At 46.2% G+C, this 144,179-nt stretch overlaps 2 protein-coding genes and 1 long non-coding RNA gene across 4 annotated transcripts; 1 reads left to right on the plus strand and 2 right to left on the minus strand.

The window, feature by feature from the left end:
• Positions 1 to 48,849: 48,849 nt before the first annotated feature.
• Positions 48,850 to 62,015, minus strand: C1H5orf15 (chromosome 1 C5orf15 homolog). The gene is made up of 3 exons (XM_058540370.1): positions 61,848 to 62,015; positions 51,862 to 52,388; positions 48,850 to 50,351 (listed from the first exon to the last, which is right to left on the minus strand). Exons 1-3 carry the CDS (start codon positions 61,984 to 61,986, stop codon positions 50,220 to 50,222), a joined length of 798 nt encoding a protein of 265 aa, XP_058396353.1. The 5' UTR covers positions 61,987 to 62,015; the 3' UTR covers positions 48,850 to 50,219.
• A 2,797-nt stretch (positions 62,016 to 64,812) lies between these two features.
• VDAC1 (voltage dependent anion channel 1) lies at positions 64,813 to 90,194 on the minus strand. Of its 2 annotated transcripts, none has more exons than XM_058540364.1 (9): positions 90,121 to 90,194; positions 79,801 to 79,873; positions 79,216 to 79,265; positions 78,399 to 78,551; positions 78,251 to 78,303; positions 71,704 to 71,931; positions 68,528 to 68,678; positions 66,771 to 66,828; positions 64,813 to 65,772 (listed from the first exon to the last, which is right to left on the minus strand). In XM_058540364.1, exons 2-9 carry the CDS (start codon positions 79,865 to 79,867, stop codon positions 65,681 to 65,683), a joined length of 852 nt encoding a protein of 283 aa, XP_058396347.1. In that variant the 5' UTR covers positions 79,868 to 79,873; positions 90,121 to 90,194; the 3' UTR covers positions 64,813 to 65,680. The 2 variants fall into 2 exon arrangements, with proteins under 2 accessions (XP_058396347.1, XP_058396341.1); XM_058540358.1 differs by lacking the exon at positions 90,121 to 90,194 and adding an exon at positions 79,997 to 80,116.
• Positions 90,195 to 97,086: 6,892 nt separating this feature from the next.
• Positions 97,087 to 102,850, plus strand: LOC131405809 (uncharacterized). The gene is made up of 3 exons (XR_009220028.1): positions 97,087 to 97,343; positions 102,296 to 102,410; positions 102,777 to 102,850. It is a non-coding gene; the product is annotated as an uncharacterized LOC131405809 (long non-coding RNA).
• The last annotated feature ends 41,329 nt before the right edge of the window (positions 102,851 to 144,179 follow it).

The following is a 144,179-nucleotide window of genomic DNA, read 5'->3' on the forward strand; positions in this document are numbered from 1 at the left end:
TAGCCTGAGACAGTCTACCCTAGATGAACCTTGGACAAGACCTGAGCTTGGGATTTTTCTGGAGCTTGTGATGGACAATGCATAGATGAGCCCAGCACCCTTCCCAAGCTCTAAGCACCCCTGTCCTGTTCTGACATCCTTGCACCACCAAGAACCCAAGATGTGGTCATCCTGCCCCGGGGACTTCTTCCAGGTTTTAGTACAGTCGGACGACCTATAGGAAACCTTAGACCTGAGCTAAATTCTGTGCAGCCTTGTTTGTATGGTTGTCTATTTGTCTGGTCAATAGATAATAATATAATGATAACGATAAAGCTAGCCAACATATATTTTTTGTAATGTGCCAGCTACTAAGTTACACGTTATCTTATATAATCCTTGTAACTGCCCTTTGAGGTAGATACTGTTACAATCCCCAGTTCATAGATGAGGAAACTGAGGCTGATGCGGGCAAGCCACCTGTGTGAGGCAGAGTCTAGAATCCAGGGGTCCACACTTTTAACCCCTGTGCTTTTATGGTCAGTTTCAGAAAATCCAATTAATAGAAACCCGATACTTCAGGGACAAATTATTCACAGAAAAAAAGGCTCCTTTACTCTGGGAAAGCATTTACCTGGAGTTTGAGCAAACATCCTGAACACATTTAGAATGTGGTCTGCTTTATGACGTTTGGTTCCTGCCCGGGACCTGAGGAAACCTATGTCTGCCCGGGTGCCCTCGGCTGCTGTCCTGCCCCCCTCTCTACAGGGAAAGAGGCTAAATCCATCTGGGCCAGCACTCGCTGGGGCCCAGACCCTCTCTGGGCCTCCAGTCTTGGAGAGGAGTCCGGGACTCTGTTCGTGGGGCAGAGGCCACACTCAGGCCCAGACGTGCTTGGTGACCTTGAGTGGGCAGCTCAGCTTCTCACGCTCTGCTGGCGGTAACCCTGGCCGTGATGACTCGTCCTTGCTGGGGTTCCCGGCTGTGTCTAATTCACAATGTGAAGCACTTAGAGACATAAGTATTTGATGACTGGGCCCATAAATTACCAGGGATGGAGCCCTGAGTGTTACGATGCTTCACTTGTGCTTGTTCTCGGGAATGAATCATTGTCTCCTCAGACCCGCAGCCCACTCCACATCCAAACCTCTTCCCCCCAAGCCTGGAGGGGCGTCAACCCTGGCTGCTGGGCTCCACAAAAGGTCATGAGCAACAGCGAAATGCAATGCTTGGTCTCTGATTAGGTACTAGTCCAAAGAAACTACTCTATAAGGCGTGTTTGGGGAAATTTGGATATAGGCAGGGTATTAGACGGTGTCAGAGAACTGTTAACTTTGTTAGGTATGATAATGGCTATGATGGTTAATTTATGTGTCAACTTGACTGGGCCACAGGGTACTCAGACATTTGATCAAACACTGTTCTGAACGTGTCTGTGAGGGTTTTTCAGAGGAGATTAACATTCGAATAGGCAGAATGAGTAAAGCAGATTGCCCGCTCTTATGTGGGTGGGCCTCATCTGATCAGTTGAAGGTCTGAATAGCACAAAAAGGCTGACCTTCCTGCCAGTAAGAGGGAACTCCTCCCACCTGACCGCTTGAGCTAGGACGTTGGACCGAAATATCAGATTCTCCTGGGTCTCGAGCCTGCTGGCTTTCAGACTGGAATTACATCATTGGCTCTCCTGGGTGTCCAGCTTGCCGACTGCAAATCTTGGAACTTGGCATGAGCCAATTCCTTATAATAAATTTCTTTCTATGTCTCTACATACATCCTGTTGGTTCTGTTTCTCTGGAGAACCCTAATTAATACAACGACATTGTGATTATGTATGAGTATTACCTTATTTTTTGGAGGTGCATATCAAAATAGTTATGGGTGAAATGTAATGATGTCTGTAACTTATTTTTAAATACTTCAGAAATAAAAAGCAGATGAAGTAAACATGCCAGGATGTAAACAGTAGTTAAATCTAGGCGATAGGCAGTGGGTGTCCGTTATGGTACTGTAGTATACATTGTACTCTATATGTGTCCATTATACTGTTCCCTCTATTTTTCTGTATATATATTTTCATAATATCAAGTTTGAAAACAAAACAAACAAGCCAACCATGCTGATTTCTGAGACCTGCTCAGGCCCAGGGCACAATTCTCCCTTCTAAGCAAAAGGCTGAGGGAGATGAGCAAGTCGCTGAGAAAGCACAGCCTGGCAGTGGGCCGGAAATGAGGGTCTCGTGCTGGTGCACAGACTGGGGAGAACAGACACCCAACAAACAAGCCTAAATATGTGTAAAGACCCAAGCACAATAAGAGTTGATTTCTTGCTTACATAACAGCTTAAAGCAAGGGTCCCAGGCAGTGATTCAGAGACCCAGGATCTTTATATCTGTGGCTCCGCCATCTCCCATGGCCTGTGGTCATCTTCATGCAACTGATGAAAGAAGAAAGAATCTGGGCCTGGAAGCAACATATATCCCTTCCATTCACATTCTATCGTCAAAAACTGGTCACAAAACAGAAATTAGTCACATAGCCGTGCTTAGATGCATGGGATGGAGGTGGGGGAGGGGGTGTATCTGGAAAACAACCCTGGGTGGGCTTTCCAGCTACTGCTCTTTGCTATGGCCAGGGGAGGGTGGATTTGAGTGGGCAGAGAGCCATCTCTGCCACACGAGGCTTAAGGTTTGGTCGTTAATAAGGTAGTGACAGAGAGAGTCACTGTAGTTGAGAGCAGGTAATGAGGCCCCTGGGGGAGGCAGAACAAGTGGAGTGGGAGCCCCAGCTCTGAGTCTGGCCCTGTGTTCAGATGTGCTGCAGGGGACCATGAAGGAGGCAGTGAGGCCCTGTAACAGCTAGATCTTAAGTTAGCATGAGGGAAGCCATCTTAGGGAAAGGAAGCACTATTGTAACTGTGATCCTGACTCACTAGTCTCTGAGAATGCCTTCTGGCCTGCACGTAGCCTAGATGATTAAGCACCTCTCGCTTTTGCAAAATGTGTGATCTGCTAGTTCTATGACTCTTGCTTACGTGTATCTCCCAGCTGTGATAAGATGACAACTTTGTCCTCTGAGTTCCCCAGGAACATGATGATCTCCAGAAAGAAAAACTCTGCGTTGGTATCCATCACAAATGACAGAAGAAAGAGATAATGTGGCACCTTGAAGTTTGTCAAACCCCATGGCCAACATCCCTAAACCCCCTCCCTCCCTGCCCATTTTCCCTATATAACTGCCTCAAGATTCTGTATTATTTTAAGATGGTTCTTTAGGACACTATTCCACCATCTTCCGATTATGCTAGCTAATCGTATAAACTTTCCTTTCTCAACCACCAGCTTGTTTGCAAATGATGGTCACTGGATTGCAGTGAGCAGAATGAGCCCCTTTTTGCTCAGTTACAGCCCCAGACTCTAGGAACCCCCAGACCTGCTGGAACTCTAACACGTGAAATCAGCAGGCACCAGCCCAGGGCAGGGGATGATCAAATGCTGAACAGTGCTTGGCACAGAGATGAGAGTGTAAATTTTCTAAGAAAAGGAACTGTATCTGTATGTTGATGGCTGAATCCTTGTGCTCAGCACAGGGACTCGCATAGAGCCAAACCTCACAAGATCTCCACCCACTCAAATTATACTGTCTGGGGGAGACGGGCAGAGAAGGGGGAAAGGGTGGCCCTGCCTGTTCTGTGACCTTCCTTTGAAGGATTATTACCATGGGGTGGGGGCAGGGGGTACTTAAATAAAGGCCTGGGTCCAGAACCAAATCAATCAAGCTCTGGGAACAGGGTGGTCTCTCTGGCCAGAGGGTAGCGAGAGAGCATTAGGGACAGGGAGTTGACTGGGCTCTTTCTCTTCGAGACGCTTATCCTCAGTAGTTATATACTTATTTCCATGCTCACTTCTTCACAATCTACTCCTGCACCAGACTGTGCATTCCCTGAGGGCAGAAGCCTGCCTGTCCTAGGCACCACCGTGTCTGCAGGGGCCTGGGCAGACCCTGGCCCATCCTAGGTGCTCAATGAATGAATGAATGTAAGGCCAGCTGGTGAGACAGTAAGAGACTGTCTGCACCATGAGGCTGCCCAGGGGAAGGACTCATCCCCTACGTGTGTGTCCACTCTGCCTGGAGCTGGAGTTTATTTCCAGCCTGAACTTCCTTTGTTTGCTCATTAATTCAATATTTACCCACCAAGGGTCTCAAGAGGCCTATATGTTTTCCTTCTCCTACAAATGCAAACTCTTATTTGTCTTAAAAGACCTTGATTACCTCATAGTGGACCTCATCCTGGTGCCTATACTCTCCCCTGCTCCATGCCCCCTGGAAGCGGCGACCTGCTATGGTACCCCTCCATGTCTCCAGAAAACACGGGGACTTCCCTGGAACTGACTGGGGTATGAGGGTGAGCAAGCAGATCTGGGGTCCTCTGGGGGCCTCTGCTGCTGTGAGGTCTCCTTCAGGGGACATTAGACCCAGCTGTGAGCTACTCATCTGCTTTCTCATCCCCTGGAAAGCAAATGTTGGAACATTGATGTGTTTGGGAACCATTTTTTACTTTAATTAGAAAACACATATTCAAACAGCATCAAACATTAATGAGACTTGCAGGGGAGCTGCTTATAAACAAACTTATTTAATTACAGTGTGGCTGAGCCCTCTCCCCACTGCCTGGCTGTGTCGTCCCCAACATCCCTCTGGGCTGGTCTGTGAGGAGGGCACCCCACAACCACGTTCAGCAAGGCAACCTCTTGACCAGCCCCTGCTGACGCCTTTGCACTGGGCCAGGGACTTACAAGCCCCTTTCCACCCTGACAATGGACTGTCTTTACTGTCCATTTATCCTCACATTGATTTTGCTATAAACCCACACGGCACTCCCCACCCAGGCCAGAGGGAGAAACCTCCATTGATTATATTGGAAGAAGGTTTGTTGTAAAACAGCGAAATGCCTAAAACATCGAAATGAAGTAAGCTTTTTGAGTGTCCATAAATCACCCAGGATAATGCCGCAAATGAACAGGGCTTCTTAAACACCCAGAAAATACGACACCATAAGGCAGTTCTGCCAAGAAATCACAGCCCCTCTCTCTCTGTGGCTGCCATCTGAGAAGCACCATCAATAATGGTTATTGCTGTTTGTTAAGCAAAAGAGGTAAGTTGTGTCAGTCTCCTTTAGAAAGTTCCCTCAAAGTCACTTTGCCCAAACGGCAGCGTGGCATTTTCTCGCACAGTAAATACATCCCAATTATGAGCGTGTCATGTTAGCTTTTACAGTTCACTAATCACAAACTTTCTTGTATGTCACAGCCAACCAGTGTCGTCCCCTAATCAGAATTTATGGTTCTCTTTGGCAGTTCGTGGAGATCGGGAGGGTCATTGAAGTGTTGCTGTCTCAGAGCTGGAGGGCTCAGCTCTGGCCCAAGGTCATCTCCTCCTGCCCTCTAGTCTGAAGGCCGAGGTTCTGCTTGTCCCAGCGTTGGGAGTTGGGGGCTTCTGCAGAGAACACTTCTCTGGAGTCCCCTCATTCCCACGACCCAGGCCCTGAGGCCCAACTTGTGCATCCTGGCCTGGGACATCTCTGAGGACCCACCTTCTCAAAAGCTCCAGACCACTCAGGGGCAAAAACACTCAGCAAAGCCTGAAGTCAGAATCATCTCAACTCTCTGAGAGAAGTGCTGAGCCCATTGGACCCATCTCTTCCCTGGGTCAGACCAGGCGGCCACTGGGGTGGGTTTGCCACAAGCCTGCCTTCTTGACCCTTCGGGGCTCGGCACCATGCCCGCCAGCAGACGGCCCTCACCAAATCAGATCAGGTGCTCAGGGCCTCCAAGCCTCACAGCGCCAGGCTTTCTGTCAGACGCCTTCTGGCCCCTCCAGCCCCCACCTGGCTTTACAGTTTTCCCACAAGCCTGCGCCATGGGGGCTGCTCCCCAGCCAAGCAGTCCAGAATCAGCGGGGGAATGTGCAGCTGCTATGATTGTGGATCCAGACCGGCACGTTGGCGTCCCCTTAGTGTTGCCCCTGGCCCCACTCCTTCTGTCTTGCCTCTCCAGTTATGTGGCCCTGGGTGCACAGACAAGGGAATGGGGGAGGCAGTCAGGCACTAGGTGCCCTTCTGCAATGCGGAGAGCTGTGAGGCTGGGGTGGCAGCCCCCCTGAGTGAGGTGGCCCTGCTGAGGCTTGGGCACAGGGCCCAGAGCAGGCCACCCCACATCTACGGGGTGGCGTCAGCCTTCTACAGACCACAGCAAACCCCACAGAGCCACGGGCAGCCTCTGCGCTGTATAACAGAGCACCAGCCATCAGTTACACAGGGCAGAGCTGGGCCAAGACCGTAGAGGATCCAAGCAGTGATTCCAGATAAAAACAGTAGCAAACTATCCTGGAAGTGTAGGGCGGTCTAACGCCATTCTGATTTCCTCCATGTTAACTACTTTGATGCTTTTCCAAGCAAATTTTTTTCTTGGTGTCCAGATGAGTTTCCTAGGCCTGCTTAACACAGTACCACAAACTGGGTGGCTTAGTATGGCAGAAATTTATTCTCTCACAGTTCTGGAGGCCAGAAGTCTAAAATCAAGGTGTTGACAGGGCCTGCTCCCTCCAAAGGCTCTAGGGGAGAATCCTTCCTTGTCTCTTCCAGCTCCTGGTGGCTCCAGGTATTCCTTGGTTTGTGGGAGCATCACTCTAATCTCTGCCTCTGTCTTCAAATGGCCTTCTTCTCTGTGTCTGCATCTTTCTTCTCTGTCTCTTATAAGGATACTTGTAGTTGTATTTAGGGCCCAGGTAGTCCAGGATGCTCTCATCACAAGATCTTTAACTAGATTACGTCTGCAAAGATCTTTTTTTCCAAATAAGTTCACATTCACATGTTCTGCAATATGGACATATCTTTTGGAGGGCACTGTTCAGCCCACTCGTGCCTTTGCTTTGTGGGTAGTCCTAGTCCATGCTTAGCGTTCTGCTTGGTGATTTGTTATTGCCCAAAGATCATCTCCATTTGTCATGACCATCATCACCACAGACATCACCTTCAAACAGTGACCAATATAGGACAGAGGATCTCTCCAAGAGACTCATTCTACAAGAAATAGTTAGGTACATTCTCTATGCCCAGCATGTGAAGAGACCAAAGAAGGAAAAACAGGGCTTCTTGGAAAAATAGCTGGTTCCAGTTCTAGAAGAGCGCAAGTACCAAGAGAACCTGGAATATCTTGGACCAGAAAGCAAGGGATTGATCAAAGACTCAATGGGGTCATGTTTAAAAGGCACAAGGCCCAACCTAAAGGGGATCCCACTGACCAAATATGGGACAAATTTAGCATCAAAAAGAATAATGATAATCATGGAGATTCTAATATATTTAATGGAAAAAAAAAATCCGTGCGTCCATAGTGATACTCCAAAAAGAAGGCCAGGGAAGGAGGAAAGGAGGAAAAAAAGAAAATCTCTTTTTTTTCAGAGAATACCAACCACTAAGTGTAGAAGAAATAATATAGTTAGAAAACTGAGTCAGCTAAGAATCAGGAAAAGAAGCTCAAACTACCAGGAGAAAGGTTATTGAGGAACAGGGTATTTGCATGGTCTCAGTGTACCACTCACAGACGCCTTCTCACTGATGAAGAACTTTTTTTTTTTTTTTTTTTAAAGATTTTATTTATTTTATTTTTTCCCCCCAAAGCCCCAGTGGGTAGTTGTATGTCGTAGCTGCACATCCTTCTAGTTGCTGTATGTGGGACTCGGCCTCAGGATGAACGGAGAAGTGGTGCCTCGATGCGCACCCGGGATCCGAACCCGGGCCACCAGCATCGCAGCGCGCGCACTTAACCACCAAGCCACAGGGCCGGCCCTGATGAAGAACTTTACAGTGGAGAGATCGGGCAGTCGTCACCCTAACCAAGTGGTCACACTTCACCAATGGCGGTATGGCCCGGCAATGTGCCTCGTGGTTGGGTGTGCTGGAAGGTACCAACATGGCGAAAGTCCTTGCCAGAAATGTTTGACTTGAATCTAACTGCAAGGAAAAGGTCAGGGGAATTCAAATTGTGAGGCCTAATGCAGACCACCAGTCTAGATACCTCAAAGAGCCGACTTGTTGAAGAAGAGGGCAGTGGGGAGACTGCCCTAGATTGAGGGGTACTACAGGAATCTCGCAGCCAAATGCATGATGTGAATCTTGATTAAATCCACATTATTCAGAAACGCATGCTGAAGTAATTAAGAGTCAAGTGTCACAATGTCCCAGCCGATTTTTGGACGATTTGGTAAAAGAAAACTGTGTGTGTGTGTGTATAAAGAGAGAAAAACGGAGTGGGTAAGGCAAGATATTAACAGGGGTACACAGATGTTCACTGCACAATTCTTCCAACTTTTCTGTGGGTTTAAAACTTTCAAAAGAAAAAGAAAGGAAGAAATTTTTTAAAAGAAAAGAAAGAGCTAGAGCACTTGGTTCAAACTGTAGATTTGTGATTTACTTGTTTCATGATTTTGAGCAACTTCATTTGCATCTCTGAGCCTGTTTTCCGCTCTGTCCAATGGGCATAATGTAGTCTCAATCTCCTGGGCTCGTTGGAAGATTAAATGAACTGATTCGTGTGAGAATTCAGCACAGTGTCTGGTGCCCATTAAGTCCAGACTAATAACAGCTAATGCTATTGACATTAGCAAGAGAACCACACAGAACCAGAAAGTCACAGAGGACTAGCCCTAGGTTGCCCATAGTGGGAGAGGTCCACGAGAGCGGGGCTGCCTGAGAAGGCTTTCTGGAGGAAGAGGGACCCGGGTCACCAGCACAAGGTGAGAAGCCTGTGAAGAAGTGGAGCAGTGAGGAAAGGGCTCTTGGGGATGGATTTCCGGCAGCCCCTGCCCCTGTCTGGTCAATCTGTGAGCTTGGTGTGAGTGACAGTGGAGATCCATGCATTCCACCAAGGCTGAGGCTACACAGGGGAGAAGTGAGTGGAAGTGGGGACTCTGTCTGGGACCAGTAAGTGGAGCAGGAGTCAGGGGCCAGGGCAAGGGCTTAGTCAGAGGTGGGGTCCAGATAGGTCAGTGACCAGAGATGGAGCTCATCCTCGGGTCAGGCGCAGGTGGAGACCAGTCAGTGGTCGGAGCTGGACCCACATATTTTCTGGAACAGAGCCAGGGTCACAGGCCTACGTGGGGACGGCATTCACAGCCTTAACCTCCCAGCACGGCGCTGGGCCCCAGTGGGCAGTTCTGCCTCAGATGCCCCTGGTTTGCTCCAGTGCTTCTTACAGGGCCGCAGAACTGCAGGAGCGGTGGGCATTTCCTGCCAGGTCAGGGTGGTGAGGCAGCTCACTCGGGGGCTCAGAGTACTGGTCATCTCCAGTGTCCAGGGCAGAGAAATGACTCTTGGCAGTACAATTTTCCTTAAAAAGGCACAGAGCAGGGCCGGCCCCATGGCGTAGTGGTTGGGTTCAGTGTGCTCCACTTTGGCGGTCCAGGTTCTCGGGTTCAGATCCTGGGTGCAGACCTACACCACTCATCAAGCCATGCTGTGGCGGCGTCCCACATACATCATAGGGGAAGATTGGCACAGATGTTAGCTCAGGGCCAAAAACAAAAAAAAACAAAAAAAGGCACAGAGCAAGAGTCCTGTTCTGGGCCAGGCGAGAAGGAATTGAGAGGCTTGGGGCTGGAATAGTGCAGCAGCCCACCCACCACCCACTCTCTCCTTCCCTTCAGGGCCACCTCATGCCTCCTCCCTGGCTCTCCTCCAGGGTGGACCTCATTTCAGCCTTCCTCCTCCTCTGTCCTCCTGGGCCCAGGCTCTCCTCCAACCCGGGGGCATGGAGGCAGCCATCTGCCCCTAGTTAGCCTCTGAGACCCTCAGGTGCAGGCAGTGTGGGGTCTGTGTTAGGAGTGACACTAGGCGCAAACGTGGGTTACAACTGTCTTCAAGTGCCATTTTTTCTGCTTCTTTTAATATTATCTCAGGGTTCGTGACTGGTTCTGCTCAGCCCTCAGGGCATGCGGAGCGCTTGCTTTTGGTAATTACCCCGAATCCTCCCAGCCTCAGACAAAGAAAGCCGTTGCCCTGTGAAACGGGGGTCTGGATAGTGATCATCTGTGACTTGTATTAATATTTACAACAATAACATTTTTCATGGGTCGGGTTTTTTTTTGTCACTGCAGGAAATGAAATGCAAATTAACAACTGTAAAGATTATAACATAATGAAATAGGACACAAATGATGAAGACCTAATGAATTAAGTGGCTTCAAGGCATGGAGGGAAAATGTCCTTCAAAAGCAAACGTGTAGATAGAGCAAGAGATTAATAATATGGGGTGGGGGGTCCCAGGGGCCTGGGACTGGATTTGCCCTTCCCGGGGGCTGGTCTCTCTCAACGCTTCTCTGACTCAGTGGCTCTCCACTGTCCCCTCAGTTGCTTTAGCCAAAGCAAGAGCAAAAACCAGGAGTCCTCCTTGACCCCACTCTCCCCACAACCCCTCAGGTCAATATGTCACAACTCGTGAAGATTTCTGCTTCTCTTGAGTCCATCACCTTGCCTATTCCTGAGCTCAGGAGCTCATCCTCCTCATAGCCCTCACCACCCCTCCCGGGAGCCTCAGTCCCCCAGTTCACCTCTATCACAGCCCTTGAGGTGGAAAGTACAGGGATGGTCCTGTCATTCCTCGTCTTTAGAAATAAATAAACAAATAAAACAAATAATAGTAAAAAATGGTAAATATTTTTTAATTAGTAAACATTTAAAATAAAAAATAATAAATTTTTAAAAATAATAAAAAACAAAGCAAATAATAAACCACCAAACAAACAAAAAATCCTCTCCCATGATTCTCCATTGCCTTCTCCTCAGTCCCTCTTTGCTCAGCCTCAGATAAAAATGACTGTTGTAAGATGCCCGTATGGAAAGAGGACTCAGTGCCACATGCAACAGGTGTTCAACTTGGGAGAAGGGGAATCTCAAAATGGCAGTGGAGGGTGTTCTCTACGTGCATGGTATCAGAGCAGGGGAGCATTATTGCTTTGGTCAGAACTCTTTTGGTTGCAAATGACAGAAATCCAGTTCAAACTGACTGAAACTAAACTGGGAAACTAAAAGTCTAGGAGTTTCAGGAATGGTTGGATCCAGAGCAGAAATGATGTCATCAGGGCTCTGTATTCTCCTGTGTCTCAGTGGTTTTGATTCTGTGCTGGCTGCTCACTCCAACTGATAAAATGGCTACCAATAGCTCCAGGCTCATCCCCTAGCTAAGCACCATGAGGCAGAAGAGAGTTTGCTTCTTACTCTTTATGATTCCAATAAGAGCCCTGAATGTACTCCAATTAGACCAACTTGGGTCATGTGCCTGAACCAAGCACTGTGGCCAGAGGAATGGAAAACACGATAGGCCTCCTTCTTGAAATGCATGTCTTAGCTTCTAGTAAGCAGGCCCTCCTGGTTTTCCTCCCCCCTCCTTGGCAGCTTCTTTTCGGAATCTTTGTGGATTCCTCCTCATCTCTCCCACTTTATAACATTGGCTAGCTCAGGACACATGCCTCGGGCCTCTTCTCTTTTCCACCAACAGTCATCCACTTGTGATGTCATCCAGTCTCAGGACTTTAAATGCCCTCCTCCGTCTGCTGACCTTCCCTGCTTTGTATCTCCAGCCCAGACTCACCCCTGAGCCCCAGGATCCCTTGACAACCTCACTGGGTCCCTTGACAACCTCACTTGGATTTCAAATGGACGTCACAAATCCTACGTTTCCAAGATGGAAACCCTCTCTTTTTGCTGCAAGCCTGCTCTTCCTACATCCATCCACCTCTCAACTAGTGGAAATCCATCCTTCCATTTACTTATGCCAAAAGCACCCTCACTTTCTCTCTCTCTCTCATTCCATATCCAAACGGTCAGCAAATATTTCAAAATCTGACTGCTTCCACTACCTCTTCCTCCGTCCAGGCCACCCAGTGCCGTGTCTCCCCTGGATTATACTGCACCAGCCGCCTAAGAGGCCTCCCTGCTTCCACACTTACCCACTACTGTCCATTCTCAACAGAGCGCTCCTGTCAAAACGTTGGTGAGACGTTGTCACTTCTCTGCTCCAAACCCTCCGGTGGCTTCCCATAACCTCCTGAGTAAAACCAAAGTCCTACCTCTCCCCACCTCCAAATCCTTTCTCCCTTTCCCCTAGCCACAGGGGGCTCCTGCCTCAGGACTCTGCGCTTCCTGTGCCCTCTGTCTGGCTGCTCTCCACCAGACTTCTGCGGGGCTTTTCTCTCACCTCCTTCAAGTCTTTACACAAATGTCACCTTCTCAGCCTGCACCCCATTTCAACGCCCACTCCACAAACATCCTATCCCCCCACTTACTTTTATTTTTCTCACAGCCATTCCTAATGTTCTAACACAGTCCATGTTTTAATGATTTATTGTCTTTCTTCCTCCACTAGAATGTAAAGTCCACGGAGCAGGGGTATTTGCTTGTTCTGATTACGGCTGTATCCCCAGCACCTAACAGCGCCTGCCACACAGCAGGTGTTCAGTAGGCATTTGCTGACTCGGCCAGGCCAGGCCTACTGCTCTCCTGGAGGTGGGGCGGGTGTGGAGGAGGCCCTTCGAACCACACAGACTGAGAGTGAAGGAGGGAGGTTCCCCAAGGCAGGGCCTGCTCTGAACCACATCGCAGAGAGGGCCCCCATCTTCAGAGTGGGCCATCCCCATCCCCACCCTCATGCCCCTTCCCAGCCTGGTCTTCCTTGGAATTCCTTGACCCCAACCCACTGGTGCAAGGCAAGGAGTTTGAGATTTGGACCTGCAAGACCTGGACTGTGTGCCCTGGCACAGATAACCCTCCTGCTTCTGCAAGCTGCAGTTTCCCACTGTCTTAGTCAGCTCGGGCTGCTATAACAGAATACCATAGATGGAGGGCTTATGCAAGAGACATTTCTCTGGAGGCTGAAAGTCTGAGATCAAGGGGCCAGGGTGGTTGGGTTCTAGTGAGGGCTCCTTCCTGGTTTACAGACGGTCTCCTTCTCACAGTGTCCTCACATGGCGGAGAGGAAGCTCTGGTGTCTCCTCTTCTTCCTATAAGGGCACTAATCTTACCATGGGAGCCCTACCCTCAGGACCTCATCTAAGCTAATTTCTTCCAAATACCATCACACTGCAGGGCAGAGCTTCAAGATACAAACTTTGGGGAGACAGAAACATTCAGTTCATAGCACCCTTCCTGAAAACACCAAATGGAGGGGAAGGCACTTTGTAAACACTGAAGTTCATGCTCACATGGACGGCAAAAGAGATGCACTTACTGTTTGTTTTCATCAAGCTGAGGCCTGTGCTACTCCCACCCAGCCCTGACACCTCTTTTGATGTGTTTTCAGCAGCTCATCTCTAACCCTGGTTGGCCTGTTTACAGTCTTCTGGCCCCAGGACATCCCACCAGCCCTTGTTGGCCCAGCAGGTTGGCTCCACCCTCCGGCTGAGCACTCCACTCACAGCCCAAGCCAAGGCCCAGGTCTGGATATGGGCTTGGAGACGGAGCAACATCGTTTCAGTGTTGAAGCAGATGCTCCTGTGGCACAGGGAGGCCCACTCAGGCCATAAATCTTGGCCAGCTGGCATCCTTCTCTCTCAGAGGCTGGAGAAGTCTCACCTGGGGAGCCGTGGAGCTGCGTGGTGGGTGCCGGGTTGGGTGGATTGCCCCCCGGTGCCTCCTCACCGGGCAGCCAGAGCAGATGAGCCCTTACAAACATGGATTCCATTTTCATACAAATGTCTGTGGTTGTGGCAAATACACAATAGGGAGACAGAAACGTGACATAAAAGCCATGTCAGTTCTATGGAAGATGCTTTCTGGTGTTCGGGGGGCTTCGGAGAGCCGTGTTAGCCACCTGTCAGAAATGGTGTGGGAACCAGATGGAGCTCTTTGGAGAAGCATCAAACAAGTTTGAGATGAATCTTTGTGGAGAGGGGTAACGTAATCAGGCCCAGGGAGCTGTGGGTTGGGGTAGGCAGTGTTATTCAGGAGAAGCAAAGAATTGACCGCAGACTGCCGCGCTTGGCTGTAGGTGGGCGGCTGACGCCACAGGAGCCGGCTCATCCAGTACTGCCCATGCTCCCAGCACCCCCTACAAGGCACTCACCCTCCTAGGGAGCCCTGAGACCCTTCCCAAGAGGATTCTCTATGACAGAGACCAGAGTTTATAGATTTTTCACAAAGCTTCTTGAACACCTAAAGTTCTTAGAACACATTTTGGAAAATGCCAGATGAGCCAGCTGTTTCCTTTTCTAGTGTCAATATTAAGAAGCACTATATTAACACTCCTCACTGATCCCGGCTACAAGCGTGGACTCCGGGCAGGAGAGCCGGTTCTGTCCCAGCCCGGCCCCAGTCCTGCCTCATCATGGGCACCTCATTTCACCCCACGCAGCCTCAGTTTTCCCATCAGTCCACGTGATCATGACACCTGCTCTACCCACCTCACCTGTGACAGTGCTTTGAAGAAGTTGAAGGCGCTGTAAGTATATGGTGTTGATTGTTGATTTTTTTCTTTCAGAGAAAAGAGTTTGTGCCCTCGCTGTCTGCTTCCACATGGATTTGAGCTCACAGTCAGTACGTCTCTGTAAAGCAGCAGCCTTTTTCTAATTTATTGGTTCGGTAAATATTTTCTGAACACCCGCTATGTGCCAGGCATGTTCTAGGACTGGGGACACAGCCGTAAAGAAAGGGACAAACCCCCGCCCTCCAGACGCTTACAGTTCAGAGTGGGCGGACGCAATACACAACCTTACAAGTAAACAATGGTGTGTCAATACCAATAATGTCTGAACTCTCAAGGGGATTGAAGGATTTGCAAACTATGGCAAATAAAAGAAACAAGGGGAGGATAAAAATTTTACTCTTTTACTGAATGAGCCACATCATTCAGATCGTTGGTTGCCTTCAAGGAGGGGAAAGTTCTGCCTCCACTGAATATGCTTGACACTCACTCTGCCCTACACTGGCTGAGGCTTGATGGTGGCGGCTGTGAGTCCCCATGGACCCAGCCCAGGTTTCTTCCTCATGGGTACAAATAGCCAGGGGCTCCCGGCCTGGCCAGCCACTCCTTGTCTCTGCTCCCTTTGAGAGTGGGAGAGAAAGGAACGAATATGAGTCAGGGAGTTCCCCATCCAACTCGGACCCTATGAGGAACTGCTTTTATCTTCTGGTTAAAAGAGAAAAAAAGGGAGGGGGGTAGTAGAGAGTGATACAGGATCCCTTGTACTGATAAACAGACTTGAGACTCTAGTCAGAAACTTTTTAAGATGATTTAAAGAAAATTACTTTATACTCCAGGTTTGGACACACAACACACTCAGTATTGATCCCGTTAAGGTAGGAAAACTCGGCCAGCCCAGTCCTGACGTCAGATGCGCGCCGCCAGGCCCAAGCATGTTACAGAGCCTGAAGAGATGCGGGAGAGCCCAGGGAGAGAAGATTAAGACTGTCAGGAGTGCAGGTTCAGGGACCAGGCTCTGAATATGTTTTCTTCTGCTCGGGCTTTCAGGTAGAAAACCCTGCTCTAAAAACCCTTCCTTCCTCTCTTGTGGACACTTCCCAGCCTCCAGGAATGAGAGAGCCTCAGGTGGGCCCAGCACCCAATGCACCCCTATATTAGTGTCCTAGGGCTGCCATAACAAATTTCCACAAACTGGGTGGCTTAAAACAACACAAATTTATCCTCTCACTGTTCTGGAGGCTGGATGTTCAAAAGCAAGGAGTGGGCAGGGCCATGCTCCCTCTGAAGGCTCCAGGGGGGATCCTTCCTTGCCTCTCCCAGCTTCTGCCGGTTGCCGGCAATCCTCGGCATTCCTTGGTTTATAGCTATATCACTCCAATCTATCTCCCTTGTCACATGGACGTCTTCTCTGTGTGTCTTCACACGGCCTTCTTATAAGGACACCAGTCTTCGGATTTAGGGCCCACTAATCCAGTACTACCCCATCTTACCTAATTACGTCTAGAAATTATCTCCAAGTAACATCACATTCTGAAGTACCAGGGGTTAAGACTTTAATATACTTTTAGGGGGGCACAATTTAACCCACAATAGTCCCTCCATGCACACACTCTCCAGCTTCATGATCTCACTCTACCTTTTTTCATCAGCACCTCAGGCTTTGGCAGGAAGAACATTCTGGAAAAGTGGCCCAGGAGCTTTGCAGGATCCTAGGATGGGGAGAGCCCAGAGTGTGTGGTAGTGACTGAGGACTTGCAAGTGCTGCCAGCAGTCTGGATCTCTCTCTTCAGAGGATCTGTGGAGGAGGCTGTGGGGCCTGGTCCCCTGGGAGAGCACGGGGAGCCTTCCTGAAACACCATGAGTGTTTTTTCTTCTGGGGGCAGCTCTGGCAGGGCCTTGAGCTCACAAAGCTCCGCTGGCCACGTGACCCCCTTGCCAAGAGGACTGTTTCCAGAGACTCAGAGCCAACGACGAGTCACAGCGGGTCCCCCACCAGAGCCGGCCGTTCCTGTACCAATGGTGTTTTCAAGTTTCCTTCTCGCAGCTTCAGATGCAGTAGGTGGAGGTGGACAGCAGCTTTGAGCTGAACGAATGCAGAGGAAGTGTCAGGCTCAACAGTCCTGAATTGGGAGCGTTCTGAACACCCACTGGAAAGATGCAGTGTGTGAAACACGGGTGGCGGAGAAAGTGAAGGTAGACGCGTGGGAGCCAGCCTGCTAAAGATGATCTGATCTGCATTCAAGTCGGACCCCCCTGTCTGCACTACCTGGGTCATTTCCTTTTGTTTGTTTTGTCTTTCAGTTCCAGCAACGCCACTTACTGACTGCAGCCTTGGGCAAGTATTTGGCCTCTGTCTGTGCCTCAGTTTCCTCATCTGTCAACTGGGGGCAGGAACAGTGTCCACCTTAAAAGGCTGTGGGAAGATCTGAATGTGATCACGTAGGTGAGGAGAAGTTAAGCTCCAACCTAGCACACTCTGTGACCACACTCACTAGGTAGAAGAGAGCTCTGAAAATGGGCGTCTGCCTCCAGCTTTGGCCCTCTGGGCCAAAGGAGACCTCCTTTACTCCCGAGCAGGGTCTTTGCATGATGGCACTTGACAAGTCACTTTATCAGAGCCATACATGAAGATTGACGTGCAAGGATATTTACTGCAGTGTTACTAATAATAGCAAAAAACTGGAAACAACCCAGAGAACCCAAAATAGGGGAACTGGTATATGACTGCAGAGCCATAGAGTGGAATATTGTGCAGCTGTTAAATCAGAGGCAGCAAGCAAAACTCTCTCTACAGCAGAATCCCTGCCCTGTAAACTGGACACACCCTCATCTAAACACACATAAAGTATACCTGGAGGGAAAGATACCAAAATGGCAACAGTGCTTACCTCTAGTGATGGGGTTCTGGGTGAGGTTGGTTGTCTTTGTACTTTTCCATATTTTCCAAATTTCCTAAGACAAATGACTTAGAAAAAAAATGAGCCTGCAGTGTTTCACGAACATGCCACACACCAAGACTGATGAGAAATCCAACATCTGTCAGGTTTTAGGGACAGGTTTTTCCCTCCCTGGAGTCATGCAATATTCTTGGGGGTCCTGTACAGAGCGGAATATTCAGGAAGGATCCTAACATCTTCAGTCTTCCCTTGTCACCCCAATGGGGCATCAAGGGTGGACCTCTGCCAGGCCCACCATGCAGCCTTCTCCCTGAGGTCTTGCCAGTAGACCTGGGGCACCAGTCTCTATTGCTTGTGGGCGCTGCAAACCAAACCACCAGCCGCTTCCCAGGTTCAGGAAAAGGGCCCCGAATTTTGCAGTGAGAGCAAAACAGATTCATATCCAAATAAACTGTCCCTGCATCCTGTATTTTTACATACAGTTCAGGAAGGTGTAACAGGGACAATGGGCCTTTGCAAGGAAGTTGCTCCAGTGTCTGTGGAGTTGGAAGAGGTCCATGGAAGGTAGGTGGAACCGTGGTGTGACGTCCAGGAAGACAAGGGTGAGGTCTCTGTGTGTGGTGCAGGGGATGGAACAGCAGCACAGCCTAGCTGGGAGGTCCAGAGGTGGCTAAGGTGAAGGGCACACTGGTAGAAGCCAGTCACATCCTCCCCCAGGAACCAGGGGCCACCTCACCCCCTTGGCACTATGAGTCCTGCCTCCCCCAAACTGGTTGTTCACTCTGTTCCCACATGCAACACCCGTGTGGCCCTGCGTGGTGTGATATGTCCTCCTCCCCCAGGCTGGGAGTACAGGGGACTGATAAATTGCTGTCACTCTCACCTGTCCAGTGTTGGTTGTTGTGTTCAGCCATGCCCACCTCCTTACAGTGGGAGACCCTCCCTCACCAATGGGGTGACTAAAAGGCAATGAAAACAGGCTTAGGTTCTCTCGGTTGGGAGGCCTGGCAGCCTGGGTGAAGCCGTACAGAGCCAGTGAGGTGAGACATGCAGCAACTGTGTGCCGGTTGAGGCAGGCCTAGGGTTCCCGCAGTCCGGGACTCTGTCCCTGAGAAAGGCCTTCTCAGCCAGGCTGCCCACGGCCAAGACATCTGGACCACTTCACTTTTCTAGGCCCCTAATAGTTTAAAAACCAAAGACATGCCAAGATAGAGCTATAAAGCCTGTGGCATGTTTTAAATGCTTCCATTTAACAAACTACTGTTTTTAACATTAAAACCTCACTTGGAATAATTCCTAAAGTCTAAATGTAAAGAGGTGATTGTGAATGTGAGGCTTAGGCCAAAAGGCTCCCTGCCCCTGGCGTCAGGCGAGGCCCTGCGTCTCCAGGGGGAGCGAGGGGCCAGGCGTGTGCCTGACTGGGGCCTGAGCCAGTGACCAGGAGGTCAGGGCACCCCCTTCCCCTTCCTTCTCCTCCCCTCCTCCTCCCCCCTTCCTTCTCCTCCCCTCTTCCTCCCCCCTTCCTTCTCCTCCCCTCCTCCTCTCCTCCTCCTCCCTCCTTCCTTCTCCTCCCCTCCTCCTCCTCCCCTTCCTTCTCCTCCCCTCCTCCTACTCTCCTTCTTTCTCCTCCCCTCCACTGCCTCTCCCCTCGTCCTCCTCCTCTCAGACATCTGAGCCCTGTAACTGTGGGCACCTGTGGCTCTAGGTGGACCGACTGTCCCCTACTGGCTAATCCTTTTTCTTGCCCCTGGGATTCACTGGGTTGTGACTTGCCCGGGGGTGCCAAGTTCCAGCTCTCCAGCAGAGGATCTAAATTACTGTGTCATCACGCTGCCAGTGTGGGCAGAAAAGCCTGGACTCATCAGGAAAGGCTCCATAGGCAAGAACTGGGGCTAGTCCCTGCAGCCTCATCTCTGAGTCTCCTGACCCCCTGGAGCCTGTGCATCGCCTCCTGAAGCCTGGACAGCCTACAGTGCATAGGTGCCCCTCCCCAGGAGGCCTCGCCCCTCCACAGCCTGCCTTGTAGGTACAGGGTGGTCTCCTTTTCCCCTCTGGACCACTTGGAGTGACTGACACGATGGCACCAACCGTGAACTGATGGTACATCCATCGTCTGCTGCCATCACACTCTTGCTGGCCAAAGACCCCAGCCCAGCGCTCCCAGCTCTATGTCCTCAGTACATCCTGGTCTCAGCGAGGTCTCATCTGGCCCTTCCATTTACTTTAGCTGGACTCAGCTGCTGAGGTTGACAGAGGTTTCTGGGGAGGTGGAGGGAGGTCTCAGCTATTGGGATGTTCCAGAGAAACGTGGGCTCTGTTAGTTTTCCTTCTTTCATTCATTGCACACCCACTGTGTGCCAAGCCCTGTGCTAGGAGCCAGGGACACAGGGAGGAACAAGCTAGACACTGCCCTGTCCTCATGGAGCTGGCAGTCTGGCAAAGGGGGCAGATACTCGGCCAACAGCTACACCAATGAGTGCTCAACAACTGGGAATCTGAGGTACCCAGGGAAAACAGAGCCGTGCGAGTGTGAGCCAGGGGCCCGCCTTGGCCAGGGCAGTGGGGCAGTGTTCAGGGACAGTCCATTTGCAGAATTTAGGTAGGACGTGAAGGATGGGTGGAGGGGCCAGTTAGAGGAGCGAGAAGAGGTGGGTGCTCTGGGCAGGGAGAGGGGCACAGTGTGGAGCTGGGGCTTGGTACTTGTAAGGTCTCGAAAGAAGGTGCCTGTGTCCACAGTGTGGAAAGCACGGTGGGGGATGAGGCACGCTGAGAGTGGGCCAGAGCCAGACCCCCAGACCTGGGATGCGGTCCACTTCCTAGGGCTGAACTGCTCAGGTGGGATCCTTGAGCAGGGTACCAGGCCTGACCCTGGAAGCTGGCTCCTCCCCAAACTGCCTCAGCCACGGCCTCTTCTCTCCCATGGTCTCCAAGAAGAAGCCAGTAGGGACAGAGGACCCAGAGGTGTCTCTCTGATCAGATGAGGGCTGGGGGACTGGGTATGGCCACAAGAGGGCCTGGGGGGGCACTTCTCTATTTGTAGCTCCCACAGGTGCTATATTTAAGGTTTTAATATAGCTTAAATTAAAAGGCTGCTCCCAGAGGGTTCCTTCCCCGCTCCTCCAGGCCAGTCTGGTGGTAATGCTCAGGGCACAGCGGGGGTGCTGGGGGGACTTGGATCCAGGGCTGACCAGCCACACCTCAGACCCTCTTCCCCTCCCCAGACCACCAGCTCCACTAGTCACAGCCCAGATGGATCTTACTTACAGCTCTGCCACTGGGTAATTAAGCTCCCAGGGTGCTATATTTAAGGTTTTGTCAACACAGCTATTTATAAATGCTGCTTCTCTGGCATGGATTGGAAGCTCAGGGGAGTTGAGGAGTGGGCAAAATGCTCCTCCAGAATTGGAGAGCCACTGGAGGCCCAGGCCCAGGGCTGCGGACGCTGGTGGGAACGTGTATGGTCACCAAGGTGGACACGGCCCAAGGACACATGACCACCGTCTTGGGTGCAGGGAAGCAGATATCCATGCTGACGCTGGCCTTCACTCACACTGCCCTCTGCCTCATGGCCCCTCCTCCCCCCTCCCATCTTCAATTGTCCAAATCCCACCAGCCTTCAACATTCGGCTCAGACACTCCCTCTCTCCCAAGCCTCCTTTGTTTCCCCGGTGCCTCCTCACCTTAATGCTGTCGTAGCCCTGCAGCGGGCCATGTTCCTGGTTTAGAGAAAGGCCTCTGCTCCACAGAGGCAAACAGGCAGGAGCTTTATTTTTTATGTTTTCTCTCACCCCTGCCTCCAGACACACTCCATTGGATTTCCTTTCCTGTCGCTTGAAGCCATCTCAGGCAAATCCCATAACTTTTGGGGTCACTTCTCTCTAAGGATGATCTCATCTCCAGGTATTAAAAAAGTCTATCCAGTCCAGTTTAAATCAAAACTTTACACCACAACGTGAATACACTTAACACTACTGATCTGTACACTTAAAAACGGTCAAGATGGGCCAGCCCCATGGCATAGCAGTTAAGTGCGCACGCTCCACTTCGGCGGCCTGGGTTTGGTTCCCAGGTGCGGACCTATACCACTCGTCTGTCAGCGGCCATGCTGTGGCGGCAGCTCACATACAAAAAGGGGAAGATTGGCAACAGACGTTAGCTCAGGGCAAATTTTCCTCAGCAAAAATAAATAAATCTATTTTAAAAAAATTTTTTTAAAAACCTTTACTTTCATGATCGATTTTAGCCTTTTCATATCCCCCACCTCATGCCTGTGCCTCAGCTCAGGGACCAGCAGCCAGGGCATGTCTTGTAACAATGTGAGGAGAAAGCGGTTTTATTAGAATTCTCCAGAGAATTGGCTCACAGGATTATGGAGATGGCAAGTCCAAAATCTGTAGACTTGATGTCCCAGTTTGAAGGTCATCAGATTAACATCAAATGTTATCCAAAAACACCCTCACAGAAATACCCAGAATAATGTTTGACCCAATATCTGGGCACCTGTGGCGCAGTCAAATCAACATATAAAATTAACCATCCCAGCAGTAGAGAGCAAAGACAATAGAAGCAAGTCAGGAGGCCCAAGGCCACTGTTTCCAGCCCTCAGTGCTGACTAACCTCTGGGCCTCAGTTTCTACATGTCATCAGGTGAGACAGGTCTGTGAACCCCTCTGTCAGCTGTAAAGTGCTCTACAGATGGGAGGTGCAGTGGTGCTGGTGGTGGTGACTATGATTATTTCAGCTGCTCTTGGTAAATGACCAGGAGGTTGCCGAGGGCCTTGGCAGGGTTCCCACATGCAGCGGGGGTGGGAGTGAGGGTGGAATAATTGCCAAATACCACCCTGGCATGTTGATTTCCGGAGGGGATTTATGGGCCCTGGTAGTCATTATTTCAGTGCAATTTATCGAAAAAAGTGCCCATGGCCTCATCATAAGCACTTATTCCACAAGAAAGTTGTTTGCAAAACACAACAGACATCAATAATGATGTTCACGGAGTTGTAAATCTTCTAAGCCTGCCTTCCCTTCCTGGGGACCAAGGCACTTGATTTGGTTCTCCAGGAGCTCAGAAGTTGCCAAGTAGATAACAGAATCCCAAAGTCCATTAAGCAAGATAATTTACAATAGTGGCAGGCCAAATTCAGGGAAATACATTAGAGCATTTTCCCATTTGGCTTGTAGAAAGACATTATTCTAAGCACCCACACAACGCATGCTGTTAGGTGACAAGGAGGATATCAGTTAGCTCTCCTAACAAGTTTATTTATCCCACTCAGCATGCAGCGTGTTAATTTTGAATGAAAGTTGCACTGCCAGGTAAGATTCTCAAAGCTCTGACATAGACACCTGAGACCTCGTTTCTGACCCATTAAATAGGCATCGCTGGACATTGTAACAAGGAGAAGGGAAAAAAAGGCAACTTCTTATAGAGCTCTGACTCAGACCTTACACAGTCCCTTACCAAAGGTGTAAAATAAAGAAGCAACTTCAAACTTGTATTGCAGAAACTTTCAGAGGCCCTGGGGAGTGTTTGGGAAAAAGAATTAAACACAAACTGATACTTGTGAAATTGCTAAATTTTTTTTTTCGTTTTTCATGTTTTAACTGACAACCAAAAGTTTGGTTCCGTTCTCTGCTGCTTTCCCCAGGTTGCACCCTCATCCCCCACAGGAGTAGACTGCATTTCCAGGTGTTGTTAAGAAAGGAAGCTCCCACCAAGGGAAAAAATATGAATTATATGTGCTATTCTGTGGCCTAACTGTGGAGAAACCTAAAGAAAGACAAGAGAAACTAACTTAAAATTCAGTAGCTATTGAGCTCCCGCTGTATATCTTTGTTGCGAAGGACAGAAAAACAACTCAAACTAATTTAAGCAAAACAATGAATTTATTGGAAATTGGGATGGATCATCCCAACCAGTACAGTAAACTCCTGTTTGCCTGTAGGCTCAGTGTCACGAGGACTCCAAAGTGGCCAGGTGGCAGTCTCAACTTTCAATTCCACAGTGTCGTTGTGTTTCTCCTGGTGGAACCATTCCTCCTTTGCAAATCTAAACTCCAAAACAAGCTGAGCCCAAAGTTGCAGGGCCATGAAGCAAAAATCATCTGAGTGGGTTATAGGTTACAGTGGTGAGTGGAGCTGCTCCCACATTCACCCTCTTGATTCCCAGATCCCTGTATTCTGGCTGTAGGAGAAATAGCACCATAACTGGTTCTTTTTTTTTTTTTTTTAATAATTTTATTTATTTATTTATTTTTCCCCCAAAACCCCAGTAGATAGTTGTATGCCATAGTTGCACATCCTTCTAGTTGCTGTACTTGGGACGTGGCCTCAGCATGGCTGGACAAGCGGTGCGTCAGTGCGCGCCCGGGATCCAAACCCGGGCCGCCAGCAGCAGAGCGTGCACACTTAACCGCTAAGCCACGGGGCCGGCCCCACAACCGGTTCTTGATTCAAAGCACGTATTGCATCCCATAAGATAGAACCCCAGTCTTTCAGGATGTTGTCTCCCAATTGGTGCCATACATGAATCTTCAATAGGCAAGTCCACTGTTATATTGAATTGAATCATTGAAATTGCTAATTTTATAAATCAAAAACAGTTGAATATTGGCAATTTCACCTGGTTCAACCTACTATCATGCCAGCTACTTTTGGATAATGGGGTACGTGGTAAGACCAGTGCATTTCATGGGCATGCATGCATTACTGTGCTTCTTTTACAATGAAATGAGTTCCTTAGTCAGAAGCAATGTTGTGTGAGTACCTTAATGGTGAATAAGGCATTCCATATATCCATGAATGGTGCTGCTGGCAGAAGGCAGGGAAGGCAAATCCAGTATCCAGAATACTTGTCTATTCCAGAAAGAACAAATTGCTGTCCCCTCCATGATGGAAGAGGTCAAATACCCCAAGGAACAGTGCCGTATCAGGGGGTCAGTATTGGTCTCTGTTGCTGGCAGGTTAAGCACTCAGCAGTGGTGGTGATAACCACAGCAGCCTTGGAGAAGGCAAGTCCAGGTTACGAGTCAATGTGTAGTCTCTGTTCCTTCCACCATGGGCTCTTTATTCATGGGCCCATCGAGAAAACACTGGGATTTCTGGAGAAAGAGACTGACTAACTCTATAGAACATGTCATCACATCCATCTGATCACTGAAAGCCTCTTTTGCAGGGGATGCAATTTGGTGAGTATCCACACAGGACACAGATGTCTTCATGCTCTGTGCCCTTCCTGAGAGGTCCCTATATATACCTCTTTTCCAGACCTCCACCAATTTCTGATCCTGTTCTTTCCAAGTCCCTGACCATCCCACCAAACTATTAGCCATTGCCTATGAATTAGAGTAGATTCACACTTCTGGCCACCTCTGAGACCAGAGAAAGTAGACAACCATAGGTAGTTCTTGAAGTTCTGTCCTCTCGGAGGATTTCTCCTCACCATTTTCTTTCAGAGACATTCCTTATTACATTTTCTGCTGTAGCAGTCCTCTTCTGGAATGTACCAGCATATCCACAGAACCTTCTATAAACTAGGTCCAATTTTTTTTCCCTCAGTTAACAACTAGTTATAAGAAACTCCACATTTGGCCATAGTGAGGATCGAGGGTGAGGAGGCAGTGCAGTAAGAGTATCTCCTTACTTACTCATGCAACTTACTTGTACTTTGCCATTCTCTCAGTGACCATTTCACTTGAGGGATGCTGCTGCACAAGCCCAACTGATGACCAGTGGGTGAGGTAGCACCCAATGCATGATGGGTAACTCAGGTTGCCTATTCAAGTGGTGTCAGGCATTAAGTCTACCACGGCCCAGGAGGAAGCCAGGAGCTGTTTCTCAAATGGAGAGTAGTTGTTTGCATAAGAAAGAAGTTTTTCTTCAAAATTCTAAGGGTCTATGCCCTGATTATCCTATTGGGGCTTACTGGAGTCTCCACACAGTATGCTTATTACCATAGACACCTCAAGTACCGTTTGACCTGCTGGGTCCTAAAGCTCTGCATCAGAGCGTCTTGTACTGCTGCCTGGACCTCCTGCAGAGTCTCCTCTTGCTCTGGGCTCCATGCAAAACTATAAGCCTTATAAATTAATAAATAGGTCAGAGCAGCACACTCAACTGTAGTATATATAGCTTCCAAAACCCAAGTAAGCCCCCAAGCATTGCGCCTCTTTAAAGGTAAGGGGTGCAAGATGCAGCAACTTTTCTCACACTGGAGGGAATATCCTCACATTTTCCAAACCACAGTGCTCCAAAAAAGTCAAAGAATTTTCACGGGGTTAATCTCTCATTCTCTGGCTTGTATGTGTCTTTCTAAGGCTAAGACACTAAGCTTTCTACAATACTAACTGCTTCCTGCTTATCAGGTCCAATCAGCGGGCCGTCATCAATGCAGTGGATCTGTGAGATATTCTGTGGGATGTTAAGATGATCAAGATCTCTACAGTCTGTATTATGATAAATAGCAGAAAAGATGACAGAATTCTGAGATGACACCATGAAGGTGCCCTCTCAACCGTGTACCTGACGGGAAAAAGCAAAAGTATTCATCAAATTGAAAACTTGCATACCAGGTGCCAGGGGCTGTGTTGACTTGTTCCAGTAAAGATACCACAACTGGGGCCAGCACCGGTGGCCTAGTGGTTAAGATCAGTGCACTCCGCTTCAGCGGCCCAGGTTTGGTTCTCAGGTGCAGACCTATACCACTCATCTGGCAGTGGCCATGTTCTGGCAGTGGGCCACATACAAAAAATAGAGGAAGATTGGCAACAGATGTTAGCTCAGAGTGACTCTTCCTCAACAACAACAACAACAACAAAGATACCACAATGGGAACAGTGGCTACAATTAGAATCACCAACTAATTTAGGTTTTTGATAATCCATAGAATTTTCCAAGATTCACTCACCTTCTGCACAGGCCAAACAGGTGACTTAAACGGGTATGTGATAGAAATCGCTACCACTACATCTTTCAAGACTTTCTGATGCTAATCTCTGAAGTCCTCCCCCTGCCACCCGCCACGAATGATACGATATTATTTTTGGCTTACTATCCTTGTAGGAAGGGGAAATTCCATAAGAGTTCTCACTCCACAGGTCAAGGAGCTAATGTGATGCTTCTGCCAATTGCAGAGTATATCTATGCCAATTTTGAGATGAGGGAAATATCACAGAGTAGGACCACAGACCCAGCATGAGATGGAGTTTCTCCAAAACTCCATTTATCACCTGACTACCATAAACCTGGTCTTTGGCTGCTAGACTACAGTGGCATTTTGAGTCCCCAGGAATTAGCAAAAATTGAGATTCAGTATCAAGTAGCCCCCAAAAGGACTGTTTATTTCCTCAGTCTACAGTCACCTAGTAAATGGCTATGGGTCCCACTGGGGAAGGCTTAGGAGCGTGTTTACAGTATGTACTTGAATATATTTGTGGCACTGTTGTAGATTTCTTCCTCAAAAGGACCAAGAACCTCCATCAATCATGTGGTTTCAGGTGTGTGAATTGGCTTAGGTCTGGGAAACTGCAGGAGAGACCATGGTTCTCCGTTGTGGGGACTGAAGTTTGGCTTCTGGCCACTGCATCAAGTTTTTCCCGTTATATAGACCAAGGACTATTTTAGTATGCTGTCCATCTACTTCATCCCTAGGGGCATTGTGATAAAGATAAAGATAAAGATAAAGCAAAAACGTCCATGATCAAAACATTCTGGTCACCACATTGAATATATGTGAAGGAGGAAGGAGAAGGAAGAGGACGGGAAGAATATTATTTGATTGTCACCAATGTCATCTGGCATTGGCTTTCTCTGGTCACAACCAATGTTGAAATCTGGTTTTCTCTAGACCTAACCTTCCTCTCACAAGTGCTTTTGTGGATTCTTTAGAGACCCCAACTTTGGAACATTTGGTTGCATTTTCCTCTAGAAGACTGTTGATTTCCTCCTTCCCTCGATCTCTGGGAATTTGGGGTCTATCTGTCTTTAGGGTTGCCTTCTCCTTCTGGGCTGTGTTTTTAGGCCAGCCCTCTGCCCGTTGTGGCCCCTATCTGATCTATAAGAATGTTTATGTACCAATGGCCTTGCTTTGGGCAAAAGCACCGTTGGCTCCAAATGCATCTCATGCTTCTCTCGCTTGCTCTCTCTTTTCCTCTCCTCTCCTCTCCAATCCTCTCCTCTTCCTTTCCCATCCACCCCACTGTTCTCACATTCAGACTCCTCAGGTGTACATCAGACACCAGCCCCCCGACTCTAGAGGCCACATCCAAGCTATCCAGTGATCTTCCTGAAGCTGCTCTTGCTAGGACTGCAGCTTTTGGGACCTCAGATGAAACTGAGGCAGAGAGCCCCATCTCAATAACCTGTCACATTTGCATGTATGATTGTATATGCATGAATTGTCTCTGGAAGGATACACAGAACAGTAACTATATCAGGGGAGAGGAGCAGGGGACAGAAGTGGGATGGAGACTTAGTTTTCACCATTTACCGTTTTGTACTGTTTAAATTAATTTCTCATGCGTATGTTTTAGCAATTCAAAATATACAAATTAATTTATCACATTTTACATTAGATTTTTTCAAGTGCCCTCCTTGCTTCTGACCCCACTGGACTGTTTTCTCAGACAGAGATGTTCAGAGTCCCAGCTAGGGTCTACGTGGTCCTGGGGAAGGTGCTAGTGAGCCAGAAAACCCCACTATTGACTAGTTGTGAGACCTTGAGCAAGACCCTACATTTTCTGGCCTCAGTTTCCCCATCTGCTAGACATTTGCCCTGCCATCTTCCTGAATTCCAAGAGTCAATCTATCCGTCAGATCAAAGCTGTTCTGGTAGAACAGATTTCTCAGGCCTGAATGGCAAAGCCATTCCTCCTCCCTGTTCCTAAGACTGTGGGGGGGGGAGGGTGTTGTGCTGTAATTACCAAGCCCCATGTCCCTTCAAATCAGGTGGCTGCAAGTAGCTGGGGTAGAAAGGGATCTGGAACTTGTCTCCTGCTCCTCAGCCAGCCTCCTCTGAGCCCCTTCCCCGAGTTCCTGGCTCAGCAACTTCTTCCCTGAAAGACCTTCAGTTTAGCCTCTCCATACCTCAGGTTCCACCATCGATAATGGGGGCATTATATATAGCACAGTAGTTCCTCCTTATCCATGGTTTCACTTTCCACAGTTGGTTACCGGCCGTCAACTGTGGTCCAAAAATATTAAATGGAAAATTCCAGAAATAAACAACTCATAAGTTTTAAATTGCACGCTGTTCTGAATAACGTGATGAAATCTCATGCCCTCCTACCCACGACGTGAATCATCCCTTTGTCCAGCATATCCACGCTGTGTCCACTACCCTCTCGTTATTCACTTAGTCGCCATCTGGGTTATCGAATGTCATGGTGTAGCAGTATTTGTGTTCAAGTCACCCTTTTTTTTTTGCTTAATAATGGCCCAAAGCACTAGAGTAGTGATGCTGGCAATTCAGGTATAAAGTGCTTCCTTTAAATGAAAAGGTGAAAGTTCTCACTTAATAAGGAAAGAAAAAAAAAATCATATGCTGAGGTTGCTGAGATCTACAGTAAGAACAAATCTGCTATCCATGAAATTGTGAAGAAGGAAAAAGAAATTTGTCCTAGTCTTGCTGTCACACCTCAAATATGTATGTATAGGAAAAAAACATGGCATATATGGGGTTCAGTAATATCTATGATTTCAGGCATCCACTGAGGGTCTTGGAACATATTTCCCATGAATAAGGGGGGACTACTGAATATAAAATATATATATAATATTATATATACTGTATTATATATAGCAGTTCCATCACAGGGTTCTTGTGAAAATTAAATTGGGTAATCTAGGTGAAGAACCTAGCTAGTGTTAAAGCTCAAAACTGCCAAGTATTATTATTATTATTATTATTTTAAACCAGAGTACAGAATGGCTCCAACTGATCTACCAGGTCAGGAATCAGGGAATGTGTCCTCCTCAGCTGCAATTTGGGCATTGAGAGGCAAAATCTCCCAAAATGGACTTGGGGTTAACGTGCACACACGTACACAGCTTCCTTGAACTTGAGAACTTTGTACAGCAAAGGCCTATTCAGAGTGAGGCCTGGTGGTGGGAAGCAGTGCCTTGGACATGCAGACATTCTAGTTTGTACACTTTCTGATTGATCTCCTCCTGCTGGCTACCAGTAGATGGACAGTTGGGGGCGGGGGAGAGTTAGCGGTCTGTGATAGATGATCATTTTCTATTTTTTTTTTTTTTTGGGAGGAAGATCGGCCCTGAGCTAACATCTGCCAAGCCTCCTCTTTTTGCTGAGGAAGACTGGCCCTGGGCTAACATCCGTGCCCATCCTCCTCCACTTTGTATGGGACGCTGCCACAGCATGGCTTGACAAGTGGTGCGTCAGTGCGCACCAGGGATCCAAACCGGCGAACCCGGGCTGCCGCAGCGGAGCTCACACACTTAACCGCTTGCGCCACCCGGCCGGCCCCTAGATGATCATTTTCTTTTCACCGAGGCCTAGAGAATAGGAGAGGAATTTGGAGAAGCTATAAAGATAACTCAGGGCTGCTTTGAACATCTGAACCAAAAGCACTTCTGAAGCCAAGAGGCTGGGCAGCACCATCAATCTTTAAGTTCATCAGAGCTAGAGCCTCAGATTTGGGCTATGCTGAGGGACCCAGGATCTGAACTTCTCACGGAGGTTAGTCAGAGAGCTCTCCCAGCCTATCCTTGCTGAGGACCAGTCCTAAAGTAAAAAAATCTGCCTTCAGAGTCCTGAGCAGGCACTAGTGTTGTCAGAAATGTCTGTGGAGTCCTTTCTGGGAAGCCCTTGCCTATTCCCCAAAGCATGAGACCACAGCCAGAGATGGGTCAACAGAAATTGCCCAGAGCGGGAGCCAGCTCACACCTCCTCTGCTCACAGAGGTCCTCCACTGGCAAGAGAGGTTGGAGCTGACACAACCACAGCCCACCAGTAGCCTCACCCCTTCCCCTCCAGGAATGAGACCACGGGAAAATTGGCTCCCAGGCTATGGGGAAGATGGGACTTTTTCACAGGCTTCTGCCTGAGAAGCTCTAGACAGCCTAGGGATTGCTTACTGAACCAAGGGTCCCAAATGGCCAACTGGTCTCTCAACAGTGGTGCTATCCATAATGCATATAACACAGCTGGGGATCAGTGCACCCCCAATCTCTAACTCCTACCAGTGGCTCTCTGACTTGGGAATCATCTACGTATCTCTAAGGAAGCCAGGTGCCAAGTACCTGCCGTGGAATCAGTTTCGTCAACTGAGGCCGAAGCCATTTCTCCAAGTTCATGCCTGCCCTTTGCTCTCCATGGAGTCAGTGGAGCTTGGGACGGAGCATAGAACGACCTGAGGTTGGGCCTGATGGACCCCGAGTGCCCGAGGCTGGGGGGAGAAGGGGGACAGTTGTGCATCCTTTTGCCCTCACTGTCTGTCAGAGCCTTGGACTCACTGTCAAAGCCAGAAATATTCTTCCAGGATCCGCAGAAACTCTGAGGCTTCACTTTTCTGAGAGCGCAAGTGGAGAAAGAGGGTCGCCTTTACAGTGTAGTCACACTACCCCCTGCTGGACAGAAGGCAGCATGACGATGAGGCCTTCCCTGGCCTGCATTTGTGGACATTTGCCAAGAGCCTGCTGTGGGCAAGGCAACAGGTATACAGTAAGCACTCAATACATGTTAGTTATCGTTATTGTTGTTTAGTTGCTGTCATTGTTACCAGTGTTGTCATATGGTGAACACCACAGGAGGTCAGTGTGGGCTGAGAGGGGTCAGGGAAGAAGGGGTCCAGAACCAGCCTCAGATGAGTGAGACTCAGAAAAGCAGAAGGGGGACAATGAGCCAGAGCAGAGCTGGGACACAGGAGAGGCAGAGGGATGCACTCCACTTCCTGACTCTGCCTTGGGCTGCCTCTCTCACAGGAAAGATTGCTTCTCAATGTGTGCGCCCTGTGCACAGGGCCCTTCCTCGAGGTCAGAGGGGAAGAAGCTGCCCGCGGCCCACCATTGCCTGCAACAGCTGCACACACTTCCACAGAAGGCCTGGCCCCAACCGCCCCGGAACAAGCACCTGTGGGTGCCGAGTTCTCTCAGCCCCAGGGCCACTAACAGACCCTCTGCGAACGCGCCTGTTCCCTCCACTGCAAACATTTGCTGAGCTGATCCAGCTTAATTTAAGCTGTAGCAGACCAAAACCTCAAGTGAGCTACAACCACCTTGCTGTTTTCATTTTCATCAAGATAAGAAAATGCCAAGATAAGTAATTGTCAGAGTTAATAATTTAACAATGCATTAGACCTTGTAATTAAAAATAAGCTGAAGGAGGCCACAAAGTGATTGTAATAATGTTTCAAGAGCCAATTATACAAAAGCCTCCTCTCACTGTGCCAGCAGAGCAAGAAGGGAGGCCCCAAACTTATTAGGGCTTGGAGCAGTTTATGAATCGCGAAAACCCTTTCCTCCGAGTCTGGTCCATCGGAAAGCTTTGGATACATTTGGCCAAATTGGCGCACTTCTTCATATATTTTCCCTATTTATTTATTTATTTGGTTTTGTTTTTTGTTTTTGTTTTGTTTGAGTCAGAAGTAGTTGTGAACTCCCTTCCTCCCCTTGGCCCTGCCCCTCCACTCCTTCTGGCGCATTTCTAAATGCCTTGGTCCCACTACTCCCTCGTGAGCCTTGATTAGTGCTACCAAACTGTTTACTTGAAAGAAAGGAAGGTTGATAGGGCAGTATCCCCTTTCTTGACTGGCATTCACACCTACTCTCCTGAGAGGAGAGAAAGAGCAGGTGTTATAACCATCACTCAGGAACGTCACGGCTCTGATTTCTGACGGCCTCCAATGGTGGTGGGGACTAGGCTGCCCTCTGCTTCTCAGGGCAGCTCCAGCCTCCTGATTCAACAATCCCATTCCAACTACAAACATAGCGGACCACACAGTCCCCATATTTCCACTTAGAGAACCTCTTCTAAGGTACCTTTTCCAGAAATAATTGTTTTATTTTTAAATCAATAAATTTCCATCATAAAGAATTCTGACCATTATATCATAGACTTATCCTCCCTCAAAAAAAAAATCTGTGTTTCCTCAAAAATCGAAGCCTGCCCATGGGAGGGGAGGGAGGGCACTGTATATGTGAACGTCATCATCATGCCAGTGACAGTGGATAAAAGGCAGAAAAGGCTATGCAATGCTGTGGGAGGGCAGAGAGAGGACAAGGAACAGTCAAGGGCATTGTCCAGGTACCTGGTCCTGGGCAGCACCTGATCCCAAACTGGAGGCTTTATCTACCAGTGTGGCCAAGAGAACCCCAGAACTATACCCAGCAGGCAAGACAGCCTACCTGCCTTCCCTTGTTCTATGACTCCAGGCCCCTAAGCCAGAGGGCTACAAGAACATGACTGAGAAAAGAAGTCAGAGATGTATATGTAAAACCAACAAAAAGGAAGCCCAGAAATCATCTTTAGAAACCTAGGAGGTCTCTGGAGTCTTAGGACCTTTAAGCCCTACAGAAACCCTTCAACAGAAACTAAATTTTCAGAGAAAACAGCAAGATTTACTTGAGGATGGTGGATTCATTTATCCAAAGAACATACCTACCCACAAATGTCCACTCTGACCAGCAGTCTCCTTGCTCCAGAGAGATGCTCAGGGTACCTAAAATAAAAATTTCCTTTTTCTATCTACCAGAAACCCACCCACAGACTGAGGGTACCAGGAGGGCAAGCAGAGAGGGCCTAGTCACAAGAGTAACCCAGGGATGGAGTCCAAAGATCCACATCTAATCCTACAGTGTGGCGTGGGCAGCCTCAAGCTCAGATATTTACTTTTGAGAGAAAGGAAGAAGAAAACCAGAAGGAGTCCTCAGCCTTCCAGAAAGGCCAGAGCGCATTCATGTCTTCAGCTGTGGAAACACAACTAGGTATGGGCTCTTGAGAGGGCCTATTCTAAGAGGGTATGGGTGGGTTAGGCAAGGCCAGAGGTCCCCCTCAAAGCAGCACCCCAGCCTCCAAAATGAAATCTCTGGATCCCTTTCCAGAAAATAAATTCAGTTTGTATGTTCTTTATTCAAAGAAATATGGAAAAGATGAGTTCATGGCAATTTTTTTTTCTCAATTTTCTTTGGAACCAAGATTTGACCCCAGAAGCCAACTCAAGCATCATATCCTTGATGAATCTCCCCCTCACCCTGTATTCCCAGAACCCAGCACAGGGCCTAGCTCAGTATAGGCAATCACTGAACGTCTGTTGAATGAATGAGTTGCCTGTGGGCTCCTGGAGGAGGGTGAGATGCCAAGGTTCACATTCCTTTATAGGCGTAGCCTGTCTCAGAGTAACTTCTCTGTTTTGGTGTTTGACTTGGCCGTGCCTCCTCCCTAATGGGCTGAAAGACATCCCTTGTGTGTCCTCCTCTGCTGGAACATGGTTTACTACATGTCTTTCTGCCTGCAGGCCCAAGGCTAGGAGTCTGGTCTATGTGCTAATGGCTTACAGCAGCAAAGAAGCCCAAGAGACCTTTGAAAGTGTTATGCTCCCATCCACCCTCAATCAGGCAGCAGGGCAACCTTACCGTCCTTGCTGTAAAAGGGCAGGCTAATACAGGCAGAACTGGGTTTTTCATGAGAAATGAACATACTCTTTATCTGTTGGCAACAATAAGGTGAATGACTTCCAGGATCCAAGAGAATCTTGCCACCAGTTCTCATGTAGCAGAAGTCCCTTCATCTGGAGTATGCTAAGGACAGGGGGACGCAAGGCATCACATCTATGCACTTCCAGAGCCTAACAGGTGATTTCCCTATTGCTCACAGAGACCTGACAAAGGCAGGGGGTCAGAGAGAGAGGCTGGCTATGCCTGATTTCTGTCTCAACATCTTTGCCGATACATAATCCACTTCATCAAGAAAGAAAGAAAGAAACTTCTGCCTCTAACTATGATGAAGTAGCTAGTACTTGTATAGCCCCCCCACCATAAACAACTATAAAACTGGAATATATATATATATATATATATATATATATATATATATATATATGACAACTATTCAGGCAGGGTCAGCAGGCAGGGTAAGACTGTTATCCCTCAGAGAAGGAAAACTCATGAGGTTAGTTGCACAATCACTCAAGTATCCAGATCTCTAATTGAGGACAATTTCCCAATCACAATCCAAAGAGCTGGAGTCCAAATAGAGGATAGCAGTACCACTGAGCTGAAGAGGCAGAGATCAGAGGTTAGAAAAAAGCAGCTAGAATCTGAGAAGTAGGGCATTGGAGAGAAGAGAGCTGTGCAGATAGAGGGCTCAATAGGTCAAGGTAGAGGTTACTTGTAAATCTGTGGCCCACAGCTAGGCTGTACATGTGTAGGAAGAGACCACCTGAGGCTTGCCATATAGTAATTGTTACCAAGTTGAGAGCGAACATGCTAAGAGAAATCAGTGTTATGGCCCTGCTAGAGTGAAGAAATCTCGTTGATACATATTAATGCTCCTGGCACTCAACTAAGACACCTAGAAATTCTTGAGCTGAAAAATACAATAACTGAGATTCACTAGAGGGGTTCAACAAGAGATTTGGGTAGACAGAAGAAAGAATCAGCAAACTTAAAGATAGGACAGCTGATATTATCAAGTCTAAAGAGCAGAAAGAAAAAAAAATAAAATGAACAGAGTCTAAGGGACCTGCAGGACACCATCAAGTAGACCAACATATGCATTGTGGGAATTCTAGAAGAGAGAGAAAGGGGCAGAAAGAATATTTGAATAAATAATAGCTAAAAACTTCCAAAATTTGATGAAAAACATGAATCTACAAATTCAAAATTCCAAGAAGCTCAATCAACTCCAAGTAGGATAAATCAAAGAGATCCACACTGAGAAACATTATAATCAAACAGTTGGAAAAACAAAGACAAAGCAAGAATCTTGAAAGCAGCAAGAGAGAAGCAACACATCACATACAAGTGATCCTCAATAAAATTAACAGCCAATTTCTCATCAGAGACCAAGGAAGCCAGAAGACAGTGGGATGACACATTTAAAGTGCTAAAAGAAAAAACTGTCGACCAATAATTCTAAATCTAGCAAAATTATCCTTCAAAAATGAGAGAGAAATTAAGACATTCTCAGATAAACAAAAGCTGAGAGAGTTCATTACTATTAGACCTACCCTACAAGAATGCCAGAAAGAGTCCTTCAGATTGAAATGAAAGGACACTAGACAGCAACACAAAGCCATATGAAGAAATAAAGATCTCTGGTAAGATAAATACATGGGCAAATATAAAAGAACGTATTATTATATTTTTTGGTTTGTAACTCTATCTTTTATTTCCTATAGAATTTAAAAGACAAATACATAAAAAATAATTATAAGGGGCCGGCCCGGTGGCGCAAGCGGTTAAGTGCGCGCGCTCCTCTGTGGCGGCCCGGGGTTCGCTGGTTCAGATCCCGGGAGCGCACCGACGCACTGCTTGGCAAGCCATGCTGTGGTGGCATCCCATATAAAGTGGAGGAAGATGGGCACAGATGTTAGCCCAGGGCCGTCTTCCTCAGCAAAAAAAAAAAAAAAAAAAAAAGAGGAGGATTGGCGGATGTTAGCACAGGGCTGATCTCCTCACAAAAAAAAAAATAATAAATATAAATCTGTGCTATTGGGCAGACAATGTATAAATATGGTATTTGTGACAATAACATAAAGCAGGAAGGACGGAATTGTATAACAGCAGAGTTCTAAAATAGATTGTTATAAATTTAGAATGTTAAAAGTAATCCCCACGGTAACCACAAAAAAAATCTATAGAACATATACAAAAGGGAGTGAGAAGGGAATCAAAGCCATTCACTACAAAAAATAAACTAAACACAACATGAGGCAGTAACAGAGGAATGAGGAACAAAAAAAGTATAAGACATACAGAAAACAAATAGCAAAATGGCAGAAGTAAGTCTTTCCTTATCAGTAATTATTTTAAATGTAGATAGATTGAACTGTCCAAGTCAAAAGACAGAGATTGGCAGAATGGATTAAAAAAAGCATGATCTACCTACATGCTGTCTACAAGAGACTCACTTTGGATCCAAAGATACCAATATGTCAAAAGAGAAAAGACAGAAAGAAATATCCCATGCAAATAGCAAACAAAAGAGAGCTAGGATCACTATAGTAATATCATACAAAATAAACTTTAAGTCAAAAATTGTTGAAAGGACAAAGAATAACATTATAGATTGATAAAAGGGCCAATTCATCAAAAAGATATAACAATTATAAACATCCATAAACCAAACAACAGAGCCACAAAATATATAAAACAAACATTAACAGAATTGAAGGGAGAACTAGACAGTTCTACAATAATAGAGACTTCAATACACCACTTTCAATAATGGATAGACAACCAGACAGAAGATCAATAAGGAAATAGAGGAAGTGAACAACACTATAAACCAACTAGACATAACAGACATATATGGAACATTCTACCCAATAGCAATAGCATACTCATTCTTCTCAAGTCCACATGGAACATTCTCTAGGATAGACCACATATTAGGCCACAAAACAAGTCTCAATAAATTTTTAAAAATTGAAATCATACCAAGTATATTTTTCAGTGACAATGGAATCAATCTAGAAATAAATAATCCAAAAGAAAAACTGGAAAATTCACAAATATGCAGAAATTAAACAACACGAACAATCAATGGATTAAACAAGAAGGAACAAAGGAAATTAGAAAAAACTTAAAGATGAATGAAAATGACTACACAACATACCAAAACCTATGGAATGCAGAGAAGGAAGTGCTCAGAGGGAAAATTATAGCTGTAAATGCCTGTATTAAAAAAGAAGAAAGATCTCAAATCAATAACTTAACTTTACACCTTGAGGAACTAGAAAAAGAAGAGCCGACTAAACTCAAAGCTAGCAGAGGGAAGAAAATAAAGATTAGAAAAGAGGTAAATAAAATAGAGAATAGAAAAATAATAGAATCAATAAAATGAGAAGTTGTTTCTTTTAAAAGATCAACAGGGGCCAGCCCAGTGGCATAGTAGTTAAGTTCACACGCTCTGCTTCCGCGGCCCGGGGTTTGCGGGTTTGGATCCCCTGTGCAGACATACACACCGCTCATCAAGCCATGCTGTGGCGGTATCCCACATATAAAGTGGAGGAAGATTGGCACAGATCTTAGCTTAGGGCCACTCTTCCTCAAGCAAAAAGAGTAAGATTGGCAACAGACATTAGCTCAGGGCCAATCTTCCTCACCAAAAAAAAAAAAAAAAGATCAACAAAATTAACAAACCTTCAGCTAGACTGACAAAGGAAAAAGAGGGAAGATACAAATAACTAAAATCAGAAATTAATGGGCCGGCCCCGTGGCTTAGCGGTTAAGTGCGCGCGCTCCGCTGCTGGCGGCCCAGGTTCGGATCCCGGGTGCGCACTGACGCACCGCTTCTCTGGCCGTGCTGAGGCCGCGTCCCACATACAGCAACTAGAAGGATGTGCAGCTATAAGATACAACTATCTACTGGGGCTTTGGGGAGAAAAATAAATAAATTAATTAATTAAAAAAAAACTTAAAAAAAAAATAAAATCAGAAATTAAAGTGAAGATGTTTCTATTGACCTCACAGAAATAAGAAGGATTATAAGAGAATACTATGAACAATTACATGCCAACAAATTGAATAACCTAGATGAAATGGACAAATTCTTAGGAACACACAAATTACCTAAATGACTCAAGATAAAATGGAAAATTTCTACAGACTTATAACAAGTAAAGACACTGAATCAGTAATCAAAACCTCCCAACAAAGAAAAGTTTAGGACCAGATGGCTTCACTGGTGAATTCTACCAAACATTCAAAGAATTAACACCAATCCTTCTCAAAGTCTTCCAAAAAATAGAAGAGGAGGGAACACTTCCTAATTACAAGGCCAGCATTACTATGACACCAAAGCCAGACAAAGACATCACAAGAAAAAAAAATTACCCAGATCAATATCCCTACGAACATAGATACAAAAATCCTCAGGAAAATACTAGCAAACCAAATCTAACAGCATATCAAAAAGATTATACACCATGACCAAGTGGGATTTATCCCAGGAATGCAAGAGTGGTTCAACATAAGAATACTAATCGATGTAATATATCACATTAATAGAACAAAGAAAAAAAAAAACACATGATCATCTTAATTGATGCAGAAAAGGCATCTGACAAAATGAAAGAACTTGTCATTATTTTTTAAAAAAACTCAGAAAACTAGGAATAAGAGAGAACTTCCTTGACATAATAAAGAGTATTTATAAAAAATGCACAGCTAAAATTATACTCAATGATAAAAGATTGAAAATTTTCCCCCTAAGATGAGGAACAAGATAAAAATGCCCACTTTTGCCACTGCTATTCAATATTGTACTAGAAGTTCTAGCCAGGGCAACTAAACAAGAAAAAGAAATGAAAGGTAGCTAAGTTGGAAAGGAAGAAGTAAAACTATCTCTATTTGTGGAGGACATTATCCCATATACTGAAATTCCCAAAGAATCGACAAACAGCTGCTAAAACTAATAAACAGTTTCATCAAAGTTGCAGTATATAAGATCAACACACAAAAATCAGTCTGTTTCTATACACCAGCAATGAATAATCCAAGAAGGAAATTAAGAAGCAAATTCATTTACAATAGCATCTAAAAGAATAAGATTCCTATGAATAATTCTAACTAGGGAAGTAAAAGACTTGTACACTGAAAACTGTAAAACACTGCTGAAGGAAATTTAAAAAGACCTACATAAATGGAAAGACGTTCTATGTTCATGGGTGGAAAGACTTAATATTGTTAAGATGTCTACACTACTCAAGGAGATCTATAGCTTAAACGCAACCCCTATCAAAATTCCAACAGTCTTTTCTGAAGAAATAAAAGAGTCAATCCTCAAATTCATATGGAATTGCAAGGGGCCCCAAGCAGCCATAACAAGCTTGAAAAAGAAAAACAAAGTCAGAGGACTCATACTTTCTGATTTCAAAACATAGCATAAAGTTACAGAAATCAAAACAGTGTGGTATTAGCATAAGGATAGACATATAGACAAATGGAATAGAACTGAGAGTCCAGAAATATCTCCATACATCTATGGCCAATTGATTTTTGACAAGGATGCCAAGTCCATTCAATGGGGAAAGAACAGGTTCTTCAAAAAATGGTACTGAAAAAAGAAAACAAATGGTGCTGAGACAGCTGGATTTCCACATGCAAAAAAGAATGAAGTTAAAAGCTTGCCTCACACCATACACAAAAATTAACTCAAAATGACCTAAACATAAGAGCTAAAGTCATAAGCTCTTAGAAGAAAACAAAATTTCACAACCTTGGATTTGGCAATGGATTCTTAGTTATGACATCAAACCATAAGTGAGAAAAGAAAAAACAGATAAATTGAACCTTATCAAAATAAAAAACTTTTTGCCAAAGCAACCCCGAGAAAAAAGAACAAAGCAGGAGGTATCAGATTCCCTGGTTTCAAAACATACTACAAAGCTTTAGTAATCAAAACAGCATAGTACTAGCAGTAAAACACACACACAGATCAATGGAACAGAATCAAGAGCCCAGAAATAAACCTACGCATCTACGGACAGTTAATTTTCGACAAAGAAGCCAAGAACATACAACAGAGAAAGGAAAGTCTCTTCAAATAAATGGTGTTCAGAAAACTGGACAGCCACATGCAAAAGAATGAAAGTAGACCATTATCTTACACCATACACAAAAATTAACTTAAATGGATTAAAGACTTGAATGTAAGACCTGAAACCATAAAACTCCTAGAAGAAAACATAGGCAGTACACATTTCGACATTGGTCTTAGCAGTATCTTTTTGAATACCATGTCTCCCCAGGCAAGGGATACAAAAGAGAAAACAAACAAATGGGACTATGTCAAACTAAAAAGCACAGCAAAGGAAACCATCAACAAAACAAAAAGGCAACCTGAAAATTGGGAGAAGATATTTGCAAATCGTATATCTGATAAGGGGTTAATATCCAAGATATATAAAGAACTCATACAACTTAACAACAAAAAAAAAACCGATTAAAAAGTGGACAAAGGATCTGAACAGACGGTTTTCCAAAGAAGATATACAAATGGCCATCAGGCACATGAAAAGATGTTCAATATCACTAATTATTAGGGAAATGCAAATCAAAACTACAATGAGATATCACCTTATGCCAGTCAGAATGGCTATAATTAATAAGACAAGAAGTAACAAGTGTTGGAGAGGACGTGGAGAAAAGAGAACTCTCATACACTGCTGATAGAAATGTAAACTGGTGCAGACACTACAGAAAACAGTATGGAGATTTCTCAAAAAATTAAGAATAGAACTACCATATTATCCAGCTGTTCCACTTCTGGGTATTTATCCAAAGAACACAAAAACCCTAATTCAAAAAACTTTATGCACCCATATGTTCATTGCAGCATTATTTACAATAGCCAAGACATGGAAGCAACCCAAGTGTCCGTTAACAGATGAATGGATAAAGAAGATGTGGTGCATCTACATAATGGAATACTACTCCACCATAAAAAAGATGATACTCCGCCATAAAAAAGATGATATCTTGCCATTTGCGATGACATGGATGGACCTTGAGGGTATTATGCTAAGTAAAATAAGTCAGATGGAAAAAGCCAAGTACCATATGATTTCACTCATAAGTGGAAGATAAAAACAACAACAACAACAAACAAACACACAGATATAGAGATTAGATTGGTGATTACCAGAGGGGAAGGGAGAAGGAGGGAAGGCGAAAGGAGTAAAAGGGCACAAGTGTACGGTGATGGATGGTAGCCTTTAGGTGGTGAACATGATGTAGTCTACACAGAAATTGAAATATAATGATGTACACCTGAAATTTATATAATGTTATAAACCAATGTTTCCTCAATAAAAAATAAATAAACTTTTTAAAAATGCTGTAAATAAAACTAAAAGGCAATTGAAAAAAAAAAAACTTTTTTCGGGATGATTCGCCCTGAGCTAATACCTGTTGCCAATCTCCCTCTTTTTTATTTCGCTTGAGGAAGATTAGCCCTGAGCTAACACCTGTGCCAACCCTCCTCTATTTTGTATGTGGGTTGCTGCCACAGCATGGCTGACAAGTGGTGTAGGTCCACGCCCAGGATCCGAACCTGCGAACCTGGGCTGCCGAAGCAGAGCACACTGAGCCTAACTGCTACGCCATGGGGCTAGCCCCTCAAAAAAAAATTTTAACTTTTGCACAACAAAGGACATAATAAAGAAAGTGAAAAGACAACCTACAGGATGGGAGAAAATATTTGCAAATCATATATCTGATAAGGGATTAAGATACAAAATATACAAGGAACTCCTAAAACTCAACAACAAAAAGACTAACAACCCAATTAAAAAATAGATAAATGGGCCAGCCCATATTACTTCACACCTATTAAAATATAAATAAATGAGTGAATGAATAAAAATAACAAGTGTTGGCAAAGACGTGGAGAAGTTGGAACCCTTGTACATTGCTAGTGGGAATGTAAAAATGGTGCAGCTGCTGTGGTAGTTTGGCAGTTCCTCAAAAAGCTAAACATAGCATTACCGTATGACACAGCAATTTCACTCTTAGGTATATACCCAAAAGAATTGAAAACAAGGACTCAAACAGATATTTGTACACCAATGTAAATTGCAGTAGTATTCACAATAGCCAAAAAGTAGAAACAACCTAAGTGTCCGTCAACAGGTGAATGGATAAAAAAATTGTGGTATATACACGCAATGGAATATTATTCATCCATAGGAAGGAATGAAGTTCTGATACATGCTACAACATGAAAACATTAACCTAAGTGAAATAAGCAAGACATAAAAAAAAGAAATATTGTATGATTTCATTTATGTGAAATATCTAGAATAGGCGAATTCATGGAGACAGAAAGTAGATTGGGGGTTACGGGGTAGTGGGGAGGAGAGATATTGCTTAATGATTGCAGAGTCACTGTGAAGTGATGAAAAAGATTTGGAAACAGTTAGTGGTGATGGTTGCCCAACAGTGTGAATGTAATTAATGCCACTGAATTGTACACTCAAAAATGGTTAAAATGATACACTTTATGTTATATTTTACCACAATAATAAAAAGTTTAAAAAAAAAACAACAGCAAGAAAGCGAACAATCCAATTACAATATAGGCATAAGACATGAAGAAACATTCACCAAAGAGAATATACAGATGACAAGCAAATGAAAAGATGTTCAACATCATTATCTATTAAGGAAATACAAATTAACAATAATAAGATATCACTACACACCTGTCAGAGTGGTTAAAGTAAAAAAATAGCAACAACACCAAATGTTGGTGAGGATACAGAGAAATTGGATCACTCATATGTTGCTAGGAAGAATGTAAAATAGGACAGTCATGCTGGAAAGCACTTTAGCAGTTTCTTAAAAACTAAATATGCAACTACCATATGACCCAGCAAATGCACTCCTGGGCATTTATCCTAGAGAAATGAAAACTTATGTTCACACAAAAATCTGTCCATGAATGTTTATAGCAGCTTTATTCATGATAGTCAAAAACTGAAACAACGAGACGTCCTTGAACGGTTAAAGAATATGTGGTACATCTATACCATGGAACACTACTCAGCAATAAAAAGGAAGGAACTATTGATACTTGCAACAACCTGGATGAATCTCCACAGAATTATGCTGAACGAAAAGCCATTCCCAAAAGGGTATATATTATATGATTCCATTTATATAACATTCTTGAAATGAAAAAATGATAGAAATGGAGAATAGGTTAGTGGTTGCCGGGGATTAAGGAGGGGTTTGAGAGTGGGAGGGAAGTGGAAGGGCTATAAAAGGACAATAAGTGGGATCCTTGTGATGATGGAAATGTGCTGTATCTTGGCTATATCAAAATAATATCCTGACAGCAACTAGAAGGATGTGCAACTATGACGTACAACTACCTACTGGGGCTTTGGGGGAAAAAAAAATGAGGAGGATTGGCAATAGATGTTAGCTCAAAGCCGGTCTTTCTCAGCAAAAAGAGGAGGATTAGCATGGATCTTAGCTCAGGGCTGATCTCCCTCACAAAAAAATAACAATAATAATAATATCCTGGTTGTGATGTTGTACTATAGTTTTCCAAAATGTTATCATTGAGGGAAATTGGGTAAAGGAAATTGGGAATTGGGTAACAGGATCTCTATATTATCTCTTACAACTGCATATGAACCTAAAATTATCACAAAATTAAAAGTTTAATATTATATATATTTATAATATGTTTAATATGTTAATTATTAAATTTTATTAAATTATTAAAAGTATTAATGCATTTAAATATTAATAACATATATTAAAATTCAGATATGGATATATATGTATATATCTAGAAACAGTACAAATGTCCATCAATAGGAGAATGAATACACAAATTGTGGTCTATTAATTCAATGAATACTACTCAGCAATAAAAAGAAAATGAACTACTATTAATGCAACAATATGGGCAAATCTAAAAACAAAAATAAAACCATTATATTGACCAAAAGAAGTCAGACACAAGAGAATACATACTTTTTATTCCATCTGTATGAAATTCTAGAACAGGCAGAACTAATCCATGGTGACAGAAAGCAGAAAGTGGTTACCTCTGGAAGGTGGGTGAAGAATTGCGTGGAAAGAGGCACTAGGGAACTTTCTGCAGTGATGTTGTTTGAAGTGGCAATTGCACAGATATATACAATTGTCAAAACTGATTGAACTGAACACTTAAAATCTGTGGATTTATGTATGTAAAGTGTATCTCAATGAAACAGAGCCATAATTTCCTCAAAAAACTTGAAGAAGCTCTGTGCATCAAAAGACACCATTAAGAGAGTGCCAAGGCAAGCCAGACACAGAGAAAGAGTATATATGTGATTTGTCACATATATGACCAACTAAGGGCTCATATCCAGAAGAGAGAACTCCCACAAGGCGCAGTAAGAAAAAGACAGACACTCCAATAGAAAAAAATCTTCAGGGAAATGCCAAGTTAAACCCCAATGCAATACCACTACATATCCAGCAGAATAGCTAAAATTAAGAACACTAACAATGCCAGGTGTTAGCAAGGATGTACGGCAACAGGAACTCTCACACACTGCTAGAAGGAGTATAGGTTGGTTCAATCACTTGAGAAAATTGTTTGGTATTAGCTATTCAAGTGGAAAGTATGCATCCGGCAATTCAACTGCTAGGTATATACCCACCAGAAACACAAATACTCCTGCAAGCAACGAAAGACATGTATGTATATAAGAATGCTCCTAACAGTCTCATCCATAATAGTTTGAAAGTGGAAATCACTCAAATGTCCATCGACAATAGACTAGATAAATATATTGCAGTATATTTTCACAAGAGAATGCTATCCGGCAGCAAAAATGAAAGAACTGCAGCTACACACTGAACTAATATCATGAATCTCACCATCATAATGTAGAATGAAAGAAGCCAGTCACAAAAAAATATATGCAATACATACTGTATTTCATTTATATAAAAGTCCAAAACTTACTAAATTATAGTGTTTGGGGATATATACTTAGGTGGTAAAGAAAACCTAGGTAGTGATTACTATAAAGGTCAAGAAAATGGCTCCCTATGGAGGGAAGGAGAGAGTGGTGATTGGGAGGGGAGCTGGGGGTGCTGGCAAAGCTCTACTTCTCTCCCTGGGTGATAGCTACATGAGCATTTGCTTTGTAATAATTTGTTAAGCTGTACATTTGTTTGATGCATTTTCCTATAGTGTGTAATGTTATATTCATAATAAAAGCAATTTTAAAAGAAGAAAAAATAAAATACACCTAAATGTTTAGGGCCTAAGGGGAGGGAACCTTTGGATAATTCTTCTTACTTTTCTGTAGCTGTCTCATTTTCTATCACAACAGGCAATTAGTGATCAAGAACAGGGAGGCTAGAGTCAAACCTTACCTTAATTCAAATCCCAGCTCTGTCTTACCAGCTGTACGACTTCGGGCAAGTCGCTTACCTCTGTAGGCTTCTGTCTCCTCATCTGTGAGATGGGGATAATAACAGCAACCACCTCACTGGGCTGGGTGCACACACGGAGCAGTGAGTGCCTGTCCGTTGTAAGCCCTCCCTAGGTGTTAGCTGCTATTGTAATGAGTCTAAATTACCTTCACCACGAAGAAACAAAAGTGAAATCCAGTTTTTGACGTATCACACTTCACTGTGATTGCTTAATTCTTTTTCTTCTCTGCTTGTCAATGGGCACCATGGGGACAGAGATAGTGTCTGTCTTGACCTACTGTCACCCCCAGTTCGCAGCACAGGACCCAAGTGCAAGAAGCCCAGGTGTTTTCTTTCTAATGCGATGCTGTGGTAATGGCAGAAGGTGGACACCTGAGGGTGAGCCTTGGCGCCCAAGCCCTGCCTCCATCCTTGCTCCCGCAGAGGAGTAAGCCCCCTTAGCTCGGGCATGCTAAGTAGCTAAAAGTAGCTCTCGCTGAGGTCCTAGGTCCCACTGCCTCTAGGCAAAGTTTCTCGAAAACAGCCCAGGGCATGATGGGAAGGACCCTTTGGCCTTGTGTCAGAAAAAGGATGAAGATGGAGAACAGGGAATGGGGTTGGGAGGCTCCAAGGAAGCCCCATCTGTTATCTAGCGGGTGATGATTCGGGATAGACCTAGCTCTGACGAGCTGTGTGCCTCAAGGGAGCCCTGGGGGAGCTGCTCAGGACTGTGAGCAGCTCTGAGCAGCTCCTTCAGGCTCTCACTCAGTGGACCCGAGGCTTGAGGTGGCTCGTCTGTGGTCAGTGACATGTTGGAAACTCTTCCCTTTACACAAAGTCCTTTCACAAACATAAATCCATTTTCTCTTCCTGACAAACCTGTGAGCAAATCAATGGCCCATTTTACAAGGTAGGAGGCTGATACAAACACCAAGAGTTCACACCAAGGTCATCCAGCCTTGACCTCACCCCACAACCTCCCTCCCCTCCATTTCTTTCCAGGTCTGTCTTCCTAAAAGAGCAGATAAGTGCAACATGGGCCAGGATGTCCTTAGCCCCAGCAAAGCCCAGGACATTCAAGTTAGCTCTAGAGACCCCAGACCCTTCCTTACTCCCAAGGGGATCAGGAAATATGTTTGGCCTCTCCCTAGAGGATGCAAAATAGTGTGGGGAGGACTCAGCCTAGAGGTCTGGCCCAGAGTGGGAATCTAACCCATACCTGTCTGATTCCAGGGCCCACCACAGCTGTAAGCCACTGCAAGGCACTGCTTCCTTTGGAAGGGTCTCAGATGGGACTGCTGTCCAATCCACATGCCAAGGGTGGCCTGGGAGAGAAGCACAAATGGCCCCATGGGAAGGGCGTGCAGGAAGTAAAGGATTCCCAGAACATGGCATCTCTGGGTTTCCCAATAGAGAAATGAGGCAGTCTGGGGTTGTGAGAGAAAGAAGCATCGTTTCAGAGCAGAGATATTAGGGAGCTTATGAGATAGAAGCTGCTACTTACTGTCCAAAATCAGGCTCCCTAGTCACTTCAGCAGCATAGACAGCAGGTCACTACCACACAGGGCTATTGAGGCGGGAGTCAGAAACGGCCCCAGCTCCATTTCCAGAATGTCCCAGCAACTTCCCCCCTCGTGTTCAAGTAGGTAAAAACACAAGGGAACAGAATCTAGCCACAGACTGGCCTCAGACCTCAGACAGCCTCCTTTTCCGTTCCCTTGGAAGACATCTGGCCCTCGGACTACTTGTAATCTCTTGAACTTCTGCAAGGAAGGATGGAACTGCTTACTGCTGAACCCAGAAGGGAGGCAAACTGTTGCACCACCAGACCAGGTGAGAAGGCAAAACGTCAAGTCAACCAGAGAGAGAACTGGAACACTTTGGCAGCTATGCCAGCAGTAACCTTCTCCACTCCCTTTGCCTTCATGGCAGCAGCTGTTCTGATCAGAACCTGGGATTTGGGGGAAGGGGTGATATCTCACACAACTGATGTGGGCTTTAGCTTCATGTGGGAATGTGGATGTTCAGATAAAGCTGACATAGCACTCTTGGTTCTCCCCCACTGCATGCAGTTCCAGGTCCCAGATGTCAGTGGTATTAGACTGTATGCCAACTACATGAGCCAGCACAGAGCCTGATGTGTCTTGGCTTTTTCCTCATCTAATTTTGCAAATACATCATTGAATGATTTCAAGGGACCTAGTAGGTGCCAAGCAGTGAATATGGGGCTAGAGATGACCAAGAGGCAGTCTCTGTTCTCAAGCTCACACTGTGGGGCAAACTATAGAGAGGGCTGCCTCCTGCACATTCTACAAAAGAGCTTGCACTCACCCTCATGAGTTCACACCTAAAATCAAAGCCCCAGTGAAGACATGCCTGCCTGTACACATTCTAAATGTATGTTTCTGTCTGCCTCACAAGTTTCAACCATTCCTTTTTGGATAAGACACAGGAATGGAGCTAAAGGGTAACTATTATGACTTTAGTACCAACATTCGGTGCAGAGCTCCTGGTCTATCCAGAAAGTGACACTGGGAGACGGAAGCAGACAAAACTACACGAGAGTAGGATACATTAGTGCCGTAAGACTCAAGTGTGGGTCTCATTTGCGCCATCCAGTTCTATTTACGCCTACTTTGCCTCATGGAATCCAACAAACCGATTCCAGTACAGAAACGTTCATCACAGCATTATTTCTGAACCAAAAACTGGAAACCATCTAAACATCCAACAGGAAAATAGCTCAATAAATTATGTAGCTATTAAGTGTTTTCAAAGAATATTAATATGGAAAATGCTCATGATTTGTTAGGTTAAAAAACAAGACACAAAACTCTGAGATCAAATTCACTTAAAAATAACATATATATATATGTATGTATGTATGAATTATATACACATTTATAGACCAACAGCTCAGATGCTTCTGTAAGACTCTGGCAGCAATTTTAATCAATGTACGAACTGATGCTCCAGAAGTCAGAGGCTACTTGACAGCAGCACTGGGACTTGGGTAGCAACGAACGTGCCAGCAGGAGGTGGCCAAGAACCCTAGATGCATTAAAGGGATGATCCTCCAAGATGAGGGAGCCTTCAACAGGAAGACAACAGGGAGGCCAGGATGCTAGAAAGCGCACATTGGTTTAGCTGCTTCACTTTTCTTTGCAATCCTAGTTTGCTACAGTTTTCAATAAACTTCAGCACCTAGCAGTAAATTGTACATAAAGTAGGATTTAGAAATGTAAGTGGGATTCATAGAGGCAGATTTCTACAGCTAAAAGGAACAAAAGCAAGCTAATCAGTAGAGCTTCCTCCCAGACGTAGCACTACCCCTCTGTCACCACCCAAATGAAGGACCGCATACCATCATTAAAATGAAACACACTTATAAAATCATGGATTTGTATCTTTGCCATTTATTTTTTTAAAATCTTATTCAAAATATTAAATAATTTCAGATATGAAAAAAACTACTGCAATAAAATAGTTCAGGTGTATTTCCATTGTGCTTCCCTTCCTTATTAGAACAGTAAACTGTCCACCCAAGAGAAATGACGGACCTGCTTCTTCCATCTCTACACAAAGCACATGCCCACTGGCTCACCCGGGCTATGTGAGTGGGTGGTGTTTAACGTATATTAGGGGTTACGTTTTCTAAAAAGTCGTAGTCACACTTATAAGTCAACCACGGTTCAAATCACATATTTACACATTGATCAATTCTTTATGATAAAAAGACAAGCTAAAATGAAATACAGTAAATAAATTTCCAGTTGCTGTAAAAAAAAAAAAAAAGGAAAAAGAAAAAACAAGTACAGGGAGAAAAAGCCAGTGTACACATATATCTTTTATGTATACAAACAACTTCAATCAGGTATAATTTTTATTTGAAAAACCTAGATACAATATTACTTAGGTGATAATGGCCCCTAAGATTTATTCAAACTTATGATGAAATAATAAAAGTGAACAAATCTGATATTATTTTAAACTCTGCACCTTGCTTGAAAGCTTGGAGGAATCTGTGCTACAATCAATTGCTAACTAAAAGCAATTGTACGTGTATTTAATATTTTACTACAATTTCTACCTCTAAATTTAGCTTAGTAATTCAAACCAAAAAATGGTATCTCTATACCATTTTCTCTATATCCACTGCAAACTGCAGAGTCTCTATTGCCAGAATTTCTAAACACATTTATTAATGTGTTACCTAAAATTGTGGTCAGAATGAGCAATACAATTATCTTAAATTATATTTAAATTATCCAAAAATATCCAAAACAATTTTCCCGGAAGAAAAAATGTTACTTATATGAAAAGCATTATTACATATATCCTTGTAGATTACTGTTGGAGAGCACAAAGAAAAGTGTGCTTAAAAAATAGTATTTGGATGGCAGAAAGAGAATCTGAGTCAGCAGTATTAGATATGTTAGAATTTAATTACAAGTTTGGGATCTTTTAAAAGAAGCATTACTAATACTTCCAGAAGAAGTACAATAAAGAAATCTAAAACAATAAAAAATAACAGGTAATGCTTAGCTCCACATTTTTGACATCTGATTGAATTCACTTCTAAAAATGTAGATGAAAAATTATACACTCCTTGTTTGTGACATTTAATTTCCAAAGCACCAAGGCAAAATAAAGAGAGACCCACCTCTCATTTAAGTACCAACTGCCTATGGCAAACATCTGCACGATATCATATAAAAAGTCAAGCAAATAAAATTACATAATAAGCAAACCCAAATAACAGTGCTTTAAAAAATATAGTCATTGGTAATCTTCAGAGAAGGCATCGCTTCATTAACATTCTGGTCTAGACGATGATATTCCACTGTTTTGGAACAAAGACCATCACGCCATTTCCTGCTTTGAACCAGAAGAAAAATCTGGAATAAAACAAAATAAATTAGATAGGCAAAAGAGAAAATGGAGGATATGCTAAAAGTTTTTATAAGAAGTGAAAGATCTCTCTCCTAGGTTCCCAAATACAAAAAGTAAAATATCAACAACAACAAAAGGGATTTTTTTGTTTTCCATCTTGTAAACAAGGCTAGACAGTGCTTTTCAAATTTCAATGTACATAGGAGTGCTTGTTAAAGACTGATTCCTGGGCTCTATCTTCAGAGATGACTTAGTAGGTTGCAGTGGAGCCTGGGAACCTACCTGTTTAACAAGTCCCATAAGTGTTTATAATAGAGATGGCCCAACACTAAACACTGGGATAGAATATCTCTGGTATTCACAATTTTGTCCACCTACAAATATTTACAAAGCTAGTGATAGACCACTAAACCACAAATAACCAAAAGGGTTGGTTTGCTTGTTTTCTAACTCAAAACCACAAACAAGATATTAGAATCACAGATTCTCAAAGCCAGAAGACAATCTGAAATTATCTGGTCCAGTTTTGTCATTTCTCAAAGAAAATCAAGGCCCCAAAGGAAGATGGCTTGGCAGGAATCACAAAGCAAGTTACAACCAAGTCAAAAACTGAGATTTCCTGACCAGTAAGTATTAAAAAGGACACTGTTTCATTTCCCTTTAAGTGTTTGAAAAGCTTAACTATTCAGCTCTCAGACTATGCGGTGCCAGGATGCACCCTCACACGAAATTACCCATCCAGTCCTATTCATGCCTCCTTTGCCTCATGTAACCCACAAACCAATTCCAGTACAGAAACGTTCATCACGATATTATATCTGAACCAAAAATTGGAAACCATCTAAATGTTCAACAGGAAAATAGCTAAATAAATTATGTAGCTATTAAATCATGTTTTTAAAGAATATTAATGATATGAAAAATGTTCATGGTAGGTAAGAAGACACAAAACTCTATATGAAATCAAATTCATTTAAAAATTATAACATACACATATGTCTGCATTATATACATATTTATAGACCAGAAATATACCAAAATGTTAACAATGCTCAGATTTGGATGGTAGCTTAAATTTTTTCTATACATTTCTGTGTTTTCTGAATTCCCTAAAATAAACATGTAATACTTTTACAACCATGAAAAAAGTTATTAAAATGTCATTAAGTTCGATGCTTAATAAATTGAAAGAATTAAATTAACAATCTTTCTTTCCAAGTATTCCCATGGAAGTAGCAATGCTAAATTAAGATATAAAACCTTTTTTTAAAAACCCACTGAGCTTCAGTTTTGCTCATTAAAAATTAATCTTTTTTTTGAAGCATATACAGTAAAGCATTCTGTCTGTACCTTGTTACAATATACCATAGATTTATAAACTGATTAGACATCTCGATATTTTACCATCAATTTAAACTTGACTAAAAAAGAAAATACTCTGAATCATCAAAAGCATTAATAATATAACTGAGATAATAAAGGTCAACAAGAGGGGCTTAAAAATGCCAAACTTACCTTCCTTTTATTGTGATATGTAATGTAAACAACAGCAATACAAAAAGCAAAAATAATAAGATGAAAAAAGAAATGGCTATCTTCCTCTTCTATATTTGAGGATGGGGGCTTAAAAGATCTCACTGACTGTTCGATTTCCATGTAGCCCCTATTTTCTTCCAAGCCCTCACTGGATTCATCATCCCTGGGGCTGGTGGTCCAGTCATAGTCTGCTTCTCCATAATCTCCATTGTCCAGAGTGTCTTTGGCAGTGGACGGAGAACTATTCAGCATGAGAAGATCCTCCTCCTCTATGCTAGGATCTTCATTGTTTTCACCTTCCTCTTGGGACAGAGAAGGAGTAGGTGAGGGATGAGGGGCCACAGATGCCCCTCCACTTTTCTCTGTACTAGTTGTGGGAGAGAGGGTGGTGCTGATTTGCAGATTAGAAGGTTTGGTTTGGTTTTCATGTGTTAAAGTATTCATATCTGGAGTAGAAACATCTAGATGGAGTTCAGGTTGGCTTGGCAAATTCATCTCTGGTACAGCTAAAATAAGCAAATAAAGAACATTAAACTGAAATCTCCAACTTTATCTCCACCAAGATAGAAGCATATTTACCTAGATTTTTCACTATGCATTTCTCTCTGCTAAATTCCTATAAGCTTCTCTTGAGAATTATTAATAAGTTTCAATAGCCAGCAGTTACATTTCTTCTTAGTCAATTATTCATCAGATAACAATTGCTTTGCCAGATAGTAACAACTTAAGCAGCATAAAAGACCTACTGCATTCTATAGCCTGCCACCAAAAGAAAAAGAAAAGAAAGAACAGAGAGGGGCCTGCCTGTAGGTCACAATGGCAGTCTACACAAGGCTCTTACCATCCCCTTTGTTTTCATTTGACAAAGAGGTTGGATTTCAGTAATCTTTGCCCAGACTCCACCCTATCCCCAAACAGAAAGATAAGTGGCTGATCCTAGCTCAAGTAGGTCACAAACTAGATATGAAATTTGAATCTAAATATTTTCAACACAGTACAACAAATTCAAGAGAAGCTGCAGAGAAGTGAGCTATAGGCAGCATTTCTAAGTTATACTAGAACTGGAAGTCTCTCTTTCCCAAATTTAAAAAAAAAAAAAAGTATTCTTAGGGAAAAAAAAAAGTATTCTTAGTTTCTAAAGGAAAAGATTAGAAACTGGAACTTGAAAAGTAAGTGTGAACTAGACTATTTTAAATATTGGGAAAGGCAACCCAAGTATGGGAATGACACCAAATACATACAAGCTCTTACTTCCTTATGCTCCTACCCACTCAGCATGGTTTACTAAAGCGAAGGTTCAATTAGTCACAGAAGTAACTCTATATACCAAAAGTTCAGAGGAATCCCTGTCAAAACTTAACATTGTTTCTAATTTATAATGTAATGTAGTATCTGTTGAAGAACTTCAAGAATATCCATTATACTTTAAAAACAAAAGAACTGTTATATGAGATCTAAAAATACACAGATAATATTTTAAAGTCTATCAAATTAAAATATTTTAAAAGGGATAATATTAAACCAAATCATTCCCGGGCCTTCACAAACATGCATGCCTGCACACAAATTAACAATCTAACAGACAAGTCTTTGTTTGTTTATGTGAATATACTCTGGCTTGTGTAGCATAGTTGACATCTACTTCTTGTAGAAAAAATAAATAGCGAGTCTCAATGGGACTGAATAGAATCTCTCAGAAAAAATAATTTAGTAAATCAGTAAAAATTTAGTAAATTAGTAAAATTCTCTTAAAAATTCTCACCAGTTGGTTCCTTGAAATTTTTCACTAGAAGAAAATAAACACGGCTTATAATTGAGTACATTATTGAGTACGTTATTCAGAAGACTATTAATAGGAATTTCTTAAAAGAATTTTTACATTTATCACCTCAACTTAGTTATGATTCAGACACTTATAAATTACTATTTCTCTGATATATTTAATTTTCCTGCCAAAGTGTCGGAAAACATTTTAAAATAAAATTTTAAAAAACTTCGAGCCCATTAACTAACCTTGACTTTTTTAAAATTTGTTTTTCTATGCTTAACTTTTGGAATAATCATATTTAAAGGATACAAGCTGAAAGGGGTGGGAATGATTATAATTTGTCCCTATCGCCCAACCCCTCCACTGTGCCCTCTAGAATTCAGTCAGTCATAAGCAAATCCTTCTATCATCCTTCACTTTTGCGTTATAACTAAAACCTGGATCTCCCTTAAGGACACACTGTCCCTGCAGCCCTTTTCATTAACAGCTATTTTTCTCCCATATCCTTGCACCACTGAGTCTGGAGGAGGGGGAACTATTCTCCTGGGGAGGGAGGGAGCCTCTCCCAGACCATTTTCCCATTCCTCTCCCTAAATGCCCCCAGCCTTACTCTCCTGTCATCAGCTGTCACCCACTAACCTTTGTCCACCAACTCCCGGGTCATGGTCCCTATTTCTCAATGATTTTAGCTCCTGGCTCTAGAGTTCACTCTACTTCACTACTCTTGTCTTGATTTCAAAATCCTTGACCTCCTTTCTTCTGATGAGCCAGCTCTCCCCTTTACCTTCACCTCTCATTCCCACGGTCCTCACCTATCATCACAACTCTTCCACAATCTCAATTTCATACATCCCCCTTGCTGACACGACCTCCCATCCTTCGAATTCATTCCCTGGTATTCTGAATCCATCAGGGCCTACAATTTTCTGATCCTACCACCTTTTGGGTCCCTCATGGCCACCACCCCACTCTCACCCAATACACTCTCTTCCCTCTCTACCCAGATTCAGTTCTGTGGTCAGCCATTATCCCTCTCTTACATATAACTTCAATCCCCTTCCCGCTTGCTCACTCTGTCCCACTTACTTGGCAAGGCTACCTCCTAAGTTAAATCAAACTCGCTGACTACTCCCCATCTGCACCAAGCAGCTGAACATGGCTGGAAATAAATACATAACCATGCCACTGTTTTTATTTCATTTTAAATTCAATGCCAAAAATTCAGGTGTATATGTAATGCTGTTGGCAATTATACTGTATTTTCCTAGTCCATTCACCCTCCTACACCCTTAGGAGGCCATTCACATCTCCCTCTGTCCTCAAATTGCCAAACCTTCTCTACTGTCCTCATTTTCAACTGATGACATCATTTCCTAACTTCTGTGAGAAAAATGAAGCCATCAGAAGAGAACTCCCACGAACTACCAAAACTCTAGACTCATAAATCCAACTCTTACTTGACATGTATAACGTTCAAGTTAACATATTCAAAATGAATTCTGACTTTGGCTTCCAGGAAGATGGAGTAGACATACTTCTCCCTATTCCTCCCACTAAAAACAACTAAAAAAACTGCATATTGTATATAAAATAACCTAAGAAAATTCAAAAAGGTGGAGAGAATAAGGCAGAGCAGTTAGAGACCTTAGGACCTGAGAAATGACACAGCGGTGACTTTCTTGGATTTTCTTTTTATCTCGTGTATTCCAGACTTGGAGCTGAAGAAGCCAGCAACCTGGGAACACCAAGGGGTACCAACAAAAAGGGCCCCCCCCAAAAGCCTGCTCTCTCTGGCCAAAAGATCAAGAGAGAGGCAGCCTAGCAAGAAAGAAAACTTTTAGACAATGGCTGCTCTACTCCAGGCAAACACCACAGAAAAAACCATGGCTCCACTCACATTCACACCAGCAAAAGCTGAGATTTCCAACCTCACCAGGCTGTAACGAGGTGCCCCTTCCCCACTACAGTGGGGTGGTGTCAGAGGAGGCCCAGTGGAAAGACAAGACTTTAACTACTGCCCAGCAGTAATGAGGCCACCCCCACCACTATGTCAGTGCAGACCATGAGGGGAGCCAGAAGTCCCACCCCTGCCCAGAAGTAACAATGACCACCTCCCTTCAGGTGTCAACAGAGATCAAATTGACCCTAGATTTCTACTTCTACCTGGCAGTAATGTGCAGCAACACCCCAGTCTCCTGCCAGAGCAATGCCATAAAAAACCAACTAAAAAAGAAAGTTTAGATAAGACGAGAGTCTTAAAAACACAAACTACCACAACTTACCCAATATGAAACATATCATTTGAACAGCCCTATAACTATTAAGGAAATTGAATTCTTAATTTTAAAACTCCCAAAAAATAAATCTCCAATCCCAGATGGTTTCACTGGAGAATTCTACCAAATGTTTAAAGAAGAATTAACACCAGTTCTACACAATCTCTTCCAGAGAACATAAGAAGAGGGAAGACTTCTCAATTCATTTTATGAAGCTGGTATTATTATCCTGATACCAAAACCAAAGACTACAGAAAAAGAAAACTACAGACTGATATCTTTCATGAACATAGATGCAAAAATCCTTAACAAAATATTAGCAAATAGCAATCGGCAATATATAAAAAGAATGATATTCCATGAACAGTGAGGTTTATTCCACGGATGCAAAACTGGCTCAATATTCAAAAATCAATCAACGTAATCCACCATATTAACAAGCTAAATGAACCTTGACCTAAGTCTTACACTTTACACAAAAATTAACTAAAAATGGATCACAAATTTAAATGTAAAATTATAAAGCTTTTAGAAAAAGACATAAGAAAAAACCTTTGGAATCTAGGACTAGGCAACAAATTCTCAGACCTGACATCAATAACACAATACATAAAAGGAAAAATTCATAAATTGGATTCCATCAAAATTAAAAATTTTTGCTCCATGAAAGACCTGCCTGTGAGGATGAAAACACAAGCCACAAAGTGGGAGAAATATCTGTAAGCCCCATACCCAACAAAGGACTACTATCTAGAATAAAGAACTCTGAAAACTCAAAAGTAAAAAGGCAAACAATCCATTAGAACATAGGCAAAGACACAAAGAGACATTTCATCAAAGGGAATATACAGATGGCAAATAAGCACATGAAAGATATTAGCCATTGGGAAAATGCAAATTAAAACCACAATGAGCTATCACTACAAACCTATCAGAATTCTAGTAAAATGGGTATCAGAATGGGTAAAATAAAAAATAATGACAACACCAAATGTTGGAAAGGATGCAGAGAAATCGTATCACTCATATGTTTCTGGTGGTAAATGTAAAATAGGACAACCAGCCAGAAAACAGTCTGGCAGTTCCTTAGAAAACTAAATATGCAACTACCATATGACCCAGCAAATGCACTCCTGGGCATTTATCCCAGAGAAATGAAAACTTACATTCACGCAAAAAATCTGTACGTGAATGTTTACAGCAGCTTTATTCATAATAGTCAAAAACTGAAACAACCCAGACGTCCTTCAATAGATGAATGGTTAAACAAAGTGTAGTACATCCATACCATGGATTATTACTCAGCAATAAAAAGGAACAAACTATTGACAAATGAAGTGACTTGGATAAATCCCCAGAGAATTATGCTAGGTGAAAAAAGCCAATCCCAAAAAGTTACATACCGTATGATTCCATTTATATCACATTCTCAAAATGACAAAACTAGAGAAATAAAAAACAGATTAGTGGGGGTTGCCAGGATTTCAGGAGGGAGTGGGAACAGAAGGGAAGTGGGGGGTACCACAAAAGGGCAACACGAGAGGTCCTTATGGTGACAGAAATGCTCTGTATCTTGATTGTAAGAATGTCAGTATCCTGGTTGTGATACTGTACTACAGTTGTGCAAGATGTTACCATTGGGGAAAACTAAGTAAAGAGTACACAGGATCTCTGTGTTATTCTTACAACTACAAGTGAATCTACAACTATTTCAAATAAAAAGTTTAATTTAAAGAAATGCATCATTACTTCCCATGTCAAAAAGAAAGAAAAAAATACTTACTCTACCTACAGTCTCCCTCTCAGTTAATGGCAACTCCATTTTTCTAGTTAAGCCAAAAACCTTGAAGTCATCATTTTCTTAACACCCCACATCCAATCTGTTACTCTACTTTCCAAATACATGCAGAATTTGAAAACTTTTCACCCCTAGGCCAAGCCACCACCATCTCACCTGGATTATTACAGTAGCCTTCTAAATGACCTGCCTGCTTCTACCATAACCCATACTGTCCACTCTCAATACAACAGCCAGAGTCATCCTGTAAAAACTTAAGTTAAATGATGTTACTCCTCTGCTTAAAACCTTCTGAGAGCTCTCCATTTCTCTCAAAAGTGAAATTCAGTCTTTCTAAGAGCCTATAAGATCCTACACGATCTGGCTCCCATTACCTCGATCTCATCATCTCTTACTAATCTCCCTAACTACTCTATCCCCTCTGCCTACTTAACAGATAGCAAGCATTCAATAGATATTTACTAATTATGATCTTGACCCAACTCACACCACAAATCCTACACCGCTTCTCAAGTAGCATCTTTGCACCTACTGCACCCTCTGAAAAGCCTTTCCTATAGCTCTCAGCCAGGCAAAACCCCACTCGTTCTTCTAAGGATCTCTCCCATGTCATCCTATTTGTTGTTGTAACTCCAATACCACGCACGAAGTAGAAGTAGAATTAATAAGTATTGTTCAAGGAGTAAAAACGTGCAAGTAATATACAAGAAACCCAACTAAAAATTCATCTGAAACATCTGATGCAAATTAGATCAATCTCCTGAACCTCTCCTCCTTCAAAGGAGAGAAGTTGATCCAGTCAGATATGAAGAGTATTCAGAACAAAGTGATAACTCTGACTTTATGGATTTAATTGTTGAGCTTCTACAAATATGTATATTACTTTAGACTTCTAAATGTTCCATTTCTAACCTTTCCTATTTGATATTCCTCTCTAGTTAACACTTAACATTTTAAAAATAAAACTCTAAATTTAATTCTCTCCTAGTGGTCCCTTTAAAAAACTGCCTTAAATTAAACTATATTGATATTTCTCAAACAAGAATGCAGAGGACCCTGAGAATTCATTCACACACTAGAATGGGAAACATTGCCTTAAAAATTAAATGCATCACACTTTAAATTTTGGATGAGCAATATGATGGCAAATGTAGAAAGTGGGCACTTTTTTTTTTCTTTTTGCTGAGGAAGATTCGCCCTGAGCTAACATCTGTGCCAATCTTCCTCTATTTTGTATGTGGGTCACTGCCACAGCATGGCCGCCTATGAGTGGTGTAGGTCCACACCCGGGAACTGAACCCAGGACACCACATCAGTGCGGGCTGAACTTAACCACTAGGCCACAGGGCTGGCCACCAGAAAGTAGGCACTTTTGAAACAGCATGGCAAGACTTGGTCATAAGGTGATCATGCAGTGATCCAAAATAATGCTTCTATTATATTTTTTTAGACTTTAACAACACAAAAACATAAAACTTAAAAATTCTTACAGATTGTCAAGAATACACCCAAGCACTGAAATTTTAAGAAACCTAATATGGAACAAGTTTAAATAAATTCAATGTGGTAACTTTTAAACTTTCTATGCTTACATGAAGTCTGGAACTCAACAGAAACTATCTAGACTTTAATTTTCTTATTACAAGAGTAATTACTTTGAAATCACTCTACCATAAGGCACGCTTACAAAAAACACTTACATTACCCAAAGCTTTACAAATGCTACACTATACTGCAACGGAGCTGCTTTCCCTATTAAATGTATATGTTAGTTTTCATTTAAGTTATTTTCAGTAGAGAATAATCTGAATTTAAAATTGGTATATATAAAGACTTAATAAAAAAGAAAGATTCCCTAAAATGTTCCAGCATAGTCAGAGCAATATTTATGGGGCTCTAACAAATAAAAACAGAGACAAGAGGACACTTTAATACTCCACATTCCCCCTCACTTACCCCTCATCACAAGATTTTCAATCATCTCTTAGGCAGAAAAGTTCTTTCTGAAACTACAGTTGCCAGCTATATATCCCCCAAACTCTATATCTTAAGCATTCCAGCAAGAAATATAAATGTTTAAATGTCAGTTTTTTCCTTACATGATTAAATGACCAAAACAATCATGATACTTAAGTATTTTAGGAACAGTAATATCTGCATCAACCAGGGAAAAGCCTCATAATATTTTACTAATGATGAAACAGCCTTGGGAAAATGGACCACAGTCCCTCCCCACAGACCTACAAACACTTCTGGGAGGGTGGTCCAGTTGCCCTGCCCTCAGTGCTGCTGGGGAAACCTAAGTAAGTAACCACACCACTGTAGAAGAGGAAGTACGGCCACACAACTCCTGTTGGCAAATAAGAGAACACTATCCGGTCCACACTGTTTTTCATCTGAATACTCAAAAAGGATTTAGAGAGAAAAGCAGGATTGTGTCTTGGCCTGAAAGAACAAAGGGACTACTAAACAAGATATAGCTTAATCATTATGAGCTCTTATTAGTGGATTTGTTCCCCACTAATAAGTCTCAGACCCTGGTTTACAGATTTCCTCATTCCTCAATTAAGACTTCAATATCTTGATTCACAATGTAACATTTCTAAGAAAAGAAATACTTAATTACGCAGTATTATTCACAATAGCCAAGATATGGAAACAACCTAAGTGGCCATTGACAGATGAATGGATAAAGAAGTTGTGGGGTATATATATATATAATGGAATATTATTTAGCCATAAAAAAGAATGGAATCTTGCCATTTTCATCAACACAGATGCACCTTGAGGGCATTATGCTAAGTGCAATAAGTCAGAGAATAGCAAAAACTGTATGATATCACTAATATGTGGAATCTAAAAAAACCAAAACAAACAAATCAAAACAAAACACAAACAAAAAAGCCAAGCTCATAGATAGAGACAACAGATTGGTGGTTGTCAAAGGAAAGAACTGGGGGGGGGGGGGGGGGGGACGAGTAAAGGGAGTCAAAAGGTACAAACTTCCAGTTGTAAAATAAATAAGTCACAGGGATGTACTGTGCAGCATGCTGACTATAGTTAATAATACTGTACTGCACATTTGAAAGTTGCTAAGAGAGTAAATCTTAGAAGTACTCATTACAAGAAACAAAAATTTTGTAACTATGTATGTTAACGGACGGTAACTAGACTTATTATGGAGATTAGTTTGCAGTGTATACAAACATTGAATCATTATGTTGTACACCTGAAACTAATATAATAAGTCAATTATACCTCAACAAAAACTAAAATAAAATTTTTTTTAAATTAAAAAGAAAAAAAAGAAATAATCAAATCCTACGGATCCATTAGAATGAAACAGGGTTGTCCGGTTAACCCAGGACACAGGGAAAGGGGATCAGGTCTACAAACAATCTCCCTTGTTCCGAAACTCCTCTCCTCCTCCCAAGCCGCTCAGGAGCCCAAAGCCCCAGCATTTTAGTTCTTTACTAAGTACCAGAACCCTCCAGACCTCAGAGATGCACTAGCACCTGAAGCAAGTTCTCTCTCCTTCACTTTTGCTCTCCGAAATATTCCATCAGCTCAGCCTGGTCACTGCCGCTGCCCACCTTCGTCCTTACCACTGATCTCACTCGTTCTGGAAAGACCCCATCCTCCCTTGGCCCTGCTAGACCCCTGGGTGCCCCCTCCCCACCCTGGGACCCTCTCTAGAGGGTCTAGGAGACCTCCTAACCTCGGCCATCTCCTCAGCACCTGCCTCCCCGTCTCCTCTTCTAGACCCTCCTAACTGCCCCCTCCAAGGAATTCTGGAGAACCCACCACCGCCATTCCCCGTGGCAACTCATTCTTCAAGACTCTAGACACCACCACCGCTCCTCCCCGCCCATCTACACACTCTGCTCCCTGGGTCCCTGCATCTCTCAACCCTGCTTCTCAGGCCTCTTAGAGACCCCACCTCCTTAGACCCCGTGAGACAGCCTACTCTCCCTCCTCGGGTCGTAGAGACCCTGCCCCACCTAGACCTCGCCATCTGCTCCGGACACTCGGAAGCGCCCTTTCCCTGGCCCAGCCTGTCTCCCGGCGCGCGCCGGGCCCTCCCCGTCTTCCCGCGCCCGCCCCGCCGCCGCGCCCCCTTTACCACTGGACATGGTGGAGGACGCAAGCAGGAGCGCCGGGACCAGCAGCCGCGCCACCCCGCCGGGGATCTGGATGCCCGGCCTGGGCGGCAGCTTCGCTTGCACCGGCCCCCTCATCTTCCTCTGGGCGACAGCGGCCATAACCGACTCGGCCCGGAGCCTGCGCTGTTGCTAGGATCTGCGTCATGACGTCAGACACCGCGTGAAGCATCGCGGCCCTGGGCATATACGTCCCAACGTGATGACGTCGCAGCCTGGAGTGGGGCGCTGAAAACCAGAATGAGGAGGGGTACTGGGTGTTGTTGCCGCAAAGAGGGGGTCTCCCGAAACCTGGCTGCGGGTTAAGGATGTAACTTGTAAGGTGTGAAGAGGGTCGGAGCGAGCCCCTCCTGCCTCCCACGTAGTGGGATACTATACAGCTAAGTATTTTAAAACATTTTTAAAAGGAAGATCCAACTGTGTAATAGACTGATCCTCAAAAGGAAGTAACTGCCCTCCCCGTCCCAAAGGCGAAGATAACACAATGGTAACAGTGGCCGTTACCTGGGTGGTGGAATTATAGGTAATTGTTTTATTTTTTATCTTCCTCCATAATTATTTATTACTTCAACAGATATTTAGCGCCTCTCCTTGTTTCAGTATACAGCAGTGAACAAAACGAACCCCCTACCTTTGTGGAGTTTATTAGGGAGACTAGAGTGTAAAATATACACTATATACAGTGGGAAAGGTATTATGGAGGAAAAGCAGGGAAGCGGGCTAAGAAGTAGGGGTGCAAACAGCTTCCACATTTCCTACAATAAGCTTCTGTTCCTTTTTAAATTTTGTAACTTAGAACAAAACCCCCAGTATATGAAAATGCAATTTAGAAACTTCCAGGAAGTTCCCTTAGGTCTTTGGTCTGTATGTTCTGTGAATGTTTCCTTAATAAACGTCTATAGGCTTTGAATCATAAAAGTTCCACTTGATTCACAGGAAAATCAGTGTGGCATGAAGCAAGACATTCATTGCACCCCCAGCTTCACCACTCTGGTCTCCAGGATTCCCTTAGAAGATTGCTGCTATCCCCCCAGAGACACAGCTGAGCTGCCTCTGAAGAAAGAGGGACCTGTGTTCTCCTGAATCTGGTTTCCCTTAACATTTATCTGGCCCTGGCGACAGCTCAGAAACTCACAAACTGTGTGGTTAAGAAAACTAAGAGGTCATTCATCTGTTCATTTCCCTAAGCCCACCACAAGCTCAGATAGACTGAATGGTGCCGTTATTGTTCAATGTCTTTAGTGTAGCCAGGATACAGTCTTCCCAAGGTCCCCCAGAGCTTTCCCTTCTGTGTGTACAGAAAGCACCACTCACTCAGTTTAACAAATAAGCCTCTCAATTCTAGCTTCTGTTTGTTGGGAGATTCAGACTTAAAATAGGCCTTTTTCTGTAATAAACACACCTTCAATCTTCTCTTCTTTGTCCACTTTGTTCCTTTGTCCCTATACCAGATTGTTTCAATTCTTACTGGTGAGATATAAACTCAAGGCATTTTGCACAATATTCCGACATGCTGCACACAACAGGCAGATAATATGTAAATGAGGAGGGAAATATTCCCTTACTCAGAGGGCCCTTTGTACATTTCAAAATACCTATTCTGTACCCGACATCTATCTGACTGGATGTACCCAACAACCATTACGTGCCAAACTCTCTGAACAAATACGTTGAAATAGCTGCAGGTCTTTATGAACCTGATGAGGACAGTGTGACAGAGGCCAGCAGGTTTTGGGTGATCAGTTACACAAAATGCTGAAAGGAACTCTGATACCTGTTTGGAATTATCACTTCCAAACATCCATAAAAAGGAATTCTGCCTAAAAACATGTCATTGAATAGAAAAAATATTCATATTTGTTGAAGCTGGATAATGTATATATAGAGTTTGATACTATTCATTCTACTTCCTAAATGTTTGAAATTTCCACAACCAGGTTTTTAAAAATAAAAATATATGGCAGAATTCTACAATGACCCATGCTTTTGTATGATCCCCTATCCTTGAGTGTGGGAGGGACCTGTGAATATTGAGATATAGTGACATCACTCCTGTAATTACGTTGTTTATATGGCACAGTTGACTTTAAGAATGGGAGATTATCCTCAGTGGGCCTGACCTAATCAGGTGAGACCTTAAAAGGGTTGGGACAGTTATAAAAGAAATGTTATGGGGATGTAATGTACAGCATGGTGACTATAATTAATGATACTGTTGTATATTTGAAAGTTGCTTAGAGAATGGAGCTTAAAAGTTATCACAAGAAAAATTGTTAACTGTGTGGTGATGGATGTTCATTAGACTTATCGTGGTGATCATTTTGCAATACATACAAATATTGAATCATTGTTATACACCTGAAACTAATGTTATATGTCAATTATATCTCAATAAAAAAATTAAAATTAAAAAAAAAACTTTTTAAAGGCGGTTTGGCCTTTTCCTGCAAGAGATTTGAAGTGTGAGAGGGATTTGACAGTGAGGCAGTTTTTCTGTCCCAGCTTTGAAGATGGAGGAGACCACTCAGCAAAGTATGCAGGTGGCCTCTATTTGCGGAGAGTGGCCCCTAGCTAATGGCAAGGAAATAGGGACCATTATTCTACAACCAAAAGGAAGTGAATTCTGCCACACCCACGTGAGCCTAGAAGAGGACCCCAAGCACCAGGGAACAGTCTGGTAGACATCCTAATTTCAGCATCGTAAGAACTTTAGCAGAGAGCCCAGCCACACCACGCTTGGACTTCTGACCAACAAACCTGTGAAACAAACAAATGAGCACTGTTTTAAGCCACTAAATTTGTGTTAATCTGTTATGCAGCAATAGAAAACTAAAAATACCACACACACACAGCAAGGGGCCAAAGAACAAGACCAGACAAACGCCCTGTTGATTTACACTTTTATTAATAAAGACAACAGAAGAAGGATGAGGTTTCAATATTTTATTCAAGTTTTATTTTAAGTGATGTTAATTACAGCATTTGAAGGGTAGGATCTAATTCCACACAAAATGGAAGACTCTAAAATGTACCCATTTAAACTACCAAAAAATAAACTGAGTGGCGAGAATACAACGGAAGTCCAATTTAGATTCCGAGTGTTGTCACCATGTGATTACAGTCACAGAGACTCTTCCCAGCTTGCAGCTGGAGCTCTTAGAAGCTATTTCATACTCTGGTGCAAAGGGCAAGGGCAAAAAAATCACAACATGAGAGGGAATTAGGTCCTGAATTATTGGCTTCATCACATCCACCTTCTCCACCCCAAAATGGCACAAAACAAACAGCCACCCTGCCCTGCAGACGACTTTTGGTGTAAAAGACATGATGGACTGGGGTGTAAACAGGTCGTGAAGATCTGTCTAAAAAAGTCCCTTTCAGATGAGTTTGTACACACCATCCAACGATGAGCCTCTCCGTAATTAGGGTTGGAAACCAAGGTTCAATTCTCAGGAAGTCACAATTCATTCATTTACTCAATACGAATTTACCAAGTGCCTAAAAATTATCAGCTTCCACTTGCAGCCATTTCTAGATAAAAAAGAAACCTGACATCTCTAGAGGGGCCGCCAAGTTCCCCCAAGTCTACAGCTGAAAGGAACGTTTTTTGGAACTGGGTTTCTTCTGTACCTCTGAAAAGGTAACACCTTAAAGCTGAATCATCTTTAACCTGGAAGTCTAACATGATATTTAGCAATACTTGCATCCCAGACATACAACATTAAAAGGTACACTAAATTCTGAAGGTAGCTACGCCGCAAAATAGTTTAAAATTAAACAATTGTACAGTATTCATTTATGCTTGAAATTCCAGTCCTAGACCAAGCTTGTGGCCACCAGCGTTGACATTCTTGCCATCCAGCAGAGCTGACAGCGTCAGTTTGATACCTGCAGGGGGAAAAATCGGGGAAAGGAAATGGGGTGGGGTGGAGGAAAGAGAAGAGAAGAAAGGTTAACACAGAGAAGAAAGATTAACACAGAGGAACGCTGTGTGTTCTGTGCCAAAGGAGCACACTGGCAAAACCACACCCAATTCAGAACCTGTCCCAGCTGTGTGTGATCAGCAGGGGCAAAAGCACATGGCCCTTCAATCCCTGTTACTTAACACCATCTGACTAATGAACAGGCAGCTAGAATGAGCTTATGAAGCAATCATGATCCCACAGCCTACCAAATCCACTTTAGGGACTCCACTTTCCTCTTCCCTCTCATCATCCCCTGCTACCATTAATCTCTCTACCATTGGCACACGCAGTAAGCTTCTCAGCGACAGCCCCTTGAAACGAAACCCCAACCATGAATCAGACTCCAAGGTCTTACACTCACATTCACAGCATGCACACAACTAACTGGTATTTTCCCAGTAGTTTAATTACAGCTTAATTAATAGCTTAATTACAGCATCATGTAATCTTCCATTTCCAGGTTTCAAAGGCCCAACTTGACCAGACTAACCCCAAAGTGGTATTATCTCCCACAGCTCTCCCTTGGCTCTAACACCCCATGGAATGGCCCAGCCAACTGTGCAAAGGAAACCTACAAACCAGTTTTACAAAGGGGATGATTTATAGGCTCGTTTTAAGAACCTGCTGGAAATAAGTATCAAGCATTCTGTACTCACTGGAAAAAAGGATGGAACAAAATAACCAAAAATGTAATCTATGTTAGCCTTGGCCTTTTTTTCTCCTGCTTACTACTTCTCCTATTCTCCAAAAGTTTTATAATAACTCTGCACTCCTTTATAAACATTTAATTATAGAAATCTATGTACCCTCATTTACAATGTACTCTACAGGCATTTTATAAGCAATAATATAAAGCAGGAAACCAGCACCACAATTTTTGTTTAAGCCACAGAACAAATTTCACACACAACGAACACATACCTGGCTTTAGGGTCTGAGTGTATCCTAAACCTATCAGGCTGGAGTTGTTCACCTTAGCCTAGTCAAGGAAAAGACAAGACAGAGTGAAAATGTTAAGTACTTCACACTTCCATCTCCAAAATGAATAAGAGCTTTTTAATCAACCATCTCTAAACTTTAGAATCAAATTATCTTTGTTCACAACCACTTTGTTTATGGGATCCATTAAATTCAATATGAAATAAATTTGGGAGCTAGGTCTCAGAAAGGAAACTCCAAGACCCAACACAATTTTCAATTAAAAGGAAGTTGTTATTTACATTTGATTCCTGAAGGTATGAATGTCCAATTCCATTTATATTGAGTAGGTCTGTATTTAAGTTATAACAGGTGAGGACAATTTCATTTATAGCCAGAGCGATAAAAGCCTTTCTTGTAGGGAAGATTTCTTCAAGATCTATTTATTGGGATAAGGGAAAACAGAGCAAATGTCAGGTGGGGTTTTGAGGGTTTTTTTAAGGTAGAACACTTAGAATTTTCTCTTCATGAAAAAGAGAAACAAAAATCATACTGACACCAAGAAGGTTCAGCACTGACAAGCCTGAATATAAAATGTATATTGGAGCAAAAGAATGACCTAGCCACTTAAATTTCTGCACTTAGTCAACATTGATTAATAATTAAGTTCAATAAAGCACTGGAGTCAATAATAATTTTGCCCTCATTCTTCTGCCTGAGTCATCGGGAAATCTGGGCCTCTCGCTGACCCCTTTCTGGTGAAATAAGGAGGGATCAGGAGCAGAGCAAGCTCAGGTCATGAGAACACAAGTCCCAGCAAAAGCTGGGGCTGCCCAGATGCATGTTTCCTGCTCAAATGTTTCTTTCAGACCTGACATCTCCCATAGGAAAGACAAAGCCAGGGAAGGAGGGCCCTCTGGCAGTCAGCCCCCCATCTAGCTGTTGTTCCTTTTTGCTCATACCATCCATATAACGAGGCCCCTTTTTCTTTGTTTTTAAGTGCCTAACAGTAAGGGAGCCAAATTCAGTTCCCATTTCAGGAGACTTAAAATGGGCTGTCTGTAAATTACACAAACCATCCTGCAACATAAGATTTCCGCATTCCACCCCAAAAAGGGTGCAGCTGGCAGTGCCTTGTGACAACAGACATGGGCTTGACAGGATTTAATGCAAAAACTGTGCAGCAACCCAAGGGGCCATGAGCAATGCTACAGGGTCTGCAAGATAAGATGCCAACTGCCCAATGCCAGGGCCTGGTTTCTTAATATGCAACACAAGAGCTGGGCAAGAGAATGAAAAATGAGGGATAAAATGAACATTTAAAACCTTAGGGTTCAAGATAACCCCCTTCAGAGTCTGCAGCATGGAACAAGGGCTAGTCAGAAGAGGAAGCTCCATAGCAAGCTAGTCTGGGTCAAATCCAGGCCCCAGGACTTACCAACTCTCTGCCCCTAGGCAAGTTACTCAACCTCTCTAAGCTCCCAGTTCCTCATTTGTGAAAACAGGGATGGAATGATTAAAAGACAAAAAGGCACCTACCCCAGGTGGGTTGTGTACGAATTAAATACTGTAACCCACAAACAATGGGCTCCACAAAGCGCCTGGCACCCCTAGTAAGTACTATTATCATTTTACTCAGTTCGAACTCTTTTCACAGTGAGAAAATATCCAGCCAAAGCATAGAACTCCAGCAATCCAGAAGGATTCCAACCTAAGGGTCAAGTGGGGCCTGGACGATACATGATTCCACCAGTACTCACCGAGAAGCAGGCGTCAGGGTCGATCTGATACTTGGCTGCTATTCCGAAGCGAGTGTTACTGTTTCCTGCTGTCCAGGCGAGATTGACAGCAGTCTCCAACTTTTTGTTCACCTTCTGATAAATGGAGCCGCCAAACTCTGTCCCGTCATTTCTGTGAACAAACACAGCACAGATGCCAAGCCGCCCAGGAAAGGGAGCTGGAGCTGGGCAGAGCTGCCCAAGTCTTAACAGAGGGCAGGGATGCTGTAAATGGACTGAACTGACCACAAAACAGGTACAAGGTACTGGAAGCTTGATAGGAATGGAACAGACACCAGAGTCAGGAAGGTTCAGAGGAAGGGAAAGGCTATTTCAACCATCACTGGGAACACCCAAAGGCAGCTCAGTCAACTACCCAGGCTGCATGAAACCTGAAGTTTGCTTCCCAAATATTCTTTAAAATAGAAGCAGCAACTAAGTCATTGGGATTCTGGATTCGGAGTGATTTCTTTCTTCTGCTGCTGTTATTACTTTTATAAATGCTTCCATAAAATGGTAATGGAGGGGAAGCAAATAGAAGAGAACACAGCCAGAAATGGCAAGAAAGGCTGGGCCTCTCGTGTTCCTCAGAGGAGGTGATAGCCCTCAGCACCATCAGCTACAGCCACTGCTGGGAGGACACAGCCAAAACTGCCCTAGCCCCTTGGAGGAGCAGCTATCACAGAAGAGCTTAACCTACAATTCAGGTTCATCCACCTGGCACACTGTTGGCCCATGTTGTAACATCTATGGTCCTGGTGGGATTTGAAAAGGAGCTACTTGCTACAATACAAAATGTTTCTATCTTTCAAGAATGGAATGAAACTCAGCTGGCCAAACTCCTTCCTCTCTTCCAAACACACCATCTTGATTCTAGCCTCTGGAAATGACCTCTTCCCCTCCCTGATGTTTTTAACACACACACAAAAAAACCATGTCAAAGTTGTGCCTCATCATTTTGGGTGTTTCCAGTGGAAATGGCATTGGAAACTGTTAAGGCAGAGCCCATGTGCTTTGGAATCCAGCAAAGAGCTTAGAACTCACTAACCCAAGAACAAACTGCTGCTATTTCATTGCATCTGCTCTTCACCAAAACACTCTCCCTAAAATAGATGCTCATTAAATACATTCTAAATTCTTAAGTTTTCCCCTGAATTCAGCCAGACAGACATCATGCTTCCAGAAAGTACAGGGAAAGCCCAGATAGCACCTGATTCACAGGGAATCCTGACTTCTTTAGAAAGTCTGAGCATGCTACAAAAAGCAGCTTGTCAAAAATAATAGATTTTTTTGGGGGGCCGGCCCCGTGGCTTAGCGGTTAAGTGTGCGCACTCCGCTGCTGGTGGCCCGGGTTCGGATCCTGGGCGCGCACCGACGCACTGCTTCTCTGGCCATGCTGAGTCCACGTCCCACATACAGCAAGTAGAAGGATGTGCAGCTATGACATGCAGCTATCTACTGGGGCTTTGGGGAAAAAAAAAAAGGAGGAGGATTGGCAATGGATGTTAGCTCAGAGCCGGTCTTCGTCAGCAAAAAGAGGAGGATTGGCACGGATGTTAGCTCAGGGCTGATCTTCCTCACAAAAAAAACATAAAATAAAAAATAATAATAATAATAGATTTTTGAGTGTCTTTGGTATAACTCAACTGGGGAAATTTTTAGGCTTAAATGTGTTTTTAAAAAATGTCCGATTTTTCAATATATTCTAAAACCAGCAACACTGCCTTCCTCTACTGAGCTCTCAAAACCATAAACAGAGAGAATTCATTGTTCAAATTCATCTATAGGAAGTACAAAGAACGTGTGTTACAAATCTGGGCCTCTGCAAGCACCAGGCCAACCCAGATTAGTTGTGTCAGCTGTTTCCACACCAGTTCCAAAATAAACCATGTCCACTTATTAAAAATCTTAAGCTCAGGTATGTGGGGAAAATAGCTAGCAGCCACTGTTCTTCCTAGAATTGGTGGCAATTCCCAATTCCCAATCAAGGAAGCACTTTCCATTTCAGTCAAAACTCTAAATTGAAAAAACACTTCTATGCTTGTGGTATTTTTCCTATGACTTTTTTGTATGTTCCTTTTTTTGAATTTACATATCTTTTTTTAACCTTGTTTTGGTGTACATTTTTATGAATTTTAACACATGTACAGATTCATGTGACCACCACAATCAGGATACGAAACAGTTCCACCACCCCCAAACTCCCCCGTGCCACCCCTCTGTAGTCACCCCCTCTCCACCCCCAGGAATCACTGGACTGTCCACCTCTATACTTCTCCTGTGACTTTTTAGTTTTAAAAGACTCAAAATTTATTCATTATATCAATTTATTATATTATTATATATTAATTATATTAATATATTAATTATAAAAATTCCTCAAAAAATTTTATTAATGGAAATGTTATTAGTTTAGATACTAATATCATTTACTTGTCTTTAAGAAGCCACTTCTTTAGTGACCTCTAGTGGCAAGAAAGAGATTTGGTAAAGTTGTACCCTACTTATGCCACAGGTTAGTTCCTCAAGTCTACTGGGATTTTATGGATGAAATTTTTGTTCCCTTATCCTAAATCAGCACTCTACTTCAACACTCAAGTTTGACTACAAGGGGCTCTCTCTAAATTAACCTGTAGTTTTCTCTTCCCTTCACTATACTGTCCTGTAGTTAATAAACTTTAAAATGCTCCACCATGCAGAGAAGACACTGTATTTAACTGAGACAACCATCTGGTAATTTGTCTCCCATGTCTACATTTCATTAAGCACAGCAAGCTGATCCTCAGGCATCATACAGAGAAAGAGAGGAAGCTGCCCTCCCACCCCCCCATTTTGTTAACTAAAACTGAAGGGACCTCTAGCGTCCACAAAGCTGCAGGGCAACGACACTCCTCTGGACCGACGACATCACGCCCTTGCTGTAACTGACCAGTCATTCTGTGTGTACCAGTGACATTTACTGTTCGCAGAAGAGAAAGAACCTAAGTCACTTCAGGAAATGGGTAGGTGGGAAACAGACAAATACTAGCAGGCCATTTGGCTCACCTGCTTCCAACAAAGTCACTTCACAGTGATTAAAAATCGAGCTTAGAAAAAAAATCATACAAAACAATTCTCCTACTGCACAGACTCGCATGCCCACACTCACGTGCACTTACACATTAGTGTGAAGCTGGAATTCATCAGTCTTGTAGCCAACCGCAAAGTTGCTCTGGGTCACTCGAGACTTCGCGGTCTCAAAATTCATCTGGTAGCCAGCCAGCCAGCCCTCATAACCCAGCACCAGGGCGCCCCGGACTGAAGGCCCCGCAATGTCGAAGTCCACGTCGCAGCCCAGGTTGATGTGCTCTCGCTTGTACCCTGTCTTGATCTTAGCATTTTTTTTCCTGAAGGAAAAGAAATTGTATTAAATTCAGAAGCTAAGTCACCTTGTGACAACCATGCCAAGAAATGCAAATCGAAAAAAAAAATAATAATCCCAGTTTCAATAGGGGGGTAGGGGGGCAAAGTCAGGGCCCTAGATCTCCCTTAAGCAGCTGCTGTGCCACAATGGGCAGAGTGCAACCTCTCTTCAGCCGGAATCCAGTCTGCAGAAACGCCACAATAAAGAACAAAGTAAGAACACAAGCAGGAAAAGCTTGAAAAGTAGGCACTAAGTAATTTCTTTAACTATCCTCTCCCTACGCTTAATGCAGTGGCCTACGCAGGCATTATGAGGTAGAGTGCCACCATATAATTATGAAACAGATGCATCCTCGCTATTTTCTAAATCTGTGGAAAAGATATATCTGTCATGCAGGCAGCTATCTAAACAGCAGCTTTCAAGGAGATGGTCGTCTTCTTACTTTGTGGCTCACTTAGTAAACAAACAAACAAATACTAGATCCCTTCTAAGTGAATACAACAGACAGCTTTTACTTCAGTATTCAAGTGATCTCAATGAGTATACATTTCAGAGAACTAGGTACTGATGTGGAACCTGGGGCTCTCAGTCTTGGATGCCAGGAAGCCCTGTTTGACGGGACAAGACCCTGGGTCTAATCTGCTGATCCTAGATTAAATATACGACCAGACCAGTGCCTCCCTCGCCTATTACTCAAGACTCAGCATCATTAGGGAAGGTAGGTGAGTTGTGTCACCTGCAAATATATTATCACCGTGCCTTTTACCAAAAGTCAACATTGGAGACAAGATCACATCTATCAAATAAAATTTAGACTACTTTCACCTGATCGTTTCTGTCCTTCAGCTACAAAATGGACATCTCCCACAGCAAGCTGCATTCTCAGCAGAGATGACAGGAGAAACTAGATCTGCTCAGAAGCACAAGGACTGCACAGCTCTGTCCACCCCAGCTGCATTCACACTGAGACTACAGCTTCGTCCCCAGCACCCAGATTGTGAGCCCTAAATACCATTCCCTCCTAAAAGGAACCAGTGCTCCTTGGAGAAATAGTAGATTCCAGGTTGGGGCAAGAAATGTGCAAGGTGAGCTTGAAGCTGTATCAAAGCTATCAAAGATTATTGGGATTGGAGCAAAAGGACTTGAGATCTAACCTGAAGAGGCTCCCAAGGGCTTCAAACATGAGACAATGTTAGCAGCATTAAGAATAATATCAGCAATGGACTAAAACATCAAATATGTTTAAATCTATGAACTCGTAATGACATTCAAAACACATACACGTGGGGCCAGCCCCATGGCATAGTGGTTAAGTGCACACGCTCTGCTGCTGGCGGCCTGGGTTCGGATCCCGGGCGCACACCAATGCACCACTTGTTAGGCCATGCTGTGGCAGTGTCCCACATAAAGTAGAGGAAGATAGGCACAGTTGTTAGCCCAGGGCCGGTCTTCTTCAGCAAAAAGAGGAGGATTGGCATGGATGTTAGCTCAGGGCTGATCTTCCTCACAAGAAAAAAAAAAAAAAACCACACACACAGTAGTCATCTTGAGAGACTAGAGAACCAATTTGTTACTTTGAAAACAGTAAATAAAAAAGGGATCAAACATTTATTCCACTTTCCTATACTAACTATATGTCAAGGTAACCAAATAGTTGATGAAAAGTTTCTCTTTATTGAAATATTCCAGCCACTAAATGAAGAAGGAATGACAAAAGTGGAATTATCACCAATTTGTAACCCCTAATGAGTGGATCATGAATGGCACTAATGTACGAAGAGAACTCCAGGCCTTCTGAGAGCATCCCAATGGAAGCATACGGCATCCTTTATATTTTAGCACCCTCCCTGCCCCCACAGTGGAATCTAAATGTGACGAAGCCTCTAGACTTACCAATTCATAGGAAATATGGGAGACAGGGGAACAAGTTAAATGATACCACAGAGATGCAAACAGCAGAATTTACTCTGTATGTAATTCTACAGGACAAACGATGTCGTTTCAACAAATAAATTGCAAGAGGAAAAAAACAGAGAAGAATCTAAAAGTTAAGAGATTTAGGAACCATATAAACGAATTTTTGCAATTTTGCATGGATAATCTTTCATTCTGTAAAAAAAATTCATGAAATCATGTAAATTTGAACAAACTTGAGATTTGACAATATTAAGAAATTATGATTAATTTTTTACAATGTAATGATATTGTGTTTATGCTTTTTAAAAAAGGAACCTTATTGGGGCCAGCCCAGTGGCGCAGCAGTTAAGTGTGCACACTCTGCTTTGGCGGCCCGGGGTTCACAGGTTCAGATCCCGGGGGCACGCTGTCGCACTGCTTGTCAAGCCATGCTGTGGTGGCGTCCCATATAAAGTAGAGGAAGATGGGCACAGATGTTAGCCCAGGGCCAATCTTCCTCAACAAAAAAAAGAGGAGGATTGGCTTCAGATGTTAGCTCAGGGCTGATCTTCTTCACAAAAAAAAAAAAAAAAAAGGAACCTTATTTCAAGATACATATTTACAGATGAAATTATATGCTATCAGTTATTTACTTCAAAATAATCTAAGGCTGGGAGGGATTGATTATGGATGTATAAATAAAACCTGACTGGGCATGGGTTGATAATTATTAAAGCTAGGTGATGGGAACATGATGAGGATTTAATACACTTTTCAGCTTTCTTTTGTATGTTGGAAATTTTCCATAATGAAAACTCAAAGGTGGGGCCAGCCCCATGGCCTAGTGCTTAAGCTCAGCGCACTCCACTTCAGTGGCCCGGGTTCAGTTCCCAGGCGTGGACCTACACCACTTGTCAGTGGCCATGCTTTGGTGGCAACCCACATACAAAATAGAGGAAGACTGACACAGATATTAGCTCAGGGTGAATCTTCCTCAAGCAAGGAGAGGAAGATTGGCAACAGATGTTAGCTCAGGGTGAATCTTCCTCAGCAAGCAAAAAAAAAAAAAAATTAAAGGTTAAACATTCCAAGTTCTCAACAAGACAACAATTTCAAAAATTTCAAGAATTTCAGAGGTCATAGTTGAAAATAAAACCAACACCCTTTCCAAGTGACAATGAAACTTGCAACTTTCGTTCAAGTTGCTTCTGTGCATTTTCACAAGCTTTGAAGGAAAGACCAACAACCAAACAAATTATCTCCCAGTAAGAAAAACTCAAATTAAACCTATTTTGGTCTTCCTGCTCTTTGAGAGAAGAAGCCTGGCTTTTGGCCAAGTATCCAATTGGCACCAAGCTTGGTGGAGTGATTGATGAAAAGACAGCTGCTCAGAGGCTGACATTTAGAAAGAGAGGGAGACAAGGAAATGTAAAAATCAGGCATCTTATAACCACTAGGTAAAAAACTGCCCCTGCCCACAAAGTGCAATGCCTGTGGCAGGGCCTCTGACAGTGTTGTGCACCAGCCACATTGGACAGTTCACACTGCCCCTCCACACACTGTCTCAGTGGATTCTGGCCAGGGGCACAAGTCCCAGAGAATGGGCAGTGCTGGGGCAGTGACTCAGGTTCTTCCCCAGGTTTCTTCTCTAATGCAGCATTCTACGCCTTTGGAGCTTTTCCTCTTTCAGATATTATTGGGATTTTTTAAAAGCTATGTAAACAGTGGTGCGAGTTTGACAAGAACATGAAAGAGGAATGAGTCCGATTTGTGGTTAACAAGCTGGCTTTATCTGTGGTAGGTACTCAGGGTGGGTGCTGGTCCCTAGACGAGGTCTGCAGGCTTGCTCCTTACGGAACCCAGGATGCTTTCCCAGGCTATATCCCTCAGTCACTTTGGTAAGCCAGCTTTCATTTCCAATCTCCATCAAGTCACCAAATACCCAGTAGCAATGTATACACCTTGCGCCCACAATCTTGGTTTCTAAACACCATTCTTCAATAAAAGAAACCAAGGCTTCTTGGAGAAATGGCAGATAGGACTAGGGAAGAACAAGTAGAAGATGAGCCTGGTACATCTTCTGAAGAATTGCTCAAAAAAATGACAGGGGCTTGTCAAAAACACACAGGATGTCAACTTGAAGGTGCTCCCAATGGCCATATGTGGGGACAACATGAGTAACAAAATAAATTACAGTAATGGATTATAACCCATAGATTAAATGTCCTTGAATCCACATTGATATAAATAATTGATTACATAAATAAATGGAGAAGGAAGAGCTCTTCCTTACAGTTGAAACTCAATTAATAAATATAGAAGGAATTATGGGAATAGAAAATCACCATTTGCCAAACACAATTGTTGCAGGCAAGAATCACCAATGGATGCTAATATTTGTGAGTCAAAATATAAGAAATAGAATACTTGCATAATCTCCAAGTATCTCTCCACAAGATACTAATTATTTACAAAGAGAAAAATAGTAGCTTTATAGAGAAACCAGGCAAACACCACTTTAATCAAATGATCAAAGGTAACGTCACCAATAGTGAGGCATGTTGACATATACCTCCTGATATCATGCACCAAGACAGACACAACACAACCTTACTTCTGTGGTTGTCGAAAATGCATAACCTGAGTTCAACCGTGAGGAACCATCAGACAAATCCAAATTGAAGGATTCTACAAAATAACTGGCCAATCCTCTTTAAAAGTGTCAAGGTCATGAAAGACAAAGAAAGACTACATCCCAGATTAGAGGAGACAAACGAGAATGGACAACTAAATGCAATGTAGTATCCTGAACTGGATCATGGACCAGAAATAAGATATCAGTAGGACGACACATTAGTTAACAGTATGCTATCAACATAAATTTCCTGGCTCTGATAATTATATTATAGTTATGTAAGATGTTAACATTAGAAGAAGCTAGGTGAAGGATATAAGGGAAGTCTACACACTATTTGTGCAACATTTTTGTATATGTTAAGTATAAAATTATTTCAAAATAAAAAGTTAAATAAAAAAAAAAAATCTTCCTCTTATGCATATTACTGCAGGACCTGGAGACTTCTCTGTGAATCTCCCAAAGGTAGTGGAAAATTCCTTAGAAATTCCAAAGTGTGCGATCTCAGGGCAGCAGGCAAAGTCCTAGGCAGCAAATTCAAGCCTGTGGGCACATCCTCCAGCCCCTCGTCCTATCAGAGGGTCTCTCTGGACAATTCCTCCCATCACAGCAGGGTGCCTGGGGAGAAGTGGACAAGCAGGAAGGCTCCTGCAGGAGAAACTACAGCAGAGATGAGAACAAGAGTAAATTCAGCTCCTAGCCAACAGTCTTCAGATGATCCATAACCAAGTTATAAAAAGACTATAACCTCCAGAGGCAGAAGCCCTGTCTGCTCAGTCCCTTGTGGTCCCCCTGCACCCAAAACCGGGTAGATCCTCCCTCTAATAAACATTTGTCGGAAAGAAAAAAGGAAGGAGAGAGGAAAATAATATGGAATGGCAAAAAATGAATTCATGATGCCACTGAATTGTACACTTAAACACGGTTGAGATGGTAAATTTTATATGTGTATTTTACCACAATTTTAAAAAAACAAAAAATGATATCCTGGGGGCTGGCCCTATTGCCTAGTGGTTAAGTTCGGTGCGCTCCACTTCGGCAGCCTGGGTTCAGTTCCCAGGTGAGGACCTACACCACTTGTTGGCTGCCATGCTGTGGTGGCGACCCACATACAAAATAGAGAAAGACTGGCACAGATGTTAGCTCAGGGCAAATCTTCCTCAAGCAGAAAGAGGAAGATTGGCAACAGATGTTAGCTCAGGGAAAATCTTCCTTGGCAAAAAAATGAAATTCAGTATATGCCCTTGAGCCTGTCATCAGTGTACAAAACAACCTTCTCCAGGTTTAGGAGACCCACTGCTCTGAGTGAAAAAAAACAAGAGTGTGTTCTAGAAGAGAACAAACCTTTCTAGCAACTATGAGAAGCACCAAGGAGCTGAGGCAGACCAGCATGCCATCTTGCCTCCTGATGTGCCCCAAGAACCATCAAGACTAATTTGTTTGTGGCTGGAAGGCCTGGGGCAAAAAGTCCACCCTACAGGTAAGCCCACCCGCTCTTGGTGTCTCTAAGTAGGAAAGTGGGGAAAGGGCCCTCCAAGCCCAAAAACTAGAGCTGGCAACAGTAACCGGCATAGCCCCACTTCCAAACATTGCCCATGGCCCTACAGCCTTGGCCACTTGCATGACCAACAGCCTCACTCACATGAAATGGAGCAATACTGAACCTCCTGCAGCCTCTACAGCTGAGGCCAGGAGAACAATAACAGACAGCACAGAATCTTATTATAAAACACTGCTAAATGTCCTTGTGGAGAAAACATGAGATTCTTACCCAGTGTTTGGTGAGAAGGATGAATCAAAGGTCAGCTTCAGTCCACGTGCAAGCTGAACAGAAGAGAAATTTGCCAGCAGGTTTAGTCACGAGGCAGGCCAGCAGATGTCAACCAATAAAACCGTGTCTTTTCGCAGGCAATCATTACCTGGTCTTCCACAGTAATCTCCGTGCCTAGTGTGTTGTCAGTGTTCCATTTCTCCGTAAACGTCAGGCCATATTCCGTCCACCTGTACTTGGTTTCTAGACTGCCCGTCACTTTGGTGGTCTCAGTGTTGGCTGAACCTGAGCTTGTAAATTCCTTTAAAGGAGAAAGAGAGTCACAGCCTGCACACCAGCACTTCCCTCTACATCACTCCAGCCCCAAATGGACTATCCTTCCCTTTATGCAAGAGGTGAGACTCTGAATGGGTGGGGCAAAAGCTAATTCTATAATTCAATTAGATATTTAAAGTACAGATGGGGCTAAAGGAGCCTGCTAATTAAAGGAATCTCCTGGGGAATTCTTTATCAGGAGACTGCTTCCTTCCTCCCCTGTAACTCTTTAGTCTGGACAGGAAGGGACTGCTCCTTCCATCCTGCCTCCAGCCTCATACAGAGAAAAAGCATTGAGCTAAAGCTGACATTGCAGTAATGCAACCCACAACTTCTTCCTTCCAACAATTACCGCATGCACAATCTAAAAGGGACTACTAGGATTTTTTTTTTAAATAATTATATGGCATTGAACACAGGTCAATTCTGAAATAAGAAACACAAAGAAAAATAAAACTGAAGCCCACCCCATATTCCTGTGAGTACGAACAGCTCCTGAATTGGGGACCTATTGGTGTGGGTCCCCTGGACTACCCATCCCCCAGGGGAAGCAATGAACGTGACAACCACAAACTGCCACCAAGGCCATGAAGTTATTTATTATTAACCTACAATACATACTTATGCTCCATGTGGGTCAGACAACTTACCAGTCCATTCTCAGATTTTGTTTTCAAATCAAGTTTTATTAAGCCAAATCCTAAGGAAAGAAGACAATAACTGTGAATAGGTTAAGTAACTAACTCGAGAGCAGCATCTCTGCCTCCCTCATGCTGTTTCAAAATGCCACGAGTGTGGAGGACACCCGTCACCACTGCTGCCCGCCTGTGTGCGGAGCTCAGCTGCCATGGAACAGCGGCAGACAGAAGAGGCACAGGCTCCACCTGGGCCCCACCTGCGCTCCCAGCGGAGTTTGAGAAAACGGTGTGTGACAGAGTGGGCACGTGCCTAAGGACAGGCTAAATTTAGACATCACACTCCACTGCGGCACATCCGCAGAGCTGCTCTGTGCCTGGGAGAGGAGACAGGAGTGTCCACTCATGTGCAGCAATTCGTGAGCCTGCCCCTACTGGGTGCACAACCAAAACTGCTTTACTAGCCATAGAATGCTTATCTTTTTTCCCTAACATGAAAGTTCTGAGAGTTGACTGACCCAGGTCTCTCAAACTGTGATGGGTAAAATCCCAAACATGCCTAGTCTGTGAGCTGAAAAGGCCACTCCACACAACACTCACCATAGCCCTTTGTGAAGACATCCCTGGCAGATTTGCCAAGATCAGCATAGGTGGGAGGCACAGCCATCTTCTGCTACATTAAAAGGAAGAACCAACAGAATAAATACATTATTAATTATGGAGATTACCATCAATTTTTCCATTATTAGATATAATTAACAACCAATAAAAATCATCAGCACTGAGTTCCAGGTACCTTATTCTCCCAGGTGTGGAGACAGAAGCCTGTGCTGTCTCATGCTTCTTTTTGTGGCCAGAGCTTGAGACATCCAAAAAGTTTTTGTTGACAGCAGATCAGCCTGACTTTAGAGCTCTTCTCCTTGGCATCTCCAGATAGTAGGAGTCAGTAAATATTTGCTGAATGAATTAATTGTTAAAGACACATTCCCATGAGCCAGCTACTTTCCCGGATTACAGGACTCTTGCCAACAAAACATATCTTCTTACAAAATGTTGACTGCTAGGCCATTAAATGCCCTGAGAAGAAATCAGAGCTTTTCATGGCAACCTATTTTCCATATGGTTCTGATTTCATTCATTCAACAAATATTTACGGAGTACCTACTATGTGCCAGAACAGACCCAACTTTTCACAAAACTTTTGCATTTGGGGAGAATCTAATTTTAGAGTATCATATTCCTCACAGAGAATAGACTAAAACCTAACTAATTAGGCAACTCTTCACATGGAAGGAAATGCAACCACATCCCCCCCAAAATTTTATTCAAATCAACATTTACTGAGCTCCAATGTGACTTTATTTTTCAAAACAACTATCAAGTACTACTTGGGACTGTTGCATATTCACTAAGTCAGTCAACAAACATTTATTAAGCAACTCAGGGTTCAAGGCAGGCGAGTAATTCAAACAGTCCTTGCCCTAAAGGCCACACTGTGTCCCTGGGAGGCTTTGCTTTGACACATTATGTACATAGGATGAAAATCCTAATCCAGGACAGCACACATTGTGTGCTCCATCCAGGAGGAGAAGGACCATGAGAAAGCACCATCTTCTGCATCTTCTCCATCTCCAACATCATTAGCCTCAATTAGTCAGAAATTCAATTAACCTGAGGATGGTTCCATTAATTTTTAAAATACAGTATACCTAAATACCAAACTACATCTGCACACACCCCATCTAAAGTCACATATACACGCGCTCACACGAAGAAACACCTGCATGGCATGTTCCTGGTAAGTGGGAGCCCACTGAAAAGTGGTTCAGGTGATCCCAGGGGAACAATATCACAATTAAAAGTTGCATTCCTGACCCAAGCCTTAACTTCAAAGACATTGCAAGGAACCCAAAGAACCAATGAGTACGTCGTAAAAGAAACAACTATAAACCTCCACAATTTTAAATTATAAAATTGTGCTCCAGGTCCTATTTTTACTTTTTTCAGAAGTTTTGCTAATTCTCTCCCAACTCACTTTCGTGTCCGAGCCGAGAGGAGCAGCCCAGGGAGCTGTTTACACTCTCCTATTTTTGTTGCTGTTGTTATTTCTTGCACATAATCAGGCTGGAACCATGGGCAGCTCAGTCTATTAGGGTCAGGGCACAAAGAACATGGGAGAAGATCCATCTTAGGCTGCTCCCACTGGCTCTTTCAAGTCTAGGGACTCCCCTCTCCTGACTTGTTCCTCTTCCACCCCAAACAAACCGCATAGGCACACCCACCCCAGGGACAGACCAGGCAATGAGGTCCTGGACCACGTCCTCCAGACATAACGCCTGCCTAAGGCACATGCCCCAGCAACAGATGAGCCTGGCCCCCTCCCAGGAGAAGCAACGAAACAACCCTGGATGGAAGGCCGAAGTAATGTAGCCCCAAGGAAACTTGCAGAATGTCTCACCGAAGGGCCCAGAACATTCTCCACCCCACCAGAACTAACAAGTATCAGTGGACAGAGCACCCCTCTTCAGGGCTGGCGCCTCCCCAGCTGGGCCACAAACTCAGCCCCGGGGTGAGGGGAAGAGCAGTCCAGTGGCACTACCTCTGGGTCAGCTAAGACCTCCCTGTACCTCAGGGGCCAGGGCCTTCCCAAGGACCCTCCCCTGGCTCCAGGACCCGTCTCACCAGACACAAGCAGCTTTCACATCTGGACTGGCTCGTCCCTCAGGAAAAAGGCAGAACACTCATCATTTAATGTTCCCCAAATGCCCTCTCTCATCACTAATCCCCAAAACTGAACAAGCAAAGCCACCTGTCAAAAAACACTCCACCCACAGCCAACATCACCCCAAAGTACTCGGCCACTAAGGAGATTACCACCCAAGGACAAGAAAGCTCAGATAAGGCCAGGCTCTCCTTGTGGCTCCAGCACAGCACCTGGCAAAGAAGCTGCTAGGAACCACTGGCTGAGTGGAGCCAGCTCCACTCCTGGACCTGAGGCAACACTCACCAAGGAGGGCAGGAGGATGACGCCCCTCACTAAAGGGCCCCAATTGCTGTGCAGTTGTAGCTTCCCCTTCCGCCTTTTGTGCAGTCTTCCCCGGTCCCCACCCTCCTGCTACATTTATCTGACAGGAGTGAGGCAAGGCATCAGGCAGCTCTGCCTGAGAACAGCTTTCTCTGCAAACAGCACCAAGAAAATGCCCATTTTTACACAGTTCTCAGCACCTGCTTCAAAAACAATTTTATTGTAGAAATAATGATTTCCAATCATGTTTTCCCAGGCTGGGACTGGAGGGAAGAGAATTTGGCATTCTGCTTTCTCACTTAACACCCTGCCTGCACTGAAGGCTGAACCCTGGCCCTGGCCCCTCCCTCCATCCAGATCAGCTCCAAGTCACCCACCATCTGTCTCTGCTGCATCCACCCTGGGTGCCTTCAGAAGCCCAGCTTCTACAGACTGAGCACGAAGCATGACCCTCTGACATGCACAAGGCAGCCAGCCCTGGACAGATGGAAATCACAATGCTGCCTGAGGGAGGCATCACCAGGTCTCTGCCTGGGTGATGGCTTCAAGGCAGAGCCTGGGAGCATGGTTCCCAAGGATAAGTGGAAAGCGAGGGATGGGCAGGGCCAGGCTGAGCAGATCTACCTGCAGTCAATGACGACTTTGAGAAGGACCAGTAAGTCACACCAGGAGACAGGAGTCCCTGGTTCCCCTCCACTGCCTGCCAGCCTACCTACCCAACCATTCCCTGGCTGACCTTGAACAGATTACGCAAACTCCACTCCAGCTGAGGAGTGAAAATCCAGCCCATACTGGAAGCTCAGAGGGGAGAGATAGTATATGGCCCAGCATGGTCTGCACAACACTTACATAACCTCCATCTTGGGGAGACATATCCTCCTTGACTCATCAGCTGCATGGCAGTGACAGCTGTTCTGCTCCCAGCGCCCCCACCACCCCCACAAATGCACACCCAGCCCCAAATCACACCCTTGAACTCAAAGATCCCAGAGCCTGTCATGCATAAATTCATCCAAAATATGGAAAAAGCTATGTGTACAAAGATGCAAAGCCCTGGCACATAGTAGGTATTCAACGTAAATGAATAAATGCACAACCAACATCAGAGTATTTTTATAGCAGGAAAAAAATAGAAACTTAGTATCTGACAGTAGGGACTGAGTAAATGACAATGTAACCAAGAAACAGGAACTCCCTCTGTAGGGAAGCTGCAGCACCACCAGGGATGGGAGGGTGGGGAGACCCATGACTAGGACCGCCCACCCCCACCTTGGCCTAAGGAGAGCTGAACTCAGGTTTAGCAGACCAAGAGCCTTCAGAAGTGAGCACTGCCACTCCTGACCTCAGAAAAAGCAGGGACTTTATTCTAAGGGCCTCAGGGAGCCACGAGAGAGTGACTGACACATCTGTGTTTGGGAAGCTCACTCAAGCAACAGATTGGCAAAAATGTAAATGACAATATCTACTGTTGGTGTGGAAAACAGTCACTCCCGTTCACATCAAGTGGGAGTACTACGTACAGAACAGCCCTTTTGGAGCCAGTCGCTGGGCAGTGCCTAAGTGGGCACACACTAACAACAGTGGCAATTCTACTGCTAGGAACTCACTCGACATTAGTACCCAAGGCATCCAAGGACGTGTACAGGAGGATGCTCACTGCAGCGTCATTTGTAACACAAAACCCTATGTCCATCGATAGGGAAACGAATGAATAAGAATTGAGGTACTTGCAAACTAAGGAGTACCATGTGGTAATCAAAAACAAAAAGGTGGATCTATACATGGTGGCATAGAAAGCTATGTATGAGATAGTGAAATGAAAAAAGCAAGTCACAGAAGTTTGTAATTCCATGTAGAGGAAAACTTTACATACAAATCACTATATGTTCACCCATTTGTGTATGGGTGAAAAAGCATGTGGAAAGATTCGAGCCAATCTGTAAGTTGTGGCTGCCTCGGAGCTGTTTCTAGAAAAGTAAGGGGGTTTAGGAAAAGGAGTGGAGTAAAATAGGATTTTCATTTTGTATTCTACTTCACTATTTAAGTTGTTCATGTATATTGATCTTTTATTTTTTTAAGGACAGAAAATTGAAAAATCCAATCAGTGTGTTTGAAATTAAGCCATATTGCCTTTACGATGCTGCAACAAGTCACATTCTAAAATGCTGCTGCAGTAGAGGTGTCAGAAGGAAAAGCTACCTAGAAGGTGTCTATACAGTCATGCATCGCTTACCGACGGGGAAATGTTCAAAGAAATGCATTGTTACACGATTTCCTCATTGTGTGAACATCGTAGACTATACTTACACAAACCTAGATGGTATAGCCTACTGCACACCTAGGCTATATGATACAAATCTTATGGGATCACCATCATTATTGCGGTTCGTTGTTGACTGAAATGTCGTTACACAGCGCATGACTGTACAAGTTCCAAGAACAGATTCAAACTACACTGAGACGGCAAGGTTAACAGGTAAGGCCTGTGGGGGCACACTCTACTCCCAGGTGACCACCTGTGGCTTTGGCCACCCTGCCCAGAAGGCAGGGGTAGGGCAGAGCTCCCTAAATCACCTGAAGCACTTGTTCAAAAGCCTCCTTCCCTCTCTCTCAACATTTTGCCACCTAACAAATAGGCAGGGCAGCCCTCAGATGCCCCTGAGAAGAGTGGGCTCACTCCCTGCACCAAGCACCCACCAGAACTCCCATTCTGACGTATGCTCTTTTCTCTACAGAGGCTCCCTCAGAAGGATCCAGGCAGGGGAGCCTTAGTGCACCCAGAAAGCCAACAACCACTGCAATGGTTGACACAGGGAATAGGCCACAGATCCCCAAGGCTCAGTCAGGAACAGCTGAGCAGAAAAGTCTTCTGAACACAGGTAACACCCAATGGGTTGAAAGACAACATCTTCAAGGGCAAGGGTATATAACAGGGCCAGAATTTAAACACCAGGAGCCACCCTGCCACAGCATTTCCCAGCCCAGCCGGGTGCCCAGGCAGCAGGGCACAGTGACTACTGGACAGGGCTATGAGCCTGGCGGAGGTTCTAGCCAGCACCAGCCTTTTCCAGCTGCTTGACTTTGGACAAGGCACTTAAAACTTATGCTCCCAGGGCCTCGTTTTGTTCATCTATAAAATGGGGCTAACAAGAGTGCCTTTCAGAGATGTTGCAAGGATTAAGTTAAATAGGTAAAGCACATAGGAATGTCTGGCACACAGTGAGTGCTCCATAAATGGTAGTGGTAACCACAGTCCATTATTCTGGATATTTTGTTTGCCCCTCCAGACCCACTTTCCTCCTCCATCCTGCTCTATATCCTAAGAGCTGATCATTATGGATTGTTATCAATGGGCTATGGTTGGGTTTGGCCAACAGGAGGCACCAGCAGAAGATGGGAGAGCGAGGTTGGGGTACTCATCCCCCCAGGCTCCCTCCCTGCTGGGCCTCAGGTGGACAGTGACTACCTTCCTCTACCCAAGGCCACAGCTCCTGCCAAGGGGTCCCCTCTCAGTTCCAAAGGACCCAAGGACCACACCCCTTGTCATGTGCCCCATACTCTGCCCACACCTTTGCAAATGATCCCTTCATTATGCTTTCTTTGATTACCTCGTGTGAGTGTGCATCTGATTCTTGCAAGGACCCCGACGCACACAGCAACCATCACCATCACCATCCTGGACTCCCCTTAGGAAGGGAGAATTGCAGGAAAGCCTTTGGCTCTGCTGCTTCTCTAACACCATTCTAGGTGGTTTGTCAGGGCAGAACTGGGCCAGCCCGTAGGAGGAGCATCAGACCAGCCAGAGACTAGAGCAAAAGCACCCCCCCCAATTCTGGGGACCAGGAAAAGCCACTTCCCCAGCAGGAGCCCAGCTCTGAAAGCCAATGTGTGAGACCAACACATCAGGAGCCTCCCACACACCCCTACAGCACACTTTCTCACCAGGAAGAAGCAGCCCTGGAGAACAGCCCCTGGTTGGGTCTCAGGGACGCTGGCAAAGCCGATGCCCCATGCTCTGCTGGCAGGTCTATGTTCCCAGTGCAGCTGTTCCTCCCCACCACCCCCGCCACGACAGTCTCACAGAGGGCAGCCCGGCTTTCCAGGCGTTGCTCTATTTTAAAACACCCTGGGAGCCGGGCCACCAGCATTACAGCCTTCCACAAGTCTCAGGAGAATGTAGTTGACGTGGGGGCAGCCTGCCCACCGCCCATCAAGGAAGAAGGCCTGGGCTGGCAGGCAGCGTGCCAAGGTCTGGGTCCCAGGCACACCCAGGACTCCTGCCTGACCTCAGGCACCTCACGTTCCCTGGAGCCTCACTGCCTGGCTTGACCCAGCAGGGTTAAAATAGACTGTGCCTGGGCAGACAGACTCGGGAGTCAAGCAGACCCGAGTTCCAATCTTACTCCACCACTCTCTAGATGTGTGACCTTGGGCAAGTCACAACCTGTCTGCACCTCACTTTTCTTCAGCTCTGATATGGGGAAAGAGTACCTGACTCAGCATCCCTATGAGGGCTGAATTAGACTGTTAATATAAAGCACTTAGTACAGTGGCTGGTACCCAGTAAGTATGCAACAAACACAGCATTTTATGACAGGTTTTCATTTTATATATTTCTTGTTATAATTATGGCTGCCGTGCAGGTTGCCAAAAGGTCACCCTGAACCACAGGGTCCAGAGTCCTCCCCGAACATAATGAGGTATTGTTTAGCCGAAGATCGTCCAGCCAGGTCCTGGAAGAATGCCTCCCACCTCATCCCGGGGAAAACTGTCCCTTCTCCTGATAAGAGGCCCACTGTCCTTGCAACCAACAGGGGTGACTCCACTGACCGCTGTCCACTGACAGCTAGCCTACACCGAGCCACGCACACGCTCACTCTGCTCCATGTGAAAGAAGGACACTTCCCCTCTGAACAGCAAATCCTGATTTTCAAACGGCATTCACATCTATTAGCTCCTTGCCATGGCCCCGTGGAGTGGCAGCTGCAGTGTGAAAGCACCAGCACTGGAGCTAGCCAGACCCAGCCCTGAATCCCAATTCCACTCCCACTGAGCTGTGTGACCTTGGGGTGCTTACCTCACCCCTCCGTGCTCAAGCCTCCTAACCCCTGAAATGGAAACAATAGCACCCCTCTCCCCAGGCTTGTAGGAAGGTGGATTCAATGTCACACAACACGTCAAGCCCCCAGGAGTGTGCTGAGCAGGCCCTCAATAAAGAATGACTGTCATGATGACAATCACACCTCTATAGTGGAGAAACTGAGGAACAAGAAAGCAACGTGACCTGTACTAGACCCTACGGCTCATGTCAGAGCTGTGTTGCAAGCTCCATCTGCTCTCCAGGACTCTTTCCAGCACAGTTCTGGGTAAAGGGTGTAAGTGCCCACTCACCCCCACCCCCCTGAGAGCAAGCAGTGAAATGGAGGATTGTGCCCAGGCCCCGCTGAGGATCCCACTGGTCACCTTTCTTCAGGGACTACCAGAGGAGTGTGTGGGGAGCCCAAGGCTACAGGCCCTCTAGGCACCCTGAGGGGCAGCCTGCAGGCTTGGGCTGGCTCTCAGCCCCACACACGCCTCTCTCAGTCACGACCACCAAGGACATCACACAGTGAGAAAGTCCATCCAGGGTAAAGTGGACTTCAGTGCCTCAGGAGTATCTAACCAGTAAAGGTGGGGGTGAAGGGCCCTCATTACCACCAGCTTGGAGGTCGTGGTCCACATCTGCATAATGTCCAGCAGGACCAGAGGCCCACAGGCAATTCCTCACCATATGGTCCCCCTGAGCCCCTGGGTTTGTGTCTACAAATAGCCCCTGCCTATAGCCTATAGAACAGCAGGAATAAAACTAAGTAACCAACTGAGAGCAGTCCCCCGTCCCCATCCCCATTTACAGTCCTCCTGTAAACCTGCTCAGGACAACTCCAGCAGAAGCCATCAACCCACCCACCATCAGAGACGGAAGAGGCGCCAGGCCCAAGGCCTTTAAGAGAATCCCATTCGCCCATGTCACCTCCCCTGCAAGCCCAGAAACACCAGTTCAACAAGTTCCCCACAGGACTTGGAAAGCCACAGAATGAAGATAATGTGTTTAAAGCAGTTATTTCAAATTAGGAAACAGTTTGCCTCTCACTGCTCTAGGGCTGCACATACCATTGCAGCTCTTAAATATTTGGGATTCTCCGCTACGTAAGGCTATTATTTTCTGGAAGTGAGTGAGATGCGTGTGTCCCTCAAGAAGGATGTCCAGGATGAAGGGACCATGGCCCAGGCCTGCCGCCACTTCACATGCCCATCCAATCATTCACAAACACTTAATGGGCACCTACTATAAGCCACATGCTGGAATGGTAAAACTACCTTTCTGTCAATAAGAGTCGACTCTTGGACAAAAAGCAAGAGTGCATTTACCCCCAAAGACCCTTTAAGTACCTACTGTGGGCCAGGTGGCTCTACCCCAGGCACTGAAAACAAAGCTGCAGAGGGCTTAAGCCTGACCCTGTCCAGAGGGTCAGTCCAGAGCTGGGTGGAGAGAAAGGAGGCAGGCCCTCGGCAGTCGGCCCCGGCCTTGTCAACAGCATATTAGGCAAAGGAGGAGCCCACTTCCTTCTCTTCTCTGGAGAGGGGAAGCTGGTCAAGGGGATGCGGGCCTCAGGTGGTACAGGCCCAGGCCTAGCCCAGGTCTGCACTCACACTCAACCTCCTGCTCCAGCCTGACCTTGTCTGTCTGTGAACTTAAAGGATTTTTCACGAATTATCTGCAAGTTACTCAACGCCTGGCACACAAATGCTTAATAATAATGTTTAAAATAACAGGGCTACGTTTACTGAACTCTTTCCAGAACACCACGTGGAGCAAAACGGTGTGCAGGGGATGGGCTAGACCCTCCCCAAAGCCTCAAGGGTGCATGCCAAGGTTTCTACAGAGGCCTGCTCCTTGCCAGGCACTGTTCTAAAAGCTTCGCGTTAATCAAGTCATTTTATTTTTCCTAAAACCCAGTGAGGAAGAGGTATAATTGCTCCCGCTCTACAGATGAGAAAACTGAGGTTTAGTATCTTCCCAGCTGCGTGACCTTGGACAGTCACTAGGGCTGCGGCCTCAAATCCAGAGGGCTCTGGACCAGTTTCATGAGCGCACCACCACATTTAGTAAATGAATGAACGATCAAACTGGGAATACTTCCAAAGGCCAAGGAGGCCAAGGCGCTCCCAGAGGGGCCCCCTTCGCCAAGGCCTAACCTCTTGCCCAGGCCCCAGCCCAGGCCCCTGCGGCCTAAGTCGGCTCTCGGCCTGCCGTTCCGCCCCGGAAGGCGCTGGCACGCGCGGACAGTGCCGGGCGCCAGCTTCTCCGGGCGTGGACCGGGCAGGCCGGACAGGACGTGCGCGGCTGGGGGCGCAGGGCCACGGTGGTCACATGAGCTCATCCCCACCGGGACGGTGTGGCCCGCACAGGTCCGAGGGCCAGGCCCGGCCGGGCGAGCGTGGGTAGCGGGAAAGTCCCTGCCTGACCGGCGCTGGCGGGACCGAGGGCCTGAGGGCACCGCCGGGGAAGGTCACCTAGATCTGCAGCCGGCCCGGCCTCCACGCGGCGGCCCGTGCCCTTCCGCCCGCAGGTCCCCGCGGGCTCTGGCCCCCAGCCCCAGGCGCCTCCGGATGTCCGTCCTCCCGCTCTCCCGCCCGGGCCCGCTCGCCGCCCGCCCGCCCGCCCGCCCGCGCGGCCTGCTCGGCCCTCCGCTGACCAAGCAGCCCGCGTGAGCCGCTCCCGCTCCCCCCTCGGGCCCGGCCCGGGGCCCCTCGCCCTCGCCCGCTCCTCCCTCATCTCCTCCCCCTCAGCTCCCCAGGAGCCCGGCCTGCGGCCTGGGACGCAGGCAAAGCCCGGGCCCGTCTCCTGCGCCTACCTTGGAGGAGGCGGCGGCGGGCTCGGCGGCGGCTACGGCGGGGGCTGCAGCGCGAGGAGCCGAGAGAGCGGCGGGGCCGAGGGCGGGGCGGCGCGGACGGCGGCGGCGCGGACCCGCCCCGACCCAGCGCGCCCGGCCCGGCAAGCTCCACCCCCAGGGCCCGCCCGGGACACCGCCCAGGCCGGGCCCCGGGCCGCTTCCTGCTCCGGAACTGCGCTCTTACCTCCCCGGGCTCCTTAGTGCCCGCAGCGGACGCGTGTGCCCACGGGCGTGTGCGGGGGCCCGGGAGTGCCTGCGTGCGCCCGGGCACGGGGCGACGGGGGCTGACGTGCGCACGATGTGTGCGTGCGCAGGGACACGCGTGTCCGGCCTTTGCTGGAAATCCCGCCCGGTTGAAGCCTTCGGCGAGGAGGGGGCCTCTTTCGGTTAGCTGAGCGGTGGCCCGGGGTCCCCTGCGCTCAGAGAAGACACGCGGGGTCCTGGGCCTCCTGCTCGGCCTCGGGGCTGGAAAACAACCCTCCCCTGCTGGGGGAGTTTATGTGGCGGGTGGCGCTGGCCCAGGGCCTAAGCCTGGGTGGACGAGGTGATCCCCGAGTCCCCCAGCAAAGCCCGCGCGGGCTGTCAAATCGGGCTCCGAGCCCGTGGGGCAGTCCCAGGCCCGGCTCGGGGCCGGGGCGCCCGAGGCGGCGCGGATGCAGAGCGGCGGCCACGACTGTTGCTCCTCGGCTCCTGGCTCCTGGTTCCCGACACAGTGTTTCCGGAGCCTCCGATCCTTCTTCACGCCGCGCGCGGCTTGCAGAGCCCCGCGATGGCCGGGGGCGAAGCACCAGGAAAACCTCCCTGTGCGCCGAGTTTGCATTCCAGATTAGCAGACAGTTTGCCCCGTAGCGAAGCTACTAGCAGCCATTTTCGGAGTTTTTGAGAAGTAAAAAAAGTAAATTGCGTTTTGCAACAACGTCCTCTGCTGGGTCTCCCGGCGGGCCGAGGTAACGCAGGTTCCCACCGGCCGAGGGCCTGCCTCCCGCGGAGCTGGGTTAAAGCGTGTGGAGTCTCCCTGCTAGGCCTAAACGGGTGGTCTCCTTCACTGGGTGTCTCTGGCATCGCGCGTGAGGCCCACTCCAAGCCGACTTCGAGAATTAATAAATTCGTGGCTGGATGAAGATTCTGCACATCCTTCGCCTTCGGCCAACAAACGTTCTCCAAGGCTTGAGGCGGCTAAGACCCCGTGGAGGAGGCGCCAGGACACTGGCTCACAACCAGCGGCGGCACAAATTAAAGCAGTAGGCAAGTGGGGCGAGCGAAGAGGCAATCAAGACAGACTGCTGGAAAGAGGCGGCAGCTTAAATGGGAAAGTGGCAACTGGTGTTTCAGTGGGGGCGGGGTGCTGAGAAGAAGGGAGCTTATTCAGGCAGTGCGGGCAGAGTGCTCTGGGCCCTTTGGGGGCTCAGATCTGACTGAAAATGTGAGGAGGAGCCCCTAAATCCCTTGAGGTCCTGGAGAGTGGAGGACCGAAGCTAGAACTCTCCCCAGGCCCCTGAGCTGTTCTATGGCTGACTGGGGACTCCAGGCTTCCCAACCTGGTGGTCCTCACGCTGCACACAAAGGCCCCAGCCCACTCCAGGAGAGGGTCAGGCAGGGAAAGCCACTGCGTCACCCATGAGTGCAGTGAGGCAGAGTTTGGAGGACAGGACCTCAGGGAGGCAGGGCAGGACCAGGTGGCTCTGCGGGAAGATGGGGCTCCAGAAACCTCATACAAGCTAGAATCAGATGCTGCGCCCTGGGTCAGTGAGAACCAAGTGGCACTTAGACCAAATGTCTGAGGTGCTCCCTCCCCTCCACACCTTCCTGCCACCCCCCCTTTCAGGACCCTCCACCTGGGGAGAGTTCCCCATGCCCCACCTGCTCTGAGTCCCTTCTGGGGCTCCCCTAGATGCTGCTTTCAGATTCATCACCTCAGCCCCCTTGAGTCACTTACTGGCTGTGTTACCCTGGGCAACAGGCCTAACAGCTTCAACTTCAGAGGGCTGTTGTGAGTTTAAAATGGGACACTTAACAAGTAAGCACTCAGAAAACAGTGAAGAAATCCGGTGGGACATGGAAGCCCTCAGGCCCTAGTGTTGACCCCTCAGCACCACAACCCTAAGGCAAGAGCTGAGCAAAGGCAGCTTGTCATACCAGGCTTACCAACCCCACCCCCAGCCAAACGGCCACTCTGTCTGCCACAGCTGATTGGCCTGGGGTGGACACTGGCCCAAGACCAGCCAATCAGGTCCTCTTGCAAATTTGACCTAAGAAACCCATGTCAGGTCTAATAGTTTTTCTTTGGGGGAATGACTCTTCTCCTCCTCCTCTCAGTCCACAAGCTTTGATGGAACTGTCTCCATCCCTGACTCCAGGGCCATTCTTGGGGTGGCCCTGTGGCTTGGCCTGACCAATCAGAGCATTGCACTCCCCTGGCTACAGGGATGGGCCAATGAGACCCAGTCAGAAATCCTGGGGCTATTGAAACACCTAACCGCTTTCCTGAAAATGAAGCCAGCCCCCAAAAGAGAGACAGAGATTAGGTCCTAGGGACATCATGCTCTGGGATCTAGCCATGCCTCAGGCAACTCCCTGTGCTTTGCAGCTGTCTGTGCTGAAAAATTCACTTTTTACTTTGTCCAGTTCTGATTAGGTTTCCTTCCAGGTCCTTACTCAGTTCACCTCCTCTCTTCAAGCAGAACAATGTACAACATCCAGGAAAACTGAGATTTTTCTTTTATTTTTAGTATTGGAGTGGGTGACCAGTGTAAGAATATTTCATTTAGGGAAGTTCCTTCTTATATCTAACTTACAGCCATAGGGCTTCTACTATAGATATTTAGCAAGATGGAAAGCAGCCAATCACCTTCCTAAGAACCTATGTTGAAACACTTCCCACCCTTCTCTTTTCAGGGCCAGAGGTCCCTGTACCTCTTTACTGTCTTTGCCAAATAATCAGAACCTGAAGATGAGGTCTATGAAAGTAGAAATGGAAGATGTAATTTACATAAATTAATTTTTAAAGTGAAAAACATTCTGCTTGTAACCAGCATCTATGAATTGGATTATAAAGCTGAATTGTCATAAAACCTAACCTTTCTAACCAATTTCTAGACTAGAGTCTGGTTAAGAGGAGTCAGGATTGAGGATTCGTGATCAAGAATCCCAGGCCATAGTCCCCACATTGTGCGCTGACACTCATCACACAGGGAAGGACCTGGCCAGGCCTCCAGGTTCTGGGTGACGTGGAGAACAAAAGTCAACCAGGAAAACAGAATGGAAACCATCCCAAGATAAACACAATAAAAATTTTTCTCCTGCATATCCAAAAGCATGAAGTGTCCTAGATCTAAAATAGTTCCAAGAAGTTCCAATATCATATCCATGTTTTTTTTTAATTTTATATACATCCACACAGAAATATTGGAAAGAAAGTATTAGTGAAAGTTGTGTTTCAATTTATGGAACTATGAGTGATTTTTTTCCTTTTGCTCTTTCTGGATTTCCCATATGTCCTTTAATGAGAATATATCTTTACTATAAAGAGAACTTTTTTTTTTTATGAAAGCCAAACGATCAGGAGAGGTTGTATAAACTGATACAATCTGGAAAGCAATTAGGCAATGTGTAGTAAGAATCATAAACCTGCTCCTGGGACCTATGCTAAGGCAATAATCCTGAGTATGGGGAACGCTAGCTTCAGGAAGGCACACAGCAGCCCAGTGTGGAATGCAGCCTGGTCTCCAGCTTGAGAAAATGGAAGCACATCCTCTCTGTGGAGCTTTCATAGCCTTGGGGAGAGAAGGTCACAAAGACTTCCTGTGGGGACTACTTCTGCTACAACGCTAACTGAAGGCAATCATGTATCAGTGTTACTGCAACCACACCATTAAATACTATAGAGGCAAACTATGGTAGACAGAATAATGACCTCCCAAAGACAGCCACGTCCTAACCACCCAGTCCTATAAAGATGTTACCTTACATGTCAAAAGGACCTTATCAGATGTGATTATGTTAAGAATCTTGAGATGGAGCCAGTAGCCTGGATCATCCAGGTGGGCCCAATGTGATCACAAGGGTCTTTATTTATTTACTTTTTTTTGTGAGGAAGATCAGCCCTGAGCTAACGTCCATGCCAATGCTCCTGTTTTTGCTGAGGAAGACAGGCCCTGGGCTAACATCTGTACCTATCTTCCTCCATTTTATGTGGGACGCGGCCTCAGCATGGCCTGACAAGCGGTGCGTCGGTGCGCGCCCAGGATCCAAACCCGGGCCACCAGCAGCGGAGTGCGCTCACTTAACCACTAAGCCACGGGGCCGGCCCCCACAAGGGTCTTTAAAAGAGGAAGACTGGGGGCCGGCCCAGTGGCATAGCAGTTAAGTTCGCACGTTCCGCTTTGGCGGCCCGGGGTTCACTGGTTTGGGTCCTGTGCGTGGACCTACTCACTCACTGCTCATCAAGCCGTGCTGAGGTGGCATCCCACATAGAAGAATTAGAAGGACCTACAACTAGGATATACAACTATGTACTGGGGCTTTGGGGAGAAAAAAGAAAAAGAGGAAGATTGGCAGCAGATGTTAGCTGAGGGCCAATCTTCCTTAAAAAAAAAAATGTTAATTAAAAGAGGAAGACTAGAGTCAGAGTGAGAGAAGGCAAGGTAACAGCAGGCAGCAGAGATGCAAGACATTGGAAGATACTCCACTGCTGGCTTTGAAGATGGAAGAAGGGGCCGTGGGCCACTTGATGCAGGCAGCCTATAGACGCTGAAAAAAGCAAGAAACCGGATTCTCCCCTCAGGACCTCTAGAAGGAACCAGCCCTGCTGACACCTTAACTTTAGCCCAATGAGACTTGATTTTGGACTTCTGATCTCCGGAACTGTAAAACAATAAGTTTAAATTGTTTTAAGCTACTAAGTCTGTGGTCGTTTGTTATAACGGCAATAGGAAACTAATACATGAACCTCTGGAAGACAGCGCTATAAATGATTTGTTAGAATGGTGTCTTAGTCAGCTCAGGCTGCTATATTAGAATACCATAGACTGGGTGGCTTAAACAACAGACATTTATTCCTCCCAGTTCTGGAGGCTGGAAGTCTGAGGTCGGGGTGCCAGCATGGTCAGGTTCATGGTGAGGGCTCTCTTCCGGGTTATGACCTCACACGGTCTTCCTTGGTGTGTGCACAGAGAGAGATCTGTGCCTCCTCCTCTTTTCTTAAGGGCACTAATGCCATCAAGAGACCCTCACCTTCATGACCTCATCTAACCCCAGTCACCTCCCAAAGGCCCCACCTCCTAATACCATCCCCTTAGGGGTTAGAATTTCAACGTTTGAACTGGGGAGAACACAAACATGCACTCCATAATAAATGGCAAGGTTCTAAGTGGTTTTTTGCTTTTATTTTCTCTACTTTCCAACTTTTAAATAATGTGGTAAACATATTAAAATCAATCATGAAAAGAGGCAGAGATTTCTGCTGTATAAAACCAACTGTGATTTGGAGAGCAGACCCTCCTATGCTATGTGGCAAACCCAGGTCCAGCTCCGGTTCTTGTAAGGTCCCATGGGAGGGACACCAATGTGTGTTCATGTGCACTTGGGCGTGGGCCTGTGTGGGTGGGGGTGAGGGTGGTAAGTAGAATTGACCTGGGCTGGAATCCTCCAGAAACCTCTGAGCTAAGAGAAGGAAAGACTTCCTCCTTTGCTCAGCATGTGCTAGCTCCTGAGAAAGATGAAGAAAACTAGGAAAAAATTCAGCTAGGATCCCCTTTGATTGCAAGGGACAGGGAACCCCTTTTCCAGCCCCAGCAGTGCGTGGACACATGCAGTTTGCCCTGAAGACAGAAATGGAGCTGCCTCTCCCCCTTGATTTGCATTCACTGCCCGAGGGTCTGGGACCACTGCCTCCGCTAACAGGCACAACTTGGTTTTTTATTATTTAAAATGTAGGCGAGGGCAGATGGAGTTAAAATGGCCTAGTGTCTGGTGCCAACCTGGTAGGGCTGCCTAGGGGTGCTGTCTTCCAGGCACTGTCTGTCCAAGCCCACCATGTAGGGTGGTGGGGTTTACACACTGCACAAGCACAGGCCGAGGGGATGTATGGGGCTGAGATCCTGACCATGCACAGCTCATGAAGCCTTGGATCCTCACAAGACTGTGTCAGCCACAAGGATGGACCATGTTTCTGCTTCTGGGCACCTTTTCACAATCTGTATAGAGGCATCAACTGGCAGCTGAGGCCCATGTGCTCCTCTGCCAGGCCCACTCTTCCACCGGTTTTTCCCACAGCTGGTGCCTTCTCATTCTCTGGGCCCAGCTTAAATGGGACCTTCTCAAAACTGCCTTCCCTGTCGCACAATCGAAGGCAGGTTCTTTTCTCCCCTCAGTCCTTACTCTGAGCTCAGACCTTTATTTCCGCCATAGCATGCAGCACACTTAAAAATTACTTAATAGTTGTCTTGCTCTTTACGATCTGTCTCCCCCACTAGAATGAGTACTGATCACATTGCAGGTGTTCAGTAAATGGTGGGCAAATGAATGCCCAAACAGAGGGTGAGTGACACCCAGCATGAAGGGAGGTGACTGACTCGGAGTCCCTTGATGCAGGTTGCACACCTTGGGAACAACTGTTCTCTGTCCTACTGCCTAGACTTCTAGGAATCGTGATCTGTGGGTTGTCAGTCCTCCAGGAAGAATGGACTTGGTGTGGGCTGGAGACTGTTTAATCTGCCAGTGTAGTAAAGAATTTAACCTCACCCAAAGAGAGGTCTGACTTTTGCCCTCAGCTTCTGGACAGTAATCTCGAAGCCCTTGCAATGTCCTGCCAGAGAGGAGTATCTTTATTTGGGGTGAGGACTGGCCACACTGGATAAACTAACAATGTGATTTAGGGTGGGGGCTTTGAGTCACACGGTATCAGCTGGACCTTCAGAGGGACTGGAGGCTGATGTCAGCTACTGGGCAGTTGACTACGGAGCCGCAATAAATCTCTGGACATCAAGGTTCGGGTGAACTCCCCTGGTGGGCAATATTCCAGGTGTATCGTCACTCATCGTTGCTGGAGGAGTTAACACTGTCTGGGACTCCACTGGGGGAAGACAGCTGGAAGCTCCGTGTTGGGTCCTCCTGGACTTTGCCCCATGCATCTCATCTCTTGGCTGATTTTAATCTGTGCTCTTTCCCTGTAATACATCATAATTGTGAGTATAACAGCCCTCAATGAGTTCTGCGAGTCCTTCTAGTGAATTATCAAACGTAAGGGTGGGGTCTTGGAGACCCTCAAACTTGCAATTGGTGTCAGCAGTGGGGGTGGGTGGTCTTGTGGATTGTGCTCCCTTTAACATTGTGCCTCCTCTACACCAACCCCCATACACGTACACATATATACACTCTGGCTTCTCCTGGTTTCTCCTGGCTGACAGAGGTCTGCTGTCAGGCCAGGCATCTGCCCTGACTGAGACCACACTGCTTCCTGCTTCTTATTCCTCGAAGGTCTCTTCCAGGAGCTGGAGAGTAGTTGCTTCCTCATTGGCCCCACCACCAGTGCCTCTTCCTCTGTCCTGGCTGGTGGGAAGGACTTTCTTTCTGATGTGGAGTGTGACAGGTAGTCAGACAACAAATCAGCAGCCATGTTGGCTACTGAGCCCAAGCGTCCCTGCCATTGTCCCACCCCAGCCTCTCATGCCCTCCCCCCACCACCCCATGACCTACTCTAGTTTTTGCTGGAGGAGAGATTGTAGGAGGTGCGGGCTGACCATCAGGGTTTTCTCTAGAAATGCTGTAGCTTTCCTAAAACTTGTTAGGTCCCTCCTTCCTCCCACACCCCCCATCTCCCCCAGCTGCCCAGGGGGCGAGTGTGGAGCCACAGACACAGCCCTCCCTGCCATAGCCAGCCCAGCCCAAGGCAAGCAGCAGCCTCAGATGGCTCTCGAAGTTGAGAAGTTTCAGGTTCAAATCTAAACATAGCAACCCCTCTGCCCTGGGATTACAAAACAAGTTCTTCCATGACTCTTATATAAGAAGATTAGCCCCTTTACTCCTCCTCCCCCCCTGGAGAAATGCTTCCTGCTCCTTAACTGTGCTAAAGGCCCCCCCATATTAAGGACCCACCTCTTCTCTCCCTAGCCCCGAACACAAACCTCATAATTCCACACACAGTAAATCTGAAGAAGGAGAGAACCTAGTTGCTTCCTTTCTACCTGGTGTGGTTTAAGCATGATCTGCCCGACCACAGGGGACTGGACCATACGACCTCTCCATGATCCTGAGCACCAGGCTCCTCAAAAGGTAAGGAAACATGCCTCATTTTCCAGGGGTTATGAAACAGGCTGCTTGTTTACAAAGCCTTCTGGGGGAAATAAATAAAGCTGCCAAGGTCTTAAGACACTCAAGGTGATCTAAACGAAAAACCAGCCCAAGAAAACCCAAACTTAGAGAAGATAAATGGAAAGGCGATGTTTCTCAATGTGGTGCACACGAGAATCACCGGGACTGCCCCGGACCGTGCAGGTGGTGGGACCTTGCTCCCCAGGGTTCTCCAGTAATATTTCTGGGGTGGGGCCAGCACCTGCGTTTTTCACAAGCACCCCGAGTGATCCTGGAACGGCAGGCTCAGAGAAATGCTGTGACCCTACATAACCTCACAGAAGGAAATTCAGGGTGTGGCTGCTGTGAATGCTCCCGGGGGAGGGGGGGTTAAAGAAAAGCAATTCAGAACATTTTATTTACATGCCTCTTCTTCGGGACCCAGCACCTGTGTGTTGTAAAGAGGGTGACTCTATAGGAAGATTCTTCACTTTTTGCCCTCCGTCCTGTTCCTCCCACTCAGAGTTCATTCCTTCAGCCAGCATTCATTGCAGGTTGCTATTTTCCAGACACTGCACTAAGAACTGGGGATATAACGGTGGGCAGAAACAGACACTGTGCCTTCCCTTCTGGAAAAGATAGACCTTGCTCAAATCATCATACAAATAAACACGTAATGATGAACTTTGAGGAGTGTTGTGGATAGAAACATTCACTCATTCAACAAATACGTATTGGGCTCCAACAATGGGCCAGGCACTCTTCTAGGTGTTGGGGACTCAGCAGTGAACTAAACACACACAGTCCCTCCCCTCTTGGTGCTTACTGTCTAGTGGGCAAGACTGACAACTAGCAAATACACATGGACTGCCAGGTCAAGGGCTAGTCAGTGTCCTGTAGGTAATTAAGGTGGGGTATAGGTGAAGAGCAATGGGAGGTCTACTTGGGACAATCAGGGAGGCATCTCCAAGGAGATGACTTTTTTTTTTTTTTTTGGTGAGGAAGATTAGCCCTGAGCTAACATCTGTTGCCAATCTTCCTCTTTTTGCTGGGGAAGGTTGGCCCTGGGCTAACATCCATGCCCATCTTCCTCTACTTTATATGTGGGATGCCTGCCACAGCATGGCTTGATAAGCGGTGCGTAGGTCCACACCCAGGATCGGGGCCTGCAAACCCTGGGCCGCCAAAGCGGAGCACGTGAACTAACCACTACGCCACCAGGCCAGCCCCAGGAGATGACTTTTGAGCAGAAATGAATGAAGAAAATGATGTGAGCAAGTGAATATTTAATGGAGGGCTTGACCTGACCTGAGGGAGGTAGGCACAGTAGGTTGTCTGCAAAGATGATGGCCAATTCCTCCCAACCACTCCCCTCATCAAGAGGTAAAGTCTGGGCCGGCCTGGTGGCTTAGTGGTTGGGTGCGCGCACTCCGCTGCTGGCGGCCCGGGCCCGGATCCTGGGCGCGCACCGACGTACCGCTTCTCCGGCCATGCTGAGGCCACGTCCCACATACAGCAACTAGAAGGACGTGCAACTGTGACATACAACTATCTACTGGGGCTTTGGGGGAATAAATAAATAAATAAATAAAATTATAAAAAAAAAAGGAAGAAAACCTACTTTTTTTTTTTAAAAAAAAAAAGAGGTAAAGTCTACTTCCCCTCCTATTAAAACTGGGCCCTCGCTCTGACCAACAGAATGTGATGGAAGGGAGACTGTGCCAGCTCTGGGCTAGACCCTAGAGGACAGGCAGCTTCCATTCTCAGTCTTTTATAGCCCTAGTTCCCCCAGATAAGAAGTTCAACTACCCTGCTGGAGAGAGAGACCCAGCTGCCTCACTACCCCCACCCCTACCCCCAGCAGCTGAGGTACCAGATATGAGTGTAGCCATCTGGAATATTCCAGCCTTGGCCAAGCTCCTGGCTAAATGCACCCTGAAGTGTGACCCCAGGCAACACCACATGGAAGGGAAGAACCATCCAGCTGAGCCTTTGCACTGGCCCAGGCTTGGGATGAAGGCAGCTCAGACACGGGTGAGAGCAGCAGTGGAGGCGGGGAGAGGATGAAGCAGACTGAGGAAGTAGAGCCTGTAGGACTCAGTGATGAAGGTGATGTTTCTGGCTGCATAACTAGCAGTTGGTGCTGTCCCTACTGAGATGGGAGCACTGAGGAGAGGCAGGTGTAGGGAAAGATGGCAAGCTCGGGTTTGGCCATTGGAGGCGCTGACCTCCTGCCTTCTCCCACAAGCCCAGCCTGGGGGAGGGGGTTGCCTCTGGGATCACCACCAGTCTGGCCAAGGGTTGTGGCAGAAGAGCAAGAAGCTGGGCATGACTCCAACCCACAGGGTCTCTGACCTGAGACAAATCCATGAGGCCAAGCCCCAAATCAGAGAGGGTTGAAGGAGGAGGGATCATGGTGTCCACAGGAAAAAGGGAGAGGGAAATAAATGAAGTTGACTTGTATTTTTAACAGTATATCATTAAACATTTGACCAAAATGATAGGAAAATGTCCCATTCCCGCTGATTCCTCTGGTTGCTTCACACCCTGGCTGGCCTTATTTGGGGCTTCCCCAGCCCAGTCTTAGGGAGAGGTCCTTAACCGCCAGCCCAGCTGCAGCCCACCCGCCAGGCAAGTCGCTTCACTGTCCCTGAGCTGGTTGAGCCATGACGCACTCCCACCCATCCACCAGCAGGTGGCAGCACACCCTGTGCCTGTAACCCAGAGGCTCTGAAGAACACCTTCTCAAGAGAGACGTATAAGACAGGCGTCAGTCTCCCTCATTTACATTCCCAGCTCCCAGGTATAAGACAGGCATCAGTCTCCCTCATTTACATCCCCAACTCATCTTCATGCAAAGACTTCAGGCCCACTAGGGTGCTGGGCTGGTTTTCTGACCCTGCTCCCAGGGCAATCCCCGGGGGGCATTCGGCAACCTCTGGAGATGTTTTTGTCACAACAGGGGAGGATGTGCTATTGGCGTCTACTGGATAGAGGCCAGGGATGCTGCTAAACATCTTACATAGGACAGCCCCCTACAACAAAGAATTATCTAGCCCAAAACATCAACGGTGCTGAGGAGAAACACTGATTTAATCAGATTCTCAAAGAGTCGAAGGCCCAGGAAGTCTTAGACGTCCCTGGATCAGGGGTCACTGGACTAGGCTGATCCCCGGCCTCCCCTCCCCACCACCAGCCATGAGAGGCTTCCTGTTGTCTCCTTCATGTGCAGCATCTCCCTCCTCCTTCCTCAGACCTCACCTCATTCATGCCTCAGATAACAGTTCCTGGGCAGCAAGCATGTCCAAGACACTGTGTTGGCCCTGGGGAGACCACAGGGGACAAAAGCAGACACAGACCCTGCCTTTCTTCATGGAGCTCATAGCCGCAGGGAGAGATAACACATTTGCAAATGTGACAAGTGCTGTGTGGGCACAAACAAGGTGCTAAGATACCAAGGAATACAGAGGACCAGCTTTAACCAAAAAGGTTGGAAAGGCCTCTGAAAAGGTGACAGTCGAGCTAAGGTCTGAAGAAGGAGTGGCCCTCTTTTATTGAAAAGACAGTATAACCAACACTAACATGCATTTCTTTAAATTACTCACAATCCTCTCCCCACCCGCCTACCATAACTGCAACTGTGTTCCTTTCTGTATAATAATTAATCTCCAGACTTTGTCCATGTAATGCTACAGCATTTCAACCACCCCTCAGGCAGAGGTACTATATCATAAATTTTTTCTCCCATGTTGCTATGTAGTTTGGTGATGATCATTTGTAACAGCATTTGGTGTTTCAGCGTGGCCGGGATTTTCTCAATGGTTCCCTGGTTGTTGTTCATTTATAGGTGGGAAGGGACATCCATGGAATCTAACAGAGCTTCAGGAATCATGCTCAGCTCACCAATTTCTGTGACCTGAAGTTGCTCTTCTCCCTCTTATCTCCTGTGAGTGTCTACTGAGGTAGGTGGGACGACCACCCTCTCATGGTGGGAAGGGACCACCGAGGCCAGGCAACTCAGTGGTGGGCAAACCCGACTGCACATAAGGGGTCATCGGGGAACCTTGATACAGTACGGATGCCTAGGCCCTGCTGCATTTGCCCAATCGGGATCCCAGGTGTAGGCCAGTGCGGAGGGTTTCACGTATGTCTACTAATTCCTCCACAATCCTCCTTTCAGAAGGTGGACCCTAATTCCCCTCTCCTTGAATGTGGACCAGAGAATTTAGTGACTTGCTTCTAATGAAAAAAATGCAGCAAAAGTGAGGCCATGTGACTTCCAAAGCAGGTCAGAAAAGACATTGGAGCTTCTGCCTTGCTCTCTTTAGGATCACTCACTCTTGAGAAGCTGGCTACCATGTCATAAGGATACTCGAGCAGCCCTGGAAGAGGCCCATGTTGGGAGGAGCCAAGTCCTCCTGCCAACAACTGTTCTAATTTGTCTAGGACAGTCCCAGTTTTCACACTGAAAGTGCCAATCCCAGGAAACCTCTTAGTCCCGGGCAAATGGAAACGAGTGTTCACCCTAACAGCCAGCACCAACTTTCCAATCGTGTGAGTGAGCCACCTTGGAAGCAAATCCTCCAGCCCCAGCCACACCTTCAGGTGACCGCAGCTCTGACCAGCATTTTACTGCAACTTCGTGAGAGACTCTGAGCCTAATAACACAGCTGAGTCACTCTTGAACTCCTGACCTACAGAAAGTATGTAAGATAACAAAGGTTGATTGTTATTAAGCCACTATATTTGGGGATAACTTATTACACAGCAATAGATAAGTAATATACTCAAGACTCTATATTTCATCACACTCTTGGGTGATTTGGTCTATGAATCAGCATTTGTGAACCATGGATCTGGTCTCATTTCCGAAAGCAGCACTTTCCAATAGAACTTTCTGCAATGACGGAACAGTCGTGTATCTGTGCTATCCAACATGATAGTCAACTAGCCAGCTGTGGTTACTGACATTAGAAATGTAGTTGGTATGATCAAGGAACTGAATTTTTTATTTGATTTAACTTTAATAAATTAAACTTTAAATCTAAATAGCACATGTGTATGATTCCATTTATACAACATTCTCAAAATGACAAAGCTATGGAGATGGAAAACAGATTAGCAGTTACTAAGGGTTAGGGATGGTGGGGGAGAGGGTGGTGGCTGACTGTAAAAAGGTAGCAGGTGGGAGACCTTTGTGGTGATGGAATAAAGTTCTGTGTCTTGATTACTGTGGTGGCTACACAAATCTATACATGGGAGAAAATGACATAGAACTATACACACGTTATACCAACGTCAGTTTCCTGGTGTTGATATTGTACAGCAATATAAAATGTAACCACTGGGGGAAACTGGGTGAAAGGTACACAGGACCTCGCTGTGCTATTTTTGCAACTTCCTGTAAATTTATAATTATTTCACAATAAAAAGTTCTAAATATTTTTAAATATGAAATAAGCATAAAGCATCAAATAACACATGTCGCTAGCGCCTACTGTGTTGCACAGTGAGGTCCTAAATAATGCACAGGTCCCCCCGGTCATTGAGCATCTGTTCAGAACTTCTAGTAATAGGGTACTCACCACTTCCCAAGGTTCTGTTTGACACTGTAATAATAAGAAAGCTCATACGGGCAGGTTTCAGGGTAGAAAAGCTTTCCCCTCAGCTCTCCATTTGCGCTAAAATCATGAATTAGGCTTCCGGAACAAGGCTTCTTCCCCAGGGAGCCCAAGGGACCCAACAGAAAAATGCTCCAGCCACCACTTCCATTACCATCACTTGTCACTCATGAGATAGACCACAAGGACCTCACGCTTTTGCCCCCAGACAGCCCTGGATGACCACCTTGTGTGAGGATCAAGTCAGCTTTAGAAGCAGCCACTTGCTGACCATTCCAGCTGATCAAGAGAGAACTAAACCCAGGCACAGAATTTTAGACAGTGAGGAATCTTAAAGACCTCCTGGTTTTATCCCTGCCTTTTATAGATAATAAAATAAAGAATCGGAGTAAATCTATAGGGATTAAATTCACTTCATTTAAAAAAACATACATTGGGGCCAGCCCACTGGTGTAGGAGTTAAGTTCACGTGCTCTGCTTCGGCGGCCTGGGGTTCACAGGATGTTAGCCCAGGGCTACCCTTCCTCAAGCAAAAAGAGGAAGATTGGCTACAGATGTTAGCTCAGCCAACCAAAATATCTTCCTCACCAAAAAAAGAAATAAACAAACCCTGTGATTTGGGGTCTGAATTGGGATCAGAGATATTAGTGTAAATTCCTGACTTTTTAAGAAAGAAATAGGATCTGGTGTCAAGATGGCGGCAGAGGCAGACTCTGAACTCACCTCCTCCCACGGACACAACAAATTTACAACTACTCTTGGAACAATTACCCCTGAGAGAGAACTGAAAACGGGATAAAAAGAACCCCCACAGCAAGGGACAGTGCTGACTGAGGTGGAAGAGGCAGAAATTCCTCTCTGAAAAGAAAAACACTTCACAGCCAGCCAGGAGCAATCCTAAGCCTGAAGACTTCTGGAGGTAGATGGTGGTGATGGTTGCACAACAATGTGAATATACTTAATATCACTGAACTGTACACTTAAAAATGGCTAAGATGGTAAGTTTTATGTTATGTGTATTTTAGCACAATTAAAAATAATTTTTTAAACAAAAAGGAAAACAAGAAATGGGTTGAGATGTGTGTATGTGTCTACAGGTACATGTACTTCCTGGTTCTGTCCACTGAAAGGGCCTAGAAGCAGTGATGCTCCAGTGACAATGAGTCCACCTAGCACCCAGATCTTGGTTTCTAAGCACCATCTCCAACAGAAGGAACCAGGGCCCCATGGAGAAGTGGCTGCCCCCAGGGCTGAGGCAGGGACAGTATAAGATGAGCCTGGTAGGGGCCGGCCCCATGGCTTAGCAGTTAAGTGCACACACGCTCCACTACTGGCGGCCCAGGTTCACATCCAGAGCGTGCACTGACGCACCACTTCTCCAGCCATGCTGAGGCCACATCCCACATACAACAACTAGAAGGATATGCAACTACGACACGCAACTACCTACTGGGGCTTTGGGGAAAAAATGGAGGAGGATTGGCAACAGATGTTAGCTCAGAGCCAGTCTTCCTCAGCAAAAGAGGAGGATTGGCATGGATGTTAGCTCAGGGCTGATCTTCCTCACACACACAAAAAAAATCAATGATGAGTCTGGAATATCTTGTGGTTCCAGAAATTACAGATTTGCTGGGAAAAAAAAAGGATAGGTGCCCACAGGAGCCAACTTGAAAGAGCTCTTAATTGCCAAACATGGGACAATCTGAGCAACAAAATAAATAATGATATTAATGGATTATAATTCCCAGAATAAAAAAAGTCCACGAATCCATACTGATATAAATAATCTATTAAATAAATACATAATACATAAATCTAATAAATAAAGAATTGATGAAAATAGAAATTCACCATTTGCCAAACACCACAGTAATTGTTGCAGGCAAGAATCATCAATGGATGCTAAAATTAGTGAGCCAAAATATGACAAGAAATAGAATATTTGCATAATCTCAATGTATTTCCTTGCAAGAGATTTTTTAATTACAAAGAGGAAAAAATCGTAGCTTTACAGCAGAGAAACCTGGCGGACACCACCTTCACCATATGATCAAAGTTAGCATCCCCAGTAATGAGACTTACAGACACGCGTGCCTCCTGAGCTCATGCTCTGAGAACACAGCATCACTTCTGCAGTATTCCCACCAAAATGCATAACCTTGGTCTAATCATGAAAACTACCAAACACACACAAATTGGGGGATAGCCACAAAATAAATGGCCAACGCTCTTCAAAAGTGTCAAGGTCAGGCCGGCCCAATGGCACAGTGGTTAAGTTTGTGCCATCTGCTTCAGCGGCCTGGGGTTCGCAGGTTCAGATCCTGGGAGCAGACATACACACCGCTTACCAGGCCACACTGTGGCAGGGTCCCACATACAAAATAGAGGAAGATTGGCACAGATGTTAGCTCAGGGACAATCTTCCTCAAGCAAAAAGATGATGACTGGCAACAGATGTTGGCTCAGGGCCAGTCTTCCTCACCCCAAAAAAAAAAAAAATTGTCAAGGTCATGAAAGACTGGGGAACTCTCCCAGCCTGGAAGAAACTAAAGAGATATGAAACTAGACACAAGAAGGAATCCCTAGATTGGAACTTCAACCAGAACAAAGGACATTAATGGGTCAGTTGAAGTTCTATTAAGATCTGAAGATTAGTGAGTTGTATTGCATCAATGTTAATTCCTTTTTTAGATGATTGTAGTATGATTATAAATGATATTGACGTTAGGGTCAGCAGAGTGGAAGTATATCTGAACTCTCAGCAGTATTTTTACAATAAAATTATTTCAAAGAAGAGTTTTTTTTTTTTAGAGTATTTATTAAGCCACATCTACATGCCAGGGGCTGTGCCGGAGACTAGGGGCCTTGTAGTCAATGCTCCATATGGCCTCTGCCTTCAAGGAGTTATAATGCATGCGATTCACAAACAAGGAAACAAACACTTAAATGATACATTGCAAATAGTGAAAAGTGCAATGGAAAACACAAAACGGGGAGAAGAATTAGGTGAGGGTCCTAATTTAGTTAGGGTGGTCAGGAAAGGCCTCTCTGACATTAGAGCTGGGGCTTGAAAGAACTCAGAGAGCAAACCACGTAAATATCTGGGGGAAGAGTGGTCCAGGCAGAGCAAACAGCAAGTGCAAAGGCCCCGAGGTAGGGACAAGCTTGACGTGTTTGAGAAGCCACAAAAACTGGAGTGTGGCTGGAGTGAAGCCAGTGAGGGTGGAGTGGTAAGAGAGGAGATTGGAAGGAAGGCAGGGACACAGCCTACATGGCAGGGTTTTGCCTGCCATGGTCGGGAGTGGAAACTTTATTTCTTGTCCAAATGCCAGTGACTCCTCCGCTCCTCCCCACCAAACATCACTCACAGTGTGAATATGTGTGGGACAGCATATGCAGATGCTTATGAGTCCAAAATAACTACAGTGTTGTTTTGAAAACATGAAAAGATTTTTGAAAAGATAACTTGATTCTCTCAAGCCTTTTCTTGGTTCAAACTGCTAGAAAATCTTCATTTGTAGAATGTTCCGGAATGTTCTCTGAGCTTTCTCCTGGTTCAAACACATCCTTCATCAATGAAGTCCTTTCACCCTTTACTAATTAGCTCATAACAATTAAAGTAGTTCTGCTCGGCTTCAATATGATAGTAAAGCCCAAAGCTACTTTGGACACCAAAACCTTGTGAGAGAGAGCCAGCTAACAGCCCTCCAGGTAATGCAAGGTGTGTCTATGTGAATTCTGATTATTCTGAATAAGATAGGACACAAAATGAGCAAACCTCCATAGAAAAGCTGTGGACCCCAACGACACGTCCACAGACACTAACGTCAAGGCCCAATCCAGACATAATTCTTTATTTACAACATTCTCCACCGTCGAGGTTATGACCCACTGATCTGCACGCCTCTGAATTTTCAGAGCACTGGAGCACATCCACACAAGGGAAGTGAAGCGTGTTCTTCAGAAAGCGTCTGGAATTTCTCCTCCCTACCCCACCCACCATTCCTTGTTGGTTGGCAGAGGACCAGAGAACCAACCTACTGGTGCTACAGTGATTCACAACCCTGGCTTCACGTTGGTATCATCCGGAGAGCTCTAAAAACCTGGTGCCGGCCCCACCCCCAGAGACGATGGTTTAATCGGTCTGGGATGGCCTCTGACATCAGTCTTTTGAAAAGCTCCCCCTGGTGATTCTACCGTGCAGCCAGAGCTGAGAGCCTACTGCGGCCAGATGAAGACCTAGTTGCTATTAGAGAATCAGCCGCCAGGTGGCGGTAGAAGACGGCCAAAGAAGCGCGATGGATTGCCGCCAGGCTCCCAAACCCTACGGAGTATCCAGGAGGAGGCAGTCCTCGGAATTAGGGGTGCAGACGCTAGCCTCCGGCCACTAGAGGTTTTTTTTCACGCTAAGAGAGTGGGATGTCGGCTCAGAGGCGTTTCCCCCAAATTTCCATACTGCTCTTGCTTGGAGCCTCGGTGGGCCTTAGTAGGCTGCAGCGGGGCCCAGAAGCAGTGACCCCCCCAACACACACACACACAGAGCAAGATCCCATGTACCTATGATCTGGTCAACTAAGAAAACAAAAGTGGGGCCTAGCACAGCCCTTTCAGGTGCAGGAGCTCCGGCAGCACCAAAATAGGCTCCTCCCGGGGCCCAGGGTTGGGGGTGCCTTAGTTCCCTGCATCCACAGGAAAGTTACCTCCCTGGGGCTGGCCCGGTGGCCTAGTGGTTGAGTTCGCGCGTTCAGCTTTGGCGGCTCAGGGTTTGCGGATTTGGATCCTGGGCGAGGACATACTCACCGCTCATCAAGCCATGCTGAGGCGGTGTCCCACGTAGCAGAACTACACCTCTACAACTATGACACACAACTATGTACTGGGGCTTTGGGGAGAAAAAAAGTAAAAGAGGAAGACTGGCAACAGATGTTAGCGCAGGGTCAATCTTCCTCAAAGAAAAAAAGTTACCTCCACTTTTGGCAACCAAGAGTGAGACCCCCAAGGAGGCAGCACTCCCACCCCATGAGAAGCAATTGGTTCCACATCTCTCCAAAATACCCTTGGAAGAAAAACCCAGTTACCTAATAGTGCCTCCTCCCCGAGTGGCAAAGGGGAGCCCTCTAGGAAGTCATTGCTCCCCGAATTACTTTAACTTCCCAAGAGCTCAACATGGAGAGCTTGTGAACCCCTTTAAATCTGTTGCAAAACTCTGTGTGTGCATTTTTTCCCCAAGGAGAGAGTCTATAGCTTTCACTAGAAAGATTAAAAATACGAAAGATTAAGAACTGTCAAAAGGGATGGACTTTAATAAAGACATTTAAAATATTTGAGATCCAGTTCATTGATTCCGGAATAAATGTGTTCTCTTTGCTCACTGCACTACCACTGGGCCTGCTGAAGGGGAAACACTGCCAGCCCCTTCCCTGGGTGGTTCAAGGATTTGGCCAGCCCTTTATCCCTCCCCTCACCTTCTTAATATCTCTGGTCACCTGCAGGCTCTGAGTATGATGAAGCTCACCTTCTCAGGTGACTTTTTCCCTTGGGAGGTATCAGAAAAGAAACCTCTCTGCCTGTGGGCTGAAAATTCCTTGAACTAATCTTTTCTGCTTCAGGTGCCTGCGTACCATATGGGACAGGTCGCAGGTCCAGTGGGAGCACATCCATGGATCATGGGCCCTAGGCAGTGTGCGGGCCTGAAGGAAGGCAGAGGAGGAGAGCTGGGGCTGGGCTGGAGCCCAGGCCTGATGGCCAAGGTCCCACAGGATGTTAAGTGCTTTTCCAATGGGCTCAGGACTGGCTGCTCAGGGTGGGTCCCGGAAGTCAGTGCCATGAGTGGCACCAGATTCGGTGGTGCCGCATCCACCCTCTGGCAGCGGGAGTGGGAGAGACAGGGTGGAACAGAGCCCAGTGCATCGTTTCACCAGAGAGGAAACTGAAGCTCAGAGAGGAGTAGGTCTTGCCTAATGTCACACAGCGAGGGGCCTCAGAGCCATGCCTCTGACCCAGGTCTTCTGCCTTCCACACAGGGCCCTTTCTCTGGCCCCATGAGGAGGCCACAGCTCCAAGCATCCCTGTTGGCAGTGGGGGAACTCCATGGGCGCACGGCCCACCCAGGGTGGGCTGGCTGGCCCATCCTCTGAGGGAGTGAGGCGCCACCCCGGCCACCACCCAACCCTCCCCAGATACCCTCACGCTCCCTAACCGGCCTGGCCACCCTCGACGCTCCTGAGGTGACCCGTTTCCCTCCTTTCCTCTCAGCTTCAAAACAAACCAAAATACAGACCAACATCCTTTGTTTGTTTTGGGGGATCAGAGAAAGGGGAAAGCAGCTCTGTGGGTTTGCACTTAAAAACAAAACTACTCTGAGCTGCCCGAGCAGAAACCAAACCAAAGGTGAATTCAGAGGCCAGAAACCCTCGTGGCAATGCTGTCTTGGAATGAGTCACAGGAGGGCGTGGCAGTCTCGGAAACAAGGCCGCCCACTGACCCAGCATTGATAGCCCAGGGTCAGACAGCCGCGCAGTGGGCTCAAGGCCATGGCCACCCCTCGCTCACCCTGGGCAGTGTGGACTTGGCAGGGGACCCAGCCATGATAGGGGCCCAGACCCGCTTCCCTAGCACGAAAGGGTGAGAAGATAGGGCACAGCAATGGAAACCAAGCCCAGTGACTCTGGACCTCACAGCATCTACCTACCCACCGTCTTAGCATCCCTTATCCCACAGGCCCGTGCTGGGTGCCCAGGACAAGGTGAAGCAGACCTGGGCCCTGCCCCAGGGGATCTCCTGGCCAGCAGGTGAGACAACGGGGGCCTACTTAGCACTGGGTGCTCTCATGGGGTATGGCCAGGCACTCTCTCCTGCCTATTGGACTTGTGCTTCCTGATGAAACTGGGCTCCCCAGGCCTCCACCTCCAGGAGGGAGCAGACAGTAGGGCAGAAACCAGAATGTTCCAGGCATCTGAGGCTCCCCTCTCAGCACTCAGGGTGTGTGGACCCTGGGAGACATGCTGAGTGGGGACTCTGCCTGGGCCGTTTCCTGAGTTTGGATGAGGGAATGGGAATATCTGAGGGCTGACCCAGGGAGGCCCAGTGGGTGCTGCTGGATCCTGTCAACAGCCTCAGTGGACACCTACGAGCCGGTGAGAGAGGTGGCAGGAGAACCGTGGTCAGAGACTCCAGGGTGAACGGTGCATCAACCGGCCTGGCAGAGCAATGTCATCAATATCGACGGTCGGAGGACGGCCAGAGATGCTGCCAGCTGAGTGAAGACTCCTCACTTCTCCTGATAGCTTTAGAGGCTCAGTCTTATTTGAACTTCACAACTTTCCAGGCTGGAGAGAATGAGGCAGCTAGGGTTCAGAGAGGCGAAGCAATTTACTCAAGGTCTCACAGCAAGCCAGGTCAGCCCTGGGCCCTAGCCCTCCCAGGAATCAGCCCACCCAGAGCAGGAGTCTAGACAGTGGGACTGACTGGTGGGAGGTGGCCATAGAGGACTCCTCACCTCCTCCCTGGTTATTCTGGCCTGGGATGGGCTGAACAGACTTTGGTTTGAGTGCTTCCATTTTCTTAAGCTCCCGTTTTTAGTTTTTGGCAATGAGCTGAGCACCTGACTCGCACTTGCTCATCTAACCCTCCTCTAGCCCTGACAGGCAGGTGTCTCCACTAGTCTGAGGAAACTGACACTAATTAACCAGCCCAATGGCACACAGCTGATAAGTGGCAGACAGGGACTCAACTGAGCCTTTCCAGCTCCACAGAGGGGTTCTTTTCTGCTCAGTCCCTGCATCTCACCCCATCTCTTTACCAATGGAATTTTCAGCTTGCACCCCCTCGTTTCTATAATTGCTGAAAAGTTGGGCCTCTTCCAAGATCCAGGGTGGGTTGTGATTCGAGCCTAAGCTTCAGAGGTTCACCCCCCTTGCAGGGAGGCAGACTCAGACATCTGTGCAGAGCCCGGCTCCCATATGCAGGTGTATATATCCACTAACGGCAGCCAACATCTGGTACCCACCTCCTATCGATGGGAGATCTGCCCCATCCTTCCTGCTTGGGTCCTCCTCAGCTGCTAGGCCCCACAGGGAAGACCCCGGTGCCCATGGATTCATAAAAACTTCCAGGGCCCTGCCAAGCTAGCTGGCCTTTCAACCCCCTCAATGGGACAGAAGCATCCTCTCTTCCTTCAGAATAGGAGCTCAGAGATGTGTGTGCACATCTCTGTGTCTGTGTGCACATTCCCATGTGGATGTGTATCTGTGTGTGCACTTGTGTGCAGGTGCCTATCGAGGTATGTGTCTCAGCATAGAAATGACTGTGTGATGTGCCGAGCTGTGTGTTTGTGTGTGTGTCATTGAATCATTCATTCATTCAACACACATTTCTTGAACACCTGCTCCACACAAGTCACTGGGCCAGTGTGGGGAACACAGAAGAGAGCTGGGCCTCATGGAGCTCAGAGCCCCCACGGAGCTCATCGCCATGTGAGGCTCCCTCAACCTGGCCGTTCTGGAGAAGAGAGGCCTGGGCAGGGGCTGTAATTCTGCATGGGAGCCAGAGGGCAGTTGTGGCCTTTTGGAGGGCTGGTCCCAAGACAAGGCCTAGCAGAGGGGCCCAGCACACCCCAGCAAGGCCTGCCCCGAGAAGCTTCCCTCTTTGCCTCCCTGACCTCATCACAGGCCGTACCCCCAGGGCCGCAGGAGACAAAGCTGCAGCTTCCATGGAGGAGGAAGAACAGCAAGGGATCAAGAGTCCCAAAGAAAGTTCACAAAATCAGTCCCAACAACTCCAGGCCCTGCCGGCCTAGACTTGCCAAGCCTGTGGAGAAAGCACAGTGTGCACGGCCCATCTGGCAGCCGCCCCACTTGTTTGCAGAGGGGACAGCTGAAGACCAGTATATTCGTTTCCTGTTGCTGCTGTAGCAAATTCCCACAAACTTAGTGCCAAAACAACACCAATTTATTATCTTACAGTTCTGGAGGTCAGAAGTCCTACAATCAAGGTGTCAGCAGGGCTGCATTCCTTGTGCAGGGTCTAGGAGAGAATCTTTTCCTTGCCTTTTCCAGCTTCTAGAAGCTGCTTGCATTCCTTAGCTCATGACCTCATCCTCCCTCTTGAAGGCCAGCGCCAGCGGCGTAGGAGCTTCACATCGCCCTCAGACCTCTACCTTTGTCAGCGTGCCTCTGCTGACTGACTCTCCCGCCTCCCCCTTGAAGGAGCCTTGTGATTTCATCGGCCTCACCTGGCTAATCCAGGCGACTCATCCCATCGCAAGATCCTTAAGTAATCACATCTGTGAAGTCCCTTTTGCCATGTAAGGGAACGTATTCACAGGTTCTGGGGATTAGGGCGTGGACATTTGATGGAAGCGGGGAACATTATTCTGCCTACAACACTCAGAAATGGAAGGACCTACCCTAGGTCTGAAGGAGTTGAGCGAAGGCCAGAACTCAGGCTGCAGGTCCCCCACTGTGGCTCCCTTTGGGCAGCACCTCAGGATAGAGGAAAAGGAGGCCTTCCCTCAAACTTAAGCTGTTCTCCTAAAATCTGCTATATCCAGTGTGGTCAATAGCACCTGGTTTGCTTTGCATCCCAGCCCCTCTACCTACTCGTGGGGTGACTTTGGGCCTGTGGCTTAATGTCTCTGGGCCTCCATCTTCTTGTCCGTGAAGTGGGGTGATGATGAGGAGCCACCACATAGTCTAATTTGAGGGTGCAGCGAGCCTGTGTGTGCCGCACTGTTAGAGCTGTGACAATGATCTCAGCTGCCCCTCAGTGCAGCCCTGCTCATTTAGAAATGAGAGAGATGGGGGCCTGGAGAGGGAAAGGACACACACAGGGACCCAGCAGGGCTGGTAACCAAGAGAGTGCCCTTGACCCTCGGAGCCCTTCTCCCGCTCCTCCCCAGAGCAGTGGGGTGCCTGCTTTCCTGGAAACTCCCCAGAGAATGAAGACTTTGATACCTAAGTGGGTCGGAGAAAGGGAACAAAGGGACCTTTTTGACTGAAAAGCTGCCTGCTGGTGCAGGGAAGAAACCCTGGCTAATAAAGGGTTGGGTGTTGTACGACTGCAGACACACAGGCAGGCGGTCCACAGGGTACCCCGTGCGGTGGGGTGCCCCCTGGGAGGAAATAGAGATTCCGTAAGTGTCCCCACAGCTGGGAGAGAGGGGCCGTGTCAAAGGTGCTGCCAAGGCCTCTCCAAACAGGAGGTCCGGATGGGGTGAGGGGAGGTCCTGGGGAACTGGGAGGGCTTCCAGGGCAGGGGCATGAGCCAGGTCTCTGAGGACCGTTCTCGTAGGAGGGAGAAAAGATGCTCTCCTGTCCATCTCCAGGCCACAGGGTCTCCGTGCAGCCTCCACAGGAGGAAACTCAGGACCAGCAGAGGGTGGAGGGCCTCCCGGCCCCTCCACTGAGGCTGCCTCCTCACTGTCACATCGCCAAGAAGCATCGTATCAGCTCACGGTACTGCAATCAGCTGCAATCTTTGGGGTGTTTCCTTTTTTGTTTTTCTGTTTTCTGTTTTGATCCTGCACACATTTTTGTGCAGTGTGGATATATGCGAAGCAAATCAACAAGTGACCCAGTGTTGCTCCCGTGGCTGTGAGGCTGGCTTGACCATGAAGGGGGACATGCGCTGGGTCTCAGAGGCACACTTCACCACAGTGTCCTGCTTTTCACAACAACCGCATCACAGCATGAAACTGGATCGTAAAAGGCTAATCAACACGCACCATCATTTTTCTCTGACTCTTTAAATATATAGAAACTTCGTTACTATTCATAAAAGAAATTCACACTCAACAAAGAAAAGTGGGTCAGAAGGACAGCCCACCCAACGGTGTCACCATCAAAAGACAACCACAGCTAATGTCTTGATCTATTTCCTTCTAGTCTTTTTTCCCCAGGGAATCTTTTTATTTTTAACATATCTGTGCTCATGCGGCATGCATACTTTCTATTTTTTTCATTTAGCATTACCTTATTTATTGCCGTAGCTCTGGTACTTCGAGTAGTACGTGGCACAAATAGGACCTCAATAAGTATTCGCTGAATAAATGAATGAATGAACATAGATAATTTCTCTATGTTATGCAAAAGTAATAATAATCATAATATGTGACAATCAACGGTTTAGTTCATGCTGAGTACTTTATGGACATTAACTCCTGTGATGCTCACAAAATCCTGTGAGGTAGGTACTATTATTATTCCCATTTTACAGATGTGTAAACTCAGGTTTAGAGAGAGATTAAGTCCCAAGATTATACAGGGAGCACTGGGTTTCTAATCCAGGTCTGGCTGACCTCAAGCTGTATTCCTAATGCTGCATATTACTGCATTTTAGTGAACATTTTTAGAAATAGCATTTTAAATGACTCCAGAATAGTCTTTTAAATAGACTTATCCATTCCTCAGTCACTACAAATTTAGGTTATTTTTCAGTCTTTTTCCCACTTTTGTAAATAATTCTATAATAAACAACTTTATGAATAACTGAACTCCATATTTAAGGGCTATTCTTTAGCAAAGACTCCCCAGAAATTGAATTACTGGTTGAAACGATACTGATGCAAGTACTTTTAAAGCTTCTGAGCCTGTTTTCATTCAATTATGTTTTGTTTTGTTTTACATATGGAAAGTTAGTTGTATTAAATCCACCACCATCTCTTTTATAATGGCCACTGTTTCCAGTTTCAAAACACCTTCCCTTTCCGGAGAAGTTAGTAATTCTATTTTCTGGTGGTTGTACAGTTTGCTTTTAAATTATTTAACCCTTTTGTTCTTCAGCGCATCCTTTGGGGAATGTGCTAAAGGGAGGCCCCTATTTACACTTCCAAGCCCCCCAGGACACCCCCCTTCGCTCTGTCCTCTGGGCAGGGGGAGAGATGAAAGAGAATTTGAAATAAGAAGAGTGTGAAATATGGAGGCTGGTGTTTTCCTAATTACAGGGGAATGACTACCCCTTCTTCTACACATGAATGACTTTCTCTCAAGGTCTTGCATTTCTTCTTAGAAGCTTCTAAAATGCACTGCTTGACCTGGAGTTAAGGCAGAACTGCCCTAATGAGAACTGGCTTAAGAAACTCTTTGGAAAACTCAAAGTATGCAAAAATTCTTCAAATGGAGTAGTAGAAACATGTCAAATTGGGAATGAAGGTGTTATGGGGCAAATTGGTTTTTGGTGAATTGGCTTTGGGCAAGTGGGTGGTGGTGTCAGGGTAGGGATGGGGCTATGACCCATGTGGATAAAGACCACACACACAGCAAAAGGAGCCACTGGGCGCATCTGGAACATCAGGGAAGGCCTCTCAGTGGCAGAGGCCTCTGGGTCGTTCTTGAAGGCATATATGAGCCTGGCTGTGGGAAGAGTGGGTGGTGTAGCCTGCCACATATAGTGAATGGATTGTGCCCTGCACAAGGGCACGTGGTCGAGGGAGCTACTGAGGCTGAAATCCAGCCCGCAGCCTCCAGCTAGGAGGATGGAGCACCTTCTTCTAGCTCTCTCACAGGCACCGGTGGGCCAGTGGTTGCCTGGACCATAACAGTGAACTGTAGAAGGAGCACTGGACCAGGAGCCAGGAGGCTGGGCCCTGACTCCAACTTTGCCATGGCTCTCCAGATGCGAACCCGAATTACCCTCTTTGTCCCTCTATTTCCCCGTCTATAAGAGGAAGAGTTGGCTAGCCGATTCCAATGGTCCTGTCCAGCTCTGATGCTGAGTCTATTCTGAGAGTCTATAAGCAGCTCTTGCAGCACCACTGTGCTCGGCTGGGGCTAGAGAGAAGACGCCCTAGGCAGCTTCCACAGGTTAGGGCAACCAGAACAACCAGTGCTCTTCCAGCAGAAGGGCTATTTCAGAGCAACTCGCATTTGGTTCGCGGTCAGAGCTCCCCACGTTGCCTTTTCTGTGCAGCTCCCTTTTGAGGGCTTGGTTTGAGCCTCGCTGAGTAAGTCAGCCGGTCCCCCTTGCTCACCATCTGAATGTGACCCTACCTGTTCCCTCTCTCTTTCCTCTTCCTGTAAACCCAACACCAATCAATTTATGGAGCACCGCCCGTGCACCGTTCCTGCACTTGCTGCTTTACCTGCTGACTCGTTGAACCCTGACCTCCACACCCTGAGGAGGCTACACTAACCTCCATTTTGCAAGGTTAAGGAACAGGGGCCCCCAATCCCACAATACTGCACATAACCAAGCAGGATTCAAACTCAGATGGCTCTGAATCCAACCCAGGCCCTCAGAGCATTTCCACTTCTTCCGTAGGTGAGGAAATTGAAGCACAGAGTGGTCATGCCACTTGCCCAGCCACCCAGCAAGTCAGCAAAAAGATGACTTTCTTTAGGGGCCGAGAAGGCCTCTACTCTATGCACAAGCCTTCTCAACTCCCCCCATCCCCCCAAAGCCTGGGAGACTCTGCGTTTTGTCAATTTCCTGTAGATCAGTGGACCCATTGCCCAACCCTCCACCATTTTCTAGGTTCCTCTCTTGAGCCATGCCAGGGCCAGGTGCTCCAGGGAGAAGGCCTGGCACCCCTCCTGTAGGATGAGGCACTCAGGGCAGCCTGCATGGACTCAGTCCAGGGAGCTGGGCTGGGAGGAAGCCTGGCAGATGGGGGGCGGGGGACAGAGCAGGTTATTGGCACTCTGTCCTGCCTCAGGTCACATTCCCAGGGCAGCAGCAGCAGCCACCCACCCCACACTGCCTGGGCGGGGCTTTCTCTCCAACCTCCACTTTGCTGGGCAACTTGGGAGAGTCACTCAGCATCTCTGTGCTACCCCAAAACCACAGCCCACCCACTGTGGCAGATATTCAACCAGCCCCTGCTGCCTCACCTGGGAAAGATGCATTATTTCTGGACCACAAGTGAACCAGTCAGAAACAGGGCTTCTTCTCATTCTTTATCTTTATGGTGGATTCCTCCCAGAGCTGGCATTTACTCATATGCATTAAAAATGCGAAGACCAAAATACAACAGAGAAGTTCTGACTTCCTGTTCGTTGCGGAGCCAAGAGGAGGGAACAATTAGCTCCTTTGTTTCGAGGGTTGCTGTTTGTCACTGACAGTGGCCTTCTTAAGGAATTATGACATTAGAGACTGAATGACTATTTGATATATGTAGTAAAACATTTCAATTATGGCGTTTCTGGAAAGTGCTGTCCTCATCTGTTACCGGAATTTACCAAGTGTCTTTTAATTAAGACGGTTCTAAATGAGACACCTCCTCGGTGCGGTAATTTTCTGAATGAAGCTACCCCGAAGTACTAATTAGTTTGTTTTTAATACTTAATTTTCTCCGCCGACATGGTGGTTAGGGTGGGGCTCACCTGCTAGAGCTGGATGAGGTCTTGAATGAGGTACAATATGCAGCAGGTTGGGTCTCTCCTGGCTGGAGAGATGGAGCTATTTCATTTCACCCTGTCAAGCTTCTAAACCGCCTGCTGAACTGACCACAGACTCCAAATTTACCTGGGAGATGCTTCATCCACTGCCCCTCCTCCTGATTAACCCGAGGAAGCCACTTACTCCCCATAGGAAGGGAGGGTGAGCTGCCTTGGACAGGAGTGGCCACCCTATCACTAGAGGTGTCAAACAGAGGGCATTTGGGCATTGGGTAGGAAAGTGGGCTGGGTGATCTCAAAGGCCCCTTCCCACCCAGCGTCCCTCTGATGGCTCCTTTATTGTTCATCCTTATGTTACTCACCGAACATTTATTGAAGCATGTAAATGAAGAGCAAAAAAGGGTAGGATCCTGCCTTGGTGGTGCCCACAGTGTAGCTGCAAGGGGCAGGGGAGGGGGAATAGCCAGTGTGAAGTGGCCACTGAGGAGACAGGCAGTAGGCTCTGGGAGAACAGGGTGGCGGCAGGGAGGCCCCCCAAGGAAGTTACAGGGAGGTTTGGAGAGTAGACGTGGGAAGTTGCTTAGGAAGGGGAGTTAGATCCAGCTGTGGCACCCCGCTGGGCTATTCGACCTGAGGGAGGACTGGCCATGGCAAGAGTTTTCAGCCCCGGGGGGAGGGGGTAGAAATTGCAGATACCTCCCCCATCTTGCATGTGGGCACACGTATACACACACACATTCAGGTCCTTGTGATGTGTAAGGACAATTGCTTCTTTTGTTCTTAATTGTTTTTTCGTTTTATTTAAAAGTAAACACACACTTGTAAAGACATCACACAATATAGGAATACATAGGTTAAAAAGTGAAAGTCTCCCATTATCTCAATTATCAGCCCTCTCCCAGAGGAAACCACCATTAACATCTTTCCAGACCTTTTCCTATGTGCGTGTGTGTGCGTGTGTGCACGCACACACAGACACACGCAAAGGACCTCGCTTGTTTAATAGGATCGTATGAAACACATGGTTCTGTGACTCATTTTCACCTTACGACATATCACGAACATCCTTTCACGTCAGCCGGCACACACAGATCTACCTCACTCTTTTGAACAGCTGTGAGTATTCAATAGCAGAGTTTAGTTTACTTATACATCACTGTATTGATGGGCATTAAGGTCGTCATTTTTTTCTTTTTACAGTCGCAAAAACAAAGCTGCAGTGAACATTCTTGAACATAACTTTTTGTGTTATACGCATACACCTATAGAAATACTTGGAATTGCAAACTGTTTTTGTATCATTGTGTACGTTTTTCTATATGAAATGTTCTCGGAAGTGTACTGCTGGATCAAAAAGATATCTGTCTTTTAAATGTTATCACTGTCAAGCGGCCCTTCAGAAACAGGCTGGGCCCCCTTGCTCCCTGCCATTTTCATATGATGGAACCTGTGTTTCCCTACATTCTCTTCAACACTGGGTGTTATCAGTCCCTTAAATTTTTGCCAGTCTGACGGCAAAAAAAAAGAATGTGCTCCTCAGCGTTTTTACTTCTGTCCTTGTTTGCTAAGTAAATAATGAAAGCAGACTGAGTGCATGGCTAGAGGGCCCAGGTCGGCAGCCTGGCTGTTAAGACCTCCTGAGAGACCTTGGGCAGACCCCCACTGCACCAGCCTCCATTATGCAAGGTATGTTCTGTCAGGGCTGATGGAGAGCAGAGTTCCAGGGACTGAGGGGACCTGAGCAGGCAGGGCCTTCCTGAGACAGAGGCCCCTGACACAGAAACACTGGCCTAGGCTCAAAAGCCCTCTCAAAAAGCCCCTCTCCTGGGGGCTTCAGGCCCAGCAGAGAGGGCCTGGACGCCCGTGCCCTTTCCCCATGAACTGAGGCCAGCTCAACTCAGCATTCAGGGTGGGCTTCACTACTCCCTCAGTGTCTACAAGGGGGCTGGGCCCCAGCACTCCTCTGCAGAACAGGCAAGCCTGGGTGACTCAGCCCTGCCCATGGTCGGCGACGGGCCATGAGTCACAAATTACAGGCCTTTCATCTGAGCAGGCTTTGCCAGCCTGCAAGACGGCTACACTGGCAGGGAGCTGCAGAGCTCTAGGCTTGGGGCGACAGGGAAAGAAAGGCTTGGACAGGAGCGGCAACCTGGGCACTCTTACAGCTTCCCTCCTAGCCAGTTGATGGCTCCCGGGCCACAGAGCCAAGGCCCTGCTTCAGGGGTGTGAGCCCAGGAGGAAGGCTTGGACATGCTCGGACCCACGTCTCCCCTGGCTCCAGACCAGGAGGAAACTGGCTGGCATCAGAGCCCAGTGGAGTCTCAAAGCCCGCATCTTCCAACTGAAACTAAGGGAGAGTCCAGGGCCAGGGTGCCTGCCACGTGCAGTGAGTGTTGGACCCTGGGGGGCACGCCCCTGCCCTCCAAGACATCCCCCGACCCAGGGCCTGGAGCAGCCTTGTTCACAGGGCCAGGAGGCCAGCGTCAAAGGCTCCCCACCAAAGGGAGCTGGCACCTCAGGCCTTCTGAACATCGGCACATCCCTCAGCCGTTTTAGCAGCAAGGGCTTCCCTAGTTCTCAGAGAACTGGGTGATTCTTTTGTGCCAGAATAATGAAGCCAAACACCCTGCACCTCCCAGCCCAACCCTCCCTCCCCTGACAAATTCCCTTAGTTCAAGAACAGATTCTCAGCAACACAAATTTAAATGCTGCCCAAGTTTGATGTCTTGTTTGTTTTCTTTTGTTATAAATGCTTGATTGTGCGGCTGAAGGTGACGCAGAGAGGCACAAGCAGCAAGGAATGAGGGCCAAAGCCAGGCTCCGGCAGAGGCCCAGGGAGACTGCGTGTCTCCTTCAGGCACAATCACACCCCCATGGGGGTTCCATCCTTCACTCTCTAGACCTATGAAATCTACAGGCCTTCCCGCACCCTACACACCCTCCAGGGCCCGAGCTGTTCCACTAAGGGCCTCTGCTGGTGATGACTTTTCTTTTGCATGTTAGGCTGCTAGCCTCCAAAACTGCATGGAGCAGGCTGAATACCAACTCTGATGAGCACGTGTTGGGCACAATGAAGCCAAGGGCAGGACTGATGAGAGACGGACCCCTTACCTTAGGAACTAAAAACTTTATGCCATTTCTTAGGAACCAGTAATAATGGGCACCATACATTGACTGGCAACAGTGCTCCAGCCACCATGCTGACGCACCCCACACACGTTATTCCAGCCGGTGCTCAACCATCTGCCCAATGCTAGGAGCCTGCATCCCCCATGCCTGACCGAGAGCCTGGCACCAGGAGGCGCTCGCTCAGGAAACACTGTTGAATGAACAGCGAGGGGGATACAGACAAGGAAATCAAGCCTCTTCCCAGTCGAGGTACTCTTTCCAAACATTTCTTTTCTGATAATCGTTTTTCTTTTGGAGGTTGTGAATACACATATTTAGCTTTATTTTTTTCTTTTTAATTTTGGAGCATTTCCAACACATGGAAAAGTACAGAAAAAAATGATAGATCAAACTCCATTTTAAAAAAGCAAAGAATTTATAAATGCAACACTCAGGATAGGGCTTCCCTCTGGGCTGAAAGACAAAGGGTGGGGAAAGAGGACACACGTAGTGAGCTGGTTTTGGTAAAGTTAGTTGGAGGTGTCACAGGGCTCATTTTTAAATTATCCTTCATAAATCACATATATGTTGCATAAATCATTCTATGTATATTATCTATATACATAGAAACCTTTTTTTAAAGAAAACAATGTAACATACTTGTACGCATCATCCAGATTTGTTAGTAAGATTTTACTTTATTTGCTTCAGATCTCTTGCCTCTTTTTTTCTCTTAAGAAACAAACATCACACATTTGGCTAAAGCCCAGCCTCAATCCTGTTTCCCACCTTTCCTCCTGGAGATAATTCTTAAGTTTTTTGTATCACAATTGTATATTGACCTTATAACCAGCCATCTCACTGAACTCTTCTTAGTTCAAACGGTTTATCTATAGATTTCCTTGAATTTTTAATGCAGATAATCATGTCATCCACACATAAAATTGCAATTTTTTTCTTCCATTGTAATATTTATTCTTTTTATGTCTTTTTCTTGTCTTACTTTCCTAGCTAAAACATGTAGCACAATGTTGAATGGTATTAGCAACAGCAGGTGGGTTTCTCTCATGTCTGATTTTAAAGGAAATGCCTCAAATGTTTCACCATCAAGGATATGGTTTGTTGTTGGTATTTGATAGATGTTCTTTATCAGGTTCAGGAAGTTTCCTTCAATTCCGAGTTGGTCAAGAGTTTTTATAATGAATGATGTTAAATTTTTATCAAATGCTTTTTTCTGTTTGCATCTATTGAGATGATTACATGGGTTTCTTTTTTACTCTGTTAATTTGGTAAATTACTTTAGGTTTTCTAATTTTAAACTGTCCTTGTATTTCTGTGGGATCAATTACATATATATTCAGTTTGCTAATATTTCACTTAGGATTTTTGCCTTTCTCTTCATAAATGAGATTGGCCCATAATTTTCTTTTCCCATATCATTCTTGACCAGCTTGCGTATCAGGATGATATTAACCTTGTAAAGTTAATCAGAGGACATTCCTTCCTTTTTTTTCTTTTCTTTTTTTTTAATTTTATTGAGGTCATATTGGTTTATAACATTGTATAATTTCAGGTGTACCTTATTATATATCAGTTTCTGTATAGACTACATCATGTTCACCACCAATAGTCTAATTTTCACCCGTCACCATACACATGTGCCCCTTTACCCCTTTGGCCCACCCCCAATCCCCTTCCCCTCTGGTAACCACTAATCTGTTCTCTATATCCATGTATTTATCTTCCACATATGAGTGAAATCATTTGTCTTTCTCTGTCTGGTTTATTTCACTCAACATCATACCCTCAAGGTCCATCCATGTTGTTGCAAAAGGGATGATTTTGTCTTTTTTGTATGGCTGAGTAGTATTCCGTTGTATATATATATATATATACCAAACCTCCTTATCCATTCATCAGTTGCTTCCACATCTTGGCTATTCTGAATAATGCTGCAATGAACATAGGGGTACATAAGTCTCTTTGTATTGTTGATTTCCGAAACATTCCTTCTTTTTCAATTTGCTGGAACAGTTTAAATAAAAGAAGATCTTCCTTGAATAATTTGGCAAAAATCACCCATAAAACTGTCTGGGTCAGTTGTTTTTCAGTATGTTGGAGGGTTGTTGCTTTTTTTTTTTTTTAAATAAACTTTTAATTTGGGAATAATTTTTAAGAAAAGTTTTGCAAAGATAGCAAAGAGGGTTCCCCTATACCTCTCACCTGGATTCCCCTAATACTAATATAAGAGTACATAACCATGGTACATTTGTCAAAACTATGTACCATTACTACATGATACAATGTAGTAATGGATGTTGGTACATTACTATTAACTAAATTCCAGACTTTATTTGGATTTCACCACTTTTTCCACAATGTCCTTTTTCTGTTTCAGCACCCAATGTGGAATACCATATTATATTTAGGGCGGGTTGATTTTTATGTTTACTTAACAGTTTTGGTTGATTGTTACAGCAACAGGCCCCCAGTGACAGGCCCCCCTGTCTCCTTACCAATGTATAATCCTTCCCACATTGATTCAGTGACTTGCTTTGGCCAAGATTTGATATTATTTGGCCAATGAGACATTGGAAAATGCAACACAAGCAGAGGCTTGAAAATACTTGTGCATTGGGGCTTGCCCCATTCTGCGGCTTGCTGGGAATCCTTCTGCTAACATGGGAAGCCCAGAATAAGCTGATGGAGACTTGTGACTCAGTTGATAGCCAGCATCAACCACCAGACATGTGAGGGAGGCCGTCCTGGACCACCCAGACCCAGCACAGCTGCCAGATGGCTGCCACGTCCAGAGTGACCCAGGGTGAGACCAGCAGAAGACCTGTTCTTACCATAATGCCTGGCTAACCTGCTGACCTGCAGAATCATGAGCAAATAAAATGCTTGTTGTTTTAAGACACTCTGTTTAGGGTGATTTTGTTACTCAACAATAGATAACTGCTAGAAAGGACATAGAACTATACTTTTTTCTATAACTTCTTGAATCAGTTTTGGACTTACACATTTCTAGAAAATTATTCATTTCTTTTGAAATTTCAAATTTATTGACACAAAGCTGCTTGTAGTATTCTCTCATAATAAAAAAAACTCTACAGTATCCTTTGTTATATTCACTTTTTAATTATTTTAAATTAATTCATTTAGTAAGTTAATATAGTATTATTTGTTCCTTTTCTCTCTCTCTTTTTTTTTCTGTTGGTCCATCGTGCCAGAGGTTGTCTTGGTCTTTTCAAAGAACTAACTTTTGCTTTTGCTTATCTCTCTATTGCTTCTTTGTCTTCTATTTTGTTCATTTCCATTCTTATTTCCTTTTCACTACTTGCTTTAGAATATTCTGTATTTCTTTGTCTCATTCTTGAGTTGGATGTTCAGCTTATTAATTTTTAGTCTTTTTCTTTTTCTAGTATATTTTAAAGGATATAAATTTCTCTCTAATCATTGCTCCAGCTGATTCTCACAAATTTTCTTATATAATATTTCAATGTCCTCCACTTCCAAATATTTTGTAATTTCCTTTATGATTCCTTCTTTTCCCTGTGAACTCTTTTTTTTTTTTTTTTATTTATTTATTTATTCTTTTCCCCCAAAGCCCCAGTAGATAGTTGTATGTCATAGCTGTACATCCTTCTGGTTGCTGTATGTGGGACTCGGCCTCAGCATGGCCGGAGAAGCCGTGCGTTGGTGCGCACCCGGGATCGGAACCCAGGCCGCCAGCAGCAGAGTGCGCTCACTTAACCGCTAAGCCATGGGGCCGGCCCTCCCTGTGAACTCTTGAGACATACTTCCAAATGTAATGGGTTATTTTGACCCTCTCTTTGATTTTGACTTCTCATTTTATTTCATTAAGATCAGAGAATACGGTCAGTATGATAGCTATTCTTTGATATTTGCTAAAATTTGTTTTATGACCTAATTCAGGGGTCATCAAACTTTTTCTGTAAAGTGCCAAGTAGTCATTATTTTTCACTTTGCAGGCCATGCGGTCTCTATTGCAACTATTCAACTCTGGCAGTAAGTACACTGTGAATGTAGCTATAGACAATATGTAGCAAACGGGGTGGCTGTGTTTACTTTGCTTTTGGTTTTGTTTTAGTCTAACCTGAAAATCTTTTTCTTTCAACTGGTGAGTCTAATCCATTTGCTTATACTGTTATTTCTAACTTATTTTTATTTATACCTACTAAATTATTCAGTATATTGGTTCAGCTGCTTTTGCAAAGATACAAAATTAAAAATGGCTTAAACAAGATGGAAATTTTTATCTCTCACGTAAAAGTCCCAGCTGGTGTGATAGCTCTCCAGAAATTATCCAGGGCCAGCCTCCTTATTTCTTTTTGCTCTGTCATCCTCAGTACGCATCTTATGGTACAAGACAGATGATCTAGCTCCTGCTAGTACGTCTAAATTCCAACCAACCAGAAGAGGAAAAGGAGAAAGAGAAGAGAATTTCCCTTCCTTTTAATGGCAACCCAGAAGCTGCAACACCACTTCTGGTCACACATGATTGGCCACATCTGTACATAAGGGAAGATGAGAGATGTAGACTTGAAATCTTCTTGGGTAAAAATTCTATTACCATGTGAGAAAGGGAGAACACATATCAAGGGTTAGGTAATAATTTCAGCCACGTCTGCCGTTCTAGCTTGTGTTTCTATTTATAATGTGTTTTCTTTGCTGCTTTTTCCCCTCATTTCTTTTTTTTTCCCCCTCTGTTTTTTGGGGGGTTTTTTTGTGAGGAAGATCAGCCCTGAGCTAACATCCATGCCAATCCTCCTCTTTTTGCTGAGGAAGACCGGCACTGAGCTAACATCTATTGCCAATCCTCCTCCTTCTTTTCCTCTCTTCTCCCCAAAGCCCCAGTAGATAGTTGTATGTTATAGTTGCACATCCCTCTCGTTGCTGTATGTGGGATGCCGCCTCAGCATGGCCGGAGAAGCGGTGCATCTGTGCGCGCCCGGGATCCGAACCCGGGCCGCCGGTAGCAGAGCGCACGCACTCAACCGCTAAGCCACGGGGCTGGCCCCTCCCCTCATTTCTTGCTTCTAATTGCTTTGATCAAATTTTCTTATCTTTATTTTCCTACCATGTTAGAAATTATGCATTTTGTTTCTTATACTTTTAGTAGTTGTCTTTACATTTTTTTACATACATAACTATTTTTTAAAAATATAAGTATAAATATAAAACATTAACCATACCTCAGAGGCAGATCCTGGTTTTATGGGACCTGAAGTTTATTCAATTTGGGAGTCCTCTTTAAGAAAAAGGAGTACAAAAATGAGTCCTACAGCTTGTGCTTCCTTAGCTTTATGACGAATTTGCTTTCTGCTCTACTCTTTTCCAAAACAGTAGAAGGATCCAAGAATGCTTTACTCCATTTATCCTGTTCTGTCTTATCCATTATTGTTGCCTAGTACTTTTTCCTTTCTTGTTTTCAAGCCCTCCACAATTAGTTGCCATTATAATTGTTGTTGCTTTGTATCTACAAAGCTTATTTAGATTTACCCCCACGTGTACTTTTTTTCCTCAGTATTGCTTCTTTGATTCCACTCTTTCCTTCGGGGTTTAATTTCCTTCTTTCTGAGGAACATCCTTAGGCAGTTCTTTCAATGAGAGCAGGGAAGTGAACATCTTTCTCAGTCCTTTTTTGTCTGAAACGTCTTTATTTTGCCTTCATTCTTGAACAACATGTAGTTTAGTATAGAATTTGAGGAGGACAATTCTTTTCCTTCGGCACTTTGAAGATAGTATTCTCACCTCCTTTGTTGCTGAGGAGAAGGCTGTTTAATTATCATTTCCCTGTAGGTAATTTTTCTTTTTTCTGTGGTTTCTTTTAGGATTTTCTCATTGTCTTTGGTGTCATGAAGTTTCACTACAACGTGGGGGCAAGGTAGAGAGTGATTTGTATTTTCTCGGCTCAGAAATCACTGTGCCCCTTCAATTCATGTATCCATCCGTTCTGAAAAATTAGGTGCTGCCAGCTCTTTGCATATTGCTTCTTTCCCACTCTCTCCATTGTCTTCTGAAACTCTTATCAGAGGTGTTTGACCTGCTCATCTATCCTCTGCGGTCTTGATCTCCTTTTCTCATTTATTTTCAATCTTTTAAAAATCTCTATGTTAAATTGGTACATTTTTCTAAGGTGAATTTAGAACAGAACAAAGTTCTCTGGGAGGTGATTTTTGTGTGTTTTAGTAAAAGCAAATTTTACTTAGTAGCAGTACCCTCTGGGGGCCCCAGCAAAACTCCCGCCCACATTGCCACCCCCTAGGTTTTACTGTACTTTCAGAGGAAAACAAAGATGAATGTTAAAGAAATCAGAAGCATAGAATGACTTAGGTTAATAAACTGCCAAGTTAGAGACAAGAACTTCAAAAGATCACCAAAGCTAACTAGAGAAAGGGAAATTTTTTTAGTGTTCCCTAACCCTTATGGGAAGACGGAGGGGCCCATTTTAATGACTGTAGCCATTTCAATTGGGCTCAAATCCTCTGAATACATCCCAAGACAACAGACCTCTCCTCAACCCTTCTTCCCCACCATCCGTGCCTAATAATTCAGGATCGTTCTTAACCACGCAAGGGGCCAGCCATGAACGGATTTGGGGTGGCGGGATCATGACCATGCAGAGGTAGAGGGACTCTCCCACAGCTAGCTAATCACCACCTTTTAGGAAGAAAGTTGAATGTTTAACGAGTCCAAGCCCTGTAGAAGCTCCCTCCACCACCCTAGGTCTCCTGAGTAGCATCAGAGAGAAGAGAAGGGTGGAAAAACCAGACCCAGGACCTCTGGGAGATGGGACTATAGTCTGGGGTCTTGTTCCTGCTTTCTAACGTTTCTAATACTTTTCATTTCTCCACTGTTGAGGCTTTGGGTTGCGATGGGGATGTTTGCATGCTGATGGTAGCAGGGAAGCCAAGAATGCCTGGGTCCTGGCCACACCCTGAAGGGACATCTGGCCTGCAGCAGGCAGAGCCCAAGGGAACCTGCTCAGGAGGGCTCTGCTCTGCACACAACCCCCTTCCCATTTTCGTCCCATGACTCCATGCATGCTCTGCAAAGCGGAAGGAGGTCTATGTCATGGAAGGACACAGTGTCTAGCTCTGCTCTATCTCATACCTACAAGCCATCCATCACCCCCCAAGGCACCAGCCCTCTCTTCAGTGAAATAAGGATAACAGTAATTGCCCACCCACCCCACCTCACAGGCTGGAGGCCTGTTTTGAAAACAAAAGAGAAAAATATATTGAAGTGTTGTGAGTCTTGTGAGGTGCTATTCAAATTCAGAAATTATTGAGAAACCTGGCAAAATTTTGTTTTATATTCTTAGAACTGAAGTTTTATTTAAATAAAATCTATTTAAAAATACATGGTTGGTATAAAGTATAAAAAATTTCAGAAAAGCCTAAGACAATAATAGTCATCCTTTATCTCAGCAACCGGATAAAACCACTACGAATAATCTGATATCCTATACCCTTCAGTCTTTTTTCTATAACAAGTACATAGTTGTTGCTTTTATTCAACATCAGGAGCATTTTTGGTAGTAAATATTCTTCCGTATCATCATTGCTAATGCTTGGAAGTCATGGATTTTTCCAACGGGTATCTGGCCTGTGGTAAACCAGTTAATTAGTGAATATAACCAATCTCTAGCCAGCCCTGGCAGCCTAGTGCTTAAGATTCCATGCTCTCACCACCACAGCCCGGATTAGTTTTCTGGTCAGGGAACCACACCACCTGTCTGTCAGTTGTCTTACTGTGGTAGCTGTGCTTTGCTGGGATGCTGAAAGCTTTGCCACGGGTGTTTCAAACACCAGCAGGGTCACCATGGTGGACAGGTTTCAGTGAAGCTTCCAGACTAAGACAGGCTAAGGACCTGGCCACCGACTTCCAAAAAAAAATTGGTTCGAGATGATGCAAAAAGACTCGGCAGGATTCAGCTCTCCTGTACACAGGGCTGGACTAGGAGTCGGAATCTACTGGAAGACACTAACAACAAAACTGATCTCTACCGCTATTTCCAAGGTTTCCCAGTTCTAAACAATGCTCCAATGTGTTGTCTGTACAGACATCTTTGTACATATCTAGGATTATTTTCTTAGCAGCCATGAAGTTTGCTGCTGGATCAAGGTCTGCGTGGTTTTTAAGTACTCGTACAAATATGTTGCCAAAACGGCCCGTTGGATGTTCGTTGAAAACTCGTCCCCGAATGCCCCACCTGGGCCGACCGACCCCTCAGCGCTTAGCGCAGCCCGCCCCACTTCCTTCAGAGGAACCTGCGAGGGGCTCTGATTGTCCCGCCCTAAGTCAGGAGGAGGTACCCAATCATGAAAGAGGTTTTGGGGGCTAACCCTACACCCCTCGGCCCTGAGACCCTGGAGGCGAATTCCCCCGGAGCAGCCCCTCGGCCGGGCCTTCCCGGGGATGAATTTACAAACAGTGCACAGCAGGTGCCACGGGGCCCATTCCCATGCAAAGCGATCGGCCACTGCCAAGGTGCGGGCGCGCGCAGCGGGGGCGGCGCCACTCTGGGGAGGGGGGCTGCGAAGGCGGCCACCTCAAAGCCGCTTGGGGCCAGCAGCGGAAGAGGCTGGACTCGGAGGTCTACAAAGGGAAGCCTCTCCGAGCTGCGCCCCTTCCCCACCTGGCCCGGAAGGGGCGCGTGTGGCCAAGCCGTGCAGCGCTGTGCAGGTGGGGACATCCTCCTCGCCCAGTCTCGGGGTGACGCCCTCCTCCCGTGCCCCCGACTCAGCCCCACCTAGGGACCTGACCAGCAGACCCTCGTCGCCTCCAGCCTGGGGTACTTTTGGTCCGAGATACGGGTGGCAAACGCCGAAGACCAGCCCCACGCAGACCAAAAGTAACACCCTGAGCTTTTCCGCCGTCCAGAATTCCCCCACTCTCGGCTTTCGCTTTTTGGGTTAGCAGCGAGCGTCTTGAAAGAAACGAGAAGTTAAGTTTTGAGTCTGAAAGGATTAAAATCCCCGCCTCAGTTCCAGTATTACTGCAGAGTTGGAGCGTGAAGGCGGGTGGTTGGGTGGTTGACGAGACCCTGGATGGAGCATGCCCGTGCCCTGAGCGCCGTCAGACCTTGGGCCCGGCCTACAGATCCACACCGTGCCCTCTGCCGTGGGCAGGGAGAAGCCAGGCCCTCTCCACACTCCCTCGCGGCTAGGCCTGTCCCAGGGTAACACCTGCATAAGAGGCAGAGTTTTCCCCAGAGCCCCTTTCACATCTGAAGTTGTGCAGAGGTTGTTCCTGGCAGTGGGAGCCAGCCCCTGCCCAGCAGTGGCAGTGCAGAAAGGGCCTCAAATAGTTATATAGCTGGCCCTAGGGTCCAGCCCCCACATCCAGGGAACGAGCAGCCTGAGCCCATCTTGCAGACACCTTCTAAGATATTTATTTGTTCATTTATTCAACAAGGGTCTGTTAGGCTCTTAGTATTCGTTAGGTGCTGAGATTACAGCCATGAACAAATCAGCTAAGACATTCGACACTGTAGACATAATCCATGAGAGAGGCACACAGGCACAGGCCTACCTCAAACAGCATTCCTGCACTGGATTAGAACTGGATCCAGACTTTGCCCCAGCGAAGGAGAGGGGCCTGGAGCCACTCTCCCGAGCACCCAAGGACCTCCCAGCCCTCCCACTGGGTGTGTGGCACCGAGTTTGATGGCTGAGACTTCCTTCCTCCTCTCTTCTGATATTGCAACAGACACAGGAGCCAGGGGTCCAGAGGAAGTTTCTTTCTGATGATCGAGGTTGCTGATGTTCATGGACATCAAAGGGGGTCAAAGGGCAAGGAGCCTCTTGAGCTGCAGGGTGTCAAAATTCAGCTCTGGGTGGAGGCACTGGCCAAATGCCCTTTGGGGTCTGACCCTCAGCCTGCAACTTGACCATCCTCAGGTGCAAAAATGTCGCTCTCAAAGCCACCAAGAAGGCCCGGGAGGGGGGATGTTTTTTAGTTCCAAGGGTCCAGGCTCCAGGTCCCCCTACCACCCCCCAGCAAAGTTCTCCCCCAATGCCAGCGTGACCTCCTGCAGTCCAGCTGGGAATAGAGAGCGACTGCCTCAGCGTCCTGAAACCTCAAGACTTCTCAAAGACCCTCTCTGGGGATGTGGTCTCCGTTGTTTCTTTTATGAAAACCTTAGAGCTCTCCCCAATCACGCTGTGTAAACAGCTCACCACCAGCCTCAGAGCCCTTCATTAGGCTCCACAGGGAAGAATGGGGTGAAGTGCAGCAGTAGGGGGTTGGGGCCCAGGAAAGGCTGGTCCTGCAGGCTGTGTTTAGAGTCAAGAGGCCCCGGGCTTCCCGGCCCAGCTGGAACATCTGACCAGACAGCTTTGCTAGCCAGAGCTCTGTACCCATTACCAGTGCTCTGAAGGGCCATGGCTCCCAGAGGGATGCCAGTTAGAACCCTCACTTCTCAGTAGAGGGAGGGGCCCAGGGTCAATTCTCCCTGAACACGCTGCCAGACCTTGGGCGCGTTGGGAGACCATGGTCTCCCAAGGGTGAGGTGACTCTTCAAGTAGGTGGAGGCTGAGTTGCCAACAACCCGAGGCAGTGATTCTCACAGTAAGGTCTCTGAACCAGCAGGCTTACTTGGGAACTTGCTAGAAAAGCAAATTCTCAGGCCCACCCCAGACCTCCTGAATCAGAAATTCCAGGGGTCTGGCCCAGCAGACTGTATCTTAAAAAGCTCTCCAGATGACTCTCATGAACAATAAAGCTTAAGCATCACTGTTCTGGGGTGAAGACGACATATTATTTCACCTTTTACTTGAATAAAAGTAATGGAGATGATCATCTGATGGAGATCTCATCACTAACCATGACAGCTATGCTTGAGTTGGGCTAGAGAGATATATACAAGGATGAGAGTCATATACAAGGATATTTACTACAGTATTGCTTGTGATGGTGACAATCTGGAAACAATGTGAATGAATGTTCATCAGTGAGAGAATGGGTAAATAACCTATGGGAATACACACTTGGGAATACTATGCAGTCATTAAAAAGAACAAGGTGGGTTTACATACATTGATGTGCAAATATCTCCAAGATGTACCATTAAGTGAAAAAGGAAGTTGCAAAATAATACATAGAATTCACATTTATGTAAAATAAAACTGTACACCAAACAAAACTATCTTTGTATCTACATATATATGAATGAAAATGCATTGAGAAAAGACTAGAAGAGGACCCCTCCCACACCTGATACCCACCAGATAGGGGACTGGGATGGCAGAACTCTAGCTTTAATCACACTGTTTATTTTATTTTTTTCCAATATCTGTATTATTTACATCATTAAAAGTCCATTTTAAAGAATGAATAAAAACTTTGAAATTAAATCTGATTTGAAAAAGAAAGTTAAGAGAAGTAAGCATGCTGGGGTGGGGCTACCCTGCAACCTGGTGTCAGGCACAGAGCCTGGGTGGGAGTCAGGCTCCAGGGTTCTGACTGTGGCTCACCAGCTCCAGGTCACCCTGAGAAGAGGGAAGAAGTGCTGGGTAGAGCAGGTGGAACGCAGGAGGTCTTGTTGCCTGAGGCGCTGCTCATGAGGCCGGATCCACCTAACCTATAAGGTGTGGGCAGCAGAATTACCTGCTCCAGGCCTCTTTCCCTCCTGGTTCCCCCAAACCCATCCCAATGACTCAGCAGTGGGAGGGCTGTTGGCTTCCCTTTCCCACTTTAAACTCTCACTTGGAGTTTAAAAAAGAAACCTGGGGGCCGGCCTGGTGGTATAGTGGTTGGGTTCGGCACGCTCTGCTTTGGCTCCCTAAGTTCACGGGTTCAGATCCCGGGCACGGGCCTACACCACTCAACAAGCCACACTGTGGCAGTGTCCCACATACAAAGTAGAGGAAATATTGGTATGGATGTTAGCTCAGGGCAAACCTTCCCCACCAAAAAAATAAACAAAAAAAAATTTTTTTTAAAAGAAACCTGAAGACAGACAATGCTTGCCCACCCTGCAGGGAATCATGTGCTGACAGAGGGAACTGCAAGTCGGTGAGCGGAGACTTGGTACTTGACAGTCCTCACATATGCTGTGAAAACGTCCACCACCAGAGGCTTGTTTCCCATGGAAACCTAGACAGAGCAAATGGCCCACAGGTGTCGTGGTGACTGTCCCCAGAACCCAGACCTGGGTCCTTGCCCTCTGCTCCAGATCACCTGTAACCTTGCTCAACAGTGCAACTCCTCCCACCATCTGTCCTTTCAACGGGCCTCAGGACCTTTTCACACGCTGTTCCCTTGGCCTGCAATGCTCTCTCTCCATACTGCCACTCACCAAGATAACTCCTATGCACGCTTCAGATCTCTGCAGAACCCTCGTTTCTTGGGGAGGCCTTCCTGAGTCTCCCAGAGCAGGTCATTTCCTGCTGAGGTCAGCCCTCATTTTCCTCTCGGACATCTGCTTTGTATGTAGCACGTCCTGCAAGAACGTTTATGTGTGTCTAATCCTTGTGCAATGTCTGTTTCCCCATCTCCCCCCCGGACCCTGAGCCCCATGCGGCAAGGCTGAGTCGGCTTTGCCCACTGCTCCTGGCACCCAGCACAGCCTGGTACCCAGTGGATTCAGGTCCAGTGAGGATCCGTGGTGTGCGGGAAGGACTCCACGCCCAGGCCATGAGTTCTTACACCATGGCAGCCTGCAAAGGACCCAAGACAAGGCCTTTCTTCCATGGTTGCCATGTGCATCTGGTCATGAGGGAGGGGGCTGGACCAGATGGCCTCTAGCGATGTCATCCCATCAAAAGACCCAAGGCCATTAGGTACAGGAGGCTGAAAAGGCAGGAGAGACAACATGGCTCTCCAGGAGCTGAATCAGGTTGTTATAAAGAAATGCAGTTTGCCCTCTCAGAGCCTAATTTGGGCCTCTCTGCGTACCTAACAGTTCTGGGAGGAGATCTGACTTAAAGACCAGATAATAATTATTACTAATTAGCACTACCCTTGAAAATAAGCGCTTAAAGTGTTTCTTGGGGCTGGCCCCAGTGGCCTAGTGGTTAAGTTTGGTGATTCTGCTTTGGCAGCCTGGGTTCAGATCCCGGGCACGGACCTACACCACTCATTGATGGCCGTGCTGTGGCAGTGACCCACATACAAATTAGAGGAAAATTGGCACAGGTGTTAGCTCAGGGCAAATCTTCCTCAAGCAAAAAAAGGAAGATCAGCAACCGATGGTAGCTCAGGGAGAATCTTCCTCAGCAAAAAAATAAGTGTTTCTTATTTTAAGAGATTAAACATTGACCCTTAAACCTCCTAACTCTCCCAGTTGCCTGGCAAAGTCTGCCTTTGCTAGCACAGGAAAAAAAACTTTACCTCAGGCTGGTTTGAAAAATCAAAAACTCTCAATCCTTTCAGCAAACTCTTCCTGAGCATATACCACGTGCTGGATGCAGCCTCTGCCCTCACAGAGCTCATCCTTCACGAGAGAGGGATCTAGGGCTCAGCCCATGTACGTGGGGCCTGCCTTCCCCACACTGTGACCTGTACACTTCCCGCCGTGCTGGGATGCCCATGGACCTTCATCCTCATCCTCATCAACAAGTCTATCATACATAGCACTTACTGTGCATCTAACTCTGTTTAAGAGCTTTACACATAGTCACAATTTAATCCTCACAATAACCCTATGACACAAGTACTCCCCATTGTACAGATGAGGAAACTGAGGCACAGAGAAGAGCTAGGCCTCCCTTTGGCCTTCCTAGCACTCATCCAACCCAGGGGGCCTGTTTCTCCAGGAGACCAGGAATACTTTATTCAGAGCTCGGTGAAGTGGAATGTGGGTTGTCTGAGTGTTCCAGCCTTAGCCACAGGTCAGATCTCCCGCTAAAGCTGGAGAAGGACATAAAAGGCATTCAACGTCCACAGAAAATCCCCTGGAAAGAGACCCTTCCCCTTTGGCCCTGCCCCCTAATCATCAGTGCCAAGGAACACGTTCCTTATAAAGCAAGCTGCATCAGGCATCCCGGGGGGCGGGAGAGAGGTGGGGAGTCACTGTCACATGCCAGCTGCTTCCAGACCTGAGTCAGATCCCCGAGGTTATGAAAGGCACAAAGAGACAGCTGTCCAGCACACACCCGCCAAGCCTCTTCTCCGTGCTGGACTCTCCTTGACTGGACAGGGCTGGGCTCGCCTGTGGACACAGAGCCAAATTGGACCCCTGCCCCCAGAGGCTGGAAATATACACAGGTGACACAAGCAAAACCGAACTGCACGCACGTGCACAGGAGGGCAGTCAGCTCTGGCTATCTCTCTGGAAAGGGGAAGGGAAGAGGGCGGGATATTCACTGAACATGAGAGCGGTTGCACCAGGAGGTCCAGGGGCGGGCAGGGGCCTATTCAGAGCATTATGCAAAGCCCAGAATGCCAGGAAGACTAAGCTTGCTTAGGGAGCCCCAAGTGGCTGGGTATCCTCAGCACAGAGAAAACTCTGGGAGCAGGGATGAGTTCTGAGAGATCAGGGGCCACTCTGGGACTTATAGGCCACAGTACGGACTATAGATTTGCCACACAGGGATGTGCAAGGTTAGTAAGCAAAGATGGTCCATTTGTGTTGTAGTACCTCAAGCATCTAGGAAAGATGGCTCTGGCCACTGTGTGTGTGTGGGTGGAATGGGGTCAGGGAGACAGAGGAGAGTGACAGTACCATGTGAAGGGGGCCAGAGGCCTGGACTAAGACCGTCACAGAGAGTGTGGGGAGGAGAGGATGGGCTGGGGAAACACCAAAGGACAGATGGACTTGGTGTCCACTGGGGATAGGAATGAGGGAGTAGAGAAGCCAGAGAGGTGCCTCCAGCATTCCTGGGCCAGGGGAGCAGGTGGAGGCCGTACTTGCTGAGCCGGGAACCCAGGAGGAGCTGCATTCATTTGGGGACATATTACATTTCAGTCTAGATCAGTTGAACAGATACCTAGTGAAGGCCCACACTGTGCCCAGCCCGATGCTCCCTTCGTTTACAGAGCCGTAGATGAGCTGGCTCATTTTCACGGCCTGCTGGCACAAAGCCCCCTCCCCGACTTACAGGTGAGGATGTTCTGGCCGAGGCATCTGCTGGTGGGGCCCCAAGAGCCACCGACACCTCAGACTTTCGCCCCAAGAAACCCACTCTGCAAGAGAGCCCAGAGGCCAGAATAGAAAGAGAGAAATAAAGGCTGTTGTTGACACGAGAGGAAAAACCAGGCTTCCTGTTTGAACTCAGGCAGGTACTGGAAGCTGTGAGTAATGTCGAATCTTGGCCTGCCCTGAAGGCGGCCTGCGGTGGGGGCTTCTCACACTTGCTGTGAAGAGTGGCTTTGAATCATTCACTTGCAGGGGACCTGGGGCCCAGCCGGGGCAGGCCGTGTAGAAGGACTGACTGCTGCATCCATGCGGGCAGGCAGCAGGCTGGGTGACATCAACTCACGCTGCTCGCTGCCGTCAATCACCCTCCATCAGGACCCAGCATCAGATGTCGAGAGTTTCTCAGGTCACAGTCCCTCCTGGCCTTCGCTCCCACCAGCCAGACCATTCCCAGGCCCTCGGAGGCTGGCACTGTCCCCTTTTGCCCTAAGGTGGGGCCAGTGCAAGATGCCATGGAGTCAGGGACCCACTCCAGACCAGGAATGCTGGCCTGCACTGCACCAACTTCCCACTGTGGGACCTGGGACAAGGCCCTTGGCCTCTCCCAGCCCCAAGCCCCTGTCTGTAAAGGGACCTCATATTGGAATAAAAACTGCAAGCCATCTACAGAGGTAAAGTATCAGACACCAGGCTAATGCCTTATCTCATTTAAGCTTCACAACAGTATTCCTGGGTCACTGACAAGGAAACCATTCTATTCTAAAATGTACATATTTTTCAACTTTATTGAGTAATAACTGAAGTACACTAAACTGTATATATTTAAAGTGTACAATTAATAAGTTGTGACATGTTAGGGGCCAGCCCCGTGGCCTAGTGGTTAAGTGTGGCATGCTCCGCTTTGGTGGCCCGGGTTTGGTTCCTGGGCATGGACCTACACCGCTCATCAGCGGCCATGCTGTGGCAGCAACCCACATACAAAATAGAGGAAGATTGGCACAGATGTTAGCTCAGGGTGAATCTTCCTCAAGCAAAAAGAGGAAGATTGGCAACAGATGCTAGCTCAGAGTGAATCTTCCCCAGCAAAAAAAATAAGTTGTGACATGTTTACACCCATGCAATCATTACCACAACCAATATATCAAACACTTCCATCACCCCCAAAGTTTCCTCATGCCTTTTTGTATCCATTCCTCCCTCCTTTAGCCCAAGCCCAGGCAACCACTTACCTGCTTGCCGTCAATATAGATTCCTCTACATTTTCTAGAGTTTTATATAAATCAAATCACACAGTATGTACTCTCTTTTGTCTGGATTTTCTCGTTCAACATAATTATTGTGAGATTTATCCATGTTATTGCATATATCGAAAGTTAATTTATTTTTATTGCTGAGTATTATTCCATCATACGGATGTACCACAATGTGTTCTTCCATTCACTTGTTGGTAGCCATTTGGGTTGTTTCCAGTTTTAGGCTATTACAAAATAAGTTGCTATAAACATTTGTGTACAAGTCATTGTGTGCCTGTTTTCATTTCTCTTGGGTAAATATCTAGGAGTAGAATGTCTGAGTCATATAATAGCTATATGTTTAACTTTTCAGAAAACTGCCGAACTATTATCCAAATTGGTTTTACATTCCCATCAGCAGTATAGTTGCTTCACATCCTCACCAACACCTGGTCTAGCCAGTTTTGGGGTGTTTTTTTAGCCATTCTAATGGATATGAGAGTGGTATCTCATTGTGGTTTTAATTTGCATTTCCCTGATGACTAATGATGCTGAGCATCTTCTCATGGGCTTATCAGCCATTCATATATTTTCTTTTGTGAAGTGTCCGTACAAATCTTAACATCTCTGAAATTGAGATGCATCTTATAATTGATGGCTTGGCATAGTTTAACTGGCCAGAAGTGTTTTTTCTTTTTGGTGGGACATAAAATATGGTACGCCTTACAATGAATGGAGTCCTAGATTCAAGAAATACATGAAGTCACTTGCCCTGGTCACACAGTGGATGGGGGACAGAGTGTCCAACCCTGACTGTGTGCTTTGAAACAGCATGTTATTCTACATGGTTAGAAGAGTCAGGCCCAAGCTTGCGGTCAGTGTGAGAAAAACAAACTGGATGATCCCACTGCACGGCTGCGCTCTAAGCGCTGGGCCAGAGAGCCCAGGAATATTCAGTAGCCCGGCCCTGTGGGACCAGTTGGAAGGAGAAGCAGCCCACAGGCTTGTAGGTCCCAGCTGGTCTTGGCATCCCTGGGCACAGCAGGTGTCTTCATTCTCAGAGCCTTCAACAAGCAAAGGCTCTTACCAGCTGTGTGGCCTCAGGCATGTGGCTTAACCTTCTGAGCCTCAGTTTCCCCATCTGCAAAATGGGGATAAATGATGTTACAGGTGGTATTTCTATTCCCATTTTACAGATGAGGATTCAGTAAGAAAATGTATGTAGAGCACCTTTCTCAAAGGAGGGCTCTTTGGTCTGGGCTTTAAGGATAGCTAGGAATTCGATGGGCAGGAAGAATGAGGGGGTCCCAGGAGGGGAAACCTGTGTGATCTAACCAAGGAAAGGGGCTGAGGGGGGAAGAGTCTGCTGGAGCAGGGATTCCCCTGCCTTCACCTCAGAAAGGCCTTTGTAGCTGCCTCCCAGGGCATCTCCTGAGATGCTGCCAGGTGTTCTGTGGGGACCGAGGGTCCCGCAAACGGAGCTGCACATGGTAAGGAGGCCCAGAGGGCCAGGCTCTCCATGCCAGATCCTGAAGCTCTGGCCTGCATCTCAGTCCCCTCCAGGACGGCACAATAGGGATCCCTGACCAAAGGGGCTGCCCAGGAGATGGTCCAGAAATTCCCACATGTCTGCTCAGGTCCTGGCCAGCCACCAACTTGCCAGGGTTCCTATGGCTAGCCACTTAATCTTTCTGCACCTCGATTTCTCCATCTCTCAAATGGGGATATGAAAATATGGCATGCCTGCTCGCCCATCCCACAGAGCTGTGGCAGAGATCAAATGAACTGCTGAAAGGTATGTGAAAGTACTTCGAAACCTATAAGATGGTACGCTTATGCAAATCCAGGTAGTTCATAGAATCACAAAATCACGGACTGTCACGCCTGGCAGAAACCCTGAAGAGCTTTTACTATGACACCTGCATTTTCCTGATGAAGAAACTGAGGCCCAGAGAGGTAAAGTAACTCATCTAAAGTCACACAGCTGGTAAGCCAGATTCAAGCCTCAATCTGTCTGATCCAAGCCAGCTCTAATCCCTCTGCCTCACAGGCCGAGATCTCTGGGGTCCCTGGGCACAAGGCAAAGCTAAGAGCCAAGATGGTCTCTCCTAAGAGACTTGGGAAACCACTGGTTTCAGTCCAAAGCTTAAAGGTCTTTGAAAATGCCTGGTCTCTGCAGACACAATTATGGGACCTCCACTGAAAAGCCCCTCCCTTGGTCTTAGGGTGTTTTCTGTGGTTGTCGCTCTAGTCACTCTTACCTTATCTGTAAAATGGGCATGTGCACTACTGGGGTTTGCGCTGGCTGCCAGACTGATGACAACCTTCTCCATAGTGGAGATGAGATAATGGACATGAAAGTGCTTTGAAAAAACCAAACCAACCAACGCTTACACAACACAAGGGTCTGTTCCTATTGTCATGTAATGACTCCAGCTGTGGGTAGCCCTTGGTCGATTCCAAATACTGATGAGCAAACGGATGAGCTTCAACTCAACCGCAGGACACACAGGGCCTGATGAACTGGGAATCTCGAGACCTCCCCAGGAGAGGCTGACATTCCCCAGCTCTCGAGCCACATCAGCCTCACGAAGTCTTTGCAATCAAGGAAAACCGAGAGGCATGAGTGTGCAGATTCTTGGCAACTTTTGCCAAGGGGAAAATGACCCTTTCCAGAATATTGCCCACCGTTTTCTCCTCTCACAAAACGCCCTTCTGATCAGTGCCTGGTTCTTTTCTTTTTTTTTTTTTTTTTTTGCAAAATCTCCAATTCAGGCAGCAGAGAGGAGAATTTCGTAGACTCAGCACATTCCTATCCCACTTCTCATAAGTTCGAGCGCCTGATTTTCCCTTGTGACGCGCATCCTAATGGTGAGCACAAGGTACAGTGAGCGGTTTTGAAGGCAGTTTCTTATCATGGAGCGTTATCTGAGCCACCAAAGTATACTTTAAGAAAAAAAGCAGTTTCAACATCAAACTTGAAGGTTTGACTGTTAAAAGGAAGAGCTGGGACAAAGCGACCACAGCTTTTATCGCACGTTTATGAGGGCGGCATGCGGTGGGAATACTATATTTTGGGCCTGCTGCTGAGAATGCCTCCATGGCCTTTGAACAAAAAACAAACCATGCTATGGAAATTGCCGGTAATTGTCTTTACCTACAGTTTCGGAGGGTGCACACCGGGCCTTGCGGTTGTGGGCGCCGTTTCATGCAGGGGTTCGCGTCCCCTGCTCTGCTTGGCACAAAGAGAATGGAACAGATCGGGGCCTCAGATCTGCGCGCACCTGTGGTCGCTGCAAGAGCCGAGGCGGATTGCCACGAGATAAGGCAACAATGGAAAGTTTCTCACCTGAAAGGTCCGGGGAAGAGCCAGGAGGCCTTGGCGCCTCGGGGAGACTCATCTGCCCCCAGAAGCAAGGAGCATGGAGGACGCCAGCCCCCAGAGCCCAGCCCCCTCCCGCCTGGGAACCCCCACCCCACACTGTGCATTTTCTCATACGGTTTCCTTAGCATCGACATTAGGGGATTCCTTTTACCCATTAAAAGGTAATACCTGCCTTCCTCTATCAATAGTTCTCCTTGAAGAAAATTAAAAGAGCAAACAGAACTTTGAAGATCAGAGATTTTTTTTTCAAAAAATAGGCGTAATCTAAAGATATGCCCTTCGTACACAGTGAGGGTGCTCCAGGGTGTCCCTCAGAGAGAGCCGATATTGCCAGGGCAGGCCTGCCGCCAGATCCCCCCGCCCCGGTCCGCCATCCACAGAGGTCCTCTGACCCATTTACTCAGCCTGTGGACAGTTCTTGCAGGAACCCAGGCAAGGAAGTCCAAGCAGCCCTGAGGACTCCTGACCTGAGGAGGGACAATTCGGAATCTCTCGAGCCAGGGAACTCCTCCTCAGGACCCAGTGCTGGGCTAGGCCCAGAGTGAGCCAGGGGCTACAGAGAAGGGGACCCCACAGCCCCCTGAGCTTCCAGGCTCTCTGGCGGTCAGGAAGCCCCCCTAGCCTGTGACTCCATCAGCCCCAAAGAAGGCCTGGGCCTGAGCCAGGCTGAGAGGGACAACGGGGAGGGAGCTGACCACAGGCATGGAGGGGAGGGGAGGGGAGGGGAGGGAGAGAGCATTCCAAGGACCTGCGGGTGCCAGTGAGAAGGAGAGAAGAGGCAGACTGGGGAGGGCAGTGAGTGCCATGTTCCGTCGTTCAATGCTCCTCTGTTTTTGTTTTCTCAACCTTTTTTACCATGAGAAATAAATAACAAACTCAGAAAAGTACACAAAACACAAATATACAGCTCAATGAACTATTAGCATAAACGCTGCTGTAGCCACCTCCAGGATCAAGAACTAGAACAGGGCCTGCCCCCTGGAAACTCCCCATGCCCCACCCCGTCCCATCCCCTCCCTCCTCACTAGAGGTTACCACTCTCCCAACTTTTAGGGTAATCCCTTCCAACCTTAGTTTTATCCCCTAAGCTTACCTCCCCTAACACCACAGAATAGCTTTGCCTGGTTTTGAACTTTCTACGAATGGAATCGATCATACGTATTCTTTCAGCTTCTTTGCTCAACACCGTGTGTTTAACATCCCTCCATGTCGTGTGTAGCTTTGGTTCATTCATCTTCGTTGAAGCCTGCCTCCTGGGCTGCTTTGGAGTGCTGCCTCTCGGTTTGCAAGAAGCAGTGCCTGGGGGAGCCCAGAGTCCTTGCTCCCCCGCACCAGCCTTGGGTGCCTGGTCTCCCGCAGGCTGTGGGGCTTTGTCCAGACCCCATTGTCTCCAGTCAGCTTTGCTCCACGGGGACAGGTGAGGACCAAGAGCAGTGTGCTCCTGACTTTCTCTGCAGAGCTTTGCATGGGGGCACACTGCAGGCTATGAGGACTCACAACAGAGGCTCACCAGCCTCAGCACAGACGCCTGGCAAGGGTCGTGAGCCACGGCTGCCCTGCCATCACTGAAGACCAGCTGGGCGCTGGAAACAAACAATAAACGCTGGCACATCCCAAATGAGAAGCAGGTGGCTTCCTGGGACCAGATTTCTTAACATCCCGTCCTCTTGGTTTACCCCTTCTCCAATGTGGTTCCCATTTGAAGGAGTCTGAGCCTTTGGAGCCTATAACCCATATGAAAAATGATATAAATTATAGCTCACCACCCCAGCCTGGCTGTTTGGGATTTTGGCATAAACATTAAGGAAGGGCCACCCTGATTATAAGGTAGAGACACTGGGGAGAGGTGGGGGGGGGGCTGGGCAGCCCCCCAACATGCCTCTCTCTGCTCCCCTCTGGGTGCGGGGAGTGGCTGGTTCACCTCTTCCAGTTGCCTTTGAAAATGAGGCTCAATAGAAGTTGGGGAGGTGGGCTCTGAAGTGCTGGGAGCATGGACAATTCACCTTCTGTCTCATCGAGCTCCCGTCCCCACCACATGGCTCCCATCGTTCCTCATGTTCAGGCCCACTACTTCTGACCTCCCAGCTTTGCCCATGCCGCTCGGCTATCCTCTCACCTCCCCAAGTTTCACCCTTCTCAGATCCCAGGGGCTATTCCAATTCTCCATGGACTCTTCCCAGGCAGTGCTTCAGAGACCCACTGATGTCCTGCCCCCAAACGCCTGGCATTCCTCCTCCTCCTCTGAACCACACCAATTAGCACTGATTACAGAATGCCTGCATTGTTCTCTAACGGCCTCATGTGTGCAAGTCCCAAATCCTGAGATGAGGCATGTGGCTGGGGTGGGGGATGGAGATTGGCCAAGCCGCTGTTCCTCTCTGGGCCTCGACATCCCCATCTCTGAAAGGAGAAGGAGCCAGAGCCTCACAGCCCCCCTACCCCCCAAAGTGTATGGCCTGGGGGCTCTGGTCTTCAGTAAAGGTTAGGGATGACAGACCATCCTTCCACCCTCAGCCTCCACCCTCAGGCCCTCCGCTGCCAGGAAACCCACTCCCACCAACCCTCAGCTTGAGGTCGAGGTCACAGTTCTTGGCCTCCACCCCCAGCCCCACCCCCTGCCACTTAAAGGCAGCATTGGGGCAAACATCCTAAACCACCGAGTGCTTCTAAAAATATGGTGTTTTTGTCAGAGAGCAACCTTCCACTTCCTTCAGACTTTGATCTCCACGCAACCCATGGAGGAGAAGACACACTTACAATAACAGTTTAAAGGCTTCATCTTCCTTTGGGGGCTACCTCTCAAGGGCTTTGAATCCCCAGCTGGATGGTGGCACCCCAAGGTCCTTCTGAGCATGCTCAGATCTGTCTGCAGTTGGCTCTGGGATGGTAGCCGGACACAGCTGGTCCTGCCCCCTGGGGGAGGAGGTCTGTAGTCCGAGA

The sequence above is a fragment of the Diceros bicornis genome, chromosome 1, assembly GCF_020826845.1.
Source record: "Diceros bicornis minor isolate mBicDic1 chromosome 1, mDicBic1.mat.cur, whole genome shotgun sequence".
Classification (NCBI taxonomy): Eukaryota; Metazoa; Chordata; class Mammalia; order Perissodactyla; family Rhinocerotidae; genus Diceros; species Diceros bicornis.

Excerpts from the sequence above, each read along its gene's own strand:
- C1H5orf15 (XM_058540370.1), bottom strand. The coding sequence starts at position 61,986 with ATGGCCGCTGTCGCCCAGAGGAAGATGAGGGGGCCGGTGCAAGCGAAG. Across the intron at positions 52,389-61,847 it reads GTCCTCCACCATGTCCAGTG|CTGTACCAGAGATGAATTTG; the intron begins GTAAAGGGGGCG and ends TGCTTATTTTAG. Across the intron at positions 50,352-51,861 it reads CATATCACAATAAAAGGAAG|ATTTTTCTTCTGGTTCAAAG; the intron begins GTAAGTTTGGCA and ends GTTTTATTCCAG.
- VDAC1 (XM_058540364.1), bottom strand. The coding sequence starts at position 79,867 with ATGGCTGTGCCTCCCACCTATGCTGATCTTGGCAAATCTGCCAGGGAT. Across the intron at positions 78,552-79,215 it reads CAAAATCTGAGAATGGACTG|GAATTTACAAGCTCAGGTTC; the intron begins GTAAGTTGTCTG and ends TCTCCTTTAAAG. Across the intron at positions 65,773-66,770 it reads CACTCAGACCCTAAAGCCAG|GTATCAAACTGACGCTGTCA; the intron begins GTATGTGTTCGT and ends TTCCCCCTGCAG.